This window comes from Neltuma alba, unplaced genomic scaffold (genome assembly GCF_004799145.2).
Source record: "Neltuma alba isolate B1F8T4 unplaced genomic scaffold, ASM479914v2 tig00010972_pilon, whole genome shotgun sequence".
Taxonomy (NCBI): Eukaryota; Viridiplantae; Streptophyta; class Magnoliopsida; order Fabales; family Fabaceae; genus Neltuma; species Neltuma alba.
The window spans coordinates 53,837-189,663 of NW_021635734.1; the positions used below are offsets into that span (position 1 = coordinate 53,837).

A 135,827-nucleotide genomic window follows, 5' to 3' on the forward strand; every position below is an offset into this window, starting at 1 on the left:
AGACTGGCTAATGAATTCAAAGTGGTGTTACAGGGGGAGGCTGATATACATGGGAAGGCCAGATGCACTGCCTGCTTATCTTTCTGGTTTTGGAAGAACAATACCAGATGGAGAAAATAGCATTGAATACATGTTAGATGTTATTAAAGAATATGATGAATCAACTATTGGTCTAGATCCCCTGTTCAGTACCAATGCTATGGCCAAAGGCCTGATCAATCAGCCATAACACCAGTCCCTAAAACACCAAAGACTCCAAGAACACCTCACAGAAGTAGCACCCCTGCATCTAAATATATCATCAACTTGCTGTCACAAGGGTTCACTCCCGGTACATCAAAGCCTGACTCCAACCAAGTTGTTGATGATGATGAGAGTTTTGATTACTCGCTTGAGAGGAAAAGTGCTCAGACGCCAAGGAATATGTCCAGTGCTGGTGTCCCACGTTTGGCTTCTCAGTTCTACCAAGAGTTCTCAGCCAAGGATTTCTCTGTCTGGCTTTACCATGGTGTGGTAGGAACTCCTAAACGCCAAGTATCATGGACTCCGGCCAGAACTCCAGCATGGACTCCAGCAAGAACTCCAGGGTGGACACCTGCAAAAACACCTAATTCAGGACCGAGAAGTGTTATTTCCAGCCAACATCCTGCATTTGATCAGGACCCTTATCGAGCCAAGACTTCCAATGTAGTTAGCCAATCTATGGACTTCCATGGACCTTCTTATGAAGAGTTTGAGATTGAAGAAGCTCTTGATGAGCCACATCTAGGATCAAAATATGCAAATCCATGGCTACGTGAGGTTGCAGTGCTGTCATGGAGAACTGCACTCAATGTAATTCGAACACCTGAACTCTTCCTGTCCCGTGAGGTTGTGCTAACCGTTATGGCGCTTATCCTCTCCACCATCTTCAAAAACCTTGGTCATCCCACTTTCAAAGACATAAGTAGGCTTCTCAACTTCTATATCTTTTCAGTGTGCCTAGTTTTCTTCTCTTCCAACGATGCTGTCCCTACTTTCATCTTAGAAAGGTTCGTCTTCATTAAAGAGACATCTCACAATGCTTATCGTGCTTCTTCATATGTAATTTCTTCCCTCATTGTTTATCTCCCATTTTTCGCCATCCAAGGCTTCACATTCGCTGCCATAACCAAAGTATTCCTTCACCTAAAAAGCAGTCTCTTCCATTTTTGGATAATCCTCTTTGCTTCGCTTATCACTACCAATGCCTATGTGATGCTTGTTAGTGCACTTGTTCCAAGCTACATCACAGGGTATGCCGTAGTTATAGCCACAACTGCTCTGTTCTTCTTAACTTGTGGTTTCTTCCTCAAGCGAACTCAAATACCTTTCTATTGGAGGTGGCTCCATTATATTTCTGCAATCAAATATCCATTTGAAGCATTGCTGACAAATGAATTCAAGAATGATAAATGCTACACAGGGAACCTGGCAGATTTGTCTCCTGGTCCTTTAGGAGAAGTGAAGCTAAGCTCCCACCATAACATGTCGAGTAATTGCTTAATAGGAGAAGATGTTTTATCCTCAATGGATATTATTAAAGAAGACATATGGTGCGACATATTTATTCTGCTGGCTTGGGGCGTTTCTTTACAGGTTCATATTCTATTTGGTTTTGAGATTTCACTCCAAGAATGAAAGAAAATGAATTATGGAACCTTTTTCTTGTTATGCATGAGTCTGTACGTTCAAGCTGGTCAAATATTTTCCAGCAGGTATATATATTCTCATGAAAAAGATATGATACGGGCTTCTGTCTCGAAGTACAACGCCCACGTTGAATTTTTCTTTCCCCATTTGAGTTACCAAACTATCTTACAAAAATAGGCAGGAAAGTGTGTATAACTTTATTCCAAGGGAACGCGAACTCTTGGGACAAGCAAATTGACATGCCAACAGACACAACGCGAGTCACGTTTTTAAGACATAACAGAAATATAAACACAGAAAAAAGCAAGAGAAAACAAAAACTGCATCCATGTTCTGATCAGGTGTCACTTAAGGAGCGCCTGCATGTTGCGCAACCTTCCTTTCAAGTGCACTTTTGTCTGCCCCCACCACAGTGTCGATCTCTTTGCTATTCTTAATAAAGAAAAAGGTGGGAACGCTGCTAATATTCCAGCGTGCAGCAGCATCTGTTGCCTCATCTATGTCAACCTTCAAAAATACAACTTTTGGGTACTTCTCAGCCAAGCTTGCAAAATGAGGCCCAATAAAACGACAGGGGCCACACCACGTTGCAGTAAAATACAGAACTGTCAAGCGAGATGTCTTAGAAGCAGCACTCAATAACTTGTCCAGTTCACCAACAGAATGGATACCGATGACTTGTCCTGTTTAATGCCACGAAACCATAAGTTATTTGATATCAAGTTAGCGACCAACATCAAAGTTTGGATTTAATTTCAAAGTAGCGGCCAGAAGGAGTACATAAATCTTGAAAATCATGTTAAAACCTCAGGTCAAAGGCAAAAACAACAACAATAACAAGTCTTATTCTACTAAGTAAAGTAGGTTGCGTGAAGTACATGATGTTATTATGGTCCAGCAAAAGGTAACAACACAAGCAAAATATAGTAGTGATTGAGTGATTGTCAGAACTTAAAAACCTACCCTAAGCTCGTTATTTAATATTTTTCACATCAAAGAGGCTTCCATTTTTCTTTTCAGCATCAATAATTCCATATTCACGCCCATACCCACCCACTCAATTCAATATCAATGATTTCTTACGCCCGCCTCAACAATTATACCCACCCACTTACCCACAGACACTAGAATTGGACCAGGCGAAGGCTAAGGCTACACTTCCCTAAACCAAGATTGCTCTTCCAGGTCTGAGTTCTGACTTGCAAGTTACAATCAAGAACCTTTTGGTGTTGTAAGCATTCCAACATCACATGATGTAACCTATTGCCCCAACAAAATGCGTTTAAAAAAGATTTTTTTTTTTTTGGTACCTTTCTTTTCCAAGTAATATCAGCAAGAGTCACTAGTGGCCTCTTTTATTCCCAGCCAGGCCCCACCAGGGGGGGGGGGGGCGCCCCGAAAGAGAATCAAAAAAGCCAGGCAATCACATCATAGTTCTTTCACTAGTGGCGTCTTTTATTTTCTCAACAAAACACAGACCAGTCGTCATCATGTTAAGAACAAAGGAAAGCAAAACAAAATGCCTATAATTCCCCGGTCCTTTCATTCTTCAAGCACACCCAATATAGCAATTAATGATGAATGATATGAAGGTACAAGGCAGCCGGAAAGTGAAAAGTAATATGAGTGTGTGTGTGTAAGAAGGAGGGAGGGGGAAGTAGTTACAACATAATCATAAAATATATTTCCCACCTTCACTCAAACCACAAATATAAGAAAATGCGCCAATTAATTTGGAAACTGTAACAACTAATAACATCAGAGAAAATGAATAAAAAGGCATACCATCTTTTAAAGCAGACAATGATTCTTGAACCTGGAAAAAAAAAAAAAAAGGTCAAAACAAATTTTGAGCTTAAACAGATCACTGCAAAGTCACAGCAATGAATATGGAGTCTTAATGTTGCCAGGGAAGGGAGAGGAATTTCAGTGCCCGCAAGCCCTTAATTATTTATAATCCAAGTTGCACTGAGTAACCCTTTGTTGTATACGCAACTAAAAATCACCCCATAACTAAATAAGAAAAGCGTTCAACTATTATGCTAAGGATGCTAGTTAATTAATTCCCAAAATGTTGCCCAAGACGGCTTAACTGTGAACAAGTCTGTTCCATGATGGAAATTCCACACTACCCTACACTTACTTGAGCTTCCGCTTGTTTTTTCTTCTTCCGTTCAGCTCTCTTCTGCTCCCTTTGCTTGTGTAATCGTTCATATTTTCTCCTATGCTCCTCAATTTTCCGGGCATTAGGTTCAACCTATTAAACTTAAAATATATGATTATATACATGGTTTTTTGCTAGTTCTTATCTACCGTGGGCAGGGAAAAGGAGGTGGCTTACTTTTTTAAGTGCCGTTCCAATTTCTTCATCATAATCTAACTTTGAAGCCACATGAAGATCATTAGCTGCTTCCTCCCATAATCCTAACATAGCCCTAGCCATTCCCCGTATTTTGTATCCTTTAGCTGAGTCAGAATTAATCTGGAACAAACAATGTAACTGAGAGTTTGAATCTACACAAACATGTCATGTAGACAAAGCCAGCCTCATCAAAATTCAGTAGCAATTAAAACAAAACTTCCATGCTTTCCATGCAATGGGTTATGGCATGGCAAGAACTAATAATTAGACCTGCAAGGCAGTATCAGCATCACGGATTGCAGCATTTGGTTTCTTCAACTTGATAAAGACACTAGCTGAAAGCAAGAAACTTAATTTAAGTTTCCAAATTCCAAGAAATGATGCGGAAGGCAGTAAAATAAACCACATTTACCAATAGCTTTTTGGTTTTGGAAGATAAATTATTAGAGTACCTCGGGTAGCATAGAGTATTGCTGAATGGGGATTCAAGACAATGGCTTCTGTTAGTTGATCCACCGCATCATCCAACTTCCCTGAAAAGCATAGACTATCCAATTGACAGAGGAAAGGGATCTCCAAGAAACAAAGTACGAGAGACTCAGGATATTGCACTATCAAGTAAATTTAAGCCATGCCTTCTGAAATAGAATCCATGGCCCTAGACTTTGCAACTTGAGCAGCATCCCGCTGATCTTCTGTCACCTCGGCTGACGAATCTCCCATCTGCCAACCAATTATAATTATTTTTGTCAGAAGTAGACTTCATGCCATGCCATCCCACCGTCAACATACTCTCAAAAGAAAATATTAGATAGAAAAGCAAAAGAAAAGATTGCAAGATACACTGTTGGAAACCCACTAATCGACTGCCAATCAAATACCTTCTGAGGAGGGTCACTATCAGGTTCAACAACATCAGCATCATCCAGTTCGATATCAGATTCTACAATTTCATCTTCATCTTCTCCAGATAAATCAGCTCCTTTAGCATCAGCACGCTCTGACATGTTGTCAGCAACTTTCTCCTGCATGAGTTTGCTATAAGCCGAACATGACAGAAAATGAAAGAATTTTACTTTACAAGAGAAACTTTCACCCATATTCTCTTAAAGAAATTATCAGACTTTAAAAATGCAAAAGATAGAGTACAAAGCCACCATTTTGGGATACCATCAGAAGTACGGAACTTAGTTATTCTTATTTCCATATATGCATCTCAACATTCACCAACAGTTACCACCCAAACTCTAAAAGTACATAAATTTTGACATGCCAAATGAACATGAGCATAGTAGCAAAAGAGAGACGAGTAGAAATTGATTTAATAATAAGGGGATCACCGTTTTCTGTTCTGGAGGTAGGCGAGCACCTAAGCTGCAGGCAAAAGTAATACAAATGTTTCAGAGAAAGAAATCACGAGCCAACATGAAAAATGAAGAGCAAAGCTATCTGCTGACACCTCTAGTACCTCACAAGATAAGACTTGAAGAATGCAAGAGATGGGTTGTGAAGAAGTGAAGGATCTGACTTGCATCCATCAATAAATTTCTTCAGCTCCGCGACTCTGGCATCATCCATCGGTTGATGATTTTCTGTCTCTATCCAAGACCGGACCACCACTGCTTAACTGCTTCGCACAGCGAAAGCACCTGACCTGAAGCACTTCGAAATTCAGGGTTTGTATCCGGTATAGGTAAGCAGTATGGTCTCTGATCGACCTTAATGAACAACTGCAGAGAAATGTCTTTACTTGGTTTTCACAAGATAAAGAAAGGTGATGATTGGAGTAGCTTCGGTTCTCCCCCAGTGCTGTAAAAATATTTAGGGCCTGGATGACTCCCAGAATCATGGTTTGGCTGGAATGTCATCCAAACAGTATCAATTTTGATGTCATAATCTGAAACCATGATTTGAGCTGAAATTATGGTTTTGAAACCAAAAACCATGATTTTAAGAGAGGTGAATCCATTCTGCTTCTGGCTCAAATTGGAGAGTATGATTGTACCTATTAGAGTAGATCTCAACAATAATATGACTTTAATATCCCTCAATTAATTTTTTATAAACATATTAATCTTATATCTTATAAATATATATACACATATTAATTATTCATTAATTATATTATCTTATGTATTATTAATTATGTTGGTAAAAAATATATTATTAACAATTTTATTCCTTCAAATTAAAATATATCATAAAATCTATCTTTTATGTAATTATCATATTAACTTATGTCTTTTTTAGTAATTTGTATATAAAAAAAGTGTTTCTGATAACAACTATCCAAACACTCTCACTTCTTAGAATCACTTTTTCACAAAATCTATTCTTCACAAAATTTATTCTCCCCAGAATCTATTCTCCAGAAGCTATTCTCCAAACCATGATTTGGTTCTTGTCTTGATCCAAATAAAATAAATCTGCTCTTTTTTTTTTAATTTGATAAGATTTTTACCCACAATCTTACTTTGGGTTTTTTCCCCCATAAAACCCATAATCTTACTCTACTTGACCACCTTTTAGTATGTATTTCTTTGATTTTAATATAAAACAAGTTGTTAGTATTTATTTCTTTTATTTTAACATTAAAAATACGCTTAAATTTTGGTATGATATATTTTTATTGAGTGAATTTGGTTACGACTTTAGATGGTATTACCTTCATTTCTTAGTTTCTAAATAAATAAAATTTTATAATTAAAATCTGAGATAGGAATTTATAAGAATTTAGAAAATAGCATTCACTCAAAAACAAAATAAGAGTTGAAAAAGTAGATTGCCACAGACAATACTCTTATGAAGAACTTCTAAAACCCAAGAATAAAAAGCAAAAAATACTTTCAAAAAAATTATTCCAAAAAACTAAGTTTCATTGATAAAGATGCTTTTCAAATTTTTTTACCAAAAAAAAATGACTTCCAAATTTCGACCAAGGTATAGTTCAAAAATTTAATTGGGTTTTAAATTAAAAATAAAAAATATTTATACGAAATTGTGCTATTTATAAGTCCTATTATCGTAAATAATAATATAATATAAAATTCACAAAAATAAATAACATTTGATAAAACTTCAAAAATATAACTCATTATCAATATCTATATATCATCAATATATATATATATATATATATATAAATACTCTTTCACCAAACTATATCTTCAAATAGCTTATTTATGACCCTAGATACAAATCACCATTTACAAGCCAAATTAATTAAATAAATATAATTTTTGAGCTGCTATCAAGCCAAATGACATTAATGATAAGCTGCCAAATTAATTAAATAAACACTCTTCCGATCCTTAATGTAAGACATATTTAATTAATTTGATTAGATCAAGAAAGTTAGGTAAATTAGTTAATTATAAAAAATATGATATGCTTTTCCTAAAACACCATAATCATCTTTTTTAATATCCTCATTCCTTCTTCTATTTGATTATGGTTAAAAGAATATTTATAAAGATAATTTAGAAAAAATTGATAAATATGATAAATAGATATTATATTTAAAATCAAAATTAACTTAACAATTAAATTATATATATTAATGATATGTTTGTAGCTTGTACGGTCCATTTAGTTTGGGAAAGAAAAAAAATCTCGGACCTTGTAAGACTAATAAATTTTAAAATTTGAAATTTGAAATCCAATAATTATTTCTTTATTTTTCTCCCCCATCTATTCTCTCTTTCACCCTTTGTCAGCCATTTAACCATTTCTACTTCCTACATCATCTTTCTCTCATTGGATTCTTCTTCTCCAGGGTCGTCTTTGAGTGCAATCAGTGGTCCCTTCTTATGCATTCAGCTGAGCATCTCTGCTCTCCCTCTATTTCTCTTCATCTTCAAATCTAAGCTCTTTCGATTTGTTATCGACGACAATCAAAGGAAGGTTCGTTTCGAGGCAACTGAGAAGTTCACGAAGCACAATGAGAGAGGCATTTGGTTAGGCTTCCTTTATGAGTAGTGTTCTTATTTTCTTTTTACCCATTTTTCCTCTTCTCCTCTTTATTTATGTTCTCTAACCTTAGGGATCCAAGAAGGTCATGCTTGCTTCATGTTTTGATTTCTTATCTTCTCCAAAATTTCTTATCAGGTCCCTTTACACTGATGTCTTTCTTTTCTTCTCGTGCAGGTTCTTTCAAGATTGAATATTGAGATTGGAAGGAACAAAGAAATAAAGATGAACAAGAGTAATGGATGGAGACCAATATGAGCAGTGATAAATGGAGGAAGGTTAACGGACTTCCATCTCACTTTACGATATAGGTTTCCATTCATCCTCTTCTGCATCTTATAATATTGTCATGGATTTTTATCTATGAGCTGTAAAATACTTTCTTATATATTAATAAGAAACAAGACAATGTCCTCGCAGTTTCCTTTTCTAATCCATCATCAGGTTTGGTTTGCTGATGGGGGAAGATGAGAGGGATGCAAATTGGGAAAATTTCTGCACTCCATTTTCTTTTTTGATTCAGATTTTCCTTTTCCTAGTTTCTAAACTATATCATTCAGTTGGGTTTATTCTTGTCTTATTATTTTTTATATATGATTTAAAAGAGGATTTAATTGCTTCAATCATATTATTATTTTTGAAGTGTATATTAATCATTGTCATTGTAATCATTTCCTTCTTTTATGCTTCTTGATGTTTTATAAACTACCAAAATTTACAGATGAAAACAGAAAAGCAATATTGTGACTTGGTAAGGGAATGTTGATAAATAATAGTCTCTTGTGTAACAAGAAAGGTAAAGAATATAGAAGCTTGTGTCAATAGTTTTAACTATTTTGGTGATATGGTCAACACTAAACACAAGCCTATACAAAAATTAGCAAATGCTTAAGCAATTACAAATGATAAACAATCAGCAACTATGATATGGACTAATCCTGTGACTAGATGCAGCCTTTAACGATGTAAGAGGTAGAATCATGAGTCTTGACACTTTACCCTCTCTGTGTGAAGTATTCTTTACTGTAAGAAATGAAGAGAGTTGAAAGAAACTATAGCTCGGAAATCAACCTATCAAAGGAGCAGTTTTTCTCAAGTGCAAGGTTTTATCTGCTTTTACTACCAATTCAACTAATAAAGATTCGTTGTCATAGAGCTATTAAGACAACCCAATTTTCAATACATGTTAGAGCTATTTCCTCAATTTAATAAGAGTTATTATCCTTTGTCTTGTGAAGTATGTCCATTCGCAAAACACACAAGAACCACTTATAAGAACCATCCTCACATATTCTCTCAACCTTTTAACACAACAATATTCGAGGTCCTACTCATGTCACATCTTTGTCAAACGCAAAATGGTTTGTAGTATTTATTGATGACCATATATGGGTAACCTGGGTATATCTTATGAAAGAAAAATAAGACCTTGTACTTACCCTCATCAATTTTCACAAAATGATTTCCACACAATTTCAAGCTAAAATTTGTACACTAAGAAGTGATATTGAGAGGGAGTACATGAGCAACACTCTTTAAACCTACCTTTAAAGATCACAGAATCTTTTTCACCAAACCACTTGTGTCAACTCTCCCCAACAAAATGACACTACTGAACGTAAAAATAAACACTTTCTTGAAGTTAGCAGTGCCATGAGGCTACCTCATAATGTTCCTAATTGTTATCGAGGAGAGGCAATCCTCACTGCCACCTACCTTATCAATAGAATGCCCTTTAAAGAACATACTGACCAAGACTTATCCTAACACCACTTTAGTATCCCCTAAAAATTTTTGGTTGTGTGGCGTCATATGTCTATTATTTAGTTGGGAGTAAATTTGACTCTAGGGCCATAAAATGCATCTTTCTAGGTTACTCCAGTTCTCAAAAACTATGCAAAACTACAAATGCTATTCTCCTACCCCACAAAATTTTTTTGTTACCATGTGTGTCTCCTTTAAAGAAAACCAAGCCTATTACATGAAAACTTCTATTCAAAGGGAGAATGACAAAGAATGGCAGTTTGTGTGACCAAAACAAACCCCAAAAAAAAAAAGAAATTAGTGATGAATCTGAAACCAGACCTTAAACTGAGATTATCAAGACACAAGTTATAACAAAAACTTCCCGTACTAGCAAACAAACCTAAAACACTACCTGAACTAATAAACAGGCCAAAAAAACATATCTAAAACTAGTCTAAATAGACCTGAAACACAGGCTAAACCAGTTTACAGTCCTAAATCCAGTGCCAATGGACCTAAAAATAGTTATGTAATAGAGGAATCAAGTGAATCAGAAGAGGAGGAAGAAAAAGAAGAAAATGAAGTTACCCAAATTACTAGTAGAGACCTTTCCAGCTCAAGGCAACGACAAGAATCAACTCTAACTCAAAAATCTAATGATCTTGGGTGGCCATTTGCTTTAAGAACAAAGGTAAGACAATGTACTCTTCCCCCTATAAGTAACTTTATCTCTTATGACAACACATCATCTTGTATGAAGAGTTTTGTCACTAAGGTTAATGAGGAAAAAATTTCATCAACATCTAAAGCGGCAAATAGAGATCTCGGGTGGCAAGAAGCCATTAATAAAGAATTGAAGGCTTTGTCTAAAAATCAAATGTGGACCGTTGAAATACTCCTAAAGGCAAAAAGACAATTGGATGTAAATGGGTGTTCACCATTAAGTACAATGCTAATAGACTAGTGAGCAAGTGCAAAGCTCATTTGGTGGCCAAGATTCCCAAACACAAGGAATTGATTACTAAGAAACGTTCCTATAGCAAAATGAAATACGATAGGGATTCCATTATCTTAGTTGCAAATCTTGAGTGGTCTCTACATCAAGTAGATGTGAATGCCTTCTTAAATGGAGATCCTAAAGAGGAAGTATATATAAGAGTTCATGAAGGAATTGCATAATTCAGAAACTGAAATATGGCATGTAAATTGCACAAATCTCTCTATAGGTTAAAGCAGTCACCTAGGGTTTGGTTTGAGTGATTCATCAAAGTCATAAAAAACTCAAGCTACACACTATGCCAAGCAGACCATACATTGTTTGTAAAGCACTCAAGATCTAAAATCTCTATTTTAATTGTGCATGAAGGGCCTGTTTGGAACAGTTTATAAGTAGCTTTGCAATCGTGATTTACGAAATAAGAGACAAATATGTGAGGGGAATTTTGTCTTGACTTATGTAAAATATGCTTATAATTGATTTTCACTGCCATCCTAAACAGGCACGAAGACGATATAGTAATGACAGGAGATGACTTGGAAGAAATAAGGTGACTCAAAAGTGCATTAGCAACTTTATTCAAAGTAAATGATCTTAGAAGTCTTAGATATTTAAGGAAACTCAAAAAATTATACCACTAACTTATTTAAGGGAGCTAAACTATCTTCGACTTCTATGGATCCATCCATGGTTATTAGTATCGTGCCATTCGAGATTCAAATCGCACGATACGTTGCAGATTTAGCACTGGGAGATACGAATCTCCTAGTGTATCCCTCTGCCATTTGAATCGCACCCAGAATCATGTGATTCACACCAAAATCACGCGAATCGCACGATGCTGGTGGATCGCGTGATTCTCGGCACTGTTAAGTGGCGCAGATCTAACCCGGATTTGTGCGTGACCCAACACGATAATACACTTTTTTTTTTATTTTTTATTTTTGTTATTTAAATGGAGAAACTGCCGCAAATTGAATTAGAAGTATGTGAAACCCTATTTTTTTATTCCCATTTGCTCTGTTTTTCACGTTCTGTATCTTGTGCCCCACAGTTGCCTTTTTTCTCCTCTTCTACTGGTTGGTCGAAAAGTTATAAAAATTAAAGGCAGTGGTCCACTCTATACTGTTGTTGACTTGCTGGTTGATTGGGGGTAGGGGTGCACATGGGCAGGGCAGAACCCTTGCCCGATGCCCAGCCCGAAACATGAACGGGCTGCATTTTGCAGCCCGCTGCCCGGCCCTACCCATAGAAGCCCTAACCATTTTGGGCTGGGCATGGGCGGGCTGGGCAGGGCGGGCTTTGCTGCCCAAATGGTGATGACCTACCGATATCACATGTAAAAAAACTTTCATCCATACCTGAAAATTACATTTCATAATTTTATATTTTCACACATTAAAATTATCCAAAAATAATTCAAAACAAGTCTTAGGAAATATCCAAATAAATAATATTCATAATCTATTTAGAACAAAACAACTCTCAAGATTGTAATTAAAGTCTTGAAATTCAAACGGTTTGCATTAATCTCCAGAAAGTTGAGAAAAGAATAAAACATCTGAAAAAATTGAAGAGGGGTTGAAGCACATTGAGATATTCCATTGGGAGCCAGGGATGGCGATGTAATAGAAACTTGATTATCCATTTAAGTGGCAAAAATTAAATGTTACCTAAAGGATTGCAAAAAGATATTAAAACTGAAGCAATAGGCTAACAGGAATAACATAGACCATATAAAAATGGGGTGAAAATAATTGTAAAAAGAAAAATAAAAATCTTATAATCTCATAATAATTTAATATAACGACTTTTAATATGTAAATACTTATTATGCGATACAATGCAGTTAGCAGTCCATACAACTAAAAGACTTCTTTCTATCATATGACTTGTTCATAAAAAATTAATACAAAATAACTAAATATAAATTAAATAGAAAACATGTAATTCAAATAATTAAACCCCAATTTTCTTTCCATGCTCCTACCCCAATCTTGTTTTCTATCTTGCATAAATATTCAAAATTGTTTATTTATACAAATATGTAATGTATGAACTCCATTCTCTAACAAAGAAAGTTGTTAATGACATAGAGGGAAAGATTGACTTATAAATAGCCAACACTACAACAACAACAAATAATAGGATATGCACAATAAAGCTCACGAAGAACAAGTTAAAAACAAGATACTACTGCTTCTTTAGAAGAATTAGATCCCCTAAAATAGAAAACTAATAGACATGTAATAATAATAAGTTAAATTGCAAAGAGGAGGGAGATAGCTTTTTTTTAGGTAAAGAAATGTAATATATTAATATTATTTTATAAATTATAATATATATAATCTGGGCAGGGCCAAATGGGCAGGGCAGCATGTCCTGCCCGATGCCCAGCCCTGCCCATGAAATGCCCAGCCCAAAGATGCCCATTCTTTTTCGGGCTCTTTTTTTTCGGGCTGGGCTGAGCAATTTTTCTTCGGGCTCGGGCGGGCTCTGCGGGCATTTGGGCTTCATGCACACCCCTAATTGGGGGTCCATTCTACTCCTGATCATCAATCTTTACAAATGTGCATACACAAAATTTTCCCAAATACAAAAATATATAGCATATTTATAAGGGGAGCTATGAAGAAGCAAAGACATGAAAAGTCTAAGCTAATTAGCAAATGTAAACCCTTTGTAATTCTATTTATGCACATTAATATTACACATCAAATGATAAATAAAAACACGAAGTGTATTACATGTAGAAGTTTAAAAACCAAAACATGTAATGCATTATATGTAGAAGTTTATAAACCAAAACAAGAACATCTTTTTATTTTAAAAACTCTTTTTAAAAAAAAAACCACTAAAGGATCACAAGGAATTGAAGCAAACTCAAAACATCTTTGCATGTGAAGTTCAAGCATCAAAATCAATCTCAATATTCCCACACTCATATAAGGCACCTAAATGAAGCATCAAAAGATACAATGATCATCATATATGCCATATGCAATTATGAAGGATCACAATGCATACAAATTCATTATGGCAGCTTCACCTGTCAGGTTCAAGCCTCATTCAATCTCAATTTTGCCATATTCATAAATAAGCATCAAATGATGCAATGATTATCAATATTTGCAAGTGTACATATACACATAATTTGCCAAAGTAAAAATATATAGTAGATTTGTTGGGGAGATGTAACGCAACAAAGACTCCTATAAATATAATTATGCACATTAAGATTAGGCATCAAATGATACAAATTTCACTAAGCCTTGTGGGACTAATTAACATATAGAAATTCAAAAATCGAAGTGAGGAAAATTTTTTATTTAAAAAAATAGGTGTCATTTTTCCGATAAGCCATATATGCAATTTCAAAGGATATAAGGAATGGAATGAAATTCGAGACATATTTGCATGTGAAGTTCAAGACATGGGATCAATTTCAATTTTTCCACATCAATATACATACACCCATATGAAGCATCAAAAGATGCAATGATCATCAAATAAGCCACCAATACAATTTTGAAGGATCACAATGCATGCAAGATTAATTCAGCTAGTTTTGCATGCCAAGTTCAAGCCTCTAATTCAATGTCAATTTTCTCACATTCACAGACAAGCAAGTATCAAATGATGCAATGATCATCAATCGTTGCACGTGCGCATGCACGAAATATTTGCCCAAGAAAAAAATATATAGAATATTTGAAAGGGGGCTATAAAGCAATAAAGATATGGAAAGTCTAAACTGACAAGCAAATTTAGACCCTTATAATTATTTTAAAGCACATTAAGATTAGGCATGAAATGATACAGACTCACTTAGCCTTATAGAAGTGCATTAAATATAGAAGTTCAAAAGGCCAAAACAAGGACATCTTTTAATTTAACAAACGGTTACTTTTGTGATGAATCACATATGTAGTTTTAAAGGATCACAAGGAATAGAGGAAAACTGAAGACATCTTTGCATGTCAAGTTCAAACCCCACAAGTAATCTCAATTTTCCCACATCAACATACAGATACCCAAATGAAGCATCAAAAGATGCAATATTAAGGATCATAATCCATACAAGATTCATTAAGGCAGCTTTGCATGTCAAGTTCAAGCCTATGATTTAATCTCAATGTTCCCACATTCGTAAATAGGCATTGAAATTAAGCATCAAATGATACAATAATAATCAACCTTAGCAAGTTTGCATACACAAGTTATTTGCTAAGGTAAAAATATAAAGCATATTTGTAAGGGGCTACAAAACAACAAAGGTATGGACAGTCTAAGATGACAAGCAAATGTAGACTCCTATAATTATATTTATACACATTTAGGAGTTCGTTGCACATAGAAATTCAAAAACCAAACCAAGGACACCTTTTTACCTTAAAAAACTATAATTCTTTTTATAAGCTATATATGCAATATCAAAGAATCACAAGGAATAGAAAGAAACTTGATCGAGCCATTTTCTATCAAAAACCATATCAGGGAAATCCTTTTTATTTAAAAATACAGTTTCTGCCACTAGTATCCAAATCTCTCCATTTTCTATCTAAAGAAAGGAAGGAAAGAAAGATAGTTGCATGATATTCAAAGTCTTCCATGAAACTTGATCGAACCAGGGGACTTATTTGTGAGAGCGTCTTCAAAGTGAAGCTCATAATCGAATGTGCTTAGCAAGGAATTTAAGAATAAGCTAATTAACTCATTCAAGAACAATAAATTCCCTCCCGAGCAAATGTTATTTTCAAAATGGTGACAAATTCTTCTCCCTCTCCACTCACTATTAAATCCCCAACCCCTCGAAATTTAAGAGCAATCCTTTCCACCAATGACAGAACACACGGTACAAAAGACTAGATTATGCACTTAAATTGATCACAAGTGATAGAATGCACTCCAAACAAAGATTGAACACTGAACAAATGATGTCTACGACAATTTTAAATATAGCTCAGTAATGGAGTGTCATTATCATTTCAAAAGAGTGAGTTCAAAAACATCAAATTTTCAGATCTAGAAAGAGGTATAAAAATCAGGAAAGATTTGTGAGTGATGCAATTGCGTGATTGTTGTGAAACAAACAGCAATGACAATTCAACAAACTCAGTTCAACTCTAATGTCATTTGCACTCTGCAGTGTCAGATTAAAATTTGTTCAATATAAAGCCAACGAACAGATCTAGAACAAGATATAAAGTATGATTACTAGTAAACTCCCCTAGCTTCAACAGCTAAAATTCCAATTCTTGCTCAAAATGTTAAAAGAATTATGCAATTTTATGTAAGATGCAGTGAGCAAACAGCAGCATAAGTGAGTGAAAGGAAATTCTACTAATCAACCAGCAAATATACCAAAACTTTTGTCAATGTTACACCGAAAATGAAATGTCAAAATTCAAAGTTCTAGCCACTGAACAAAGCAAGGGCTTAATTGGGGTGAGATATCGATAAGAATTCTGTTTTCACTCAAATTTGACAGCTTAATGTGACTTTCCAACAAATGACAGTTTTCACCAAAGGTTCACCTAGTCAACAATCAAGTCCAAATTAAAGAAATTTCTCACTATCAAGCAACCACAGCCAGGTGCGCAAGCCAACAATAAACAAAACACCAAAGACACTATAAGGCAAGTTTAAAAAAAATGACACTTAATTAAAAGAAAAATCTAATCAACTATTAAAAATCAATTATTAAATGCGAAATCAAAAATTTAGGAGTGATACTGGCAACCTAAACATGTTAAGGCTACAAAGTAGACCCCAACATAAATCGTTGCACCTAGCATTAGGCCACTACTAATTAAGTTTATACATAAACATTAAAAGTCAAGTATAAAAGATATTAAGATAAAAACAAAAACAAAAGGCTAAAACAAAAATACAATAAAGTGAAAGCAAAAATAAATAAAATGAGAAATAGTTTTTTCTGCTGGAATTGTTAATTGAAAACATAAGGGAAAAAACTCGTCTACTGACAATACTTGAAAAAATTTTCCTTCTTTTAATATTTCCAATGTGCTATGGATTTAAAAAAATTTTGTTAGACTAGGGACACCTAAGATAATCTATGCTAATAGACTAAAATGGCCACTAAATCTAAAATGATTTTCAAATCTGATTGAAGCCCTCAAGCAGTTCATCACTCTTATTCTTTTTTTTTTAAGAGCTCTCTTCTTATTCTTTTTGCCACACTGAACCTAATGCAAACTGTTCTTCAGAATTTGGGAGAGAGAGGGAAAAAAAAGCAATAATCAGTAAATATAGTAAAACACCTATTGGATGCAATATCTCATGTAGCAAAATCTTAGGTTAGTCCCAAGACTAGCAGAACATGCAAATTGTAAAAGAAAAAAAAAACATAACACATAACATGTCTAAATAGGTAAGGAGGGGAAAAAGCATACCAGAAAGAGTCTTGCAGAAATTCTCCATCTTGATTCACTCTATCGACAAGTCTTTATAAATGAGAGAGTTGTCTTTATTCGTATTTTAAATCTTGATAATACAAACTCCAATGCAGGCAAAAATAGGAATATCAATGTAGGAAGAAAAAAGGCTTGTAAGAGTACCAGAACTAATTTACCACGCAAGTATAATTAGATACCGCATATCTCAAACCAGTATTTTAGTTGTAAGGCTACTTACTACTGAAATTGCATGTGGATACATCAAGAGGGCAATAAGGTTAACAACTTACAACATCAATTAGATGGCTAATCAATAGAAAAGCATGTCATACTAACTCAACTAAGACACAATAATACTAAGAAACACATTTAGGTACACAAAATGAATAATAATAAGAAGAAACAAGCAAAAATCAAATATAGAAGATGCAGCCTCCATTGTACTGGAAAAAAAAAAGGAGAGGAAACGAGATGGAAGAAGTAGATTAACTACACGAGAAAAAAGAACATATCAATGATCAGATGCAAAACTACAACAAAGAAATTGGGATGTAGAGAGAAAAATAAATGCAAAATTAAAAGAACGAGGACCCATTGCAAAGAAAATGAGATGCAGAAAGCAAAAACAAATAACAATAAACAAACAAACCGGATGCAAAAGTAGATGCGAATGAGAGCAAGGAACAAGAATGCAAATGAGAACAAGAGCATGAACAAAAAACTGCAAGGAAAATTAAGGAAGCTTTGCATGCCAAGTTTTAGCCTCTAAGTCAATCTCAATTTTTTGATATTCATAAATAGGCATCAAAATCAAGCATTGAATGATGTAATGATCAATTGTCACTTCTCACAAAAGCCACATATGCAATTTTGAGGATTACAAGGCATGCAAGAAAAATTAAGGCACTTTTGCATTTCAAGTTCAAGCCTTTGAATCATCTCAGTTATCCCACAATTGTAAATGGACATTAATCTCAATTTTTCCACATTCTTAAATAGACAACATAATCAAGTATGAAATGATGTAGTGATCAACTATCATTTCTTGCAAATACCACATGCGTTTTGAAAGGATTAAAAAGCATGCTAGGGAAATTAAGGCCCCTTTGCATGTCAAGTTCAAGCCTCCCATATTGGTAAATAGGCACTGAAATCAAGTATCAAAAGATGCAGTGATCAACTGTAACCTCTCACAAAAGCCACATAATGAATTTCAAAGGATTACAAGGCATGCAAGGAAAATTAAGGCACCTTTGCATGTTGAATTTAAGCCTCTAAATCAATCTCAGTTTTACTACATTTGTAAGTAGACATCAATCTCAACTTTCTCGTATTTGTAAATAGGCATCAAAATCAAGCATTGAATGATGCAATGATCAATTCTAATTTCTCACAAAAGCCTCATGCAATTACGAAGGATTGCAAGATGTGCCAAAAAAAAAATGGCACTTTTGCATTTCAAATCCAAGCCTTTGAATCATCTCAATTATCCCACAACTATAAATAGGTGTTGGAAAGACGAAGCCCAAGGCCCAAGTCAAATAAACTTAGTTTTACTTGTTAAGTAGTTTTAGTTTACTCATTTATTTTCCGTCTTAGATCAGATAGGGATAGATAGCAATATCCTATCTTGAGTTATCCTTGTTCGGTTATATATACGTTGTATTCCTCCTCATTCAGATATATAATAAAAGATAGAATTATTTCCGTTAACTTCATGGTATCAGAGCAGGTGCGATTTCGGCCCTGTGTATCGCGATCTGGAGAAGTCGCATGACTCCGTCCTGCAACCAGAGGCACTCGGCGAACTCGGCAACGTGTCGGAGACCTGGGGACGTGTACCAGCGACCTGAAATCTCCTCACGACCAGAGCTACGCGGCGAACTCGGCGACGCACTCGGCGACGTGAACCCATATTGACTCGCGACCAGAGGTGCTTGACCGAACTCAGCGACGTGAACCGTGACTACTGTTCCTCGACGCACCCAGGAGTGGTGACTTGAAGACGAACTCGGTGACGTGAGAGGTTCTCGGCGAACTCAGCGACGTGAGAGGTTCTTGGCGAACTCAGCGACGTGAACCTACAGTGACTACCGTTCCTCAACGCACCCAGGAGTGGTGACTTGAAGACGAACCCGGCGACGTGAGACTATTACGAAGACACGAGTCGGACATAAGTCTGTTCCCGAAAGTAGACGACGATGACCCTCGAAGAATTTCCACCCTTGTTCGGATCAATGAGACACTCGGGAGGAAATTCCAACTCGACACCCACGGCACTGGCGACTGGTATATCATCACAACAATCCCCTTCTTCTTCACCTATGGGAACCGAGTCAGTAACTTCTAATGAGACACAACAAATGATAATTGCCCATAAACTAAATGGAAGCAATTACCTACAGTGGTCTCAAAGCGTTCTCATGTATTTAAGAGGAAGAAGAAAGGAAGAATATATCACGGGAGAAGCCCCACAGCCAAAACCGGGTGATAGTAATTATAATACATGGTTTGCTGAGAACAACCTTGTAATGACTTGGCTGTGTAACTCGATGACTGTAGAGATTAGTGAAGGCTACCTACTTGCTAATACAGCAAAAGAGATATGGGACGCAGCAAGAAGAACCTATTCTGCCATAGACAACACTGCAGCACTATTTCATATCAAGAAACTACAAAGAGAGCTAAAACAGGGTTCTATGACTGTAACTCAATATTATACTGCCCTTACGCGCTTGTGGCAGCAATTGGACATGTTTGATGTCCATGAATGGAGTTGCAGTGGTGATGCTCAATTATATAGAAAAATAGTTGAGAAAGAAAGGACCTATGAATTTTTGCTCGGCCTGATAGATGCATTTGAAGACGTGAGAGGAAGAATTATGGGACTAAAACCACTACCTTCGTTGTTTGAAGCATTCAACATGGTAAAATGCGAAGAGAGCAGGAAGCAGCTCACTCAGAATGTATTTATGCCATCAGAAAACTCTGCCTTGACAGTGCAAGGCAGTAATGTACCTGAACCAAGAGGAAGGAAGAATTCAAAAGGCTGGTGTGATCACTGCAACAAAAATGGTCATACGAGGGACATATGCTGGAAGCTGCACGGCAAACCGGCTAATCTAAAACAAAGAAGAAGACCTGAAAGCAAAAGCTACTCTGCGGTAGTTGATGAGGAGAAGAATGGAGAAACCTTAAGCCGAGAAGAATTACAAGTACTCAAACGGATCCTTGAGAGACACAATAACTCATCCGTAACTCCAAAGGCAAATCTGGTAAAGTCAGGTAATTCTATCATAGCTCTAAACGCCATATTGACCAATGATAACACTTGGATCGTTGACTCAGGAGCTACAGATCATATGACCGGTAACAAATCTTTATTCCAAACTTTAAAATATTGTCACCATGAGAACCTAAAGGTGAAAGTTGCAAATGGAATATTTTCCAAAGTCTGTGGTGTTGGAACTGTCAAAATTCTTGAGAAATTAGAACTGCAGAATGTTTTATTTGTTCCAGAACTGGCATGTAATTTGCTTTCAGTAAACAAAGTAACCAAGAGTCATCAATGTAGAGTGATCTTTGACGATGTTGGTTGTGTTTTTCAGGATTTGACGGCGAAGAGGAGGATTGGCATTGCTAAGGAATGGGATGGACTCTATTATCTTGAAGGCACAGATAAATATGTGAGCAAGGCGTTATTTAGTTCAGATTCTTTGAATAAGGATGTATTACTTTGGCACTCTAGGCTAGGCCACCCCAATTTTGGTTACATGAAACATTTGTTTCCAGACTTATTTAATAAGAATTCAGTCCCTTTTTTGTGTGAAACCTGTCAGCTGGCCAAACAAACAAGAACCTCCTATCCTAAACAATCTTATAAACCAACAGCACCATTCACCCTAATACACAGTGACATTTGGGGACCCACGAGAATTAAATCAACCTCTAATGCTAGGTGGTTTGTAACTTTTATTGATGACCACACTCGAGTGACTTGGGTATACTTGATGAAAGAAAAATCTGAAATTCTTAGAGTTTTCAAAGGTTTCCAAGCTTTTATAAAAACTCAATTTCAAGGGGTAATTAGAATATTAAGAAGTGACAATGGACGAGAATACCTTAGTACAGCCTTTAAGGAATTCCTTGACCAGCAAGGAATCCACCATCAAACTTCATGTACTTACACACCTCAACAAAATGGGATTGCTGAGAGAAAAAACCGACACCTCCTAGAAATAACTCGAGCCATTATGATTGCCCGAAATGTTCCTAACTCATTCTGGGGAGAAGCTATTCTCACGGCAACCTACCTGATCAATAGAATGCCCTCGAGAGTCCTGAATTACCAAACCCCCATACAAAAATTGCTTGAAACCTACCCTAGTTCACCCTTAGTCTCGGACATTCCCTTGAAAGTATTTGGCTGTGTGGTATACATACACCATAATGATGGTAACAAGCTTGAGCCCCGAGCATTAAAATGTATTTTTCTTGGTTATTCCCCGTCTCAAAAGGGATATCGATGTTATTGCCCGACAACAAAAAGGATCTATGTCACTAAAGATGCTGTTTTTTCTGAGGACGACGCCTATTATCCCAAAGTACCCATTCAGGGGGAGAATTATGATAGTAACGAATGGTTAACTCCAGATTTCACTACTAAACCGATGCAAATAGAAACTGCAACACACCTACACATCCCTACCAATTCACCTACTGTCCCTGAACTTGAGCCACTTGAATCAACAGTCCCACAACACCAGAACTCTCAACCTAACCACACCAACTTGGGAACCAGTGCGGACCAGCAGCAAAACACTGAGTTAGATGATGCAGATGAGCAACAAGAAAGTAGAGTCCCTTCCATTCCAAGGCATAACCAGGACTCTGACCCAATGTTAAATCCTGATGATCTTGGTTGGCCTATTGCCCTCAGAAAAGATGAAAGATCTTGGACAGCTAAGATATTTTCTCGGGATGGAGATCGCTAGATCTAAAAAGGGAATTAGTGTCTCCCAGAGGAAGTATACTCTTGATTTGCTGCAAGAGACTGGGATGCTTGGAGCCAAACCTGCAGAAACTCCCATGGAGGCTGATTGCAACTTAGAATACAAAGCGGATGGTGTACTTGTCGATACAGGAAGATATCAAAGGCTCGTAGGAAAACTTATCTACTTAGCCCATACTCGTCCAGATATAAGTTATGCTGTAGGGGTAGTAAGTCAATTCATGAATAAACCCCAAGAACATCATATGGACGCGGTTCAGAGAATTCTGCACTACTTAAAAATGAATCCAGGAAAAGGATTGTTTTTTGGAAAGGATGAGTCTAGAAGTATAGAAATTTATACTGATGCAGACCATGGAAGATCTTGGTTGGATAGAAGATCCACCACAGGATACACTACTTTCTTGTGGGGTAACCTAGTGACTTGGCGAAGCAAGAAGCAACCTGTGGTTTCAAGGAGCAGTGCTGAAGCAGAACTAAGAGCCTTGGCTCTCGGAGTCTGTGAAGGGATCTGGATAATCAGAGTTCTAAAAGAGTTGAGACTCGTGCACAATGCACCAATGAAACTATGGTGTGATAGCAAGTCAGCTATAGAAATGGCCAGGAACCCCGTACATCATGACAGGACAAAACATGTGGAAATTGATAGACACTTCATCAGGGAGAAAATTGAAGAAGGCACCATTAAGTTGTCCTACGTCAGAACCAAAAGTCAAGTAGCAGATTTATTCACCAAGCCATTGCCGAGAAATTCGTTTGAAGAACTAAAGAGCAAGCTGGGAATGATCAACATTTATTCTCCAGCTTGAGGGGAAGTGTTGGAAAGACGAAGCCCAAGGCCCAAGTCAAATAAACTTAGTTTTACTTGTTAAGTAGTTTTAGTTTACTCATTTATTTTCCGTCTTAGATCAGATAGGGATAGATAGCAATATCCTATCTTGAGTTATCCTTGTTCGGTTATATATACGTTGTATTCCTCCTCATTCAGATATATAATAAAAGATAGAATTATTTCCGTTAACTTCAATAGGCATCAAGCACAATTTTCACAAATTCGTAAATAGGCATCATAATCAAGTTCGAAGTGGTGCAGTGATCAACTATCATTTCTCACAAAAAAACATGCAATTTTGAATGATTAAAAAGCATGCAAGGAAAATTAAGGCCCCTTTGAATGTAAGTTCAAACCTCAATCAATTGCAATCTTCCCACAATTGTAAATAGGCATCAAAATCAAGCATCATGTGATTCAATAATCAAGTGTCATTTCTCACAAAAGCCACATAATGAATTTTATGCAAGGAAAATTCAGGCAACTTTGCATGTCAAGTTTAAACCTCTGAACCAATCTCGCTTATCCTATATTTGTAAATATGCATCATGCTCTATTTTCCCACATTTATAAATTGGCATCAATCTCATTTTCTCAAATAGGCATCCAAATCAGGCATCAAATGATGCAATGATCATCAATCCTTGTAATTGTGATAATGCAACCTCATTTTCCCACATACGTAAATCGGCATCCAAATCAAGCATCAAATGATGTAGGGATCATCAATATTAGCAGCTGCATATGCACCAGAAATTTGTCAAAGTACATGTAAGGGGGCTATAATGCAACAAAGACATGAAGAGTCTGAGCTACAGAGCAAAAGTAGACCCCCATAATTACTTTATGCACGTTGAGATTAGGCATCAAATGATAAAATGTCAATGAGCCTCATAGGAGTGCATTAAGTATACAAACTCAAATATTAATGCAGGTATGTTTATTTACATCATAAGACTATCATTTTCTCACAGAAGCCATATATAATTTTGAAGGAATACGAGGCATAAAAGGAAAATTATGGCTGTTTTGCATGCCAACTTCAAGCTTCCAAATCAATCTCAATCTTCCCACATTCGTGAATAGGCATCAAAATCAGGCATCATATGATGCGGTGATCAAGTATCATTTCTCACAAAAGCCACATAATGAATTTTATGCAAGGAAAATTCAGTTTGCATGTCAAGTTTAAACCTCTGAACCAATCTCACTTATCCCATATTTGTAAATATGTGTCATGCTCAATTTTCCCACATTTATAAATTGGCATCAATCTCATTTTCTCAAATAGGCATCCAAATCAAGCATCAAATGATGCAATGATCATCAATCCTTGCAATTGTGATAGGCATCAACCTCGTTTTCCCACAAACGCAAATCGACATCCAAATCAAGCATCAAATGATGTAGGGATCATCAATATTAGCAGCTACTCAAGCACAAGAAATTTGTTAAAGTACATGTAAGGGGGCTATAATGCAACAAAGACATGAAGAGTCTGAGCTACAGAGCAAAAGTAGACCCTCATAATTACTTTATGCACTTTAAGATTAGACATAAAATGATAAAATGTCAATGAGCCTCGTAGGAGTGCATTAAGTATACAAACTCAAATACCAAAGCAGGTATGTCTATTTACATCATAAAGCTTCCTTTTCCTCATAGAAGGCACATGCAATTTCGAAGGAATACAAGGCATAAAAGGAAAATTATGACAGCTTTGCATGCCAACCTCAAGCTTTTAAATCAATCTCAATCTTCCCACATTTGTAAATAGGCAAGAAAAATTCAGGCACCTTTGCATGTCAAGTTTAGACCTTTGAACCAGTAAATTTTCCAATTTCCGACACTCAACAGTCAATTCCAAATTTCAGATAATTCAATAATCAAAAGCACAGATTTCACAAACGCTGCCCAATGGAACATACATAGAAAATGAAATAAATGATATTTATCCAAGCATCATTGAATCAAAAGTATGATGCAAGAACTTCAATATAAAGCCACCAAAACATTTGACATATATTAAGAATTAAAATAAAATAAAATAAAAGGCAGAAACAAAAATACAGCAAAATCAATAGAATGGATTTGAAAAAAAAAATCTTTTTAATATTCCAATAGGGTCAGAATAGCAAACAGGAAATTCCCAAGGTGGGTCGTTTTTCACATTGTGCTACCTCGATTCATTACTCAGATGTTGAACCTAAACCGTGCTCTATAGACATCACAATCCCCTGCTGGAGAGAAAAAAATAGAGGCACACGCTAGCCCTTAAGAAAAAAAGTGCTTCTTGCGTGTGATTGCCTCTAACTTGAAAAAAGAGGTTTTCAGAACAGCTGTAAATGAATAGGAAATTACCCATCCCACGGAAAGATACTTTCTTCTTTTAAGAGAGCTGGCCCTTCCTGAACGGTTTCTCCGCGGTCACGCGAAGCCCGACGCCCTAACCCATATTTTCACACTTGCTTATAGTGCGCCGCTAACAGGGCTGTTGAAAAGTAGGGTTTTCCTTTCCCTCTTTCGCGCCATCAGATTTGTTCAAAAATTTTACCGTTTTATATTTTATTTTGCCTTATTATAAAAATAAGATTAATTAACTCTAAATGAAAATTAAACCAAATTTATTTTTTCTAACAAATAATATGCTTTCCTTCAAAATCTTTAAAAAAATTAATTTTACCTACCATAAATCATTTTTTAAGTTTATGTTTTGGTCCTTTAAATTTATATTAAATTTTAGTTTTGTTCTTTAAGTTTGTAAAGTATATTTTTAGTCTTTGCTCAAAAAAAAAGTATATATTCAATCATTTAACATTAAAATTATTAGTTTTATTAATGAAAAATATGACCCAACACATTTAAATGATGAATGTGTAGTTACATGCTAAAAAAGAAAGCTTAAAATATAATCTTTTAATATAAAATTCTTATATTTTGAAAGATGAGTTTTTATGTTGAGAGTTTAGATTCATTTCATAAACTTTGAATTAATTATATGTTGAGAGTTTATTAAATTATTAGATTCATGTTGAAAGATAGGTATTTAAATGATATGAAGGGACTGATAATACATTTCATAAACTTAGAATTAAAATGAAACTTGATCTAAACTTAGAATACTAAAGATGTATTTTAGCTATTATTTTTTATAACATCATAGTAAACTTGTGACAACTGATATTTTTATTATTAAAACTCAAAAGTTATTATAAATTAACAATTAGGCATTAAATATATTATTCTATTTTTACTAACTTATATATGGTATAATCCTAGCTCGTATAAATTATTACACACTCCTGACTTATTATTTATTTTTTGTCAACAAAACTTTTCTGCACCATACGAAACTCTCAAATCTTATTTTTAATACAATACTTAAGGCTATAATTTTATTTCTATATTAGAAAAAAGAATATATTAGAATTTTGTTTTACAGTATATAGGACCATGTTAACAATATAATTAAATTATATTATTATTTTATGAACAAACCAGGGGCTCTCACATACACATATAATTTCTCTTCATGGTGAACAAATTTACAAACTCACCCACTCATCATCCTTGTTCATTCGAAGAAACCTTAAGCAAGGTTCAAAAAATTAAACTGGTTAACAAACCGGTGGTTTAGAAATGAATGAATCAGATTAGGATCAACTCAAAATTAGACCGGTTATAATTAAAATAATATAATTTAATTAAAATATTAAAAAAATGTTTTATTCTGAAAAAAATACTTAATCTTATTTAACATGAACAAATTCTAGATCAATCTATCTTTTTTTTTTTCCAGATCAAATCTGCCTAATTTTACTTTTAGTGGAGGTTGCAACCACGCAGTCTAGACTCCAAGCCCATTTCCTTCACCACCATCATAAACTTACAAAATAGCACTCTGATTCTGTCCAGTGAAACAGTAGACAAGCCATTGCTTAATACATGGCCATCCATAAATAAAGATACAAGTTAACTTGATTCCCCAAAAAAAAAAAAATACAAGATGACAAACCAGAAAGAATAAACAACTTCACATGCGAAATCATTTTTTTTTTTCGGTTGCCCAGACCACCCTCTGGCAACCCAAAAAAAAAAATTCTCTCTTTTTTTCCCCCCATTTCTCCCACATGCAGGACACAGGCTATTCAACATTTCCCCTTGCACATTTTCATTTTCCAATTGTAACTAAAGCATTATAATCTTGTCCATTTGCAATAATGTCTGGGATGTACCCTTCACATGAGCCACTAACAGTACATTTGAATGGCTTAAGATTTGTTTAAAACAAAACAAAACAAAAAAATAGTACTAACATTGATGATGATAAAATTTGACACCATTCATTAAGAAAAATGTACAGGATTCCATTTGTAGGATGCTACAGAAAATCCTGTATTCTAAAAAGTCCATATCTCACCATCATGCGATGCAAAGCCCAAATACATATCAATAGCTCATCATATTAAGGCATATTCAAAGGTTGTCATTTAAAAAAAAAATTATCAAAAAAGTTATGAAGTAATGCATAATTTAATAACTACAGTCCTGTATTGACGGTTTTTTCATTCATCCTCCTAAAATCAAGACAGAGACTGGCAAAGATTGTCCTGCTGCTCATGCTAGATGCATGACCCATAAATACTTGGCCTGAGATTCCTTGGATGAAGTACAACCATGATAAGAAATATAATACCCATGCTTAATGAATCTTAAGATAATTCTCATCATTGGATTCTGAAGGGGGGGAATTGATTTTTTTTCCTAGGGAAAAATTGATTATACAGACAACCATAAAAACTAAGACAAAATTGCTAAGGACTTTAGCTATTAAAATAATTGATCTTAGAACTGCAAAATTACATGATACATAAACTTTATGTGCTCTTCTTGAGGGCTTAGCTAGCTAGTTCATGGCAGGTAGGGGACAAGAACCGGTGGATGTGATGGAGAAACTAATACTATCCGTTCCTTGATTGCCACATTCTGGTGATTTCTTGTTTGTGTGGTATGGTGATGTGCTTGTCACCCTGAGCAATGTAAAATCATATTCAGAATCAATAAAACGTTCAAACACATACTTCATCATGAAACAAGAGTTCCTCAGTAGATTCAATGCACAAATATATCTCTTTGTAACCGGTTTAATACGTTTACATCATCTTTTCATGATTGGTTTAAATTTTAATCTATTTATATCTGGTACGCCAATCTCCCCCAAAATCTCCTCTCACACACACCGATGTTTTAGCTAACTTGGGAAAGAAATCAACAATTACCTTTCCTTGCGCTTCTCTAAGAACCGAGCCAAGGATGCTTTGCGCGCCTGAGGCAAGTCCACTGAAAATACACAGAAACTATGTTAGTTTGTTGTCTATCACAACGTCTAACTCAAGCTACAAGCAGAAACTTAATTATACAGTGTGCACATAGCAGGCATGAGTGCTGGTTATACCAGGTGAACCAACTTTTGTCGCTGCAGATTTTGAAGAGCTAGCTACACTAGGAGACTCCAGATTGCAACTTGGGGCAGCCGAAGATGATACTGGTCTCACAATTGCTGGTTCATTGGTGCTAGGAGGTCCTCCCACAGGCTGAGAACTAACATGGAAGGACATGGGAATCGGACTTGGTAAAGGTGAATGGTAGGATTGGCTTACAATAAACCCATCATCTTTAGAAGTCTTGTAGTTTGGTGTCTGCACTGGAGCTGTTGACACTGATTTGTTTTGATTTGGAGTACTCCCATGTCCAGCCAGCAACATAATAGCCTGGGCCTGACAGAACATTACAGTGAGCAAAAAACAATTTAAAAAGATTCGATCCAAAATTTAAACAAATAACAGAGAAGTTCAGATAAGATATATACCTTCTCGGGAGCTATGTCTTCATAAACACACACTGAACCAGCATAGAATATGGTCAGCTGAGTAGGTTTGCCAGAGGGTTGCGACGAGTTCCTGCACAAACTCAAATATCACTCACTCTACACTGCCCTATTGGCTATTTTTTGTCATTGTGAAGCTTCAAAAAATTTTTAACATGTTATTACCCTAAGTCAGTGGTACCAACAGCGTAACCGTTTGATGGAAGAACAGATACAGGGGCAATCAGAGGGACTCCTCCTTGAGGGTGTGGTTTTATGGCAGAATTGACCATGTTCTGAACATTGGTACTGACAGTACATTGGAGAACAGGACTCCTCTGATTTGATTGGTTGGAGACTGAAAATGTTCTGGCTTCTTGATGGTAGCCTGAAAGTGTATCAACTTGTTGCATAGGGTATACTGTCATTCCACGTTCATTTCCTACTTGTTTTCCCATGCTCAAACTTTTCTACAAAATTACAAGGAAATCGAGGGAAGATCAGTTACAGAACCAGACTACAAAGAGAACATAGTCTAAATTGAAGAGGTTAAGGGTATATTTGCATTGAGGAGAATAGAGAAGGGAAGGGAAGGAAAAGTTTGGCCTCTTTAAACCTACCTTCCCTTCCATTCTCCTCAAAACAAACATACCGTAACTCACGCTTTTCAACTTCGGTCATCAAAATGCATCAGCAAACTACAGAAGCAAAGAAACTTTTCACATCCAGTGACAAGATGAAAACTTGTCAAAAAATGCAGGTCCGGAATTTTCTATTTCGAGGAAAATCTTGAACAGAGATCATTTGCAGGAAAAGAAGCAATTATTCTGAGATTTTATGCATTAATGTGATAGAAGCATTGAAGCACAAACAAACCTGGATCCCACCCATGAATGGTTTCTGGTTAGAGTCAAAAGCATCAGCTGATGATGTGGTCTTTCTTGTCCTATCTTCCGGAGAAGTCTTAAAGGACAACAATTGAGGAACAGCAGAAACCTTGTTTGAAAACGACCACTGCATTCCTAAACCCCTCACTGTTGCATTAATTGGAGGTCAGAACAGTTTATAACACCAGAATACCAATCATAACCATAAGTAATGAAGTAAATTAAAAGGAGATGCTTTTGTGAATAGTAATGATAAGAAAATCACAAGGATACCTTTAAGAACTTAACCAATTTGGAGAGACACAAATCAGCGAACAAGAGTAGAGATTCCTTCTACACTCAACTTCTTAGAATCACTAGAAAATCAAAATGGACTAAACACGGCTAAACAAGGGACCAACTAATAGCCTGGAGACTCAACAACTACACATAAATCCCAGAAAAGGAGTAGAAGATCTGGAAGCAATTTCTTCGTCACAAGCTAAAGTTCTTGCAATATTTCACATATTATATTTTCTCACATGTGATCAAGTTAAGTACTTTATTGGTCAATGTCGGTAGAACCAGGCCAGCGTATAAAAAAAGCAAATTTATGAACGCAGAATAAGAAAAGGTGTTAACTCTCTATGTAGATGGGCATTATTAAATCAGAGTCCACCATGTAAAACATAAAATAGTAGTATTAAATGCTCTAATTCTTTATGAATTTTCAATATTTTATACTGTCACCATATGTTCATTTTATATCCTTGTTTCTTACTCTAGGTACCTTATATAATTGTTATTTGTCCGCACTGCTCTCACAGATTACTTTATTTTCAAAAGGCCACTCAACGCGGCAGAATAAATTAAAAAAATAGCATCACTCATCATGCCCATGTTAACCTTGAATAAAAAATTTTATAGATAGCAATTTAAATATAATTGTTATTTGCATCGAGGCTGTCATCATCATTTAAAAATTAAAACCGATGGATTCAAAATTCCAATGGAAGCAAGAAAAAGAAGCAGCACATTTTACTATAAAAAGGTAGAATAATAGCATCAGGCAACTAAGACCACGTTTTTTCCTACTAGGCAAATGCACCAGCCATTCAAGAATCTCGTCGCATATTGTTTATTTTATTCCTGTCAGAACAAAAAACTAGATAAAAATAAAGAAGTTTACAAGAACTGACAATAAGTAAAGAGCTCAATGCTACAGGGCATTCGCAGCCAATCGCCAAAAATTCATCTCGGTGAAGGGAAAATCTATGAAATATTGCTTAGCTTGTTCATATAATATCTGTTTCACTTTATTAAATTTCTCGGAATTGATTTGTTTATTATTTATTTCCTTCTTTTTTCTCGTTTGTTTTCTGGGAAAGCAGGGCCTCGGTAAAAACTAAAGAAAAGGTTGGAAAAGACCCAAAATTCTCACTTGAAGAGGTCCCCTTACATGCATGCGTAGATTCAATTGATAAAACATAGAAAAGGGAAAACGAAACAGAATCTCACAACCCAGAGCTTGCAAGTTTCCATTTTTCCCTTTTGTTCAAGAATAAATTGTGAAGTGAAAACTGTCGCTAAAAGAAATCCTAGAATAAGTAAAAGAATGAAAATACTACAATAAAAGGCAAAACCATCCATTTCAGAAGAAGAACAGAAGCATAGAAATACTACCTGGCTCGTTCGCTTTACCAGTAGTATCCTCTTTCTTAGTTGCTGAACTAACCTTTGAACTCAAACCCAGAAAATCCCGTTCCATATGGGAAAAGAAGAATCAGAGACCCAAAAAGAATTCAAACTTGTAGTAAAGGAAAGAGGAAGAAAGACTTGGTGGGGAAAAAGGTTAAGCAGCCAGTAGGGAGCAGACAGAAAAGGTTTGGTTGGCTCTGCAAGGGGGAGAGAAGGGAAAGGAAGAAGGAAAAAAACCAAGGGATGACACAGAGGAATAAAAAAAATTTTAAAAAAATGAAATAAAAGGGAGAAGCTCGTGCGTTGTTGAGGAGTTGCTCTGCGCGGCGATGTAAGAAAAAAACCTAGACCGTTGGATTTGAAAGATTCGATGACACTTCGTGAAGGTGATGAGTGAGGCTTTGATGGTCGGTGACCACGTGCGCCACCCGATCTCGACTCGCAGGTATTGGTGGGCTATTCTTTTCTTTTCTTTTCTTTTTCCCTTTTACTAGTTTCCTTTCATGGTCATGCAAATACAAACAACAGAGATTAAGCACCACCGTAATATTGACGAAACTTGCAGAAATTATTTTAAAATTAAATTTTTATGGAATGACTTAATTACTCTAGTCAAATTGGTTATCACTACTTTAATTATTGAGAAAAATTATTTGACAGGTATTTAATATTTGAAAAATACTCAAGTCAAATTACTTATATCCAACTATTCATCATATCAAGTTCTCCAATCACATGTGGCCAAATATTTTATATTTTTTCATGTAGGTTTATAATTAAATGATACTAAATATTAATATTTCAAAAAATAGAATACATAACTATATGTGTTTGGAAAACTTAACATAATAAATGTAAGAAACTTGACATAAGTATTGTCCTTTACATTTTTTTTAATTTTTAATTTGCCACGTGTGTTTTTTAATATTATATTTATATTGTTAGATTCTGTAACTTTACTCTATTAGTACTGTTAACTTTGATAAGAGGTAATAATGCAAATAGAGCAAAATTGAAATCTTTAATTAAGAGAGAAAAATTTTGCTCAGAAAAACATTAAGAGAGAAAAATACATAAATACTAAATTAAAATTTGAGAAAAAATAGAAATACATGCAAAATAGTTTTCCCTAATTGTTGTTATAAATACATGCAAAGTGACTTCCCCTAATAAGTTAAAATATTCATGCTATATTAAATGTTCTCATTTAATAAGTTAAGTTTTTTATTAAACTCTGGTTGTTATTTCGTGTTTTACTATTCAGATTTTAAACTAAGGATATTTAGATAATTTTATTCTAAAAGGTAATCTCAAACTCGTCACTCTACTCATAACTTAATAATGTTAAGTCATTTCAAGGAGGAATTGGGATTTGTCGATTTTGAGATAATTTTTTAACCCTTCTTTCTAAATACAATCGCATTATACTATGTAGATTATACATAGGGGTGTATGTATTATACCCATACACGTGTGTGTAGCACTTGTGGTTCCATTTGGTGGTATTTTTACTGCATATTAGGGTTACACATGGGTTGGGCTGTGTGGGACGAATCCCCTGCCCAATATCTAGTCCGAAAGATAAGCGCGCTGCATTTTGCAGCTTGCTGCCCGATCTTGCCCAGTAGAAACCCTAATAATTTTGGGCTAGGCAACAAAGGGTTGGGCAAAACGGGCTTTCTTGCCCAACTTAATAACACTTTACCGATATCATATATAAAAAAAATTCAAATATCATATTTTGAGGCAAGGTGAGGGGGAAAAAATTATTATAAATGACTCAATCACTTATATATGTAAGGCTTATGTAGTGTTGTTCTTCAGCCTTTGATTCCTTATGAGAGGTTGAAAAATATTTAATAACTAAAACATTTAATAACTGAGTTAATTTTATAGTTAAAATCTTTAGTTTATTCATATTGTTGGTGGATTCTTATAATCATGTGAAAGCACAAGATTTGAAAGTTGGTTTTTTTTTTTGTTTTAAAAAATTAGAGGTAAGAGGAAAAGAAAGAAATTTGACTAGGAGCAATTTAGCATATTTAATCTTATATTTGATTCTTTTATATAATTATAATTTTTATATTCTTTTCATTTTTTCTAATTTTACCTAATTTTTTAGCCAAAATAAAAAGGGATAATTACTGAAAATAATATTATATATTATAATATATATATTTTTTTTTGCAGGGTCAAATGAGCAGGGCAGCATACCTTGCCCGCAGCCCAGCCCTACCCAAAAATGCCTTTTTTTGTTCTGACAACTTTTTATTGGGCTGGGCTGAGTGTGTTTTTGCAGGTTTAGGCAGGTATATTGGGCATGCGGGTCTCATGTACACCCGTATAACTAAAAAAGTTTTTGTACTTATTAAGTGAGTTTTAACGAGAGTTTTAATCTTAACATTTTTAATCTATTTAAAATGACTTAAGAATATTTTATTATTAAAAAAAAGCCATTGTTGTTCCATTTGAGACGTGAACAACTGGCACGGCCACATCTTGTTTTAAAAAAATATTTTGGTTAAAAGTCGTGTTACTCTTCTAATACTTAATATAAAACTTATTTAACTAATTTGATTAAATTAAAAAAGTTAGGTAAGTTAGTTAATTACAAAAAATATGATATATTTTTCCTAAAACATCATAATCATCTTTTTTAATATTTTTCCTCTTTCTTTTACTTGATTATACTTAAGGGAGTATCAATGTGAGTAATTTAGAAAAAACTGATAAATATGACAAATAAGTCTTATATTTAGAATCAAAATCAACTCAACAATTAGATCCTATATTAAGGACCGGAAGAGTATTTTTTATTATACTCGCCGTAAAATGTACAGCTCGTATTCTAATTATATTCTTTGTTGTACTATATTTTGATTGTATTCTGAAAAATGAAAATTTACAAGACTCACGCAAAAACTGCGAGTCTTGTAATTCAAATAGATATACGCTACCAACGGGGGTTGGCGCAGTTGGGTAGGCAACTGCGCCACAATCCTCCTTACCTGGGTTCGATCCCTGGTAAGGAGATTGTAAAGAATCTCCGGTGGTAGCTCCCTCCCCTGGGGTACTGCCAAAGGCAGGTTTCCTTTCGGGCCTATTCGATTGGGGGCGCCAGGACTAGTCGGTTGTCGAGGGCCCATGCTGGTAAATCTGGCGTTGGCCTTCAGGTTAACGCCGGATACCTGGAAGGTGGTGCAATCGAAGGCCAAAAATGGTCCAAGCATTCATCAAAAAAAAAAAAGATATACGCTTAAATTTTTAACATCGACGATGAGATTTAAATCCTCGTTTTTGTTGGCAGAAAAATTGAGACGTTAAAAATACTAAAAAAATTTGCTGTGAACAAATTGTTTAAAAAACCGTAAAAGAATAATTAAAAATACCACTAGAAACACTGTTTAGATTTGATCTGGCAGCCTATCCCACTTTTTTTGGTTTTAAAACTAAATTATATTTTAGACCTGTGTAGTATTTTTTAAAAAGAAGTTTAAAATAAGCTATATTAATTATGATCAGCAAATAATATAATCTATAAAAAAATTTCATATTATATATGGATGAAACAATAATCTACAAAGAAAGATACATTAGTCTCTTTTTAGATGGGTGCAATTTTTTAAAAGAAAAATCTCATAAGAAAATAGAGTTTGAATAATTAAAAAACACTTCCTAACCCCTTGCCACTCTTTCCATATTTAACTGATCAGAAAATATCACGAATGCTCTCTTTTTATGACGAAAGAAAAACATGAATATCATCATCTTTAAATATAATTTAATATATCTTGTCATTACTGAACAGGACAAGCTTCTGACTTGGTTTGTACCATAACACATTGTTGGTAAAATATATATATATATATATATATATATGATAACCAAAAAAAACATGAGAAAATTGTAATTAGATATCATTTAAGTGAATTAAATACAAAACGATCTCTTAAAATTATGAAATTATTCTGAAATCTCAAGAAATTTTTTTACAATAAATTTTATTTACTTAATTACCAAATTGTCCTTATTATATTTTTTAAATTTGTATTGACAATTGAATGAGCATTCGTTAACAATTTAAGGTGTAAAGATTGACAATTATTACGGCAATTATTGACAACAAGTTTTCTTAGCACATCACAAAATGTAATGCATGAATTGTCAATACCTACCGCGATAGTGCCAATCATTGTATCTTAAGTTGTCAACCACTGCTCTTTTAGTTGTCAATGCAAACTTAAAAAAAGAAGAAGGATAATTTATTAATTAAACAAATAAAATTTATTATAATAAAATTTTTTAGAACTTCAGAATAATTTTATAATTTTAAGAGACTTTTTTATATTTAATTCCTTAAGTGAGACCTAATTATGATTTTCCCAAAAAACATTGCGTAGTACTGGCATTGTTATTATGTTTTTTTAATGGATTGATCAATAAAAAAATGGCTATTAATTTTTTTTTTTTGGCCTGAGCCACTAATTGATTAATTCATAAAAACCCAAAAAGAGTTGAGAATTTTTTTCCCTATAAATATGAATATTTTTTTTGATAAAAATATCAACTTTAATTTATCATGTTACAGGACTAGTCCGGTTATAATCAATACATGAGTTGATAGATTCTCTTTGTCCTCCATAGACAACCAGGCTGGTCAGAAACAACAAATGCCTTCATCCATTGCATTCAATCACGGCTGACATTGGTTATTAAATTATTAAGTCATACTTTCTTTGATGATAAAATTACCAATAAATACCTATTTGAAAAAATAATTACTTAATTGTACTATTTGATTTTTATTATAAATCATTTGTAACTTATTTTTCACATGATAAGAGATGCATTAAATTAATACTTCTCCAATTCTTGGTATATAACTTAATTATTGAGTTGATATTGGTCCTAAATATAAGATTTATTTCTCATATTTATCAATTTTTTCTAAATTACCCTCACAGATAGGGGTGTTCACGGGACGGATCGGGACCGGGACAGGCCCGTCCCGGTTCCGTCCCGATGAACAGTAACGGGACAGATTTTCTGTCCTGTGTCCCGGCCCGTCCCGGGGTTGTCCCGGTCTTGGTCGGGATGGGACCGGGACGTCCCGAAATAATTTTTTAATTTTTTTTTTTAATTTTTTTTAATTTTTTTTTAATTTTTTTTTAATTTTTTTTTAAAAAATCTAATTTTTTTAATTATATTTTTTTGAGCTTAAATCTTATAAAAACATCTTTTTATTTGTTTGGGCACTCTTAAACAAAAGCTCAAAATATTACATATAATAGTTATTAAAAACTCTAAACAAAAGCTTTTAACACAGTAAAAACTTGCTAAAAATTCTAATCATCAATAATCTCAAATCATTAACAAATATAAAAACTCTAAATAAATATATCCATAATTCCATACAATAATCTCAAATCTTAAAAAAATATGAAAAAAATGATATTATATAAAAAATTAAAAAAATTAATTTTTTTTTTTTAAAAAAAAGGAACCGGGACGGGACGACCCCGTCCCGTCCCGAAAAATTTCGGGACGGATCCGTCCCGTCCCAATAAGACTGGGACCGGAACGGGCCGACCGGGACGGGCCGGCCTTGAACACCCCTACTCACAGATATACCATCAACCATAATCAAGTGCAAGAGGGAGGGAGGATATTAAAGAAAATGATTATGGTATTTTAGGAAAAACATATCATATTTCTTATTAGTAACTAATTTATCTAACTTTCTTAATTTAATCAAATTAGTTAAACATGTCTTATATTAAAAATTGGAGGAGTACAATTTTTCAAGTTTTTCATTATTAAATTTTTCTCTCTCAATATTCACAAATCATTTTTTTTGCCTGTACAAATCATTATCATATCTCTTTTCTTTTTTTCTCTTTTCAACAAAAATTAGATAGGGTTATAATTAAAAATGATCATTAATCAATAACCGTGTCAGTAACTCATTGAGTGTTTTGGACGAAACTTTTTTCCAAGTGATACTTGAGTTCCACCATCAGTACTCTCTATATATGAAAACATATTTAATGTCATTGGGTGATTAATACTTCAAGCAGGTATTATCTATAGATAATTTTTTTCCTTCTTTTTAGTAGTACTAAATTATTTTTGGTCCTGTAAAATTATAATCATATTATGTATTTCACCCGTAGTGGTTAGATTGAATAAGAGCAAAAGTAATATGTCAAATTTTTGCAGCCCAAATAAAACCAACCATCTCCCTTGAAATTTTCTTTAAAATGTGAAGTTGTGAATTCAAATTCTTTATAAAAAATATATAGGGCAGGTGATTTATGACCAAAAAAAAAAGCAAAAGTTTTATAAAAATATAGAGAGAAAAAACTCATCAGTTTCTTGTAGATTCAAAACATGTTAAGGGCTGTCTAATTAGGGTAACAATGATTGAATATGGCTCATTAGTGCCAGATATCTAACAAGCATGTTGGTAATTGTAAGAGTGATCTGTGTTTTTTTTTTTGGGCCAACTATGTGCGTTTATTTTCGTGTAATTTTTTCACGTACCATAGTTGACTATGCAATAAAAAAAATTATTACATAAACATAAGACTGTTTTAACTAATTTATCATCCCAATTGATTGAAAACCGTTTCTTTCATTTCTTCCGTCCTCTATATTTTTTTATTTTTTTATAAAATGTCAATTTATTTAAAGCCAAATAAAAATATTGCTTAAAGAGGCCAGCAAATCACATTCGGTCAATTTGAGTAAAACTCAAATGAACCCAAAAAAAAAAAAAAAAACTCATCGTAATAGATGTAAGAAAGTAGAACAGACCTTCAACAGAGAGGACAACTAACAATACTTCCATCTCCTGTCAACAAAACTATAAGACATAATGCCCAGTTTGCTAGGGTGAAATTTGGAACTGAGAAGTGAAAGTGGAATTGAGATTTTTGTATGTTTGGTGTGTTGGAAATCACTTTGCTAGGCAACCCATTTCCATCAAAATCAATGGAACTCACTTCCATCGGACCCCCTATGAAACTGGCTACACTTCTATGGAATCTATTTTGTCTTCCGGTTTTGCCTCAGGCTTTCAAGCCCAACCTTCAGGCTTCTAGGTTCTCCAGCGACGTTCATCTTGCGACAGCCATCGTAAACCCTGCATGGGTGTGTTGAGGCAACAACGACGGTAAACCTTCGTGGATACATTAAGACAATAACGTCGGTGAACTTGCAATTTCACTTTCTCTTTCGTTTCTACCTTTACTTCCATAAAAAAATCTTCCATTATACCAAACGGGACATAGTACTGATGACTTGGCTCATCCTCCTTGTATTGATGAGGCCATGTTATGAGAAGACAAAAGAAGCTACTCATCCCTAAATTTTGTCACCAAATTATTTCATTAATAACAAAATCAGCACTTTTATCGTTAGTGGGGCAACCAATTAAAATATTGTCATCCCAAATTTTAAATCATAATGACAACAAATTAGTAGTTGTTAATTTTAAAAAGTAGCCCGTGACTCGAGATCATTGCACAATCAATGATAAAGCGATTAAGCGATGAATATACATAATTTATGGCACTAAAAAGTAAGAGCACAAAGCTCCAAAAACTTGTCAAGAAAATTTAAAAAAAAAAAAAGAGTTGGAGGAATCGTTTGAATGGCATAGAAGTTAAGAGGATGAATAAAATATAATAGAAAATAAAGTAAGGAGATTAAATAAATGAGCGAAAAGAACTCGTGTGGGAACTAGGCGTCGCGTGGTCCAGAAAAGGTCCGTGCTTCCGAGCTCGGGAAAACTTATTTATTGGAATAAACTAAAATATTTTTTTAAAGTATCATTTGATTTTGAAAATTAATTTTTATTGCGTTTGATATTTCGAAATATCTTTTCAACACTACTTAGTACTCAAAATTTACGATAATTATTGGTACTGAGAAAAATACTTTTAGTATAAGAGTATAGTGAAAATTAGTTCAAAACACTAGATGCTACTAAAAAATACTTTAATATACCGACTACTGGATATAATAAAAATTAATTTAGAATATTAAGTTCTACATAGTACAGGATGCAGGTTAACTATTTTTAATTTCACTTATCTTTTTTTAATGAAAAAAAAGGATACATCAACTTGATAGTATTCTGAATTCTAATTCTAATAATATATATGTACTTATTAAGAAGAAATTTGAGTTGGTTAAGAAGAAGTTTGAAATTGAATTGAATGGTGTGGAGGCGAATTTGTCAAAAAGTAATAAAGAAACTATTTTTGCACATCATATTAATTTTTAATGTTTATCTTTGTAATAAATAAGCGTAAAATGTTAGCAGTAGAATCTAATCCAAAAGATTAATAAATCAAAGTGGGATTAATCAATTAGTAATTATATAGTTTTTTTATTCGGCGGCGGACACCCGTAATGTACAAAACATGGGTCCGTCACCAGATTGATCGCCGCATGATTTGTAATGGATGGCGAAGAAAAGTATAAATATTCATTAAAAACATATCTCATTTCTAACTCATAAATATTTAAACTCCTCATGACAAGCACATATGTTTATGCTTAATTGCTTATCAGGTAATATACAATTAAAATTTATTTTGGCCCGCAATATTATCAAAGAAATTAAGGTGAAATACATAATATAGCACATACTTTTATTAAAATTGGTACAATGTTGTCATTTTTAATAATTAATAGTAGGTGAAAGACTCTTTTAAAAGAATGATAAAAATTATCTATTAAATTTTAAAATAATAAAGAAGTAATGTAAAAAACATTAAGAATAGTCAAAAACAAATTTCTACTAATTTAAAAAGGTTACCTTTTTTGTTAAAAATAAAAGGACTACTTTATAATGTTAATAATAGTTACCCAATCAGTTTCTATTTACAAACTTTAAATTTAAAGAGAAGTACGATTCATTTTATAAGTTTTAGTTTAGAATTTATCTTAACATTTAATATATTTTTTCGATTTTGTCGATAATTATTTATTCTTTCTTATTTATCATATTTTCTCTTATCATATTATTCAGTATATTCTCTCTCATTCTTTTTCTTATTTATTGTAAAGGTATACTTGGAAACAAAATTATATTTTAAACTTATTTATTACTTTTAATTATTTTTAACTAATAATTTTTTATCTATGAATTAGTTATTTAAAATTTATAATAAAAATCAGATTAGAATATATATTAACACACAAAAACAAGAAAGAACCAACTTGAAATACAATCTAACTGCTAAGAGCACAAAAAATATTGTCAAAACTAAAGGCATTTTAAAACTTGAATAAAAAATAATACCATCTCTTATAATTAATATAAGAATCAGTTTGATGTTCAATTTAGTTTTAAATATAATATCTTAATTTATTTTATCTTTTATATTTATTTACTCTTCAAGTATGAGGGTATTATATTTAGAATTGGGAGAATATTTTTTTAAAATAGTCCCTGTAATAGTTGTATAAGTTAAAGATTCTATCAAATGGTAGTTTTAACAATACACATGATTAGCAAAAATATTTTAAAAAAGATAACATATATTTATTACAAATAAGGAAATAACTAATTCAATAAATTTCTTTTAATTTATTTAAATTAATTAGTGAATTTTTATACTAAGAATTAGTACCGAGATAAATTATACTCCATCCGATTCAAAATATAAGCTAAACTTTACTCCGTCCGTTTCTTATTATAAGATCTAATTTTTTGAATAGGTTTGGTCATTTTTATAAGATCATTTTTTAATTTGTTTGAACATTTAATGTATTATTACCTACTTTATCCTGATTTAATGCATTTAATATATTCTCTTTTTCATTTATCTTATTATTACTCTATCACATCTATCTATTTATATATAGGGATATATTTGGAAAAAAATAACACTTGTTACATATTAATTACTTTTAACTAATTTTAACTTTTTTCAAAACCAAGAAATTTAGTTTAAATGATCTTATAATAAGAAATGAAGTAGTACCCATTACGTTTATCAAAAAACTAATTAAAGTCAATTTAAAACAATAAATGTGTAAGGTATATATTTATTTTTCCTAATATACTTTTATTAATAAAGAGAATCAATAAAAGATGTAATAAATAATTTAAAGAGAAAAGAGAAGATACGGGATAAAATTGAAAAAACTCGTTAAATGTTTGAACAAAAATAAATATTATTTAAAAAAGCTAATTTTTTTTAAAAATTTAGATTATATTTTGAGGAGACTGCTCTCGTGATAAGAAAGCGCACATGGATAAGAATGAAGGGGACAACGAGAACATGTGATTTGACATTGGCCCCTGAAATTGACACGCGCCATCCCTCTCTGGGCCCCCCTCTCAACGAACCCTCTCCTGCTCCCAGCGCCCACCAAACATTGAAGCTTGCGAAGGAGTACAGAGTACTACGTAATATGCACTTGTCTTGAAGAATGAAAAGGGAAAGGTTTGCTTGAACGGGCTCGAATGGGGAAAACTTTTTTTTTAATTATATATAAATATTAATTTTTTTGGTGACATATATAGATATTATTTTTTACACATTAGTAAATAAAGATAGATTGCAGACAATTAAAAAAAAATTATGCGTGCTGAAAATGATTTATATCTCTCCCAAATTTAAAGTTTATAAATAGACCAGAGTCTTTAAATAATAAATATTCTAACATAAAATTTTTCAACATTTTTTCAAAGTAAAGTAAGAAAGCAAGATTGAAAAATGAAACTTGCAGAGGCAACAACAAAAAATACTTAGTCTTTATTGACAATGAGGCTATAAGCTTAAACTCAACGTAAAAGACTATAAAGAGTGCATGAATTGTGATTAAAAAAAAAGTGAGTATTTTATCGTGCAAAGAATAAAAATTATTACATCTTATCCTAATTATAAAATTTTGTTTATAATCTATGAATAAAGTCTTATAATTAGGATCGAAGATAGTATATAGTTACTTATAAAAAGCATTAGTTTAACACTTTTTGTAATATATTGTGAGAGTAATTAATCTACAAATTTCGATACCTTCATTTGATTTTTAATTAGGTCTTTATGATTTTTTTTTCTTTTCATCAAATCCTCATAGTTTTACTTATTTTCAATCAAGTATGCATAATTTTTTTATTAGATATTTATAGTTACATCTTTTTTTTTATTATAATGTTTTTTTATGTTTATCTGTCATTAGAAACTAAAAGGATTTGATTAAAAATCAGGTAAAATAATAAGAATTTAATAAAAATTATAAAAACCCAATTAAAAATATAAGTACTTGCAAACTAATTATCCCATTTGTAAAAGCTCAATCATCACACTGCTGGTTAAAATAATAACAATAAAAACAAAAGTAGGTTAGCAAGATCTGATGCAGGGAGATAATATTTTTAAATAATAATTTTATTTTAATTTAATCAGCGGCAATATTATTTATTATTTATTGAGATAAGGGCGTGGCGTTGATGGGGAAATAGGCATGTGAGGACCACCCAGCCGGGACAAAGAAACGCTAAATCAAATGTTGACGTGTCCGCGGACTACATAAAATAGACTCTCATCCATCAAGGACAATAAAAGCATAGCTGGCAAAAAAAAAAAAAAGGACAATAAAATCATAAACCCCACATTTACGTGACAGCTCCAAGAGGCAAGCCAAATAGGGTGATGGCGAAAGGAGGAAAAAAAAAAGATTAAATATTCGGAAAATATTGGGATTTTTTTTTTAACTCTTACATGTCATGAAGATTTTATTTCGTACCATCCATGCACTCAAGAATAAGATTTTTTTGATGAAATGAGAGGAGTATGTCTAGGAATCAACTAGTAACGAAAAAAGGGATCATTTGTTTCTTGAATAGTTCTTTCAAAAAGTGAATCCGCCTTATTTATGAGTAATAAAATAATTCATGACTTGGGGGGTTTAAGAATAGAAAGGAATAATTGAATTGAGTTAATGAATTTAACTAGGTCAAGAGACCAATAAATGATTTTTATATTTGAAACCCATTAGAAAAGAAGGGACAATCAACGAGAAATCAAAGGGCTAGATTTGTCTCAATTGTTTGTTTCTTGCCTTCAGCTTTACTCAAGTTAGCTTCTGCTATTTCAAGAGTTTGCTGAGCTTCTTGTGGATCAATGTCACTATCCTTCTCTGCATTATTTACTAAAACAGTGATCTCGAGTCATCATCCGTTATACGACCTCCGGTCCTAATTATAAGAATTAGTTGACTAATTTGAGAAAATTAAGGAAAGAAGTTAAGTTAGTTATTTGTAATAAATATGCGTTGTCTTTTCTAAAATATCTTTGCTAATTAAGTGTATTAACTATAACTACTATTGTTAGGGGAACTATTTTTAAAAAAATATATATAAATATGAAAGACAAAGTGGATTAGGATCTTATATTCAAAATCAAGATAAAAGTCAACTAATATCTTATATCAAAGACAAGAGATAATACTTTTAGAATAGTTAAGCATCTTATCCAGAAAAAAAGTCAAATAGTATCATTATTCATGGTAAAATAACATTCATCATTCTAATATTATTTTCCTTCGTGTTCAACGCCTTCAACTTATTTATGTTATATATAACATTCTAGTTTTATTAAAAGTAAATCCAATGCTCTAAGTCATAAATAAAATTAGAATGTTAAATGTAATTGAAAAATGGTATCAATGAGCGTTGGATGCACTAACAAACAAAATTAAGATGTTAAATGTACTTCTGAAGTCCTTAATACAAGACTCATTTAATTAATTTGATTAGATTAAAATAGTTAGGTAAGTTAGTTAATTATAAGAAATGTGACAGATTTTTTCTAAAACACCATAATCATCTTTCTTAATACCTTATCTCACTCTTCTACTTGATCATAGTTGATGGAGTATCTATAAAGATAATTTAGAAAAAATTGATAAACATAAGAAACGGGTCTTATATTTAGGGCTAAAATCAACTCAACAATTATGGCCTATATTAAGGACTGAAGGAGTATTTCGGTTATAAAAAAAAGATGTTAAATGTATTGTAAATAAGATTATGGTACCAGGCATTATTAAATTTTTTTTACTCTTTTTAATAATATGATTAAAAGTAATTGTCTCGCCCTTTATAATAATACGATCAAAAGGAACTGTCTTGCCTGAGAAGCATTTGCATCGAACTTATTAAAAAGATTATTATTATTCATAAAATACTAGTGGTTGAAAAGTCTTAAAAGTTTGATGGAATTATTATCAACGCCAACCTTTTCATTATCATAATCCCAGGGAATTTCATTTTATAAGTATGGTTATTCATCTAAATAATCTTATTTAAAATATTATTAGGTAGCAAATGTGGTCAACTCTCCTCACTCTTAATGAGATTGGAATATTAAATTGTCATATTATGATAAACTGACACTTTTTTTTTTTTGGTACAGAAATTTTTAGAAAGGGGTTGGGCTCACCCACGATCCAAGGGTAGGGCGAAATCTCCCTTCCTCCTAAGTCATACCAATGTTGGGCAGGACAAGCCGTCAATTACCCTCAGGCGTTTACCTAGGCACCCAAGAGCTAGGATGCCTCCCCAAGCGCCGCGACTGGAACCATAACAAAGTAGTATTCCCCAGGGATCGAACACATGCCAACTTGGTCATATGTCTCACCCTTTCGCCAGCTGAACCCACGGACGATGGGTATAAACTGACACTTTTGCTCTACCTATATTCCCATAAATTTTCAATTCCTAATAAAAAGCCTGTGGATGGGCCCATCATTTCTTGACCCATCATCAGGTTCTAAAAGGAAGGAAGAGTAAGATAGATCATTTACAGAGTTTGAAAAAATTATTTAAATATTAAAAAAAATGTGTATCAATTTTCGCAAGGTACTTATTTCAATAATTTGCATTAGATACTGCTTTGTTGATATAAAATTTTCTTATATATACATCAATAGGAAAATTTAGAAAAAACATATGTATTTGAAAGAGAAAGAATTCAAAAAAGAGACCAAACTTGTTATTTCAACTTTTCTTAAAGTAAAATTATTTGACTTCTTAGTTCTTTGAAAATTTTGGTTAAAAGTCTTTATATCAAAACTTAATTAGCTAAAAAAACCTAAATTTGAGTAAGTATAACCACAGTATTGAAACCTGAACAGGACCGGCCGGTTCAGACCAGAAATCGGTGAACCGGCCTGGTAACCAATCCGGTTGAGAATTAAAACCAGGGGGCAACTGACTTGGGGTAAACTGGAGATGACCCGGGTAGCCCGCCTGGTTTGGTGGGTTAACCCGGGTCCCCTCTTTTTTTAAAAAAATATTTTGATGATTTTTTTAAAAAGCCGTTGATAATTAGGACTTAATAATTAAATAATTATATGGAGGAATATTTTTTTTATCATATATCTATTTTGATATTTAGTTGGGATAAATATTTAGTGATTTTAGTAGTGTGATATTATAAGAAATTGTAAGAATGTGATATTTTATTAGTGATTCAAAATATTAAATTGATATCTAGTTCTTAGTGAAAATTTAAATTATTTTTTATTTGTTTTATTTCTTATTAGTTTGACTCCGATCTAACCCATTGACCTATTGATCCACTGCCTTGTCCAGTTCAATTACTGGTCCGGTTTTCAGTACCTTGAGTATAACTATGATCTGTGAGTGCGAATTTTCTTCTATTGTGTGCTATATATCATCAATAATATGCAACAATCATTAATACTCTTCTGCTATGAGCAATATATCATCAATAATATGCAACAATCATTAATACTGTATTAATGGTTATTGCATATCATTGATAATATGTTGTACATAGCAAAAGAAAATTTGTACTCATAGATAATAGTTACACTTGCTCAAACTTAAATCTTTTTAGCAAATTAAATTTTTAAACTGGGAATTTTTTTCATCAAATTTCCCTAGTTCTTATAATACAACCAAGGATAACTTTTTTTACAATATTCTTTATATTCAAATTTCAAACACATTGTCAATAAAAGTTGACCTAATTGATAAGGAGTTGGCTTATAGGCCATAAGATTATAAGTTTGAATCTCACGACTGATGTGTTCTTATAATACAGCTAAGGATGACATTTTTTACAATATTCTTTATATTCAAATCTCAAACACATTGTCAACAAGAGCTGACCTAATTGATAAGGAGTTGGCTTATAGGCCATGTGATTATAAGTTTGAATCTCACTACTAATGTGAGGACCTTATTGATGAGTAGCCTGTAAATACTTTTATAACCACTTTAAAATTAGAGACATATCTTGATTCTAATAAGTTTCTGAATCTAATTCACTTAAATTTTTTTATAGAAATTTAAGAGCTATGGGGTCTTTTATGTGGTCAACCTAACCGCCGATGTTGGTTGCTATTTCACCACTTTAAAATTAATATTCATTTTTATGTTTGATATTTAGAATCATAAAATAAAAGATATAACACTCTTTTTTTTTTTTAATTGTGATAAGGTATTGAGGAAGTTGTAGGGAGATTTATTTCTGCTACGACAAAGGGATGGAGATTTGACTTTGACACTAACTTTGCAAATTCAATGATTGTTGATTAATAAAGTATCATTCATTTGTCCAAAAATTATTTATAAACATGTTTTAAATAAATTGAGATAAATTATCTCATATATCTGTCTCATATTTTGTAAATCATAATTGAAAAAATACTTATAAGACATTCCAAATGGGCTTGAATGTTATGATATATTTTAAATCTTAGATATTATATTAATATTAAGGGAGAATTTTAATAAACCCCCTTGTAGCTAATTAATATCAATTAACCTCCAAAACATTCTAAAATCTTAGTCACTCCCCTAGTCCCCTTGGACCAAAATGAAATTAAAGATTTACAGTAAAAATACAATAATACCCCCTCTTTTTTTTTTTTTTAAATAAACATTAATTGCCACTGAAGCTCTAACCTCCCACTCAGGTGGCTAGACCTACCTTTGGTATTCAGTGGCTGGTCACGAGAGCTCCAATGGTTGGAGATTTTTTTTAAAAAAATAAGGTGACCAAGAAGGGTTTGGCACGTAAAAAAAAAAAAAACATGACCACCAAGCCAACTAATTCACTTAGTCATATAATAAAAAGAAAAATATACATAACAAAATAAATGTAAATGTTCAAGTATAAATTAACAAGTTAAATTTAGTAATTTATAACAAAAATTCAATATTTTACAAGAAACATAAGGAATTCATAATCCCAAATATAAGTATTTAGGTGTGAATGAGTAAGTAAAATTTGGAGATTTATAACAAAATTTCGGTAATTTACAACCGAGATTCGGTGATTCACAAAAAATACAAGAAAATTTACAATCCTAAATTCAAGTACTTAAATGTGAATGAACAAGTAAAACTCAACGACTTATACAAAAATTCAGTGATTTACAAGAAATATAAATATTACAAAACACATAAGAGAATTCACAATTTCAAAATGCAAGGGTTTAGGTATAAATGAACAAGTAAAATTTGATGATTTATAATAAAAATTCAGCAATTTACAATCAAAATTTGGCGATTTAATACCTTGCTAAATTTGAGCTGTAAATTGTTAAATTTTTATTGTGAATTACTGAATTTTATTTGTTCATTCACACTTAAACACTTTCATTTAGGGTTGTGAATTCTCTTATATTTATTATAAATTACGGAATCTTTATTATAAATTGCTAAATTTCACTTGTTTATTTATATTTGGATACTTGCATTTGTTTTGTTATATATATATATATGTATATATATTTTGTAACACATGACTAAATAGATGGGTTGGCTTAGTGATCACATTCCATGTAGTGTACTAAGGGGTCATGGCCTCAAACTCTCTTGCCGCTTTATTTAAGAAAAAATATCCTCCGGCCACTTGAGCATACATATGACAATTAATATTAGATTTTTTTTTTAAAAAGGAAGAGTATTATTGTATTTTGACTATTAAATTTTAATTTCATTTTGGTTTAAAAGGAGTTGACTGAACTTTTGGAATGTTTTAGGATTGACTGATATTAATTAGTTATCAAGGGAGTTTATTGAAATTCTCCCTAATGTTAATTCTTTACACACGTTATTCCATTCGCTTCAATTTCTCTTGCAATTGTTTTGCTCATGTTTCAATCAGTTTTGAATATTAAAAAAGTAGGTGCAGTCCCTTTTATAAAATTAAATCTATCTTTCAATTTTGGCCTTTTTTTAAAAGAATAAATCTGCATTTAGCACCTGATCTTATTTCTCAAATACATCTAATACTCTAATCATATTTATCGTGTATTTAGCACTTTAAAAATTAGGATCAAGCTGCTAGATGTAATTAGAAAAAATAACATTGACACGCTTAATATACAAAGAAATAAGGTTTGTGAATGCACTTGGGAAATAAATAAAGGTACTTAATGCATTTTATCTTTTTTTTTCTTTCTAAATATCAGTGACCAATCCATTAGCATTTGCCCTCAAATAAATCTTGAAATATCTCCTAAATTTTTTGCCAAAGAAATAACTCCTTAAGTAAATATCCATCTCCTTTAATCATCAACCTCGGCAATAAATTTAAAAACGTCACATGTCAAATAACACACATTATTACTACCTCCGGTTTTTAATATAAGACCTCGTTTGATTTTTATTTTGGTCCTAAATATAAGACCCCAATATATTTTCTCTCTAATATTTATGTATTTTTTCTTAAGATAGTCATTTTAATAATATTAATTATATCTAACACACTTGATTAGCAAGGATATTTTAAGAAAGACAACACCTATTTATTACAAATAACTAACTTAACTTATTTTTTTAATCTTTTCAGATTAGTTAACTAGTTCTTATAATTAAGAAGGTAGAATTGTTTTCAAACACTCAGTCCGCACATTAGGTACACACATTAATGCAGTTTCTTGGTGTCAACATTCTACTTATCCCTCATGCAAATTAAATTTCCTTTATGTCAAAAAAACACACTTTCATCACATTGGCTTCCGTAAGGTTGATCAAGATGTGCATCTAGGTTTTACTATCTTCCAAATGCAAACAATTTAGGTTATGATCAGATACTAAATATGAGTACTTATTAATTTTTTTAAATGGATATTTAAATATTGGTTGGTCATATTACGAAGAACTAGTTTTTTCTGCTTGACCAACTTCTATTTGTTTATAATCTGATTTTTTTTTTTATTGCTAAAGCTTAGGTGATCTTCAATAGGAGACAATTTTTTCGAAACACTGTTGAGTATGAATTGTGGACACTTCTCTTAGTAGAAATTTAAACCTTAGTTTATAATGTTATGAGAATTAGCCTTTCTACTGGACCTAATTCCTATTAGGTGTTTATAATTTGAATTGGTCAAAGAAGGAGAAGACCAGGCCTAGTTCTCTAGGCCGAAAAGGGTCAGGCCCAATTCAAAAAAAGTTATCGAAAATTTATTTTGAAGAAATTAGTTGTCATGTTCAAACATCCAATCAATGTATATAATCCTTTTATTATAAGGGAACAATGGTCACGCACTATTTTATGTTAATTTAACACTCACCCTCACACTCACTCGCGGGGGCGCGCACACAGATATTTGGCCTTCTTTCATTTGAGAAAAAAATGTCAAGCCTAATTTTATTTCATTTTCCAATAATATTTAAACCTTTAGTTTTAGAATAAAGTTTTAGAATATATTCTGAATGAATGAATCTCTTACAAACATTGACAAAAAAAAGAAAAAGAATCTCTTACAAACACATAATCCTCTGGTTTTATTTATAGGATAGAGATAAAAGATATTTTTTGATCCTATTTATAAGACACTAAGAGAAATTTTTTGTAGAGATATACAATTTTACTCATCATTAATTATTATGTTAACTTTATTTACACGAGGTATTATATATATTAAATATGAATAAAATTAGATGGTTGTTGAATTTTAAGTGAGAATTAATAAAATTTAAAATATTTCTTAATCTGTATGAAATATATTTAAAGTAACTTATAAATAGGATCAGCACAGTCTAATTTTAATGAATTTATTGTTTCAAAATAACTCCCGATGGATAAGATAAGTTTGGCCCGTAGTTTTTCTCGTACTTCAAAAAGCACAATTACCACCATGTCCAGGAGATTCCCCGGTCCAAAAAAACATTTATCACCATTTTGTAAGTCCAATTACCTCTATTAGCAACAACAAGGCCCAAAAAGTGTTAATGCAGCAATCCCCACGAAAATACCCTATGAGCCCTCATTTCAATTCATAATATAAGTTATTTTTTAAATTGGGTTACTACAAAATATGAATCTAATTTTATAATATTTCGAGTATTTATTTTTTTTCCTATCCTTATTTTTGTAAAAGTAAGCCTTCTAGATAATTATTTTTCCGATGAAGAAACCTTGTAAACAATTAATTTATCATAATTGATGCAATATTGATATTTTTTGAGGGTATACTTGGAAATTTTTTTTTTTAAAATTATATATTACTTTTATTTTTTTTTAATATGTGTGGGGTAGTGAAATCATATTTCTATAGTGAATTGAAAAAATATGATAAGGTTTCTCAATAGGATTAAATTTAAAAATACTCAGAATGAAGTCTAATTCTCCTGAAATTTCCAACACTACACAAATTGTCCAAACTGAAATTTCCTTGAAAAATTTTGCAATATATATCCAAAATTTTCAAATATCAACACAACCTGCAAAGCAACTACAAAAATCAAGAAAGAACACTCCAAAACGTAAGTTCCTCTTCATGCAACCTGGAGTTTTGAGTGAAAAACATGAAATCTAAACATTTCAATATTTAAATTTGTTGTAGAACCATGAAAAAGCTTCATCAGCCTTCCCCAACATGATTAAAATGTGGAAAAAATAGAACATTTTTCTTCTTCCTCATTTCTCTTTCAATATATATCTTCAATATGCCAATGATTAATCCCCAATTAATCTTTACTCATATAATTCTCAATTAAAGTCAATTTCAATTACAGGAAGTGGAATCAACTTGTCGATTTTATAGCTTTCAGGTGTAAAATTTTCCATTTAAAAAATTACTCACGCATCACCACGTGGAAACTTTCGAAATTCAAATGATGTCTTCACCAAGTCTATCACTTCATGGGGCTGCTAAATACATGATGACTCATCTGTGGTCTATTTGGCAGGGGATTAGATAGGAGAATTTGGAAAAAAAAAAAGTTTGGATAAAAACTAAATTATAATTTTAAAAGTGATTTTATAGTATACAGGTAAATATATAGAGGAGTTTATCTTGATTTGTGAATTTTGGGTGTTTTCAAATACCCCCAAGAAAAAATTAATGTGCTTGAATTTTAAAAATTAAAGAAATAGAATTATAAAATTATAATAAAAAGAAAATATAAGATAAAAGAGCTAGAAAAATTAATTAAAAACTTTTAATTTTATTTTTTCAATTTTTGAAATCAAGTTTACTAAAAAAATTTCTCCTCTCCCTAATTCCCCCATACCAAAAATTGGGTTAGTTGTTTGCTGAAAAGAAATCCACTTACCCATTTCATACGTGTGTGTAGTTCTTATCATCATGATTTCATTATTTTTATTTAGTTTAGTTGTTTAATAATAATCATAATTTTTTAAAAACGAAAACCAGTTAATATGTTCCATTCAAGAATTATTTAGTTTAGTTTTAGCTGTTTAATAATTGCCTTTATTTGAGATTTTGTATTTCAAATGAATTTAAAATGAATTTTCCGTTTTCTTTTCATTTCAGTTCATTGTGTGTATATTACAAATTAGTTAAAATATAACCATAAGGATGTGATTTAAACTTCAACAATCTCAGTTGTCACAAGTCACAAGAATCACATTCCAACTTTCTGCAGCTTTTCTAGACTAACGTGTCGTCTATTTCCAAATAATCACACACTTTGAAAGTGATTTCTCAACAAATAGATATTGGACTTTGAGAGGATCGTATCAATTTTGTTAAGCAATATTACTTTTTTATATGATATATGGGTGTATATATGTTGATACTAACAATGATGAAGTAAAATAAACTGATATAGTGGGTAGGCAGAAAAGAAATGATATTCTCAATTTATCGTAATTAGTTAGTATTTATATTAAATAATACTATATTACTTCTCCGGTCCTTAATATAAGACCCAATTGTTAAGTTAGTTTTAATCTTAAATATAAGACTCATTTCTCATATTTATTAATTTTTTCTAAATTACCCTTATGGATACTCCCTTAACCATAATCAAGTAGAAAAAGAAGAAAGGGTACTAAGAAAGATGATTATGTTGCTTTAGGAAAAATGTGTCACATTTCTTATAATTAACTAACTTACCTAACTTTCTTAATCTAATAAAATTAGTTAAATAGATCTTATATTAAGGACCGGATGTGTATGTTCTTAATATAAAAATTAGTTGACTAATTTGAGCAGATTAAGAAAGTTTGTTAAGTTAGTTATTTGTAATAAATACTCCTCCGGTCCTTAATATACGACCTAATTGTTAAGTTGGTTTTGATATTAAATATAAAACCCATTTCTCATATTTATCAGTTTCTCTAAATTACCCCTATGAATACTCCCTCAACCATAATCAAATAGAAGAGAGAGATGGGGTATTAAGAAAGATGATTATGGTGTTTTAGGAAAAATGTGTCACATTTCTTATAATTAACTAACTTACCTAACTTCTTTAATTTAATCAAATTAGTTAAATGTGTCTTATATTAAGGACTGGAGGAGTATATGTTATCTGTTCTAAAATACTTTTGCTAATTATGTGTATTAGTTAGAATTATCATTGGATGGAACATTTAGCATGTGCAGCTATTATAAAAACTATTTTAAGAAAATCAATAAATATAAAAGACAAAGTAAATTGGATCTTATATTTAAGATCAAATTAAATATCAAAATAACTCTTATATCTTGGTCAAAAGTAGTATGCAATTTGAAAAGCTGGAGAGATAATCGCATAAACGGTCTAATTGCTGACAAGGTAGTAAATAAGGCATTTAGTAATTTAATGAAAAAGCTAAACTAATTAAAATTATTAAAAATTGTACAATACGTACACAAACTAAAGGAATAGTTATATGCTGTTCCCTCTCATTAGACGTTTCATTTTGGGGTTCATCTGTAACTTCTAATCAATTCGGCAATCATGATTATAATTATTAGAAGATAATATTTAGGCTAAGCTATCATATTACACTCGTTGTTAAAATGTGTATATGTACTTGTAAATTTACTTACGGGCACTTGTAAATTTTTGTTTTTGTAATGTAAGTCAAGATTTATAAATTTTCCTTGTCGATGCTTGTTATTTTGTTGTTATTAGTTTTTAAGATATATATATATATATATATATGTTTGTGTATACTTATGAAGTTAACACTGTTAGTCCTTACCCTCAAATAAAACAAACACCGTTAAAATTTTCCATTATATGTATTCTTCCACTCTCTACTATTGTCTTGTTTGTAATATGATGCTTATATCCCCTTATATCCTTTCTCACTTACGACTCCTAAAAAGCAAACCCCATCAGCAGTGCAGCACTTGCTGCTAGTGGGAGAATGAAAACCATTATCAGGAGCTCTTTATTCTCTTTCTTGATTTTGAAATCCAGATACTCAACTGAGCAAAATGAAATTATTGAATATAATTTCCTTTAACGAAAGAAAGTTGCTCCATATCTCTCTTTTTCAAGAGCTCTGTTGTTGCAAGATTACAAATTCCAGCTTCTTTCTATGTTTTCTATTTTAAAAATTTTTAATTTTCCTTCTTTATGGGCAAACGCCATCTCCATCATTGAGATCCTTTCTAGAAAGAGATGTGGAGATTAATTTTGTGGTTCAGAATCCGCAGCCATTGGAGATTAATTTTGTTTTCATAAACAATAATGTATTACTGGATATTGAAATTGAAAATCAAAGTTGTCGATCCCTTATGCTGATTCTATATAAATAGAATTGATTCAATGTAATATGTTTAAATGGAAGAAATGTGTGTTGTTGAATCTTTAGTCTGTTAAGATGCTTGCTTGGTAGCAAGCACTTCATCCAATATGTAGTTCACAGTTCTGCCATTATCTCCATGGGAAGAGAATGGTGGAGAAGATGTGACAGTGTTTGATTTATTTAGAGGGTATTTGGATAGAAACCGACCCATAGTTTCAAAATTACTTTTATTGTTTATAAAGTAAATATGTGAAGGAATTTACCTTATTTTGCGGAAAAGTGCTAATAAGAAACACTTTTGAGAGTTGCCAAACACCTCCTTAATAATGTTAACGGTGAAAAGTTAAAGAAGCTCATAAAAAGAAAAAAAGGTCTAGGGACTTGATTCAAAAGTGAGGAAAATTATAAGGACTTTATAATTTATTCTTGTTAGAAAAAAAATACTAAAAATTTTATACAATGAAAAATATTTACTTGCTTGAAATCATTCATTCCGTGCGCTAGCTATGGCTCATACTAAAGTTGTTCAGCCTAAAAATTGCTGTTGTTGATTATTGACTTTAATGTTTTTTATTTTACAAAAGTTGAGAAACAATACAAGCGGAACTCCTAATCTGTTAGAAGTTTATCAATATAGAGCCTTATAGTTTATTGCTCTTTCAGTTCTTAATATAATATCTATTTAACCAATTTGTTTAGATTAAAGAAGTTAGATAAGTTAGTTAGTTATAAAAAATATGACATGTTTTTCTTAAAACACCGTAATTATCTTTCTTAGTATTTTGTCTCTCTTCTACTTGATTATGGTTGAGAGAGATCATAAAAGTAACTTAGAAAAAATTGATAAATATGAGAAATATGTCTTATATTTAGAACTAAAATCAATTCAATAATTATGTCCTATATTAAGGATTGGAGGAGTATTATTTATGTGCATAAATTAAGCTTTACTATTTTGATAGCTAAATATCTCTATTTTTTATAATGGACTTTATTATTTTTTACATTTATCTTTAAATTAGGAGCAGATTTATCTAAACATGTCTCATTTTTTAATTGGGTTTTAATTGGAAAAAAACTAGTAAAATCTTTAACTCGAGCAAATACTGAGAAACCTGTACAAGTGGAACTCTTAATGAATTAGGAGTTGATCATTGTCTACAGTCTCAAAAATGTATCACTCTTTACCAAATTTTAACCCTTCTCTAATAGTTAGGGTGGTAATCTTTATCTTCCAAGTGTTATATAATATTCAATAAAATGAGAGAGAGGCTACCAAATAAAGGCAAGTGTGTATCTTCAATTTCATTGGATCTCAATAATAAATTTTGCAATAAGAAATTATTGCAGCATATGCATACACAAAAGTACAAACCAAATTAGCTTCTCAATGCGCGTTCCAAAGGTGTCCCCCAAGTGCACCAAATTTTCTTCTCTTCACAACAACTTACAAATAATTAAGACACCATAATAGACACGACACTAGCAAGTTCATTCAACTAAAATTTCTAACAAGGTGAATCTTGATGGAATTGATTAATACTAGGTTTTGTCTTTAAATATAAAAACTAGCTAAAGATCAAATTTAATTTTAAATTGATAATGTTTTCTTAAAAACATATTTATTAATCATAAAAAGCTCTCAAAGAGTAAGAAAGTTAATACGTATTTTTTAGTTGCTATAAATAATCAACTTAACAAATTTTTTTAATTTTCTCAAATTATTTATCTAGTTCTCATATTAATGATATATATATGTGTGAGCACTGTTCAGGACTTTTTTTTTTTTTCAATGAGTGGTATTCATCCGGGATGATGTTTTTTGAAAAATTATTTATTTATGTATATTTTAAGAGGGAAAATGATTATATAAGGCTAAATTATAATTATAATTTACATATATATTTCCTTCAAGAAAATTACCACAGATCTTTTTGAAGCACATGGATACCAGTAAACTGTTTTTTCCCCCCTCCCCTTCTTTGCCATTTGATTGGTCTGTTTTATCTGCCAACTTCTTCATTCTGTACTTAGTTTTACAGTTGTCGATGGTACTTCTAGACGCAAGTGTCGTTGTGTCATAAAATTATTGAAATGAAAGTAAATTAGATTACACGGCAACGCGCTTGCTGATTCAAGTGGTATTTGTTTGATATTATTCTTAGCTATGCATCTATTCGCCATCCTTTATGACTTTACTATCAATGAAATTCCCTTCAAAAAAACATTAATAATTTTAATACCCATATATACTCCCCTCTAATTGTATTTATAATTTATTTTCAACTTAGTTCGCACAAACTAAGAAAAAAAATCTTAAATTTTATTATTTTTAAAAAAATTTAACATCTTTTTAGTTTTATTCATGTTTAACACGCATTTGATTCAATAAAAATGAAGTCAATACAATAATAAATGAAAGATAAAATTGTATATTTGTATTAAAAAATTATCTCTTTGTCCTGTAAATAAATAGGTAAAAGATTTGCTCTCTTTCTATTATATGAATAGTACCAGTGGAGTAATAATCAACAAGTAAACATTTGAATTTGACAAATATATCAAATTGTTACTTAATATGAGTAATTATTTTAATATGGCTGGCAACAAAGTTATTTTAATATGACTTTTTCATATGTAATGTTGGAATTTAAATATAATTGTTTAAGAAGTATTCAATTCCTTCCACTTGACTTTTTTTTGTTTGTTTTTGTTTGCCAACAACCTTCCACTTGACTTCTTGATTATTAGCCCATGGCATACCATTATAAGGTATTCCTTATAAAAAAGAGACTACCGATTCGAAATTCAAAATACAAGCCCTGCAAAGATATATGCACTGGTGAAGTTTGTAGGCTTCCTTCCCCTGTGAGGAAAGATTAGGATAGATGTACAAAGATTAAAATGAAAACCACAAATAATTATCACCACATATACTTAGATCCTATTTATAAGATATTTTTTGTATGTTTAACATTAATCAAGAAAAATTTTAAACTATATCAACTCTCTATTAAAATATAATAACTTTCAAATTTTATCCCTCTTTAATATATTTACCTTTCAAGAAAAAAACACCTACACTATAATAAATGAAAAAAATAATAATAATACATTAATGCTAAAAATTCAATAAAATGATTTATAAATAGGACAAAAAACTTTTCTTTCTATCTTATAAATAGGATAAGAGAAGTAAACATTTTATCTTAATATTGACATTGATACGTGGATAATTATATTTTCACACATAATTACTATTAACTCAATTTAAAATTTAAAAATTACGCAGAATTTAATTTTAAATTATATATTCATTATGTTACCAAACAATTTATATGTTAAATACTAGTAACACGTTCAAAAACTAATTACAAAAAGGGAAAAAAATTAATTTATTAAAATAATAAATATGGCTGTACTTTGTAATTTTTATACACCTATATTTTCCCGCATACGACACAAGCACTCCGGCTTGCCCCTGACCCGAGGGGTGTTTCTAGTCTCAACTTCGTTTGGTTATTTCGCTCTTTCAGGGTCGTTCGCCTCCTTTCCTCATGAAGTCGTATATATTATCAACCCAGTCCACAAATCCAAGCTTTGAAGGAGACAACCGCCCTTCACTTTCTATAACTACTTCCATTTTCGCTCACTTCGCAAAAACTTCACTTTCTTCATCAATGTCTGTCTCTGCAGCCCTGCATCTATGCTAGGGCTGCACCAATATCCCCACCTTCTTCTCCTCACCTTGCTCCCTCGATAATGGTCTTCAAAGGCAGGTTCTTCAACTTCAAGAAATCCGACTCTTCTAGCCCCGATGGATCACCCAGTAGTCCCCGATCATTTGGCTCCAATTCCCCCAGCCGATCCGACAAGAAGAAGGCCAAATCAACTGCAAAGGACTCCCAGATCGCTAACACTGCTAGTGCCACCGGGTTCGGCGATGCTTGCCGCCCAAAGCAAGTGAAGGACGGGACTAAGAAGAAGGATGTCAAGGGAAACGAGAGTCAGGCTCAACAAGAGTCCAGCTGGACATCGTCGAAGCCAAGCTCCGGCGGGGAAATGGGTTCCAGTTTGTCACCGAGTTCTGGGTTGAAGTCGAAGATGGCTGCTGCGGCGGCGGCGGCGGCGGGTGCTGCTAGCAAGGAATCGCCTTCATCTTCGGTTTCGCCTATTTTAGCATCTTCCCTTGGATTGAATAGGATAAAGACGAGATCAGGACCACTGCCACAGGAGAGCTTCTTCGGCTTTAGGAATGATAAAGGGTCGACACTCGGTGGGAGTAATCTCTCCAAACCTGGTAGTGATGATGGAAAAATGAAGGAGCCGGTGAATTACCGTAAAGTGGCGTTTCAAGAGAGCTCTGGAAGCGGAAACTGGGTTGATAATGGAAGCAATTCGGATAGTATGTCAACTGGGAGTGCTCCGTCTAGGGACCAGAGCCCGAATGTATTGCCACGGTCGCGGCTACAGAACGCGGAATCATCATCCGAATCAGGTTTGCATTCTATCTGGATTGCTGTGACAGTGAGTATTATTTTTACATTTTTGCTCATTTCCAATTGTGAATGTCTTATCTGCGCTCAACTTTACCCGTGAGTTCATTATGTGCTAAGTTGTGCATTTTTCATCTGGATTTTTGACTTGGTTTAAAGATACGTCATGTGGGAATGCGCTTTCCTTCCTAAGAAACTTGTCAAACATCGTACTAGCAGAAACTGCGGAGAAACTATAGTCTTTTTTCGGAGATTGATTGTTACAGATTTTTTAAAATGAAGCAAGCAAATAAGATAACTGTGTCTCTAGGGTTAAGTTTTTGGGGGCGTTTGGGAACCATCGTAAGTGTTTGAAACTTGGTAGAAAATATGGTACCTTTTGAATGCATTTGATTATTGTTTTATTGGTCAAATTATGAGTTATAAAGTTAAAATTAGGATCACCTGATGCATTTAAAGGCGAGACAATTCAAATTGTTGAGTTGTAGTGCTCTCCCGAAAATTACCTTAAAAGTGTCTTGAACTTTCCTACAGCATTGGACAAGGCTATTTGGGCATGTTTTTCTGACATTCTAACAAAACATATATTAAATATCCGCATATGGTCAGAATATTAAGATTAGCTACCTGTGCTGGTTTTGGCGGATTGTGTACCTGATTTCTGAAATCTGTATAAATAGGTAGTGACTGAAATGAATGTAAGTAGTTGGGGATAGAATATATTATAGTTTCATATATCACTGACTCCACTGAGCACTGTTTTTTTTTGGGGTAGATTAATGCTTTTTAAACATCTCTTATAGTGACGAACAGTTGCAAAAGGAACTGTCTAAAGTCACGCTGAATTGCATTTTGAAATATGAATATGGTTATTTCTAATTTGGATATCTTCTCTTTGATACCCAATTCTTCCTATAAAAACACCCATTACACAAATTTCTTTCAAGGTTCAAATACTTTGGATATTGGGCATTTTCTGTGTATATATGAGGAGTGTAACATTTTTTGGAGTTTAGGAGGGTTATGATGGGGAATTTATGTTTCTGATTTAGATAAGGAATCTAAAAAAAAAAAAAAAAAAAGACTTGGTGCTTGCCCATTACCATCCCCAATATCAAACACTCGACTAAATTGAAGAATCTGGCATAGTGGACCATAACATGTAGTCAATAAAATTTCCTGCACTCTTCCACAATTAAAAGTTCTAAACTCAATAAACTCATTGCAGAACATTTCAAGTGGGGGTTTGTATTCTCATGTTTTCCCTCTGTGGTTTGTGTATTCACATTAACATGGTTTACAGCTGTCCCATGAGATGCCACACTTGTCTTTTTATTGTGGTATAAAAAATATTGTGTACTTCCGGCTGTTTTCACACACGGAAGTTGGCATCCTTCTTGTCCTGATTTCCTGCCCTCCATATATGCTATGTACAGGGCTAGATGTTACCTTTGAGTTAAATCTTATTTTATATTGTTTTAGTATTCATGGTCATGTTTATTTGTTTATTTTTTTGGCCTGATATTCATGGGTATGGCCTTGTTTACAGTGTATATTCTGGTGTAATTTTTTACCCGTTGAGGTTTACCCACTACCAATTAATAAACTTTTCCTGAAGTAACTGCCAAATCTTCATTTCACCCCTTTCTCTAAATGTTATTTTTTTCATAATATCTCTTAAACCAGGGAGACAAGAATCGACACATGTTCAATCTGAAGGCTTGGGACGTGCAGATGTATGCACTCCAGAGGTACTGTAGATTTATGCATTATCATTCTTAGTTACTTTTGAATGTTGATCCATTTAAAGTTTGCCTGAATAAGTTGCTTTAGTTGCTGTGTAGTATTTATTACTATGTTATGTCTGAAAACTTTCCTTCTTTTCTTTCCAGAGAGCATATGATTATGAAAACCCAAAGGAGTCTGAATCTCCTCGTTTTCAAGCATTATTACGTCTTACAAGCGCACCAAGAAAGAGGTTTCCTAATGACATTAAGAGTTATTCGCACGAATTGAATTCCAAAGGTGTTGTTCGCCCTTTTCCATTTTGGAAGGCTCGAAGATTAAATAACATTGGGGTACTTTACACTTTAGACTTCATTTCTTGCGTCATGCTATCGGTGGTGAATTGGTTTTGAGCAGAATGTAATATAATCTCTTTGCTATTTTTTGCAGGAGATCTTGGTTGTAATTCGGGCAAAGTTTGATAAAGAAAAGGAAGAAGTGAATTCTGAGTTGGCTATTTTTGCAGCAGATCTGGTAGGAATTCTTGAAAAAAATGCAGATACTCATCCTGAGTGGCAAGAGACAATTGAGGACTTGCTAGTTTTGGCTAGGAGCTGTGCTGTGACGTCACCTGGGGAGTTTTGGCTTCAGTGTGAAGGAATTGTTCAGGAATTGGATGATAAGCGTCAAGAACTTCCTCCTGGAATGCTTAAGCGGCTTCACACACGAATGCTCTTCATTCTAACCAGGTGTACAAGGTTATTGCAATTCCATAAGGAAAGTGGTTTGGCAGAGGATGAACATGTTTTTAATCTCCACCAATCTAGAGTCTTGCACTCTGCTGAAAAGCAGATTCCTCCTGGTTTAGGAAGGGATGAAAAAAGTTTGAGCGCAGCAAAGGCCTCAAAGTGTCAAAAGTTTCTACTAAAAAGTCTTATAGTCAGGAGCAGCATAGGTTGGAATTGAAGAAAGATGCTATGCAGCCAGAAAAGCTCCCGCTTCGTGCTGGTGACACTTCAAAACAAGATTCTTCTTCAGGCATGGATAGGATGGGTTCTTGGAAGAAATTCCTGTCTCCAGCAAGTAAAAGCCCAAAAGAAGCAGCTCAGATGAAGGACCAGAATCTTGGAAGGGTTGAACCTTCAAAGCTATCAATTAATAAGAGATCAAATTCTGATGTGGATCTGTCAGCCCCTAAGCCATCTGAGCTTATTAAGGATTCCCAAGAACATGCTTCCAAACACCAACACAAAGTTTCCTTGGGGCTACTGGGGTGAGCATCAGAGTATTATTGAGGAGAACTCGATAATCTGTCGTATATGTGAGGAGGAAGTTGCTACTTCTCATGTTGAAGAACATTCAAGGATTTGTGCAATTGCTGATAGATGTGATCAGAAGGGCCTGAGTGTCAATGAGCGCCTTATCAGAATAGCTGAAACTTTAGAAAAGATGATGGAACCATGTATGCAGAAGGATATCCAGCAAATAGTGGGAAGTCCGGATGTTGGAAAGGTGTCAAATTCAAGTATGACTGAAGAATCTGATGTGCTCTCTCCAAAACTTAGTGATTGGTCTCGAAGAGGCTCAGAGGATATGTTAGACTGTTTCCCTGAAGCTGATAATTCTGCTTTTATGGATGACCTGAAGGGATTACCTCTGATATCTTGTAAAACTCGCTTTGGTCCCAAGTCTGACCAAGGTATGGCAACTTCGTCTGCAGGGAGCATGACTCCCAGGTCTCCCTTAATGACGCCAAGGATGAGTCAGATTGATTTACTCTTGGCAGGGAAGGGTGCTTACTCTGAACATGATGATTTTCCACAGGCATGCCCTTTCTTCCCCATTCTGTGTGATGTTTGGTCATCTTACTATATATGTGCTTGTGTGGCCATGATGTTTGGTGATCTACACACACACACACACACACACACACACACACATGCATATATATGTATTTATGTAATCTAGTGGCATTCAGTGTAATGAACTTGGCCGTGGAAGAATTCTGGGGATGAAGCATGTGAAGCTGAACTTAGGGAAAATGCGTATATGAATGGATGTGAGTGAGGAGGGAGTTGGTTCAGTGGTTAATTTAATTAGTTGATTTGAGACGCATAGTTTATGATGCATGGCACACTTTCCCCCTAAGTACCCTTGGAGCTAATGTGCCCAGTGTGTGACGACATTCAAGTGCTGACGCATGTAACAACTCAATAATTATGAAAGAAAAGTGAAATGGCATATTAATTTATGTGTTAAAATTGACTCATTTAAATCACAACTTGCAATAATTCCAAGAATTTTCCAAAATCCATGTAAGCATAATTTACTGTCATCAGTCCGTAGATTTCAAAACTTACTAAAACTGAAATTAATTAATTCATAGGCTTATAATCGTAACTTCCACAAGATGAATTTGTTTACTATGTCATAATCATAACTAGCATAAATGAAGTCTTTCTTGGTATTACAACTTCTAAAAGAAATTAAGATGCGGAGTTTCAAGTTGCTGGAAAAACATCACTTTTAAGGGAGAAGAAAGAAGGGGAAAACACAATTTATAAAGAGAGTGCTAATAGCAACAGAAAGGAAGAGAGATAATACAATTTTTAGTATAGCAATTATTTAACGTAAATTGATTGCATATCCCATAACCTGTTGGTGTTTCCTACGTTGTAATGGTAATGGAAGAGATGCGAAGGGATTTTGGGGGCCTTTGACAAAAACGTTTTGGAGTTGGGACTGAAAGTTAAGGACAAGAAAACCTAGCATGCTCATTTGGCACTTGAGGCACATACCACATGAATCTTGCAATACCCATGGTGCTGCTCCATGGCATGCCACTGATAACTAAGCAAAACCAGAGATGCATTTTTGTTGGCCATTGAAGGAATAGTGGCTGCCACTTGTGCGATGATCTTTCTTGATTGTTATGAATAGAATTTGTGGATTACAGGTTAACATTGTAAAAGTGTGTTCCATTGAGGCGATGGTTGATAAGTTAACATTGTTGTTGTTGTCTTGGAAGTTGGAAAGAGCTTTAGAGAACTTTGTGATCTCTGTTTGCTCATGATAAACTGAGTTTGTATTAGTTCATTTTATCAAGATCCTCCTTTTTGGAAATTGTAGATGAATGAACTTGCTGATATAGCACGGTGTGTAGCAAATGCTTCTCTCGATGATGATCGCTCGACATCATATCTATTGTCATGTCTTGATGATTTGCAAGAAGTTGTAGATCGAAGAAAATTTGACGCACTCACAGTGGAGACCTTTGGAGCACGCATCGAGAAGCTAATACGGTTAGTTCTTTGTGTTTGTTTATGTTGCGATGATTTCTTATTGTAAAATTATTATTCGCATACGGCAAATTTGGAGACACACAGTTGTCTTTCTTTGGTAGCCCTTCTCTCATCTTATTAATTGTATAGCACTTTGAAGATTAAAGATTACTATAATATAAACTCCTAAAGATTATGATAAAGGATGGCTGAGAGAGCTAAAGATTTTACAGGCTTTTCTCCAAATAAGGCCTAATTGAAAAAATGAGATATGTTCAGACATATCTGCTTCTAATTAAAGTACAAAAAATATCTGGAGTAGGATACTAGGATACCTAGATTTTGAACCCAATTTAAATTTGAAAAATTAAAATGTATCTGGATTGAGACCCTTAACATTGCACTTGCAGTACAACTAACAATGTTCCTAAACGTAACTTAAGAAATAGGCAGCAACTGATGCTTCCTAAATGGCATTCTTGAGAGACAAATAAAAACTCAGAATATTTTGGTTTGCATATTTTGTGTTTTCCTCAATCACTCAATCTTCATTCCTTTGGCCTTTCACTAATTAGGTTGTTTGCTGCAGCACCTGATAATGTGCAAACCTAGAGTTCAAATCTCCAATTTTTGCGTGTTTGTGTGCTTCTTTTGACTGTCAAATAACCATCTCAAACTTTAACTCACAGCTTAACAACTACTGCCACTACTTAGTGCGTGACAACTTATGATTCAACCATGAGACTTCATGACCGAATTCTATATGCTGAACCCCCTTACGTGTTTGTTTCCCATCAGCTATTTGAAATTACTAATTAGAATCTTGTTGAAAGTTAGCCTGAATTTTTGCATTTTTCTGGGGTAGTGCCTTTTTGAAATTGTTTTCTGCAACCTTTTGTCAACGAATAAGTTATTATTTGGCAGGGAAAAGTATCTGCAGCTTACGGAGATGGTGGAGGATGAAAAGATAGACATAACGAGCACTGTTATTGATGAAGATGCTCCCTTGGATGATGATGTGATTCGTAGCCTGAGAACAAGTCCTCTTCATACTTCAAAGGATCGTACCACAATTGATGATTTTGCGATTATAAAACCCATCAGTCGGGGGGCATTTGGACGGGTTTTCTTGGCTAAAAAGAGAATAACTGGGGATCTTTTTGCAATAAAGGTTATTTTATTCTATGCTGCCGCTTCTATGCCTTGTGAAGTTTTGATCTACTACTCAGTAGATGTTGTTGTATGCATCTAGTTTTTTGTCTCCCTTTTTCCCCAGTTTTTTGGGTTTGCACTGTCAGTCTTTGCAGAGACAGGTCATTTGAAATTCTCTTCTCTGTTCTTTATGTCTATTTTGCTTTTGTGGCAACTAGATGAGTTGGTTTATAGTTTAACTATCTTTTCTATAAGCAGAATTAGTTGCCAAGGGCTATACAAAGAATGTTTGGTGACCTGAAGCTGAAGTGTGTTTGTGCAGAGTTTGAACAAAACTTTACCTTTGCAGATATTTCTGTTTTTATGATCTTTAGTTGTTAGTTCTGTTTTATTGAATGTAATCACTTTCTCTCAAAATAATGTTAGACTTTGGCACTGACGAGTGGCAAACAGTGACTATGGAGTGCTACTTTAATATCAGCATTTTGCAGAATGTCATTTTGTTATCCTTGCCATTGCTGGTGTTATGTGTGTGAATGCGTATGTGCATTCCTGCGTATTTCAAGTCTAGTTGAATTCCTATTGATTGCTTCCTGGAAGTACTTAGTGCTTTTGCCCATATACATCTTTCTGTGTTTCCATAAAGGTGATTTGACGTGATGAATTCTGTGCGTGGCTATATTGGGCCTTATCTTTCACTTTGTGGTCAGTCTGTTTCTGTTCTTTTAATACATACTTAGTCTTTAGGTCCTTACCATATCATTCTCATTTTATAACAGGTTCTTAAGAAGGCAGATATGATCCGTAAGAATGCTGTGGAAAGTATATTAGCAGAACGTGATATCTTAATTACAGTGCGCAATCCTTTTGTGGTGAGCAGTTCTAACATGCTACTTATTCCATGTTGCTTAGAGGACTGGAAATTTTGTATTAACATTGGTATGAACTGTATCAGGTTCGTTTCTTCTATTCATTTACATGTAGTGAGAACTTGTATCTTGTCATGGAGTATCTTAATGGAGGTGACCTCTATTCATTATTAAGGAGTTTAGGCTGCCTGGAAGAGGAAGTTGCTCGTGTATATATTGCTGAAGTGGTATTTGTTGCTCCTCTCTGTCTTTCTGGCAATAAACAGAAGGGACTTGACACAATAATACAGTCGTCTTTAATATTCTACCAATTGCAGGTGCTTGCATTGGAATATTTGCATTCACTTAGGGTGGTTCATCGCGACTTGAAGCCAGACAATTTGTTGATTGCACATGATGGTCATATTAAGGTTACTTCAAAAATTATCGTTACTTTCATTTACTTGGAGTTGATTTCAGCAGTCCTGCACTTCAAATTTAAAAACATTAGATATTTTTGGTTGGATTACTGTTATCTTGACTCATTAACTTCGCATTGGTGATTCTGGTACAATACCCTTGTTCTATCTGTTATATCTCATATATTTATTTAATCGAACTATATATATTTTTTCCTTTTTTGAAGTACTTGATGGTACTAAAGAATGCTTTTGCATGGCTGTGGCCTATGGTTTTGTGAGTTTCCATGGAAGGTGATAAATGATTGAAATTCTCACTTGACCTTAAGTGTAAAACGATAGATAAAATTTATGCTTACTTTCAAGTTACAGTGGCATGCTTTTGAATTTCCACATTTATGTAATCGAGGGTCCCTTTCAAATAAATTCTAGGGAGAATTGTTATGAAGTCCCAAATAAGGAACATAATTACTACAAAGTTCCAATGACAATAGAGTAGCCTGCAATGACAAGTTTTAGGGTAGTATATGACAATTGCTCATTTGCTATTGGGACTTATTGGTAATTATTTTCTTTCCCTGTGACCTCATTGTAATTCTTCCTAAATTCTACTAATACTCGTATAACATTTGTCAACTTGTTGAAACTTAAATATTTTTGTTACTTATGCAGTTGACGGATTTTGGGCTTTCAAAAGTAGGTCTAATCAACAGCACTGATGATTTGTCTGGTCCAGCAGTGAGTGGGACATCCCTACTTGGTGATGATGAACCTCAGTTATCTACATCTGAGCAGCAAAGTGAAAGAAGGAAGAAACGTTCTGCTGTGGGTACACCTGACTATTTAGCTCCAGAGATACTCTTGGGAACTGGGCATGGTTTGTATAGACCTTTGTTTTTCAAATTTGCAATTTTTTTAAACCTTATTTGCATTTTAAGTTATTGATTGGACTTTTCTCATTATGAGGTACATCGTCTTGATGATGTTTAGAAAGAACTTAATGATTAATGATGCTGAAGGCAGGCTGGAAAGATTTTTGTCCCTTCAGCCAAATAAATTTTTAAATGTTAATTGATAGAAGTACCGGACTCTTTTGGTATTACTGATTTTACCCAAGTTATACTGTACTGATCAAGCTCCTGCTGTGTCTTTGTATCTATTATTATAGAACTTGCATGAATAAGTATTTGTGCAAATTTTACAGGTTATACTGCAGATTGGTGGTCTGTTGGCGTTATTTTATTTGAATTGCTTGTTGGCATTCCACCTTTCAATGCAGAGCATCCTCAGGTTTGTTCCCCACATTTGTGTGACATGCTTCTATGAATGGGATTTCTGTTTCAGTTTCCCTGTTTTGCATTTACCCTTGCCTCCATTACTTTTGTGGAGGTATACGGTACTGTGATTGATTTGTGCCACCAACTTAGTTTCCCTGGGATCAGCTTGCATAATGAATGTGATTTAGTTTTTTTGGTTGTATCTTTCAACGTTGTTTTGTCTTGCTGGCATTGTTCTTGAGTAATCATTTTCAGTTAGAGTGTATTAGGCCTTCCACCTGTTAGTCCGTCTTTATATGATTGCCTCTCAAGTTTTCTTCTGTTTCTGTAATTGGTGTCAATTTTTTTCCTTGTGGGGAATCACATTCATTTAGTTGCTGGGGATGAAGTTGCATGCCAAATGTAACTTTTTCCAAGTTGCTTTTAATCTTTCAACATTTTTTCTTGCTGGCGTTGTTCCTAGTTCAAGGCCCCGTTATTTGATGATGTGTCTAACTAACAATACTCAATTAGATTGCACAAGGCCTTCTGCTTATTGTTACTGAATCTGTGTATCTGGTTGTCTCTCAAGGTTTCTTTTCTCCCTGTAATTGTCTTTGATCTCTAAATTATTTTTGTATCTTTGGTTAATCTTGGGTACTTTTGGAGATTATGTGGTATTCTGACATTATTTTGTTGTATGTGCCTAAATTACCTAATTAAATGTCCCTGATGAACGGTAACAAATTTGAAATGAAAAAGTTCTCACTGGAATACTTGTTTTCCTTTTTCTTCTTTGTAGATGATATTTGATAATATCCTTAATCGTAACATACCATGGCCCCGGGTGCCAGAAGAAATGAGTCCTGAAGCACAAGATCTTATTGATCGGTAATATAGTGTTTTATCTTTCGCTTGTTTTTATATTTCACTGTTCTTATTGTAGGGGCAAGTCTTTGGTTTTTGGCATGTTGACCTCTTGTGTGTGATGCTTTTAGTGTCTTTGATTGATATTTGCTGCTAGGTCATCTAAATGTTACCTTTGCTACCTTAGCTTACATGATTTTAGTGAAATTTATCTCGCCACAGGGATCATAGTGGCCTTAGGGGGTGTTTGGGAATTAGGAAAAGTGCTTTTTAAAAGCACTTTTCCACAAATCAAGATAAATTCTTCATATATTTACTTCGTATACTGTAAAATCATTTCTGAAATCATGGTTTGGTCTCTATTCAAACACCTTTTTAATGCTATAAAGAAAGGTGAACCTTGTTTGTGTGCAGTAGGGCTTTTTATTAGTTCATAGCTGACTCGAAGTTCTGCTACTTAAAAGTGCTTTATTTTAATGTCATTATTTGTTGAAATTTTCAATTGCAGTAGGCCATTAAACTTTAGTTTTCTCTTCTACTGCTGCTGTAGGGAGCATCTGCAATATTGGTTTCCTTTTGAAAATTAGCCTAAGGAAGACAGGAAAATATTTTCCTCTGGTCCTTAGGAACTGACCAAAAGCAAGTATTTCACCCCTTTAGTTGGGAGATTTGGAAAATTATTCAACTTCCACTGTCTGTTTCTTAAAATATCTGCAATGACGTCTCTTCCAGGGCTTAACTTGCTATTTGTTGCACTGAAATCCAAATGCTATCAATCTACCAATCCAAGCCTCTTGAAGTTTGAGGCACTTTTTCTTCAGTGGGGATCTCTTATGATTTTCTTTTTGGGTCCAGTAATTGCACTATCAATCAAGATAGCTGGATTTTTTTAATGTTCTTCATTTATATGTCAACTTCTTAGGTTACTGACTGAAGACCCTAATCAGAGACTTGGAGCCAGGGGAGCATCGGAGGTGTAACGAATTTTCTAGATAATGATATGGTTTATCTTCTTTCTTGTTAATCCTTAAAATGTTAAAAATAATACAAGTTTAATGATCCAGGTGAAGCAACATATTTTCTTCAAGGATATAAACTGGGATACTCTTGCCAGGCAGAAGGTATGAACTACTTTCATATGGTATTGGTATAGCTCATCCTTGATTTAGATGTCCTGCGCTGGATACCAAACGCATTTGTTATTTTTGCAGGCTGCATTTGTGCCTTCTTCTGAAAGTGCTTTAGATACAAGTTATTTCACAAGCCGGTATTCATGGAATGCATCTGAAGGCCTCGCGTATCCAGCTAGTGACAGTGAGGAATACAGTGATGCTGATAGCTTAAGTGACTGTAGTAGTTGCCTGAGCAATCGTCAAGATGAAGTGGTATACACAGACATTATCAAGTGTAAAATAAACAATGTTGATTTATCTTTTTAAATATTGTGGGCTGACTTACACTTGGAAAACCCTATAAGCAGGGAGATGAATGTGGTGGTCTTGCAGAGTTTGAGCCTGGTTCCTCTGTCAATTACTCCTTTAGTAATTTTTCCTTCAAGGTAATTATCTCACATGAAGTAAAATATGCTTTCTTTATGATTTAGCCAAATGCATCTTCTAGTATTATAAGGAAAAAGCTTGAGTTCATTGTATGTCAGATTTTGCAGCAGCTCAAGGCCCCGGCTTGTCTAGCATGTTGTGTTTATTTTATCATTTAGCCCTCTTTATTATGATGGATTCCCGTTGGTTTTCAGAATCTCTCCCAGCTTGCATCAATCAACTATGATCTCACTAAGGGATTGAAAGATGACCCACCTCCAAATTCTAGTGCATAAACAATCTCATCGTATCTAGCAACTCCCAGAATTTAGTTTTGACAAGATGTGAGCAATTTGAAGGGGCACACGGACCTTTGTTTTTTGTATACCTTGTACATGTATGGCTTCTGCAATGTCCTTGTCATTTCATGATGTCTATTCAAAATTTCTTTTGCTGATCTAATTTCTGTTTCTTGATTTGCAGAGATTCTCACAAAGGGTTCAGGTAAAAAAAAAAAAAAAAAACGCAAGGGAAAAGAAGCTAAAACTGGTTCAGGATGCGCATTTATTTATCAGGTCAAAGGTTAACACTCGGGTTTCAATCTTTTTTGTTGTGTTGTGAACTAATTGAGTGCTGTAAATGCTTGAAAATGCATACCACAATGTGGGGCGCTTGCATTGTTCTGTGGTGTTAACTTTCCTGCTTTTCTCAATACCACAGCAATAACAATAAGAGCATTTCACTCCCCTTTTCTTCATGTGGATATGATGCTTATTTCATTTAAAAAATGATTTATATTTTGATGATGTCAAACTAAGGTGTATGTAGGTTCAGGAGAGTAGAGTAAAGGAAGATTAAGTCAAGGCCATTTTTTTTTGGGACTTAGCACATACCACCTCTGAGCCTAAATATAAGAGTTAGTTACTAGTTTTTATATTTAGGGGGTGTTTGGATGAAATAAAACCATGGTTTGAAAAATAGCTTCTAAAGAATAGATTTTGGAGAGAATAGATCTTGTGAAAAAGTGATTTTGAAAAGTAAGAGTATTTGGATAGTTGTGATCAGAAGTACTTTTTATATATACAAATTACTTAAAAAAACATAAGTTAATATGATAATTACATAAAAGATAAATTTTATGATATATTTTAATTTGAAGAAATAAAATTGTTAATAATATATTTTTTACCAACATAATAATACAAAAGATAATGTAATTAATAAATAATTAATATATGTATATATATTTATAAGATATAAGATTAAATATGTTTATAAAAAAATAATTGAGGGATATTAAAGTCATATTATTGTTGAGATTTACTCTAACAGGTATAATCATATTCTTTAATTTAAGTCAGAAGCAGGATGAAGTTATTTCTTCTGAAACTATGGTTTTGGCTCAAACCATGGTTTCGGATTATTGGCTCAAAATTGATGCTGTTTGGGTGACACTCCATCCAAATCATGGTTTTGTCTCCCAAACCATAGTTTAGGAGGGCACTCAAACAAACCCTTAGAGGACTAGAGGTAATACTTGATTTCTTCCAAAAAGGGGGAAAAAAATTCTGAGCATGCTATGTAATTTTGCTCAATCTCTCTCTCTCTCTGGGGGGACAGTTATATTTGTTTGGAAAAAAGATACTGTTGCAATTGGAGGAAGTAATGCGAATTACTCCTATTTTTTTTTAATCATAAGAAATGACTAAATTTCCAGTTTTAAAATGTTAGTTAAATTTTGTTAAAAATAAATGCGTATTCCTTTAATTATATTTTTTTTTTGTAAAGTAAAACTTCATTACAGAAAAATAATAAATAGCATATATTTAATAGGGTAAACATAGAAGGACAAGATAAAGAGAATTTGTCTTTTTATATTTAAGTGTGTTATTATGAGATTATTTTTTATAAAAAAATGAAGGGAATATTATTAGAAAGTTACATATTCACCAAAAAGGTTCGATGCGTTGCGCAACATTTGAGAGGAAGTCATAGCTGATGGGTGATGAGTGCTACAATTTTTGACCATATTTATCATTAGTTATCAAATCAGGCTTTAAGTATAAAAGGAAATGCTTAAATTACTGCTTTGCCGGGGAAAATGTAACATTTTATGAACAGATAAAAGGAGTCGCTATTGAAGTCCAATAACAGCCACAAAAAAAGAGACAATAAATTTCAACGTTAAAAAATCCTATTAGTTACTCAGAAGGCTCCAATATTTGTGTTTGTGTAAAATCTGTACGTGTCCTACAAAAGGCGTCTCCAATTGGTGAAAGAAGATACGTAATAAGACAGCAACATCGCCAGGAGACAGACCCAAACATCACTGTCTTGTTCATTCGTTTCCAACCTCATTCTAATTCACATCACAACAATTTAAACAGAAAAGAACAGCAGGCTTCGGTCCAGAAAGCAACAAAATATGAACATGAAGCATAAGTTGGTCCACTACATCAGAAACCTCACTTTCAACTTCCAAAACCTGCCACTCCCCTATACTTGTTTACATTCGGTCTAACATAAAGTCATTCATAATTATAATAGCCATAACTACTGAGAAGTTTTATTTCTAGTGACTGTCACTTCCCATGATGTTTGAAATTTAAAATCATATCCAGAAAGGATAAGAATTAAGAAGGCAGTTGCTTAATCTTTTGGCTTTATAACCCAATAACGAAACTACTTTATATTGGGACCCATAATGGGGCTGACCACCTTATAATTTGCAGTTCATAAGTCTTATCAGACATTATTTTAATGAGCATGATTTTTACAGGGAAAAAAATTGTACAGATAGAACTTGTATTCTAGAGTTGTTTGTTAGATTAAACTTCATGAACGCCGTTTCAAATGAGCTTTTCAAGGCATAGTTAGCATAAGAACTTCTTGCTCTTAATTTTGTTTCATGTTTACAGGTAGTTTCAGATGGATAAATCTAATCTATTACAGCTAAATATTTAAATGATATTATAAACAAATACCATCAAATCCGTTTTATCATTTGATGGACTTCTAAAATTTTGCAATAACGCTCTTCATAGGCCACAGCTGAGATTGACCTGTGAAGAGCCTGATGAATTATTATCAGTTCTTTTATGATTGGGGTAGCAAATAAATATGCCTCTAACAAGGTGAGGTTCATGTCATGCCCATAGGCTTTTTTTTCTTCTTTCTTTCTTCCTTTTTTTTTTTCTTTTGTGAAACGCCCATAGGCATTTTTGGTAACAGATAAAGGGGTGTGATAATACGTGCCACCGACAAGGAAAAAAGTTTCAGCTTTCAACAAAGCAAAAGCCAATGTTAAAGCAAGGAAGAGTAATAATTACATCAACCAGAATCCACCAACAATGACTAATGGAACAGACACCCACCCGTCAAGCTATTCATTGAGATAGAAATTGGGGGGAAGAAATAGTAAATGAAGATACTGTAAGGGAAAGGGGAAAAAAAGATGAAAAATAAAAGCTGGGTGCTGGGAAAATTTGAGGACCGAGCTAAAAGAATACAGCATAAGCACAGGAAAACAAGGGCTTTTTTGTGTACCAAGAGAGAACAAAGATGATATGATCTGTTTTTAGCGTAGCCATCATCGAGAAGATATGTCATCTACATTATATTGATCAGATCAGGTTGCTGAACTTGGTCTTGATCCTCTTTCAAGCTTGAGCGACGTAGCTCTTCTATGCGTTGTCTCACCTCAGACATTGAAGGGCGCTTATCAGGATATTGAGCTGCACAATCAACTGCAAGCTGCAATAGTTGAACCATCTCCTCCTCAACATTCTGATACCTTAGGAGCTCAAGATCAAACACTTCAGAAGTCCATTCTTCTCTAACAACAGATTGAACCCATCTAGGGAGGTCTACTCCTTCCTCATTTAAGAGAGAATGTGTTGGAGCCTTTCCAGTCAGAAGTTCCAACAGCAACACTCCAAAGCTGTAGACATCCGCCTTCTGAGAAACTCTGCGAGGATCAGTAACTTCTGGCGCACGGTAGCCGGCGACCCGATTGGGAGTGGAGGAGGGTCCAACAAGATGTGCCAGGCCAAAATCAGACACTCTGGCATCATAGGATGTGGTGAGGAGGATGTTGGATGATTTTATGTTTCCATGAGAAACATTAGGTCCCCGTGAATGTAGGTACTCGATGCCCTGAGCAGCTCCTAGTGCAATTCCTGATCTGATTTCCCAATTCAATGGTGTCCTACCCGCCCCTTTGTTGCCTGTTTCATGTTTTTCACATACTTGTCACAATGAAGTCTTTGGGATGTAAAGCTGATTAAACAAAATAGAGCCATAACAAGTAACTTATGTAAAGCTGATTAAACAAAATAGAGCCATAACAAGTAACTTATGTAAAGCTGATTAAACAAAATAGAGCCATAACAAGTAACTTCTATGATAATGTAGATCTTTATCAGCCAAGCCACCACGTTGTTTGCTGCTAACAGATGGAACAAGATGATGTGGAATGGCATGAATATGTATATAATACTCAAAGCCATATAGATCTATGAGGAAGCAAATGAAGCGAACTCCAAATAGGATGCATAGAAAAACTCATTTCCCGAAGGATATCACATGCTCAGCCCACCTTTTGAAAGATTCAACGAAGTCAACAGTTAGGCACTAATAACAATTATGCATATTCCCCAGAATAGAAGATGGGCATAATAACCAAAAACAGTGCAAATTGTTGAATTCATCTTCGAAGAATAGATGGTGCTCTCAAAATCTACTAAAAAGCCGAAATCAATTATCAGTAGATCTTAAATAGATTGAAAATTCTGACCGTGCAAAAGTGCAGATAAGCTTCCTGTTGGCATGTAATCATAGACGAGAAGTTTCTCATCCCTGCTGAAATAATAAGCTCTGAGAGGGACCAATTTCTCATGATCCATTGCTCCCACCAATTCAATCTTCTCCTTGAATTCCTTTTCAGAAATTGTCACGTCCTTCAACCTCTTCACAGCCACCACCGGACCAGATTCCAGAACCGCCTTATATGCTGTTCCAAATGTTCCTTTACCCAGAACCTCCGCCGAAGCTCTAAGCAAATCTTCCAGATCGAACACCTTCGGTGAATTACCAAAGAATGACAACTTCTTCACACCGTCATTGCTGTTCGATTCTGTTCTGCCGTTTCCTGTCATGGCTGCTGCAGCCACTGCAGCTACCGAATACCCATTACTGTGACCATTGTTCTCCACATCTGGAACGGGTTTGTCGCCTGGAATTTCCGTTTCTGGATGCTTCATAGTTGCAATGTCGACGGAGCTCGACTTCTTATTACTCTTCTTTCGGCAAAGGAGAATCAAAGCGAACACAATCAACAGGAGCAACACCACAGATCCAACGACTATTCCGGCGATGGCCCCACCAGACAATTTCTTCTTCTTCCCTCCGTTATTGCTGTTTTCAATCTCGCCGGACGGAGATATTGCGGCTCCTTCTCCTGGACAAAGCTTGAGGGGCTTCCCACATAGTGAATTCCCTAGAAATGAATCTTCAGAAAATGACTGTAACTTCACCGGTACCGAGCCGTTTAACAAATTGTTTGACACATTGAACTGCTCGAGATTTTCCAGGTTCAACCCGGGAATAGAACCTGAAAGCTGATTATTCTCTAGATATAGAGTCCTCAGCCTTGCTAACTTGTTGAAGTCCAGTGGAATCGCACCGGAAAAATTGTTGTGCGCTAAATTAAGGCGAATCATGTCGGGTAAAGAGAACAAGAATGCAGGGATTTCTCCAGAGAACAAGTTTCGCTGCAAGTAAAGATTCCGTAGGTGGACACAAGAAGCGAGATCTGAAGGGAGTTTTCCAGTCAAAGCGTTGAAACGCAGACTGAGAGTCTGGAGATGAGTGAGGTTACCAAAAATGCCGTTAGGTAACTGGCCGGAAAGCCCAACACCGGGAAGATGAAGCTCGACGATCTGGTCACGGTCACATTGGACGCCAGCCCATTTGCAGTGATTCTGTTGGGTGACGTTCCAGAGAAGGGTTCGGCCACCCACTGAAGAACGGAGAGCAAGCAGAGCAGCTCGCTCAGAAGCCAGATCTGGTCTGGCTAAAGGAAGCAAAATGAGGAAAATGGGAAGCAAGAGAGAGAGCTTGTGAGACAGCATTGCTGAGAAGAATCTGCGAGCAACGCCGAGCAGAGTGAGGAATGAGCAGGAGACAATGGTGGTAGATTGGTAGTGGTAGTAGTGGTGTGGCTCAGATTGATGGCATTGTGGGTGTCTCAACCTATTGGAGGAGTGAGACAGAAAGCAGGAATTGGGCAGCCTGCATTTTTCTATACAAATTACATACACAGAGAGAGAGAGAGAGAGAGAGAGAGATGATGATGATGAAGGTCCAGGCTGTTTGTATATTACATACACATCTTACCAGAAAGAAAGAAAGAAACCCTAGCTGTCTACGCTAAAAGCGATTAGTCAACTGTTATCACTCTTCATATATACATATACATATATATATATATATATGTATATGTAAAATATTTTCTCCTTCTTTTCTTTGTCTTTGTCTCTTTCTTTTCCATTCTACTTCTTACCTTTCCTTTCATTAGCCTGCGTGGTGGTATCTTCCTCTCTTTCTACCTTTTTTATTTTTTATTTTTTTATCGGACAGGTAACCTTACATGGTTAGTTACCATGTAATACTACCATTTTTAAGGGATAATTGCGCATGAATACAATAAATAATGGGCTAAGATGCACCCAGTACCCTAAACTATTTATCCAGGTGCGTCCAGTGGCCTAAAGTAATTTTGGGTGCATCCAGTATCCTAAACTAATTAAAATAGTGTGTCCATATCCCAGGCTAACAGAAATGTTATGTTTAACTATTACTTTCTTGACTCAGCTTAAAGTTGACCCCAAATATTCTAAATGATAGACATATAGACATTTGATATGTATTATTCTTACTCAAAATTGAATTTATTTCCTTCCTCTTCTTCTAAATAAATTGTCTTTTGAGTAAGAATAATACACATCGGGTGCCCATGTGTCTACCATGTAGAATATCTGGGGTCAACTTTAAGCTGAGTCAGGAAAGTAACAGTTAAACATAACATTTCTATTAGCCTGGGATATAGACGCATCATTTTAATTAATTTAGGACACTGGATGCACCCAAAATTACTTTAGGCCACTGGACACACCTGAGTAAATAGTTCGGGGTGCTGGACGCACCTTAACCCATAAATAATTACGAAACAAACATTACACCAATTTTAAAAATTTATATATTTTGTTGTTCTACAATTCTTTAGAATGTGAATGACTCCGTAAAATTTCTTTTACAACATAAATAAACTAGTACTATTTTCGTTCCTAAATACAAGAACTAGTTGACTAATTTGAGTAGATTAAAAAAATTAGTTAAATTAGTTATTTGTTATAAATAAACATTGTATTTGCTAAAATACCCTTACTAATTAAGTGTAGTGGCTAGAATTACTATTATTAGAATGACTATCTTAAAAAAATAAATAAATATAAGAGATAAAAAGGATTGGGATTTTACGTTTAGAACCAAAATAAAAGTTAAATGAGGTCTTATATTAAGGATCAGAGGTTATACAATTGTATTTTCAATTGAAATAGTGAAAATACTACATCAATCTTTAATACAAGAGCCATTTGACTAACTTGTGTAGATTAAAAAAATTAGTTAAGTTAGTTATTAATAATAAATAGGTATTGTCTTTCTTAAAATATTCTTACTAATCAAATGTATTAGCTAAAGTTATTATTACTATAAGGACTACTTTAAGAAAAATAGATAAATATGAAAGGCAAATTAGAATCTTATATTTAAGATTAAATTAAACGTCAAATTAGATTTTATATTAAGGACAGACGTAGTATTACCTTTTTTTTCACCAACACGGAAATAATGAAAATATTACACACTGATTGAAACTGATTTATGAAAATCTTATATTCCTCCGGTCCTTAATATAGGACCCAATTGTTGAGTTGGTTTTGATCCTAAATATAAGACCTATTTTTTATATTTATCAATTTTTTCTAAATTACCTTTATGAATACTCCCTCAACCATAATCAAGTAGAAGAGGAAGAGAAGGTATTAAGAAAAATAATTATGGTATTTTAGGAAAAACGTGTCATATTTCTTATACTTAACTAACTTATCTAACTTTCTTAATCTAATCAAATGAGTTAAATGGATTTTATATTAAGGATCAGATGAGTACATGTTTTTTGGTGCAAAAAAGTATACAGATTATAATGTTTAAAATTATGATGAAATCCTCTCAAGGATTACATTTTTTATTTTTTTCTTCTTCTAATAATTGCAGGACTTTTTGACACGAACTTTTGGATGAAGAATAATAAATTTTATTTTTGATGGCAATTTAAAAGGTGAAGCATGATATTTTAAAAGCGATGTATGATATCCCTTGTGAAATTTATCAATTAGTGACGGGTAACCCACACAAATAAAGTGAGTATTGAATGGGAACAATATCTAGAGGGAGAAATGATACCGGGGCTCAAATCAGCCAATATATTTTAGGTAAGGATCAAAATATTATAGAATGTGAATTAAAGACAAATTTTTTTTTTAAAAAAAATCCAATTATTGCCTCAATGTGCAATTGGTTTTATGAAATTATGTTACTAAATGCCAATAACAACAACACAATAAGTATATTAACAACAGATTAATTAGATATTGGGTTTCACACATTGGATAAATATGTTTACAACAAAATGTAGACTATCAAAATTTGATTTGAACGTTTAATAACTACGAGTACACATTATTCGAAAGTAAAAAATAATAATTTTATAAAATATTAAATATCAAGAATTTAACTTTTATTTAATAGTAAGAATGGGATAAAAAAAGAGAGAAGATAATCCAAATCCATTTTACCCATTTAATCCTTGTACTTAACTATTCCCCCCGTCTTTTTATAATTTTGAGGTTGTTGTTTGAGCATTAAGTAAATTTTTATCGATTTTATTTTTAATTAATTTTTTTCATGCATTCTTTTTTATTATTTTTTCATGATTATCCTCTCTCATCTACTCACTTATAAATAATGACATATTTAGTAAAAAAAATATTTTTACATATTTAATTATTTATTATTTTAAACTAATTTTAACAGTTTTTTTCAATCACATGATTTGGTTATTTAAATTTTATAATAAACGGTTAATTTATAATGAGCAATGATTTCCTACCAACAAACAACGGCCCGATTGCCTACCATGCCATCTGTGACAGATTCTCTCGGTGAGTTGTATTCCTATTTTTTGTTGGCTCGATATATTAATAATAATAAATATATCTGATTCCTCTTTTAAATATTTTATATTCTTTGTTAATTCCCAATTATTTATTGATTATAATATCATTTAGCAACGTGAAATTTTTTTAATTATTTTTCAGTTCATTTCAAATTTTAGCTTATTGTGTGCAATTTGGATGTTTAAATGGATATTGAATCATTTTCTATGGTCCCATAGATGTAAGTTTGGAAAACATGAATAAACCATAAAAAATAGGAAAAAGAATATTAAAATGTAGGCTTGGAAACATCCAATACATCAAAACATTGATTAATATTAAGATAGGGGTAATGCAATTTTCAGTCTCTCAAATTTGCATGAATTTTAATTTTAGTCCTTCAAATTTTAAACTATAAATTTTAATCAATTAAGAAGTAAAATTGTCCAGATTTTTATCAAATTATAGGGACAAATATTTTTGACGAAAAGAAACTTGAGGGACTCCAACATATGATTTAAAACTTAAAGGACTATAATCAAAATGAAGGCAAATTTAAGAGATAAAAAATTATATTAACCCGTTAAGATAACATAAAAAAAGTGATGCATTGTATAATTTATTTTGAATTTCATGTATATAAATACCACTCATATTGTAGTTTCCCTTGCCAGGCTTAATTTGCATATCAAGTCTTAATATTCAGTAAAAGAGTTATAATGCTAGGCTGGGCTCCCAAACCACAAAGGATAAACCAATTAAGAATATCATAATTATTTATTGTGAGTTGTATTTTTATTTAATTATATGTAGTTTGCTTAATTAATTCACATCTAAAACGACCCATGAACAACCAACATTACAATAACATATGAATACGCGTGTGTATGTATATTATAAGGCCATACATTATAAGGCCATACAATATCTTCATAAATGAAAAAGATAACTAATAGCTGGACTTTTAATTTTTCTTGTTGTGACTCTCCAAATAGAGAAAGTCTTCAGTTCAGTTTTAGAAAAAAAAGCATACGTTGCTAGGTAACTGTTATTCAAAAAATTCAAATTTAATTGAATATATAAATTTAAAATTAAATTACAAAATTTCGGTAAGAAAAAGTAATTTCATAAGAACGAAAAATAATGGATATAGTAATTATTAGACACTTGAAAAGACTTGTAAAGATAAAATCACATTTCCACATGTCTATAATTTGTTTTTATAAATTATCCTGTTATTATACTTATTAAAGAGAAATTTCTATTAATGAAATAGTTTTCAATGCAGACGATTAAAAATGTATTTTATCATGAATATAAATATACATTTTTTATAAATAACTAATATAAGTAATTTTATTAATATTTATAAATTAGTTATTTAACTGTTATATTTAATATCAGAGTAATTTTTCATAATTTTTTTTTTTGCCAAATGTTGAAAGAAGGGGGTTGAGTGATTGGAGGCATTAAAGCCACACCTAATGCAATATGATCTCAACAAAACTTAGCTGTTTCTTATGCCCTTGCTTTCCAAAAGTTACCTTTAATTTCTCTTTTTTAGTGGGCTCCCTTCCACCTACAAAGAAATTAATGTATTTTCACTCTGCATATTCAATTTTATATATTGTACATGCTCACCCTTTTTTTCAAAAAAAGATTAGTGAGATCTTTTTACCAGTAAGATTAGTAATTATTATAGATACACAAACACACACTTCTATATAAAGAGACAGCGGTTGATTTAATAAAATATAAAGGGGAACTAATGGCATTGAAAAACTTAAAAAAGAAGCAACACACTTAAGTAAGTCCCGTAATTAAAAAAATGCAATAAAATATCTTGGTTTCTAATAAGTTTTATTTGTAAATTCGTAAAACTCAAACGTAAATGGGAAAATCAGTTGCAGACAAAGGATAACAACGATAAAAAAATGAAATTCTGAGCAAAATATTTTTTCAGTAATTTCATCCCCAAAAAAAAAACCATATGCCAGTAAACTCCTCTGAAATAAGTTTTTTTTTAAGAATTATATTCGAAACACTATCATACAAATAATTAACACTCGATAAGAATTCAAATCTCAGTTCACTAATGAGAGAGCAACCCTTAGATCCAATTCTTTTAGCAGTTAACTGCGAGTTATGATTATCTTAACTTAGTGATGCATTAGTCCATAAAAGTGTGATGAGAAGTATCTGTTATCGACTTTAAAAACAAGATCTCAAAATATTCACAACACTTACTCGGCATAATGGCTTAATCCTAATTCAATTTGACTTTCATTACATTACTCTCATCGAGCAGCATAATCTCTTCCCCCCCCCCCCCCTTATCTTTTCGTTTATAGTCACGACATTTCCCATAATCGACGATATTACAAGAGACTAATTTATATATAATTAAATTATAATACTTTTGACATCTTATATTATGATCCTTTCTAAATATTTTATCAGCACATTTAAAATTAAAATTGAAAAAGATTGAAAAATAAATATAAAATATTAGCATTAAATTCAGATAGTTTAGAACGATTTAAAAGCAAAAGAGGTGAATCAAGTATACATATGATAGACAAAAAAATTGGGTATTATATTTAGAACAAAAATAAAAATCAAACGAGCTTTTATATTAAACACTGGAGGTAATATATCAGTGTCTGTTTTTTTTTTTTCAAATAATAGATCACTGCGAATTATGCTGACCAATTTGTCCAATTGCCGGAGCTGGCTGATCAAAATTTCAAATTCCAGAATCAATAATTCAAAGTCTCCAAGAAACTGGCCACCACTTGTAGAACGGAACAAGTTTCATTTTCTTGGTTTCTTTAATTTATATCCACCTTGCGGAAATTAACATCACCCATTCATTCACGTGCTTCATTTGAGAATCTCAACAAAACTCCACATTGCCTTCTTCATTACTCCAACACATTTTATCTAATAATTAATCTTATATGTGCCATGCAAAATGAAATGAGACTTGAACCAAATTGGTGAAAATTCAATTCATATATATTTAAACTTTCTATGAGGTATGCTTTGATTTTAATAATCTCCTAATTAAAACTAAACTCACTAAGTATTTTTGTAAGCTTTTTGAGAGTTTTGCTTTATTTTTAGATATTGTTCAAGAACTAATTAGTCGCCTAATATTTTTATTTAGGGAAAAAATATGAAGTATGTGGATAAAATTGACCCTTTGCCATGTAATGAGGGAAGGATTGTTTGCAAGAAAAGAAAATGTTTGGAAGCAAACTTCTAAAGATTAAGTCATCTGTCGTTTACCTGATGCTGAAATTAACTTCATTCTTAAGTCTTGTTTGGTTCCCTCTTCCCCATTTTTTTTCATTGTTCCATTTGCAATAGCCAATTATTTTTGGGTTAAGTTTCAACGTACTTCCATTAATTAGTATCTAACAATGGTCACTTCTAGATTTATTGATTGATTAAGAAAATAATATTTAATAAGAAAAACAGATATGGCCTTCCCAGTTCTCATGTCCCTTCAAGTATAATTTAGCAGTCAGAAGTTTAAATAATATGCTTATATGCAACATAATTTAATATTCAATTTTGTCTGTGATTATTTCTTAAAATAATTAAGATTTGTTAGCATGAAGCAGTCGGGAATATTCGTTCCAGGGGAGGAACTTCATTATACGGAGTTATTCAAATTAATGCCAATGGCTTATAATGATAATTAATTAAAAATGTTAAGTATTTTATAATAAAAGATTATCTTAAGAAGAAACACAAATTTTGAATTATCAAAGGAAAGCCAGAGAGAGGCCATGTGCAATGCATGTGAGGGCCGAGCATTGGGTCCTGAACTTAAATGATTATGCCCACACTTTTCATTTTCATTTTGGAGATTAGGAGAAAGCTTGTCTGCAAAAAGCTAATAATAATTCAGGAAATTATATTATCTGGCTAAACTAAATATAATATACTACTTTTAAAAAGTATTATCCATTTCTTTGATTCTGTTTATACAATTATCTATTTATCCATTACTCCCCAATCCTTTTTATAACTTCCTATTAACAAACTGTACTTGAATTAAAAAAATTAGAAATTATTTATTTGGCACACAACCTCAAGATTACTCTCAATAAAATATTAGCTATAAGAGTTTAGTCAATTAACAATTATTAATACAAAAAAATTATTTGAAACTAACAGAGTTGAAGTTAGAGAGTTATAAAGAAACTTTATAAACTTAAGTATTAAATTGAAATTTTGTACAAAGTTAAAAAAAATAATAGCAAAATTTTATCAAAAATTAATAAAATAAAAAAACATGTAGGATGTTTTTATAATAAGGAACATAAGGAGTGTATTATTTGATACTTGTGGGTTATATATTTTTTTATTTTTGCCACTATTTAATATATATATCATATTTATTTATTTTACAACTCAGAGTATTAAAACTAATTTCTGTCAGACTTGGAGTATTAAGATTAAAGTTTTCCAACAAATGTGCTTTCTGGGATTTGAATTTGTGTTGTTCTCTTTATAGGGTTAAGACTACTCACCATATCAACAAACAGCTTGTTGGTTCGTATTTACTTATTTAAAGAAGGTAAATTTTGTGTGAAAAGAATAAATTTGAGTGTGACAGAGCAAGCTGATGAATTTGCTACACAACATTGGATTCTTGTACGACACTTTGCATATCTTTACCTAATAATTATGATTACATTGGTCTCACTCATTTTGTTTAATTAATTGAGAAAACCAACATTGTTTAATTTAATTTATTCATCAAAAATATTCATATGATTTGTTTACTGTGGAGTGATAATTGAAGTTGCAACAACCCTAAAATGTGAGCTCCGGGGGCCCCTCCTTAAAGATTCAACAAATCTCCACCCAAATTTAATAAATTTTAGATTCAAATTTAATTAATAACTTTTTTAAGAGTAACTGGCATGAGCATGCCAGCGTATTCGTGCCTTTGAGATCTTTATTTTATTAAAGGAAAAAAAAAGGAGGAATTATAAATAAAATATTCGAAATTCTCTTACCAACCCCACTTGTGGTCTTAAAAAAATCGGTATTCCATGGCTTTTCAAGTCAATTAGTGAGGTACAAGCACATTGATATATTTCCCCCCTTTTTTTATCTACATGAGCTGAAAATGACACGTAGAGTTAAAGTAGCACAAAAAAATGGGTTTAGGTGGATGGAATTTTTGGTTTGAGACTTTTTCTTTTGGTTTATTAAAAAACATGGCATGAAAAATATTTTTTATAAACCAATATTGTTTGATACTTTGATTAAGCTTTTTACAGAAATATTTTTAAAATTTTTTGAACTAAGTTTTATGCTTTTAAAAAATTATTGGACCTCAGATACAATGCCAGATTAATTTAATTGGACAGATAAAGCCATTCCTTCCATTGTGTCATTTTATGACTACTTTTTCATAATAATGGACGCGTTGTTATAAAAATTATGGTTATCTGCGTTTCATAGACTCAAATGATCAGCATATAAATCTAACTGAAAGTACTTATGGAGAAACTTACAATCCACCAACTAAGAAAATATTAACATCATGGTAGTAAGATTTCAAATCACATGCTTATAAAGTACTATCTCCGGTCCTTGATATAAGATCCTGTTTGACTTTTATTTTTGTCCTAATTATAAGACTTCAATCCACTTTGTCTCTTATATTTATACGTTTTTTTTTCAAAGTAGTCCTTCTAACAATGATAGTTCTAGTCAATACACTTGATTAACAAGGATATTTTAGGAAAAACAACATCTATTTAGGACAAATAACTAATTTAACTTACTTCTTTAATTTTTTCAAATTCGTCAACTGGCTCTTATAATTAAGAGCAGAGGTAGTATGAGTAGTAGATCTTTATTTGCTAAAATAACATTTTTTTGACTCCTCTAAATACTTATACACAATTTTCTCCTTCTACTTTTAGTGTCACAATTACCCACCCTGTACCATTAAGTAAACCAAGCCCAACAATTAAATGAATAGAAGAAATTGTGTATATAGAAAAATTTATTGAGAAAATGTATTTCCATGTTTGATCCATGTTGGAGCCAGTCATTCCACTTTGTCAACAACATGATGTATAGTTCCACGCCGTCCCTTTTCATTAAAAAGAAGAAAAAAGAGGGATAAGCTCACTGACATTCTATGAGGGTCCCTGTCTAGGAGTAATAAACAATGGCTGCTCAAAGCAAGGGTCCGGGCTCAGATGCAGCTTTAAGCCTTTAGCCATAAGAAAAATGGCCAATCCATATTATGGAATACGACCATTCATAGACAAAAGGCAATAGATGCTCAGCCACATATCTGTGCCAGATTGTAAAGAAGCTTCCCCCAGGTTGCACATAACTGAAGAAACCTAATGACTTTTTTTCTAAACAGCTTTTCTGAACTGGGTCATATACTTGTAACATCTTAATGAAGCCTTTTAAGATCATTATGCAGATAAAACTGTTCCAAATTTCATGCTTCTGGCAACCAAGAGAAAATTTCGGCTTCATATACCAGAATGGTCATGGCAGATGGCACTAAACCGGCACTCGGATGAACTGCTGGTTTTAATGAAAAAAAGATCAAGTAACAAAGATAATCAAGGAGTAATCTGAATCCTGCCATATATAGTTGGCACATTATATGTACCCAGGAATTTGTCTTTGTCCCAAAAAAGACAACAGAAGATGGCACTGAAGAATGAAAGCAAAGTCCTTTACTACTTTAGGACTTCGACACCTTTGTTGGATTAGTCAGATCTAACATTGCATCTTCTTTAGGAGCAATTCGAACCAATAACATGTTAATTAGTAGCAACTGGCACAAAGCTTCGGATTTATTATTACTATTTTTGTGCCTTTAAATGGCAGAAAGATTTGCCAGATCCTAGAGATGTAACCAGAACAAAAAGCATCCTGTAATAAAAGTGAGGTGACAATGGGAGGTGTGGCAACTTGTACAGCAAGACTGAACATTTTTGTAAAGGAAAGAATTGTAGAGAGAAAATGGATGCATAATGCAGAGCAGGTGGGAGGTGTTTAGAAGCAGATAATCTCAAACGGCCCTCCTGGTTGTCCAAAGATTCTCCAGCCTCAACTTTGGGGTCACAAGATGACATGTTTGGTTACTTAACCTTGCACCCAAATTGTGCCCACAACTTTTGATACCATGCCAGAGGTGATTGTTTGTGTGTCTGTGGGGGTGAGAGACGACTGAAAAACTAAAGATTTTGGCTTTTGTTTGTGTTGGGGTTTGGGAATTGGTGAGAGAGATAAACATATTTGACTACTGAAAACGAGCAAAGTTTAACTACTCTGATTGAAATGCTGAAAGGGGTCTCATTTCAGCGGTTTCATTACTGAAAATGAGAGAAACTTCATTGACAATTCCTGTTTGATTTAGCTAGTGCTATCTGAATGCGTTTATCAAACTGCCTTTACTTTTTAGAAAACCCAAGGCCCTCTTTGGTATCATGGAAGGGTAATTGGGCTTCAAAAATATGTTTGGTATATTGATAGAAATCTAATATAATTCTTAACAAGTTGTTGGTTGAGATGGTAAGCAGTCTCATTTCTGTTAAAAAAAAAATCTGGTATAAAAATGTATTTGTTGGGAAGGTTTTAATGTTAACGCTTTGGACCCAATTAAGATTAGTTTCAAGTCTAAAATGACTTAAAGTTACTATGAGTTATACAAAAAAAAAAAAAAGGTGTAATTTTCAATATATATGTGTATTCATATTATGAAAATACTAAAATGCCCTTGCCAAAATGGAGGGAAAAACAGAGACCACTCTGCCCGCTAATCCAGAAACATCTCATCATCAAGACAATCATCTAAGCCATGGTTGAAGAGTATTGTCAATAGAGAACGCTCTATAATCTTCTGAACCACTTGGAAAGAGGAAAAACAAAGACTAGTTTTTCATGGACCAATGCTTGGTGTACCCACCACCACTTTGTTTCAAGATTGATCGATCAATGACCAACAATACATGACAGAAAACCAACAACAACACATGCCTCAAAGGTCAGAGAAAACACAGTACAGATATGTTTCATGCCAGAGGAAAAATGGCGGCTGCCAACATGAAGACTTGAAGGAAAGAGGACGACACACAAGATTTCAAAACACTCAGCTTCAGTTGTCGACCCCGTCCTCGCCGTCCAAGTCAGTTTTATCAGTTGATAGCTCCGATGGTTGATGGTGACCGACGGCAACCTCTCGTCGTCAAAGAACGGAATCAGCACAAAGATGATGGATGAAGCATGCCGTGCCGGCCACCATAGGAAAGTGACGAGGCCTTCAAGAATGGTGGTAGTGTGGAGCCTTTTCTAATATCCCAGACAGATAATTTTGTTTTAAATAGAAAAAGTTATGATCACATAATAGTAATAGCAATATGGATAATCCAAAATGGATGAGTTATTCAGGATCCATCTTAAATATATAAACTCAATCCATTATAATCTTTTACATTTATTATTTTTATCCAAATTTATTTATTTAAAATGTTATATAATTTAATGTTACATATGGATATTTTAAGATAATCACGTCATATTTGTTAAAATTAGATAATTTATTTAATTTTTTATAATCTATCTAAGCTAAGCAACTTTTTCTTTTTCGGGGACAATAAGCTAAGCAACTTTTACATTGAGCACTGGTAAAAATTAAGACCCCAGGCCTGATTATCTTTTTTCATTTAACCCCCAGGCTGGATTTGGCAAACACACGGCTTTGACAGGGCCCAATTTTTTCAGATTTGCGCCTTGGCCCAGCTTCATAGCCCTAAGGAGTACTATTGGGCCACTGGTTTCTCTCTAATTACTCCTCCAGTCCTTAATATTAGAAGGTTGATTTTAATCTTAAATACAAGACTTATTTATCGTATTTACCAATTCTTTCCTAAATTACCCCTATTAAATAATTAAATACCACAATAATACTTATTACTCATTAATTCCACACATACGTTAATTCTACCACTTTATATTTTTAATAAAATAATTTCAAACATTTTTGAAGTGTCAGTTTTTTAGAGAAATTTTAATTAAGAATATTTTGGGAAATATATGCCATATTTATGATTATTACCTAGCTTAACTAACTTACTTAATTTAATCAAAATAATTAAATAGGTTATATACTAATGATTGGAAGATTATTTTATATTGAATCTAAATCCATAACACATTCCAGGGATCTTCCATGATTCTGTCCGCTCTCAATAAGCATGATATTCCACTACTTATTTAACAAGGGAACAACATACATATCAATATACTCCTCCGGTCCTTAATATAAGACCCATTTAACTAATTTGATTAAATTAAGAAAGTTAGATAAATTGGTTAATTATAAGAAAAGTGACACATTTTTCCTAAAACACCATAATCATCTTTCTTAATATCCCATCTCCCTCTTTTATTTGATTATGGTTGAAAGTATCCATAGGGGTAATTTAGCAAAAATTGATAAATATGAGAAATAGGTCTTATATTTAGGACCAAAACCAACTCAACAATTGGGTCCTATATTAAGGACCGGAGGAGTATGATATAAAAATTCTAATAAATAAGCAAAAATTCCCTCACACCCTCTTTGTTTTTTCTCGTCACCCCTCTTGTTATAACTTGGTGGTTCCTATTTTTCTCTCTCTCCTGCTTGTTTAATGTTTGGGATTGCAATACTCATCAGCCATGAATTTTAATTGATTCTTCAAATTTCATGCAAGCACACAAAATTATTTCCTCTTTCTTTTCGAGAACATGATCATATACGCATTTCTTGCACCATCAAATAACAGAGAAATTTAATCAATAAAAAGTGAGAAGATTGCCCTAGGTAGTAAATTATAAATATATTTTATATTAGGGACCTTAAATTTAAGTATTGCTAATTGTAATTCATCCGAATATAAATTGTAAAATAACCAAAATGTCCCTCAGCTTTTGAAATAATCTTACATAATTCACTAAAATGATGCATTAACTGAGATCTATCTAAGCTACTAAGATTGTCTTTATCAATATGTCAATAAAATTCATAACCAAGTCATGCCATTCAAAAAGCTTAAAAAGTATCAATGTTTAGTAGAAGTCATTCTTTACAGTCCGGACTCCGGAACATGCACCGAAAAACCTGTCTAATTCTTACATCAAGTCTCCCTTTAATAGATACCAGAAGCAAAAAGGAAACTCGGGTACTTCATAAATTAAATTGATCCATCTGGAATGCGCTATACAACAATTCAAAAGTAGACCTACTGCCACAAACCGTAAGACTAACTTCAATTGAAAATTTAGCCAGGAGACATAATATAGTTTCAGAACCAGATATCATATAGATTGTGAGCTCTCAATGTCTAAGGCTGCTGCAAGATTTCCTGATGTGGAAGCAAAGAATGCAGATGCAGAAGATAGCTCTAATGTACAACCATATTCATTCGTGCCTAGCTTAAGTAAGAAAAAACGTGGTGATATTCTCATCTTAGCTCAAACAGAAAAATCTCTTCCTTTTAATGTCCTTTCACTAGGTGTTCTATGGGTAGAGGGAAGGGTCCGTTTATTAAACAAAGCGAAATAAGACCTAGATATATAGAAAATAATACAACTCATAACGAAACCAAATACAAAATAATTAGGGTTAGATGAGTTCGACTTGTCAAATCTCCACGACGCTGCTGAGGAATCCAAGCTAATAGATGCAAACTTCTCTTGAGATTGCCCTCCCCTGTAAATCAAGAAATATGTCAAATGTCTTATATAGGAGAATTCTAAACTAAGAGACTCCTATTTGGACGACAAAGAAATTTTTAGCTAGCCTCAAGGGCATCAATCATGTGAAATCTAGGACAAAGACTTAACCTGCAATTCAACTTTCCAGTTTATAATACAGTTAATACTCGTAATTTATAAATAAAAATGCTTGTTCATGCAGTTCTGATTCAAAACTTTTTTAATTGATTCTTTGGCAGGGTATAATATCTCCTCTTTGTTATGATACCCTTGCTGAAGGCCCTCCTCACTTGTTCCTGCAATTCAAGTGTGATGTCCAGTATGGTCCTCGTCACCTGAGTTTCCCATTTAAACACATATAGTGACCAAGTTGTGATTTTTCTCTGCTACAAACAATGAGTATTCACATAATGGACCTCAATTGAAATGCATACATCACACTTGAACAATCACAACTTTAGCAGGAGTTTTTGACAGAAAGAATTCCGTACTTTGATTTTGGGCGGATATAATATAGTAATATAATAATGTGTGCCTCTAATAACCTCACAATATTAGCCCGCTAGATATTTCTAAACTCTATTTCTTGATGGCCGTCCCAGTACCAAGGCCCATAAAACTGGGTCTGGGAGCGAGATATTGGTTTACAATTTAGACATACAAATGTTAGGAAACATTTAAGCTAAAAAGATAGCTTTAGCTATCCAATAGGGAAGAATGAGACTTAAATCCCTCCATATTACAGAATTTCCTTTTCTATTGTCAAAGGGAACATTAGATATGAGCTTGGCGCATATAAAACTAGTGTGGAGGTGTACCTTAAGAAATTCCTGATTGATCTCCATAGAGAACCTTGCTTGCTTCCCATGCTTGAATGGCGTTTTGGGTGCCTCTTTTTGAAATCATTTACTCCCCCATTAGGTGTCCCTGAAAATCACAGGGCCAACAATATGAATGCTTCCTTCCAATAGTTCAAGCATGATATACAAAGCTTTTACCCAAAATATTTAGTCCACAGTCCACATGTTTTAAAGAAAAGTGGACTATTACCAATGTTATTAGAAGAAATTGGGGTATCTTCGCCAGATGATCTGAGTGAAGCCAATTCCTCAACAAGTACACGTTCAGCAACACTATGTCAAGTGCAAATTCAAGGATAATTAAATTCAAGGACAATCATATCCATAAACTGAATATGATTATGCGAATATATGCTTAATTTAATTTAATTTAATTCAAATTTAGTTGCAATTCAAGCCATGCATAGATTTCAGGCTTCTACTGAGACTATAAGAAATAAGCAGAAAAGTTCAAAGTGCACAAACCTGATACTTTTAGGGATGAGGACATTCACAATGAAGTAATGATCGCCCCGAACAGATGGTTTGTTCATGTCAGGAACTCCCATACGTGATAACTTGACGGAATCTCCTGGTTGAATGCCAGAAGGTACTCGGAGATCCCTTAAACCCTCAACAGTTTCTACCTGAAATGACCCAAGTCCAATCTTCCAATTCAAACCGGAGCCACAGGCTATTGAATAATGTTACTAGTGATTCAAGCACTAAATTGTGACCGAAGAAATGTACATAATGATTAAATTTGTCAGCTTGCTTCCATATATGACACGTAAAATAAACACAAACTAAAGACATCTCAAAATATAGAGCCAACACTAATAGAAACCACCATAGTAATATAAGGAAGCATGATTATCAATATATTTGTAGGCAACTACATGGATTATATAGATTGTTCTTAACTTGTAAGACTCCACAATTGCTAGGAGAACCTAGGGAAGCCCGACAACTAGTGTAAATAACCACATGCAGGTATATCATAGAAAACATTAAGTGTAAGATGTCCAATTGTTAGCAAAGGACGTACACCCAATAAGGTCAACAATGTGCATTAAAAATGACAGGCGGTTGCATCTCCCCAATTGCATCAGGACTGAAATTACCTTTTTAACAGACCCTAGAATTGCCTCTGTGAAGTCAATATTAATCTTTGAGTACAAGTGAAGACCTTCCCTCCAAACTCCATCTTTTTCATCTACATGGATGACTATGTAAAGGTCACCAGCTGTACCCCTGAAAAGAATGCACAGTTTTCTTTATCATAACTTGATGGGTTGAACTCTTAGTAATTCTAACCATAATTTTTCTTGCGATAGCAAATGAGAGCAATTTTTAGTTCAGGACAACTATACATAGGTCTCACGATAATGATACTTTTACTTTCATCATCAAACATTGAAATAAATTCACGGTTATCCATCAGTAATAGTTCATAATGGTCTCAATGGCAAAAATTGTTAGTTTAAGAGGCACAACTGATACTGAAAGGGGGGGGGGGCTGGGAATAGGTCAGGCTAGGGCTCAAGTCAATGTCATACTTTCTAGATTAAGATACCAAAACTCTTGATACCTGTTGTTGATGAAGAGTCCAAAAGTGACTCAATCACAACGGTTTTCAGCAGACATAAGATTTGACAGAGACCTCAATAGTGCTTTGTTTTTAAACTGGATGTCTCACAGTTTCTGTTGTGGCCCTGTTTCAACTTTCAACCATCCAGTGTCCAAGCCAACAATAATAATAAAACAGAACAATACTGGAAGAGGAAAATACTGAGGCTTTGATATTAATAATTCAGGATTGAATCAAAGATACATTCAGCTTCCCTGATTCAAGCCAAAGCCCTATTTCCTAATGTACGGAATAATACACAATAATCACCAATACAAAAGAACACTAGTAATGCTAGGATTACAGCTCAACCCAGCGGCTCCCCATGGCATTCGAGAGGCCAGGTCTCTCCTCACAACTAGTTTTTCCAGAATTAATCCTTGTCCAAAGCCACCCCCACAACACGTATTAAACCCAAAAAATAGTCCTACCCCTATACAAGGATTTAGACCCAAAAGATTAATAGCTAGCTGCACATCAGAGTTGTTCCCCCTTTTCTGGAGCTTCAGCATATTCCCCATCTTCTACCCTCAGTTGTTCACCAAACCTCCTACCAACTCCCCTCTTATATGTCTTCTTAAAACCAGCAGCTATAGCAGCTATATCATTTCCCGCCCCTAGAAGTTTCACCTTGTCCTCAAGGGGAAATTCAGGGAATTGGGTAGCAATTGTTGCAGCATTCTCCCAGGAGTTTTCAAATTCAGGTAGATCTTGCCATTTCACCAGCACTTCTAAATCCCCATTCATAAGCTTTCTAACTTTACAAATTTCTTCAGGCTGCACCTGTAATTCCAGTTCCTCGGATAGGATGGGAGGGAATGTGGGTGTCACAGTAGTTGAATGAACCGATTTTTTAAGGTTGGAAACATGGAAAACAGGGTGGATTTTAGCTGTGGGAGGGAGTTCTAGTTTATAAGCAACAGTCCCAATCTTTTCCAAGATTTTGAAAGGGCCATAAAAACGAGGGCTTAATTTTTCATTCATTCTGCGAGCCAGGGACTTAAGCCTATAAGGCCTGAGCTTGACATAGACCTGGTCACCAACTTGAAAGTGTACTGCCCTTCTATGTTTATCTGCTTGCCCCTTCATCTTGCTTTGAGCTCTGTTTAAATTATCTTTAAGAACAGCAATGATCTGATTTCTGGTTTGGATCTGTTCATTAACAGCTTCCAGAGCTGATGGCTCATCAATCAGTTTGAGAAAGGCAGGGGGGTCTCGTCCATAGACTGCCTTGAATGGGGTCATATTTGCAGCCGTATGGTAGGAAGTATTATACCAGTACTCAGCCCATGGTAACCATTGAACCCAATGAGTAGGTTTCTCACTAGTAAAACAGCGCAAATAGGTCTCCAATCCTCGGTTCAGCACCTCAGTTTGCCCGTCGGTCTCCGGATGGTAGGCCGAGCTAAGACATAACCGGGTTCCCGCTTGCTTGAACAGCTCTTTCCAGAATTGGCTCACAAAAACTCTATCTCTATCTGACACAATTGTCTTAGGAAAACCATGCAACTTGACAATTTCAGTGATAAATTTTTCAGCAACATCCTTTGCTGTAAAAGGGTGAGATAGGGGTAAGAAATGGGCATATTTAGATAATCGGTCCACCACAACCAGAATAACATCATGCCTCTTAGATTTTGGAAGCCCAGTAATGAAGTCCATGCTAATATCCTCCCAAATACCTTGGGGAATGGGTAAAGGCTGCAACAACCCACCCGGAGAGAGAGCTTGATATTTGTTTTTCTGGCACACAGCACATTTGCTTACATAGGTTTGTATGTCCTTCTTCATTCCCTCCCAATATACCACATTGGATAGCCTCTTGTAAGTACGGAGGTAGCCGGAGTGACCCCCCATTGGGGAATCGTGGTATTCCTTGAGCAGTAAGGGTATTCTAGTGGAGTTCCTCGGTAGCACCAGCCTTCCTTTATAGTGCAAACAGCCCCGTTTGATGGTGTACCCCTCCACGCTGTCCTGTTTAGTAATTAATTGCTGTGTGATGGCTGCCAACTTTGTATCGGTCTGCACTTCTTTTTCCCATTCTTCAATCTCATCATACTGCCATAGGGAAAAACCCATCATCTCAACAGCCTCCTCTTGTCTAGATAAAGCATCAGCAGCTCGATTCTCCTTGCCCGGTTTGTAGACTATTTCAAACTTAAATCCCATCAACTTTGAAACCCATTTCTGCTGGTTCTCTTCAACGACCCTCTGCTCCAGCAAGTATTTTAAGGCTTTCTGGTCAGTTTTGATCACAAATTTCTGTCCCCAAAGGTAGTGGCGCCATTTTTTGACAGCCATGACAATTGCCATGAGTTCTCTCTCATAGACTGAGCATTGCTGGGAGCGGTGGGATAATTTTTGACTATAGTACGCTACTGGTCTCCCCTTTTGCACTAATACCGCTCCGACCCCAGTCCCTGAAGCATCGGTTTCCAGTTCAAAAGGTAATGAAAAGTCCGGCATAGCTAAGACTGGAAGTGAAGTCATTGCTGTCTTGAGCTTCTCAAATGCCTGTTCTGCTCCTGCTGTCCACTTAAATGCATCCTTCTTGAGTAAATCAGTAAGAGGGCTAGCTATCTTCCCATAGTTTTTAACAAATCGTCGGTAATATCCCGTGAGCCCTAGGAAGCCTCTCAAGGACTTCACACTCTTAGGCTTGGGCCATCTCACCATGCTCTCGATTTTTGTCGGATCTGCTTGGACCCCTTCTTTGGAAATAATGTGGCCAAGATACTCAATTTTGGGTTGCATAAAGCTGCACTTTTTCAGATTGATAACCAATCGGTTCTCCTTCAAACAGGTCAGTACAATTTCTAATTGCTTCAAATGAGAGTGAAAATCGGTGCTGTATATAAGAATATCATCAAAGAATACTAACACAAACTTACGTAAATACTCCCTGAATATTTCATTCATCAAGGACTGAAATGTGGAAGGAGCATTGGTCAATCCGAAGGGCATCACCTTGAATTCATAGTGGCCTTCATGTGTTCTGAAAGCAGTCTTGTGCTCATCCCCGGCCTTGATTCGAATCTGGTGGTAGCCAGATTTGAGGTCCAGCTTTGTGAATACCTCGGCCCCCTTCAGTTCATCCAATAATTCATCGATAGCTGGGATGGGAAATCGGTCTGGGACTGTAATTTTGTTGAGTGCTCGATAGTCTACACAAAACCTCCAACTCCCATCTTTTTTCTTCACAAGTAGGACTGGGCTGGAGTAGGGGCTGTTGCTAGGCTGTATAATTCCAGCCTTTAACATATCTTCCACCAGTTTTTCTATCTCATTTTTTTGTAGGTGCGGGTACCTGTAGGGCCGGATATTGGGAGGTTGCTCTCCTGGTCTAATTACAATGGCATGATCTCGGGTTCGAGGAGGCGGCAGCCCTTCTATTTCCCCATAGACAGTGGGAAACCTGCTCATCAGTTCCTGAATTTCAGGGGGTAATTCTGCCACTTTCGATTCAACATTAGCCAACCCGTTATACTCTACCAAGTACGCTTCCCCTTTTTTTCTCACAAACCGAACCAAGGTCTTAAATGTGGCTTGTCTCGTTGACAGGGTAGGGTCTCCCTTCAAGCAGATGTAACTCCCCGGTTCCCCAATTTTCATAGACAACCGGCTCCAATTCACATTTACGTCTCCCAGTGACTTCAACCACTCAATTCCTAATACCATATCCACTCCTCTCAACGGAAACGGGTAGAACGTTTGATCAATCTCAAGTTCCTGCACCTTGAGTGCGACATGCGGGCACCGTTGTCGCCTTCGTAGTCGGTGGCCATCCCCCACGGCTACTGTATATTCTGCAATCTCATCAACTTTGATTCCCGTTTTGGTCACTAACTCCTCAGAAATGAAGTTGTGGGAAGCACCACTGTCAATTAAGATAATAACCTCCTCCTCGGCCAATCGTCCCCGCACCTTCATTGTGTGATTATCGCCGAAACCGGAAATTGAATTGAGGGATAGCTCCATTTTCATGGCTTCTCCATCATCTCCCGCTTCTTCTTCTTCGTCGACCTCAATTCCTTCCTTCCAGGGGTGATCCTTCTCGGCGTCCCAGTCCAGAATCAACACTTGTAAATTTTTGTTTTTGCAGACATGATTCGGCCCAAACTTCTCAGCACATTTAAAACAGAGTCCTTGCTCCCTCCGTCGGACCAGCTCAGCGTCGGACAATCGTCGACCAAACATCCCTGTTTTCGCCGTCGAACTCGTTGCTGCGGAAGAACTACTGCCTTTTGACTCAGTCCCCTTCCACTCTGATCTCTTCGCAGCGTCCGGGGTTGCAGAAGAAAACGACACCATCTTCTGCGTTTCGGGTAAGTGAGTGACCCTGCTGTATTGGTGTCGGGCTGGATCTGATTTAGGCCCATTAGGGTACCTCTGAAATCGGGTTGCCCGGTCGTCCCTCCTGGATTCGACTACCATGTTCCTCTCCTCCACTCTGATTGCCATCTCCATAACTTCACGCAGCGAGGAGGCGCCGGTAAGACGGAGTTCCGCCCGTATCTCAGGTTTCAGTGCCACTCGAAAAGCTCCAACCAAACTCTCTTCGGACACGTCCTTCAGAGGTGCTGCAAGGCGCTCGAATTCCTCCACAAACTCCAGAACCGAGCGGTGTTGCCTTGCTGAGTACAGCATTTCGTATTCATCTCCTAGCTGCGAGGGATGAAACCTCCGTAAGACTTCGCTTTTAAATTCCTGCCAGCCACGAATAGTCGTTCGGGATTCCACCCACTGGTACCAATTCAGAGCCTTTCCTTCGAGACAAACCATGGCAGCTTCCATTTTCTCTTCCTCCCCTATATGGTTGACCCTAAAATATCGCTCTACTCGGAAGAACCACCCCAACGGATCCTCTCCTGTGAAAATAGGTAACTCTAATTTCCTATACTTCCCCAATTCTTTGGCAGCACCCCCGTGACTCTCCTGGCTTTCCCCCTCATCCGGTCTGCTCCTTTCACCAGTATTGGGTTCTGTTCTTTGCCTTTGCCCCAATAACTGCACAACCGTTTCTTGAATCTGGTCAACGGCCTCCTTTAATGTTCTCACATCCCTGGACAACCCTCCTACTGTTTCTCTTAGCTCCTGCACTTCAGGACTAGCATATCGTACTTCGTCTGCCATTACTGCGTTGGTTGATAGTGTGCCGGGGATCGTCTGCTCTGATACCAATTGTTGTGGCCCTGTTTCAACTTTCAACCATCCAGTGTCCAAGCCAACAATAATAATAAAACAGAACAATACTGGAAGAGGAAAATACTGAGGCTTTGATATTAATAATTCAGGATTGAATCAAAGATACATTCAGCTTCCCTGATTCAAGCCAAAGCCCTATTTCCTAATGTACGGAATAATACACAATAATCACCAATACAAAAGAACACTAGTAATGCTAGGATTACAGCTCAACCCAGCGGCTCCCCATGGCATTCGAGAGGCCAGGTCTCTCCTCACAACTAGTTTTTCCAGAATTAATCCTTGTCCAAAGCCACCCCCACAACACGTATTAAACCCAAAAAATAGTCCTACCCCTATACAAGGATTTAGACCCAAAAGATTAATAGCTAGCTGCACATCAGAGTTGTTCCCCCTTTTCTGGAGCTTCAGCATATTCCCCATCTTCTACCCTCAGTTGTTCACCAAACCTCCTACCAACTCCCCTCTTATATGTCTTCTTAAAACCAGCAGCTATAGCAGCTATATCAGTTTCCCATTAGCAAACTTTGCACGATCTCCCCTATCTCCTCAATATATATTTATATTTATATATATAATAGCTACAAGGAGAAGCTAACTGTAACTTAGATCTCCTAAATTAGCATGCAGGCATAAAGAGAAAATTAATTAACATTTCAAAGGTTAATTGCATATTGGAGTATAAAGCCTATGGTTAAAAACAATAAAGGTCTTTGTTTCCCACACCATATTACTAATTACTAACTACAACTAAATTCCCTCTACTATCAAACTGCACCATCACTTATATCACCTCTGAAATCATAATACTGGGCATGCTGAAGATCAAGCATCACGAATTTTTCTTGTTTATTCAAACACTTCTGCATCTCAGTTTCTGGAGAACCAAGCACAGCATCAAGTAGAATGTCCATTTTTGGTTATTTGTTTTCCATTTTTCTTTTTTCTTTTCTTTTTTGACAGGGCGGGGCTGTGGCATGTTATCATCCACAAGAAGTCTTCTATGATTATGATAACAGCTAACCTATTCTTATCAAAATTCCCTTCGCCTCGAATTTGCATTGTGGCTCCGTCATTGACACCAGGAGGAATGACCATTTCCATTGTTTGTTTAGACTGCACCATGCCACTGCCACTACACCTTTGACAGTTATCAGTGACTATCCTGCCAAGACCACGGCACTTAGAGCAGGTTGAAACCTAAGAATCAATTGATATCATCAATTCTCCATTGTGATGATACACAAATCAAAAAATAAAAAAATTAAGCACCAAAAGCATAGGAAATTGTAATGCCTGGGCTTAGCAACAGTGATGCCAATTTTATTATAGACATTAGAGTAATCAGATGTGGTAAGTAGTGGCAATTATAAGCTGTTACGGACATCTTACAACTACCCTAGGAAACAGATTAAGCATAAGTCTGAATAGATGATTTGACAATTGGAGATATTTCCATCTGGAAAGAGATAAATTTACATCTTTGAACTCTGCATGAGACAATTATCTACATCAAGATGAAGTGAATAGGAAAATCCAATACAGATCAGAAGATTAATATTAACAAGTCAGTTTCTATCTTCTCTCTACAACACTCTAAATGCCAAGAGATGCAAATTATGATGGAAAGAAACAATCTTTTTATTAGAAAGGGAAAATAACACTTAGGAGAAATGATGTGGCTGGGAAGCTCCACTAATCTTTCATGAATTTGAATTTAGGAAAAATAAATGTCAATTAGTTTGGCTACAGAAATGCAATTAACCAAATGAATGGAATTTGTAAATGCAGAGATTGCTCAGTGTCGTGTCACTCATCTATATTACCTGAGAAATTACTCCAAAGGGGGTTCTTTGACTTTTCATCTCTCCTCCTCTGCCACCACAATTTATGCATGGCTTAATGCAATCCTTTGATTTAGCTCCTGTACCATCACAATCATTACATGTCTGAAAACAAGGAACTTCGATTTCTCTCCTTCCTCCAAAAATAGATTCCTCAAAGCTCAAGTGAAGGTCATACCTGAATGGAAAAATATGACAAAATTAATACTGTATACTGTGGGCAAATTTGCCAGCATCTTACCAGCAAATATCTGAAATAGGTTAAACAATATCCTCTATAATTGTCATGGGCAATTCTTGCTATAATCATGTTTCTCAGTCATAATGGCAACTTATTGGATACCACATTAATGTTAAGCATTCATGTACCAGACAGATGAATTTGGGAGCAAGTCATGACACACCAGACAGACAGCGGACATATTTTTTTATTCATAACTTCCCTCTCAGTAAAGATCAAGGCGGTCTCTAGCTATTTCCGAGAGATTAAATAAATTCATGTTAAACCTCTAAACAAAATGGATTTAATCTTAACATAAGAATAGAACCTTCGCATCAATGCTATTATTCATGCATGTGGAACACAGATGGTCACAACAAGTGAATGAGTAACATACTCTCAACTTCCCTTACAAGGAACACAAGCCAAAACCAATTTAAGAAGATAGTTACCGAATATCAAGACCCCTTTTTCTGTTGTTTCTCAAATTGAAGTTCATTCCTCCTAGTTCATCACCACCTCCAAATAGACCGTCCGAACCACCAAAGAATGCATCAAATACATCAAAAGGATCAACCTGAGTAATTCATAAAAGATCAGAAGTAAATAACAAATAGGTGGTACTTGACCTGAGCCAAACTTCTCTAAGACTAGGAAGAGAGAAAGGCAAGATATGTTCGTAACAGGGCTGTATCATCAATGAAAGAGTGTTGGCTTGCTTATGGACAATGCAGAAAGCAAAAGACTTGACTGTAAACATACCCCTGAAGTACCAGCTGACCCTCCATTTTCTCCTTGTAGACCTGCCTCACCAAAGCGATCATATAAAGATCTTTTCTCATCATCTGATAGAACCTATATACATGCTTTGTTACCACAGGAAGGAAAATCAAGAGATGCAAATATACTGCAAGCAGCTATAACCCGTGAAGAATACAATCAAACATGGATCCCACAAATTCAATAACCAACATCACGCCTGCATGTACAGCATGACAATGCCAAAGCCCTGATTATGAGCACAGGAATAGTGGGTAAGCAAATAAAACTATAGTCAGGCCGAGAGAGAGAGAGAGAGAGAGAGAGAGTAAAACTATAAAAGATAAAAAGATGAATTGGAACCATGAATGTAACAAGAAAACGCCTTAAGTCCATATTGCATTCCACAGGAGCACATGCTACTGACAATAGAAAAGGTTGCACTCCTAAGGGCAGAAGAATTACCTCATATGCAGCACTTATCTCCTTGAATTTCTCTTCTGCCCCCGGGCTCTTGTTCATATCTGGATGATACTAATTAAAAAAAAAAAAAAAGTTTTTCAGTGGCATATAACCAGAACTTAGAGCAGGCATTAATGCATTACTTTTTCTATTCATGTTTATAATTCACTTAAAATCTTAAAAAATTAAAACTCCAAATCACCATAACAATGTTTATAATGACACAGAAACTCGTGGATATAATATAAGGAGGACCAATCATGAACTATGCAATTATTTGAAACAGACTGATGAAGATGAAAGCATATAAAGGAAAAGAGATCACTAGTGCAACAAATAATTAAACTAAAGGATTTTTTTTTTTTTTTGACCAGCTGGGGATTTTCGTGGATCCGGTTTGAATGTGCCATTTGGTACTCAAGATATCCTGATGAGAAAGGTTTGAGACAAGTTGGGGTAATAATTGGGACAAAAGATGGTTGTTTATGACAACATTGGTTGGTTATGAAAAGACTCCAGAAATGCTAGGTCATATCTACAGAAAACTGACCTTACACGGCTGGGAAAAAGGAAAAAGACATCGCACATAACAAATGGAAAGAAGCTAAAGAATCTTCAACCCAATAAACCAAAGCAAGCCTCAATGCAAATGATTTGTTATATATATTGTGATCGACTGTTACTCCCCAAAGTTCAGTAGCAAAGTAATAAAAGCTTACCGGAGAGAAGTGGGGCGAAAAGACCAAAAATACCAAACATCATTTTCCAAGAAACCAAAAAGGAACATAGCTATAAAACTTAGGATGCATCAGATATTTAGGAGCAAGCAGAAAGCAACCAACCTTACGGGCTAGTTTTCTGTAAGAGCTCTTAATCTCTTGCAAAGAAGCATTTTTACTAACTTTCAAAGTCGAATAGTAGTCAGTTCCGGTGGCCCTGGCTACTACACAGCGCCAGGGTTTCCTGCGTGCGAAAACAAAACTTGGGTTCGGAAAATAACTAATTCTGGGCAAGAATTCAGAATGAATAGCACGCAATCTGAAGCTAGGAACAGCCGGTGGTGCGCAGGAGGCCAGTAGCACATTGGATCCAACCAAACAGTTGGAAACTGGATTGAACTGGGATAGAGAGTGGTTGAGGTTAGCATAGCAAGAAGCACTGTGGATTGAATGCATCTATGGGGGAAGCAGATCCCCTCAGCGTCTCTCAGCGCCGCTTAATATTGAGCATTCAGCAAAAGCTCACGATATGCTACAGCAGCTTTGAACTATTTTTCAAGATTTTTCGTCGTGCTGACAGAAGTAGTTTCTTTTTCTTTTTCCTTGTTTTATATCCTCCAACAAAAGTAAAAAGTAATTCCATTCAAGACGCTGTTCTTACTGCGAGACCTAGCTGTACCAAATTACCAATAGTCCGTTCTATTTGGACTGTGTAGGAACTTTCAATTCAATTTGTATCTTGCCACGTGAGAAATCTATCCCATTTTAATTTTAACTAGAGGATTTATCAAAATCCAAACTAATTATTCAAATTGAGTTGGGTAGGCTAGAAAAAGCAACAAAGCTCTACCATAAGTATTTTCATTTTTTAAAGAATCCGGTCAAGCTCTAACTTATTTTTAATTTGTTGAAGTATGATGATGATGTGGCACGGAATTACTCAATGAAATCATGTACAAACAGGCACCTCTCCATAACTTTATTTTTATTGCTACATCCTGCCCTAAATATAAAAACTAGTTCGGAGTTTTAAATATAAGATATTATACTTTATTTTATCTCTCAAATTTATAATATGTTCTAAAAAAATATCTCTATTGATTATAAGGTATTTTCCCCCATGATTGAATAAGGATAATTTAGATAAGTCAACATATATTTGTTACAAATAACTAACTTAACTAATTTTTTGAATCTTTCTAAATTAATTATCTAACTCTTATATTAATATTAAGGACTGGAGATAGTTTTTTCGAGAAAAGAGAAGGCGTTAGAGGAGCATCACGCGACAAGAGCTAATGAAAATATGAGGTATGAAAGAGGCTTTATACCGTTTGAGCAGAGGGCTTCCTGAGAGGAAGTTCATCTACATGAGTGACCAATAAGCGTGATAGCAATACTCTTAATTTTGGAAAACATGATAAATAATTGACGGATAAGAACTTGATGGAAGTTTTAAATTAATAATTAATGAAAACTATTTAATATTTGATATTTTAAATAAATACTTTAAGATATATTTGATGATTAAACGAATTTAATTATTTGATAATTAATTAAAAAATATTTAATATTTGTATCGGAGGAGATTTTTTTAATTTTTCTTATACATAAAAATTTTGACAATATATCATAAATTATTTGTGATATCTAATGAGTATTATTCAATTTATTTTTTATACTCTATAAAATATCTTATCTATTTTTATCCAAAAAAAATCTTATCTGCTATTTATGTTCTAAAAATTTGTTAACTACTTTTCACATTAATATTTTTTTATTATTTTCATGTGAAAATCAATTTTAATTTTTTTTCCATGTTTACTATTTCACATATCATGTGAGAACCATCTTTATATCCACGCTTGATTTTTTTATATCCATATCTTAACTATATTTTTATCTTATAGAGTTCCTTCTCTACTTCTTACATATACGATACGATTTTTGTTATTTTATAATATAAAGTCATATTTAAACAATGATAAATTTTTAATTTCATCTGTGATGTTGATCACCAATCCAATTACTACTATTACTTAAACTTCTAGGTATTTAAAAGCCTGTTTTACACCTACTGCTCAGGCTTGCTTCTTCTTCTTCTTCAATTTATACAGAAGGTTACTTCGCATATTTTCGAAGTTATTTTTCGTTTGCTTCTAAACAATGCCATTACAATATTAATATGTGCATGCCATCAATTTATGCATGTTTCTGATAGATATATATATATATATATATATATTGTCTCCTATTTTTAACAGGTCGTTTCATATTTGATCTTATCTCATGCCATATTTCCACCAGCGGTGAAATTTCCAAACAGGAAAAAAAAGGTAATTTATTCTCTCTTTTTTTGGGTATCCATAGAAATATTTTTGGCATTTCATTTTACAGTCGTGCTTTTACTCTACTTCGTTGTGATGAAGAAGCAAAGAACCCCGATTGAGCTGCAGACCACCTGTAAAAGTGATCATACACACACCTAAATGGATGAATATATGTGGTGTAGTTCACTACCTTAACTACCTCTTCTGATTTTTAAATGTAATAGGTAGACAACTAATTTCTAAATATTAAAAAAATTAATTAAATTAATTAATTTCATAACAAATGTGTGTTAGCCATGAGATAAATAATCATGGTTCATCTAAAGGTCTGCTTCACATATCATAGTTTCCAGCAGTTAAGAACACGTTCCCCTCATAGGTTTCCAACATCAAGTGCCATAAAACAAAACCAAAAAAAATCAAATTCAACAACAATTACTATCTATGTTGGTTATGTGTGTGTGTTTAGGATATAACCAATCATATATGTTGGAATTCTTCATTATCTTCAACCATAATTTAATTTCTTGTAAATTGTTTGTTAGATTTTGGATTGGCCCTTGATAGGCCAAGATATTTAACAAATTTATTTATCTAATTAAACATAATATAAGTCAAATAAGAGATTTAATTTATATTATTTGAATAATCTCAAAATTATAAGATTTAATTCAATAAGTTTAAATTTAAATCATATTTGTGAATTAAATTAGAATTTAATCTATTATTTGATATCCTAAATATATGATAAAGACTTAAATGGATTTAAATTCAACTCACGTATATAAATTAATAAGTTACTCAAAACATTGTCTCCTGATTTTAACCTGAATACTGTTTCAGATTGTCTCATACTTGATATTCTCATCTGAAGAAGCTTGGATTTGCTGTGTTTCAACTTGACTAAACTTTCCAAATAAAAGTCAAGGTAATTATTTACTTATTCATACGCACATATATGTTGCTTTTATTAAAATTTTCTAAAAACATTAATTTTTTTCCCAAAACTAAGACTACGTACACTTGGATTTCTTTTATCACAACAATTGTCATAACTGCACACAGCCTGTAAAATTAAAGACCATGGATGAATGTTTACTATATTCGATATTTCGCTTCACAAATATATTTTTCTGTTATTTTGAAATGAGATGTTAATGAATATTATTAAGATAAGTAATTTGTAATTGCTTGTTTCTTATGATATATTACCTCCATTCCTAAATATAAGAACTTGTTTGACTTTTATTTTAATCATAAATATAAGATTTCAATATAATTTATCTCTCATATTTATTCTTTTTTTTTTAAAGTAGTCTTTATAATAATAATAGTTCTAGGCCAATACGCTTGATTAGCAAAGATATTTTAGAAAAAATAACACATATTTATTACAAATAACTAACTTAATTAGTTTTATTAACATATTCAAATTAGTCAACTAGCTTTTATATTAAAGACTGTAGGTAATAGCATATAAATATGTTTCATCACTTTTGTTTATTCTTTTAGCTAGGAACAACTCAAACAAATCAAATCAAGGATAAATGACAACATCAACGATAACCGGCACAAAATGGCATCCAACAGATGAACGAATTGATGATGATAGAGTACAAGCATTGAGGCGCATAATGGAAGAAAATATAAATGAACTTGAGACCTCGCAATTTTATCATGACTTTCGGAAGGAGGTACAAAGTTCACCAATTTCTAAACATATACAAAAGGTTTTGGCATCAGAATCAAAAATGCAAATGATAATTTATGGTATTGGCAGTATTTCAGAATACATGACTTCTATATTACAGCTTAGTCTTGCAATACTGATGAAAAGAGATTTCATTTGGATTGGGGAGGTAGAAGTATTTGATCCTATCCTTTCAAGTACTGAAATCAAAGTTTTGGAATTTCTTGGTTGTTCTGTCTTTTACTGCAACGAAGATGGAAGGAGGCAAGCCATGAAACCAACTATGTTCTTCATGCCACACTGCGATCTGAGTTTATACAACAACCTCTTAAAAGCAAATTGGGAACCAAACCTATTACGTAATGTTGTCATATTTGGTAACAGCTTTGATTCGTATATCAAGGAATTTCTATACTATTCATCAAGGGACCGCTCTTCAAATGATACAAGAAGAAAATTTGGTTATATTTGGAAACAAATGGGGCATATTTTGTCTGCTCAAAAATTTACTAATGAGTTAAAAATGAGAACAATTCCTTATGAAGAACAAGTAAAAACTCCCTATGAGGCTTCCTTTTCCAGTTTAAGTTGGCATTTTTTCAGCTCTCTCACAGTGAGAAGGATGCAATTGGTGAGAGGGAAGACTATGGAGGAATACGTACGGAATGTAAAATTGAGAAAGGGAGGATTACTTATATTACCGGAGAAACGCAGCCAAAAGGATTATTATTATTATTATTATAATAATACTCCTTTGGCCGGCGTTTTATTTACTTGTGCTGTTTATTTTCACAACCAAATCAAAACCCAAAGCCCTTCCGATGAAATGGCTGAGCCCAGAAGTCCAAAATCCGATGATCTATCATCAGCCTTCGCCGTCGCAGCTGTAATTGGTGCTCTCTCATTGTAGCTATCGTTAGCTGGCTTTCTTTTCTTCTTCTTGTTTTCCCCCCCAATGAAATTTGCAGTGTTTTATTTCTAAGTGTGATCTTCTGTTTCCAATATTTCAGTATATAAAAATCACTCTTTATTCAGAAGTTGCTCTGAAGATTATTGGTCATCATTAATTTTTGGTTTGTTGTAAATGTCATTACACCTCATTGCTGAGAATAAAGTTTAACTTTTTATGTGTTAGTAGTTTTCTCCAACCAAAGTGATTCATATATGAATATATATGTTTGAAATCTTAAAATGGCCACGAGCCGAGGATTGCATCCAGGACTCTTGGAAGTAAGAAAGTGTCGTTTAGGGCCTATAAATTTTTGAAACATCACTTGGGCCATAAAAGCATCGTTTAAAATTAAGTTTAATGGCTCAATGACCGAAATGCCCTTATTTAATTAAAAAGGCATTTAAGTGAAAACTAAATCATAATTTTAAAAGTAATTTTACGATATATGAAATAAATATATGAATAAGTTTATATCGATTTGCAGAAAAATATTTTTTAAAAGCACTTTTGAAGTGTTCCAAACACCCCCTAAAAGAAACAAAAACCTCTTCGATATATAAATACCATTCATTATTCGTTGAAGCTTTTACTCTAAAAATTATTGGTGAATCTTCGATCTTTATTCATTTGCTGTAAGTATCATTTTGTTATATATGTATCCAACCAATCAGTGACCTCCCATTTGTTCAAATGGTGAATTCCAATGGAATTTTGTCTCAATGTCTGCCACACATGTCACACTTTCACAGGCAAAGAACCTTTTTCCATCCTTCTAAGAGGTGTTTGGATGAGTTGGTTGTAAGTAATTTTATGATATAAAATGTAAGTATACAAAAAAAAAAAAAATTTTATCGTAAAAGTACTTTTTTAAAACACCTCTTAAATCAAATACAGATTCAATTACCATAGCCTGTTGTAACAAACTCCCTAGAATTACTAGCATGATAACGTACTAACCTTGTTGTTTTTTCTTTAAAAGAAATTAGGATTCTTGCACCTTCGTTCTGATTTGTTAAAATTATCATCTGGCCATTAGGAGTGAACTGTCAGCCCATATTATATATTTTCTTTTTGTTAAAATTAATGTGTGTGTGTGTGTGTGTGTCTTGTGTTTGTGCTGGGATAGGTGACCTAGAAAGTCAAATAGGCTTGAGGGTGAGATTTTTATAATAAAATAAGAGCATATGTATAAGAAATAAATGTAAGCTGTAAGGATTATTTTCTAGATTAAGAGGCTAGAACGAATTCTATGGAACTTTTAAAAGAAATCATTTATAATTTTTTATCAATATGATCTCTTATAAACTTTACTGATCACTCTATTCTATTAATTTCTACATGAGACTTTCTTTCTTTCTTTCTTTCTTTTTTGTTGATAAAAGCTGTATCAGACTTTCTTTCAAATGAAATTATGTAATTATGATGATTCAATACAAATAGTATAATCAAGAAATCAGTTTCAACTTTCACCGTCAAGGGCTAGGCCTGACTGCCATTTAGTCCAAGTACACTAGTCTGGCCCGTTAGTCCGTCTTCGGCTTCTCCTTTTCTTCCAAGCTTTTGGCTCGACTTAAATTAAGAGAACGCAGTCAAAGGGTGTCTGAATTAACTTATTTTTAAGTAATTTGGCGTTTAAAAATGGTTTTTTGCCGGTTGTGTGTACTCTGAGTGCTTGCGAGTGAATTGTTAAGACCACAAAAAAAAAAAAAATCAAGACAACTTATGGAAGACTAATATAAAAAGTCACCATCATTAGGAATTAGTTGCCAATTAAAAATCCCTATCAAACCTTGATCTCACATTACACGCGTATCCTTCAAGTTTTGCATCTTTTTGGATCTTTTCTTTTGAGTTCATCCATAAGAAAATGCGCCACTGATTCATATCCCATTTGGCGAGCTATATTTCAACCAATCCAAGGGGGAAAATACCAAAAGAATGTCAAAAACAATACAAAGACACTATTACATAAGGCAATAGAACAGTAATGGTAAGCATAAAATCAAAAACAGAAGAACTAACCTCTGAATATTGCAATTCCAGTTGGAGCTATGTTGCGTTTCTTCAGGCATAGTGAGCTATAAACAAAAATTCAACATAAACAAGAACGCATTAGTACGGACAACATCCAACTTAAAATAACTACATGTGGAAGTTAAAATTTAGAAGGCATACCTGTTGCATATCCAGTAAGGGTTAATTCCTTTAGCTTCTATGCAATGAGGGCACATCCAGTGTTTGTTCTCTCTCACTTCCTCCAATTCTAACGTTGAGAGTAAAAGATAAAAGACAGTTTCATATCCATGATATGACATTATTTTGGAAGAGTCCAATTCTTTCAAAGCATAATAGAGTTCGTAAACTATGATACCACAATCTGAGTAAAGCTTATTTAACTTAGACACAGTGTTTAGGATATCAGATATTTTACTTCTACAGTGTAGGGAAAATCTAGCACTATTCTTAGCATTAAACTAAACCTCTATAGCTGTTATAGCTACATAAGTGGAAAAGGTAAGATGAATTTTCACATAAATTGGGGCCATCAGATAAATAAATAAATAAATAGGACACCAGTATTATTATTCCGATATATTCTTAATTTGCTCCCCTCATCTACATGTTTAGCTAAGCCACTTGCTACTCACCTTCACCATAGCGAACCTTGAGGCATGCTCTGCAGAAAACACCGGTACTAGAGTGGCATGCAGAACAATCAGTCTTTCCTGCTTAAAATATGCATGGTAAGTGTTTAAGAAATGGGGAGTTAATATAGAATGCAAAAGAAGTCTCAATTCTAAATCTAACCTAGGCACGGCTCATTTACATCAAAATAGCCACATCTTTTGCAGTCTTCTTCACCACATAATTTCTTTTGCCTGCGTGCATTTCCATTGCATTGTCCTCATTCCAAGTTAAACTGTTATGGGTTAATGGCATAGCAGAAGGGGCTAAATGCACTATGCGACATTTCCATTTCACGACAGTATATTTTGTCATTGAACCACATCATTTGTGACTGTGAGTTGTGACCCTTACATCATGTGCGTAGAATGGCTGGTTATGAAAAACCCATGACACATATGCCTACTTTGGAAGAAGCAACCCACAAAGAAACAAGAATTGGGAAATATAGCTCAATCCACTGAATAGCAGCCCCCAACACCCCAAAAATAACACCAAAACAAATGCAGAAACCTACAATGTTACTAAGCAGTGGGCTTGATAACTGCTAAGAATGTCATGTCTTACAAAGTAATGTGATAAAGGTTAGAGAACACCTGCAGAAATGGCAGCATATGCCAAATACAGGGTTGTACACACTGCCTCTACCCTTGCTATTGCAGCGCACAGCCGAAGCTTCTGCAGAAAGTTGAAGTTGTACACCCTTTAGTTTAATCAACGGTGCATTTGCAGGCCTCTTCTCTTCTGAATCACTCGGAAGACGATCTTCCTCATCTTCAGATGCATATAATTTCTCTATCGCAAGCAACAGAGAAAAATCAGAGTGTATCACCACAAAAAAAAAAAAAAGCATCATTAGAGCTTCAATGTTCCTATTCTTTCAATGTTCACAGATAGGCCAAAAGAAAAATAAAAAAAATTGAAACCTTCTTTCGGGGACGAAGGGTCGGTTTTACTCCCTCTTAAACGCTGAGATCGTCGCAGTGGAAGGTGGCTGCCGTTTCCATTGAGGTCGGTTGTGTTGATTCTCTGAGAGCGACGTAAAGGAGCGGCTGCATAAAACTTTTTATTCCAGGCTCTTTTAGTTTTTGATTTAGCAGATGTTGTTGCGTCTCGAAGCTCAGAGATTGTTTTGTGAAGACCCAGAGAGGCTAATCGAGCCTGCAATTACCAAATTACTACACAAGAAAGATGCTAGAAGGAGAATAATGTCGCGCGCAAAAGAGATGATGAAATGGAGACCTGATTCTCTAAGACGCGTGCATTTCTGAGAATCTCGTAGTCGCTCTTCGCTACCATCGTCTTCGTTCATTCAGGCAATGCCGAACTCAACGGCAACGGAAATGATTTCCTTCTTGTTTCCGAGATCGTCGTCGTACAGTCAATTCAGTGGCCAATTCAAATTTTGAAGATGGACCAAAAACTGATTTTTGAGGAATCGTTTGGGCCGAAGGCCCATTAAAACCTGATAGTTGGGCTCTGGGATCCCAACAAAACACACACTCTCAATGCATGGAGCTTACTCTATTAATTTCTTTTTTCTTTTTTAAATGAGAAACGGGGCTCCAGCCCAGAGTTCGCTCTATTTAAATGTAATTCTGTTTACATTTTTACTACTATCTCGGGTCCTAAATATAAAAACTAATTAATTAATTTGAGTAGATTAAAAAAATAAATTAAGTTAATTATTTGTAATAAATAAATATTATCTTTCTTAAAATATCTTGACTAATTAAGTTTATTACTACCTCTGATCCTAATTATAAGAACCAGTTAATTAATTTGAGGAGATTAAGAAAGTAAGTTGAGTTAGTTATTTATCCTAAGTAGGTGTTATTTTTTCTAAAATATCCTTACTAATCAAGTGTATTGACTAGGACTCTTATTATTAGAAGAGCTACTTTGAAAAAAATGTATAAATATGAGAGACAAAGTAAATTGGGGTTTTATATTTAGGACCAAAATAAAAATCAAATAGGGTCTTATATTAAGAATCGGAGGTAGTAGCTAGAACTACCATTATTAAAAAGACTATTTTAAAAAATAAATAAATAAGTATGGGAGACAAAGTAGATTTAAGTCTTATATTTATGATCAAAATAAAAGTTAAGAAAGATTTTATATTAACAACTTAAAATAGTATTAATTATTTTACTTAAGGCAGGATAAGTGTGTGATATTTAAGGAAAAGTTTCAAAATTGCATAATGAATTTGCTATATTTTTTATTAAATAAAAATATAAAGATGTATATAATTTACTTTAACAACAATAAGCCAATGGCCGTATAATTTTTTTCATCAAAATCAATGGGCAAATTATCAAATAGATGATAGTAGGAACATGTCATAATTTATAACAGATACAAAAAGCTGAAGAGTAAGAAGTGATCAACAACCAAACACATTCAAAATAAAATTCCAAAAATAAAAATAATTAAATTTTAGAAAATGTTATTTTCGGGCTCAAAAGAAACTCGTTTTAACTATCGAAATCAAGGTCCTCTTAATTAAATTATATTTAGAATAATACTGACTTAAATTTTATTTATTTATGCAAAGCATATTTATTCAACATCATTCTCATAATTGAAAGGATCCCAACTTGACATGTGGCGCAATCAATTATTATTGACTTCTTGTCTATATGAATTAAAGAAGAGCACATGCGAAGCAATGTTTTTTTTTTTTTGAGCTTTTGAATTAAAACTTGAGGTTTTTAGAGATTGGTGACTTGATGGCCTTATATTAGTTAGGCTATGTTTGGATTTCCGTTTGAGAGGATAAAAGCACACAGAAAAGCGTGAAACTGCGGTTTGTGGTTTATTGCAGCTCAGAAGATTGTTTGGATTGAGCTTCGTTTCTAACTGACTTATGAAAAAAAAGTAACTTTTCTAACTGACTTATTCAACGCAATCTGGATCAACTTTTCTAACTGACTTATAGAAAAATTGTGCAAAACTTACAATCTAATTAGTTATGTGATTCTATTTACTTTAATTAGAGACCAAATAAATTTTAATTTATATTCATGTTTGTTCATCATGTATATTTAATTAATTATCTATAATATATTTTCAAATTTTTCTCTGTAACAAATATTTTTATTTTATAATTTTACAAATAAACTATTGATATTTTATCATAATAATTTTACGTGTTTCTTTAAATTATTATCATATTAAAAATATAAAATTTCAAAGACTACTCTATATCCTTTTCAGTCATTTTACAAGTAAACTAACTTTTCTATTAATCATCCAAACAACTTTTAACTTTTTCAACTGACTTTTTAAAAGCATCTATCCAAACATAAATTGCATTACACTAACTGACTTTTACTCTAATTTCAGTTACAAAAGTTAGTTGGGTTAGAAGTCAGTTTTACCCAACATCAATCCAAACATACCCTTAGTTGCAAAAAATGGACGTACTTGGATCCCTTGGGAGAGAAATTGTACACGTGAACATAAGCATGTGAAGGACTGACTGCACAAGGAGGAAAATCTAGATGTCCTGCTTTTCCACCAATCGCTTTTCTTCCCAGTTTTCCACATGACACTATTCCCACTATGCACTTGTACCTTTCCTTGCCTATGTGCTGTTGTCCGCAAATAAAGGCTTTTGTGATTAATCTCGTAAAAAGTGATTTTTGTTTTAGCAACCATAATTTTAAAAATAATTTTATGATATACAAAATAAATATATAGAAAAGTTTCTCTTGATTTATAAAAAAAATATTTTTAAAAAGCATTCTCTTAGTTCCCAAGCACTTTTTTAGTTTGGGAAAACCATATTGGAGGTACCTATACTTTTTTTCAATTTTCAATTTGGTACCTATGTGTTTTTTGTTCTTAACTAAATCTTTATTTTTCCTCTATTAACATCATTAATTCTTATATAAAGACTAAAAATATCAATAGAACAAAGTTATAAGAGCTAATGTTGCTAAAAATATAAAATTAAATGTTTAATTAAAGGGGAAAAAACACATAGGTACCAAATTAAAAATTGAGAGAAAGTATAGGTACCTTCAATATGATTTTCCCTTTTAGTTTTATATACTGAAGTTTGTCTGAATATTTATCATTGTAATGTGGTTTATTTCGTTTGACAAAAAAACTTATTTAGAAAAATATTAAAAAGTCAATTTTAAAATATTCAAATCTGAAGAGAAGTTAAATACTGGTTTCAATTTAACTTTTGGTCTAAAAGCTTATTTTCTCACAAGTCATCCGAAACATCACATGCTGAGCTAAGGTGGCTCCTCACGACTGAAAAATCAACTTGGGATACTAAACAAGCTCAACGTCCTTAAACTAACAATGAAATTAAAATTCATAAACACATAAGATATGAATCGATATTCTTACCGACTTGGAAGTCATTTTTGCCCGTTAGGCCGGTTTACTGGCTTGTTGAAAGGCACTTACCATGATTGATTGCAACATCTATGGCACCACACATCTCTTTCAATGCTTTGAGTAATCCAATCAGAATGAAGCAATAATGCAACCTTATCATCTATGTACTGCTTACTGGGGATTCTTATCATTCCACTATGCCTTCCCAAAGCATTCTTACCTCACATGTTTCCCTTTAAGCGTAGATCAGACGTACTCGTTGGTTTTTCCTCAGGTTAGGTGGGGATCGATAATCTATGGTCTCAAAGAAACCCCATTAATGATAATATCTTATCTCTTTTCCATTTAACTTACAGTGCTTGGTGTAGAAACTTCATGACTTGGCCTCTTTTGAGGCCTTCATCTGCTGCTACGTGTTCATGATTTATGAACGATAATTTGTTAGCAGATTTTTCTCAAACCAGTTCTGTCATCAACTTATTTTTCTCGTCAAGAGAATCATCATGACTATTGTTAGATCTTTTGCCTCCAAAGAAATAGTTAGCCATGTTTATCAGACAGTCTCCATTAGAATTGCTTAGAAGAAATCCCATATACCCCTCCCCTGAATTTTGTCGCGTTCACATAAGCATGAAAAGAAGAATTTTGCCAAGAACAGAAGCAAGCATAATAGAAGCCAGGTAGCCGAAGAAGAATGGAGTTATGATTGATGCCAGACAGTATTGTACACAAAGAATCAGATTGGAAGAATACAAAGAAAGAATGAAAGAATGAATTGAGTTAGTATATCTACAGCTGACTTCCGTTGCAAGATCTCTCAACTACACCCTACAAACTTGTATTCCAATTGCTGCACTTTCAGTAGCACCAACAGGAAATTAAGCAAACATGAACTTCAGCACCTTGATTCCCTCTCCCGCACTTGAAATTTTCTGTCCCGATAAGTCATATCCCAGTGCTTGCATGGCTTGGAAATTGCACAAACATGAGAGAATACAAACAATGTACATCTAACTTGACATTTTCCTCTATTTCCGCTTGACTTGAGATTGCCTAGTGACCAATATATCTAAAGCTTCCTTCATCCAAGCATGTGGACAAACTTCTTTTGCTTCAGCCACAGTCAACTGCACCATGCAAGTCAATGAAACTTTAGAAAAACCACATCATGAAGACAATCAATAAATAATTTGTAATCTTTAAAGATTTGTGTGAAATCTCCTTTGCAATTGGCATAATGAATGGAGTTGAATCATACGAATGCTTACCCATCTTCGCTTTCGGATGTTCTTCTCTGGCCAATCCTCAAGCTGATTCTTGACAAGCAAAGGGAACATATATCCTTCATGTACAGTAGATTGGCGTTTGCTTTTATAATTCCATTTACCCAATTTACTCTGCAAAAATATCCAAGACATAAAAGGTAAGAAACCAAGATTGGCTTAATTGCTGGGAATCTGGAGCCAAAAAAGTGTTCATAGAGATACTAACTTCGACATTGCCAACAACCCCTGCTTCCTCTAAAGTCTCTCTCCTGGCAGCTTGTTCCATGGATTCGTCAATCTCCCAACCTCCCTGATGAAGCAAAACAATACACATACATGTAAGGACTCAAAGCATGAAACAAAGTATCATGGAAAAGATGCGCTTTACAACTTGAGGAGAAACAATAATACCTTCGGGAACTGCATTCCATGGCCGTTCTGAGCACTAATCACAAGAACCTCAATTTCCTCTTTACGGGTTCCCTCAACATTAGTTTCTCTGTATCTGTATGGAATGCATCTGCACAAGTTCAAAATGGCATTGAACAAGTCAGATTAACGGCAAAATCCACGCTCGGAAACGCAAATTATTAGCAACATGAGAAATAACCCAAATTAAGAAAACATTTGAAAAAAAAAATCAAATTAGGGATTTGAAGGACAGAAATCCAGAAACCAAGAAGAGGAAGTAGCAAAGAGAGACGAACGCACCCGACTACTTGGCGACAGCCTTTGTCGTATCGCTGCAGATGCCTGCCGGTGCGGGAGACCAAGCACATCATGCTTTCCAACTGCTTGGGGAAGAGATCACCAGCAACTTTCTCAAGGGAAAAAAAGGGAAGCAGGAATCTAGACGCCAAAACCCGGGAAAGAGTGAGACCCATGAAGGCAAAACTCAAAATCAGACCCTAAATTCCTAAGATTGTGTTATGCGGCAGAGAAGGAAGGAAGGAAGGAAGGCCAAATTAAGAAAAAAGGAAACGGAAATAGCAAACTGGAAGGCACTAATGAACGAGAGAACTCAAAATGGCGTGTGTATATATATATCTAACCATATCAAGTGGGTGTGTGATCCGTGTGGGCATGGAAAAGAAAGGCAACGCAAAGTGGGGAGACCAGAGCGTTTACTGAACGCAAAGATTTGGATTTTTGCTGCGCAGTTTCGTGCCGTTTTCTGAGTGGAAGAGGATTAATGATTAATAAAATTGAAACGCGGATTTGGGGTCCTGATAAAATTAGAACGAGAATGATTAAAAAAGGGAGGAGGAGGAGAGTAAAAGATCAGAATGTGAAAGAAGTTGAAACACGGTTATAGGTGGGGGGTGCGGGCGCTGTTGACGAGTCTTGACTCTGTTTCAAGTTTCGCGCACGTCCCGCTCGAGTCGAGTTTCGTCTACGTCAAAAAGCCGAGTAATTTCGCTGTGATTTCTGTTGTGAAGGTGGTTGGATCTTTTATATATATAGCTAACATTTTGTTGGGTGACCTTCCCATTCATTATTTTTCAAATTTCCAACTTTTTATACACCACATCCTACCTTTTATCAGTTAGTTTTATTTTTAATTTAATCATAAATACAAAATTTTTATTCACTTTATTTTTTATATTTATTTATTTCTTTTAAAAAATAGTCTTTATAGTAGTTGTTATATTGAATGTTTCATCAAGTGGTAGTTTTTGCAAACACACTTGATTAACAAAGATATTTCAGAAAAAACAACACATATTTATTACAAATAACAAACTAAACTAATTTCTTTAAGGGTTAATACAAATTTTGATCTCTCAAATTTGGACCCATTTTGATATTGGCCCCTGAAATTTAAAACCTATAAATTTGATCCCTCAAATTATATCTGTTTTTGACTATTGGTTCCTGATCACTTCAGGCCGTTAACTTTGTCTGACTTGACACTAACTTCATTAGTCAAATGAGATGGACGCATTAGCTGGCTCATATGTGGATCTTATGTGCAAGAAAGGAAAAAAAGGGAGGAAAAGTGGATCTTAAAAACGCATCATACAAAATAAAATCACGCATGATTCTTCCTGTAAAGTAAAAAGAAAGGGTGCGGAGCTCATGGGTTTCCTACGTGGCCTAAATCTATGCTGGGCTAAAAGTTTCAGAAGTATCTGTCTATTCTCAGATTGTATTGAGATAGTTAACCTGGCAACTAGAGGATGTGATGATAATTATCCTTTCAAAGACTTAGTGAATGGCGTGAGAATAGCTATACATAGGGATTGACATGTTATTTTTTGTCATATAGATAGGGAGAGGATTCCCTTGGCAGATCTTTTAGCAAAGATATCTCATAAGATAAGTAGTATTTTTGTGTGTCTTTGATCACCTTTCCCATCTACGATTTGAGGTGGAAAGTGATGATGGACAATAGGCTTAGTTAGCTTGGAATGGCATCTTTTCTCCTTTTATTTGTTGCTCAGTTATCATTCAAAAAAAAAAAAAAAGAAAGGGATTAGGGCAGAAGGGTCACTTAATGCAGGGAAGGGTGAAGGGAGAAAGCTCAAGTGAAAGCACTATGACGAAGGGAAGAAAGTAGGGTTGAGCAAAACCAAATCGTAATTGAAAACCGAACCGAACCGAATTTAATTTCGATTTTTCGGTTCGGTTATTTCGGTTTTCGGTTATATATTTGGTTTTTATTTTTTAAACAATTCGGTTTCGGTATTCAGTTCGGTTAGTAGAAAAAAAAATCAGTTATAACTGAATAACCAAAATAAATATATTATATATTTATATTTAATAAATATTATCATAATAAATATATATGTAAGTATATGTGAACTTTTTAAATATATTTATATTCAATAAATATGGTTATAATAAATATTATTATAATAAATCATATTGAATGATGAAATATTTATTAATTAATAGTTGTAATTGTGTTTTATTATTACTTTTAATTTAAAATCATTTTTCATATTTATATATTTCGATTAATCAGTTAATCGAACCGAAATTTTCGGTTAATTTGGTTAATCAGTTTCGGTTCGGTATTTAAAATTTATTCTATTTGATTATTCGGTTATCACCAATAATCAAACAGAAAAACTAAATACTCACCCCTAAAAGAAAGCCTTAGCAAAGGGCAAGAAAAGGTGAAGGCACCACAAAGCCACTTTGGTGAAGGCGAGAAAGGTCCGTCGATGGCAACAAAGGGCAATGTGAGCTGGGATTTGGTAAGTTCTTATATAATTTTATGGTCTTTTGCAATTTTCATTCAATCTCGTCTTCTAGTTAAATACCGTTTCATTTTGCATAAAACAGAGCATAAAAGTAAACAAAACAAAAAACAAACGGCTATACAACAAGAACACATTGATCAACAACAACACGATGAAAGCCCATTCCAGCTGGTTAATGGTCCAGAATACAACAAAATGAAACAAATGTTCATCTCATCATCATACCACCATCTTCCCACTGAAGAAATTAAAACAGAGCATACTTCAACACAAACCATGCAAGAAGAGCGACGATCAATGCATTTAATAGGTAAGAATCAAACGCACAATACCTCTCAAACAAACGGCTATACAGCAAGTAAATGAAAAACAAACAAAAGCAAACATCCAATTAAAGCATAAATTTTCAGTTGCATTGCTCAACCAGACTGTCCTTTTGTTTTCTCACACCACACGCTTTCTAACCATTGTTATCGATATGCTAGAATTTCTTACCTTTCAACTAGAAGAGCTTATCGAAATCACTGTTACGGCTTCTTCCCTCAACGGCCGCCGACAAACCGTCTTGATCCAGTGACAGACACATCGCTGTTCTCCTGCTAATACGGGTCCACCTGGTTCTTGACCTAACCCTTTTCTGCCTTTGTTTTTCCCTTGTGCATCGCGTTTTTTCTTTCACTTTCTTACTAATGATCTGTCTTTTTTGGAGTCTATACCCTAAATTTTAGAGTATTGAATGCAATATAAATAAAATTAAGATGTTAAAAGCACAAAAAAAATGTGATTGTTAGTAAAATTATACCACTAAAAAATAAATATGATATCAAGCGTAGCTTTACCTTTTAAAATTAGTTATTTATAAAGCTAGAGTATTAAAGAGAAGGGAAAATCATTAAAAAAAAAGACTTTAGTAATAGAAAAATTACAAATAGAGAACAATTACAATATTAATATGGATTTTAATAATAATTAACAAGTAAATGATAACAATTTTATGAACGGGTTATTATATATAATTTTTCAATTTTTAAGGTCTATTTTATAATTTTTTCTAAATAAAAAAAAAGGAAAAGGGGAAAAACAAAAAGGACAATGATTCAGTTGTTGACTTGTTCCATCAAAATAATTGAGAAGCAACTATTTTCGTGGCCCGCCGTGTTTGGATGGGGACGTGACGTTATTCCACCTCATCGTGGCTTATCCAAACGAACAAGAACCCAAACACAAACCTCCACATTTGCCACCCCCAATTTCTTCCACCGTTGAATTGTCTCCAACTGGTTGTGGTTTTTCACAAAAACATGTCCTCGATATCGACATTTTATTTTATTTTTAAATGGGAACACCTATCCTTTTTTCTTTTTTAAAAATAAAAAAAAGGAGGATATGTATCTTTGATGAGTACAATGTTACTGCAAATTGCGAAAAGAAGAACCCAATGCGCGTGACGGTGTGGGACCATGGTGCTGCTCCGACATGCCATGTACTACTTTTAATTCCCCGTATAAAAATTAGTTAATTAAATTTAAATAGATTAAAAAATTATTTAATTTAGTTATTTGTAATAAATATGTATTATTTTTTTAAAATATTTTTATTAATACAATTTGATAAAGCTTTTAACAAGTATAACTACTATAAAACTTGTATTATGAAAAAAATAGATAAATATAAAATACAAATTAGATTGAGGTTTTATATTTAAAATTAAAATAAAAATTAAATTAATTCTTATATTAAAAAATAAAAACAGTATAAAACGATAAGATGAACCCTCAATTGAAGACTATATTTGAAGTTGACGCGTTTGGATTCATCTCCATGGATCAATCAATAAAACTCAATAATTTATAGGTCGTTGATTTGATCCTATTTTTAATTATTGTTTCGCCGGACAATTTTATGGGTTCACAATTTTTTTGTTATTAATTATCATAATAATTTTTTTATTGATTTAAAGATTCAATTAAATTTTTAAATGAGATCTTTTGATTAATAATTTATTTAAAATTTAACAGTTGATAGAGTATAATAACATTATAAGATTCATATAACCACCTTCATTTAATAAAAAAAATTGTTGTTATTGGTGAATTTCAACATGTAACCTCTCCACACTCCATCTCGATCTTGTCACCAGCATTAACAAATTTATTTAGCTGCAGTTACAATTTAATTTAAAAATTTGATTAATAAAAAATATATAATATGTTATTAGGCATATTAATTGTAGTGAAACAAATTATGATTGTTTAAATATGAAATCTTCGGTCTAAGTTCATGTGTATACAGGTTTTAAATCCGACAATACTTGAATCCAATAGGCCTCATATTTATATTTATATTAAAAGGAAAAAGTTAAATTATGCAAATATTAACTTAGGAGCAAGCTTTAACACTCATTTTTAACATTATAAGACGAAACATTTAAACCTTCCTTAAAACGAACAGCATCATCATCAAGAAGCACGATATAATTCATGAACAAATGAAATTGGCTGGTCTGTTCAGACAGGCTTTGAAGTTGCGGTGGCTCTTGCCAATGGTGTTAAATGAAAGCTGGCTACAAAATAACTGTTTAATTTTTATATTCTTCGGGTCTTTAGTATAGAACCTATTCAATTAATTTTACTAGATTAAAAAAAGTTAGTTAAGTCAATTAATCATAAAAAATATGACATTTTTTATGATACTATATTTATCTTTCTTAATATCTTCTCTTCTTCTCCTACTTAATTATTTTTGAGGGAGTATCAATATGAATAATATAAAAAAAATTGATAAATACAAAAAAAAAGATATTATATTTAGGATCATGATCAACTCAATAATTATGTCATGTATTAAAGACTGAAGGAATATTTAAGATTGGAAAAAGTACGGCCTATAGTCCTAAATACTACCTCTGGTTCTTAATATAAAAAGCTTATTTAATTTTTATTTTGATTCTAAATATAAGACCTCAATTAATCTTGTCCTCATATTTGTCTAATTTTTTCAAGATACTCTTTATAATAATGATAGTTATAGCAATACACTTTATTAGTAAAGATATTTTAAGAAAGATAATACTACCTCCGGTCCTAATTATAAAAGCTAGTTGACTAATTTGAAGAGATTAAGAGAATAAGTTAAGTTAGTTATTTATAATAAATATGTGTTGCCTTTCCTAAAATATCCTTACTAATAAAGTATATTGGTTAAAACTACCATTGTTAGAAGGACTATTTTAGGAAAAAAATACATAAATATGAGAGATAAAGTGAACTGGGGTCTTATATTTAAAACCAAAATAAAAGTCAAACAAGATTTTATATTAAGGACTGAAGGTAATACTTATTTATTACAAATAACTAAAAGTAGTATAAGAGACAATTGCACTGCTATATATATTGTGAAATAAAGGAGTTAGGCCCGAATGCAGAATTTAGCTCTTTTTAATTAGAATTAGAAGTAGTATTTCAGTTACCGACAGGGATTGGGTCTAGCATAAGGGATATAATGTGGCAAACCAGGGTTTGAATCTTTACTGGAAGAGATGTCTATATTTAGTGTTCGATACTGTTTCAAATAGAATTGTCTCTAATAAAAAAATACCTATACTTTAGAAGGAAAAAAGAAGAAGAAGAAGAAGAAGAAGAAGAAGAAGAAGAAGCCGTATATTAGACACAGGATTGGACAATTGACTCGCTGAGAATGCCGGAGGATTTTGATTTTCAACGATTTGTTCCGCCAACGCACGGTGGGGGTTAAGGACAGGTCAGATCGGTCCTACAATGAGCCAATGTGAGTAAAGTAAATAATACTCCTCCGGTCCTTATTATAAGACCCAATTTGACTTTTTATTTGGTTCTAATTATAGGACCCAATCCATTTTGTCTCTTATATTTATGCATTTTTTTCCAAGATAATCCTTCTAATAATGATAGTTTTAGCCAATATACTTAATTAGCAAGGATATTTTAGGAATGACAACACTTATTTATTATAAATAACCAACTTAACTTACTTCCTTAATCTCCTCAAATAAGTCAATTGGGTCTTATAATTAGGACCGGAGGAGTACTCGCTTTAGCTTAGATGACTTCGGTTTGCTATTTGCCTACGCGTCTCCGCCACAGCTGATACGACGCCGTGTTACATGCTTCCTTGTTCTCAGGAAAGCTCCGTGTTTCTTTTTTCCATATAAAATTATCACCTGAAGCCATAATGAATTCATTTCAATATGGACCCCGCCGAGGGGCCTCAAAGATATCTACATGACAGGTATTATCTCTTACATTATGTTATACCCAAGTTCATTAAATTTTACTTAAAAATTTTATAGCAGTATATAAAAAACATTGCCTGTGCTAAAATAATTCAATAAAAATTCGTGCTCCCATTATTCTTCAGTTGACTTAGTCCTATAGGTGAATTATTATGCTGGCCAATAATGAATTATTAAGCTTAATTACCACCGAACTTGGATTGGTGAAAAAAATTAATGGGAGGGGGCAGGTTTTAATGGGGAAAAAAAAAAAAGGATTGGTTCCGACACAATCTAAAATGAAGAGATTTGGATTGGGATATTAAAGTGATTTGTAATATGCAACTCGCCGATAATCCACAAGCATTAGTTCAAGTTTATACATATGTGTGTGTGCGCGTGTGTACATGTGGGTGTGTGTGAACATAAAACAACAAAGGAGCATTTTGTGAGAAGTGAGAAGAGAATGAAGGAGGAGATGAGATGCGACTTGTTGTGGGAGTGAGCATGTTGTTGTGTCATTTATGCTCACAACACATGCATGTGTGTTGTGTGTAGTTGAGAGGCAACATGAATCCAATCAACTGGGGATTCCTTTTATTATTATTATTTATTAAAATAAAATCTGATCTTTTCCCAGCATTCTAGACATTAGCCTTTAATTTGGCATCTCACTTTTGCTTCAGCCTCTCCTACAAGTTCATTTATCTTGATGAACGAGTCGTTTGACTTTTCCTCTCTAAGATACTATTTCCTGTCCTTAATATAAGGGTGTGTTTAGGTGACACCCCAAACCATGGTTTGAGGAATAAATCACCCAAACGCTCCTTCCAAAAACCAAAACCATAGTTTTTGGGTCAAAACCATGGTTTTGGAAAAAGCAAAATTTTTTTGCTTTTGAAGAAAAAAGGAAGAGTGTGAGAGCCTATATGATATGTATCTTGTTATTTTTTTTATAAACATATTTTTTGATAAACATATTTAATCTTATATTTTATAAATATATATACACATTAATTAATTATTAATTATATTATCTTATGTATTATTAATTATGTTGGTAAAAAATATATTATTAACAATTTTATTCCTTCAAATTAAAATATATCATAAAATTTATTTTTTCTGTAATTATCATATTAACTTATGTCTTTTTTTTAGTAATTTGTATATATAAAAAGTGCTTCTGATAACAACTATCCAAAACTCTCACTTCTCAGAATCACTTTTTTACAAAATATATTCTTCACAGAATCTATTCTCTCCAGAATCTATTCTCCAGAATCACTTTTCCAAACCACGGTTTGGTTTCATCCAAACACAACACACCTAAGCTTATTTAATTTTTAATTTTGGTTGTAAATATAAGATCTCAATACTACTTTGTCTCTCATATTTATACTTTTTTTTTTTTCAAACTAGCCCTTCTAACAATGATAATTCTAGTCAATACACTTGATTAGTAAGGATATTTTAGGAAAGACAACACCTATTTAGGACAAATAACTAACTCAACTTACTTCCTTAATCTCCTTAAATTAGTCAACTGGCTTTTATAATTAGGACCGGAGGTAGTATATCACAGCATTCTCTCATTTCTGCGCAAAAGTTTTGTGTTGATTCATCTAAGGGGTCCTTCATCTTAACATGATCGGAATCTTAAGCTTTTATATTTTTGATATTCTGATTAAGTTGTTTAATTCCCATCAATTTGGACAAAACGTACGAAAAGCTTCTCCCTTATCTTCTCTGATCTTATTTTTGTGTGCGTTACTTTGTTCTCCGAAAATTACTTTTATTTATAGGCACGATGGGATTGCAATTTGTTAGGAGACAGATAATTAAAAATATGATCAGAAGGGTTGAAGATAATCTTAAAAATTAATCACAAGTATTTTAATTTTCTCTCACCACAAGGGTCCATTTTTGGTTGCTGTTTTTTGTTTTTGGCCAGAAAAATAAAACCCTACGCCAACACTTCCGGCTCCACCTAACGTCTTATCATGTGGGGAAAAAAACATCAATAATTTCCAATGCATCACGTCATATAAAAGTGATTTATTTTTGTCTTTTCAGGCATGACATAATGATAAAAAAATTTTCTACGGTTAATGATTTAAACGCACTTAAAAGATAAATAAAAACAGCCATTATATGACATGACATGATTGAATATATTAAACTGATCATTCATTATTAAATAAAATAAATAAAGGACACATCAAATGCGATTCACATAAAAAGAAGAAACCGAACGCAACCAGCCACTTGCAAATATGAAAATATGTATTCCCCTCAGGTTAGGAAAATATGCATTTGCTTCTTCTTTCATTTCGACTATGCAAGTGGACATTAAATAATTCCCCTAGGTTGAGGAAAATATGCAAATGCACACCATCACATGCTCTTCCTAAATTAAAAACCTATGTAACACCGACAAAGTCGAAGGTTATATTTAATCCTCTATCTACTCTCTAACAAATAATTATTAATGCAGGCTGTGTTTCAACGAAGAGATCGATCATACTCCATAAAAGACAGATCAATGAATGCAAAAATGGAGAATTTCAAATGTATAGGAAAGCCTAACTAAGATTTAAACCAGTATGCAGATGCCCAGTGTTGGGATGATTCACAATATTTGGTTAGTGAACAAGTTGGTAATTGTCCATTCTTGGCCGCAAAGTTTGGCTTTATTTTTATTTTGGTAACAAGTTTTGCTTGATTTGGCTTCTCGAATATTCAAAAAAGAGCAGTATTTAATGAACAAGTTGGGAGGATTTGTCTCTTGAAAGTTTCAAATTACTGTTCTAGGGAATGGAGTTTGGTGTGCTCAATATGGTCCTTTTTGTACTGAGATGTAGTCTAGGGCTCATCAATTGCCTAACCAACCCGACAAGGTGCATGAATCATTTGAATTCTGAATTTCGATGCAATATGTGCATGGATGAACCGAGAAGGATATGGACTGATTAACAGATTGATCTTCGCAGGGTGTAGGATATTATTTTCCCTGAAAAATACTATATGGCCAACAAGACACTACGAAGCATATAAATCTTCTGGACTAAGGACTACTACGTGTTCAGTTTGAGAGAGTTAACATTAGGGACCTGTGAAGCAAATGTACACTTAAAATATATACTACTTCCGGTCCTAATTATAAGATCCAGTTGACTTATTTGAGGAGATTAAAGAATAAGTTAAGTTAGTTATTTGTAATAAATAAGTATTATCATTCCTAAAATATCTTGCTAATTAAGTATATTGGCTAGAACTATCATTATTAGAAGGATTATCTTGGAAAAAAATGCATAAATATGAGAGAGAAAATGGATTGGGATCTTATAATTAGGACCAAACAAAAAGTCAAACGGGATCTTATAATAAGGACTAGTATTTATATATGCAGATATCCAATGATGATGGAATAATGTCAGTTTTCTTCCTTAATGTTGCTAACTTTTTTGGTCTGTGAAATGTTCTGCATTTGAAGAAGCTTTTGCTGTTCCTCCTCGCTTTCCTGAGCCATTGCCTTTTTTGCAGCTTTTATTGTTCTTGATCACTCATTTTTTGTGCATTTTTATGCAAGAAGCGCGAAGTATCGATTACATATGGCGACAAACGCACATTGAAACGAGCATTAAAAAATGCAGGAGGAACAGCCGATTCGTCAGTGTGTTCCTAGAAGGCGCCCAAAAATCAGGAAAGTAGGGTTTCAAAAGGGGAGGAGGCAGGCCAACAGAGGCCGATGTGCTGCGAATTGTAGATTTCGAAAGGGATGTGATTCCAGAGAAAATGAGGAGAAAGGAGTAAACGTACCTATGAGGGGTGAGATCTGGGAAGTATTTAGGTACTCCCTCCGTTTTTTTATATATAAAGAGACACTTGATGCTTATGGTATGTTTCCATATTAAGAGACACTTAAAAGTTTTCTTTATTCTTTTGTATTGATTTCCTAGTTTACCCTTATTTATTTGTCTCCAACTCATACTCTCTCTCTCTCTTCCCTTCTCTTTCTTTTAATAATTTAATTATTTTTTCTCATACTCTCTCTCCTTATTAATGAGGGTATTGTTAGAAAAAACATTATACTTTTTACATATTAATTATCTTTAATTAATTTTAACTGTTTTTTTTATCAACGTAATTTGGTTATTTGTCTCTTATAATAAAAAACGGAGAGAGTAAAAACCAAATTAGTTTTAAAAATGTTTTTAAGTTTGTGAAATAAATATATTAAGAAACTTATCGAAAAAAAATATTTTTAAGAATTGCCAAACATCGTTGGATAGATGAGGACACGAAGCTTGATTATTGGATTAACGCGCGGGACAAGAAAAAAAGCAGCCGATTTGGCTTTGGGCTTCCCTGGGAGTTTGAGTAATTTCATTTAAAAACAGCCGTATGAATATAAAATCAAGTGTGAAAGAAAATTTACAAAAAACCAATTTAAAAAAGTTCTTTAAAGTATCATCAATTTTAACACGTCTCCAGCTTATTTGGAATTATTTATGTAATTCAAGATAAAATTTTTCTCTTTATTTATCATATATTTTTATAATTATGATTAAAAAACTGATTTATATTCGTCATTTTCTAAATAGGCCAATGTTCTAAAATATCTGAAGTTGAATGTTGGTGGATTCAACTTGTCATATGAGAATTTATGTTGGATGCTTTTATTTCATGTTTCGTTTTCTTCATATAAGAACACTGTTCATTTTCATTTGATGAAAGTTTAATAATTCTTACATTTTAGTAGATTAGTAGCATTAGTAGTGCAGAATGCAACAATGTTTAAGAAAATTAAAATTTACATTGATATCCCACCAACCCAAAAAAAAGGGTGCATAATAAAAAAATGTAAGTGCAATAATTCTTAATATAAATTACTACCTCCTATTCTAATTATAAAATCTCATTTATAGTTTATAAATAAAATCTTATAATTCAGATAAAAATAATACATTATAAAATAAATCTTATATTTAAAACCATCCACCATTTGAGTACTTGGGAAAGTGGGTAAGGCGAAATCCTGGTTTCTCTCTTCCCTTTTTTTTGCAATCTTTTATGGGCTTGATATATATATAAACAAAAATGAGTTGGGCCAATTAGCCCAAGTCATCCCAATGGGCTTTCACCATGTCCACAACTCAACTTTAAGCTTCTCTCAATTGTGAATCCCGTTTATAATACCTCCACTACAACAAAGCACAGAGCAATCCAACTGTTTGTCTTGTTCTGTTTTTTTTTTAATGGGCCGGGTTCCATAGGCTTGTGGACTTCTGTTGATTGTTTTCGCTTGCTTATAATGGATATACTTTTCTTTTCCGTCTCCTTCCAATTTCACGGTTTGGGATTATGAAAATGATATTGTGGGGACCTCGTAAGCAAATTACTGGTGATTCTTCGGTATCTATTTTGAAAAATAATTGTTAAAATGACATGACATTGTTAAATCTTTAAAAAGGCTTCAATGAACGTGTTGAATTTCAACTACAGATTGTATCTTATATTAACGATCAGAGGTGTTTGGATATGGATTTTTTTCCCCTTCCTTACTAGGCACATATATCCTTCTATTAAAGACAATTCTGTTTGAGGCATTATCTGACATTAAATGTAGACACTTGTCTTGGTAGGAATTCAAATCTTAAATCATCATGTATCACATTAGGAGGAACTAGCTAAGACACAAGTGGTTGGTTGGATATTGGTCTTGTCCATCCCTCCACAGTCCATATCAGCCGCCCAATCCATTTCGTTTCAGGCTGAAAAGAGCCACAAACAAATAACCGGAGGCTTTTGAATGTTGATTGGAAAAAAAAAAAAAAGAGAGAGAGAACGAGGCACAGATCCTTCTGAATTTTTTTGATAGAAAAATTGCCATGTGCAAACGTAAGCAATTCCATGAATCAAACATTTGATGTCATTATTAATATACTACCTCCTAGTTATTAATTTGAGCAAATTTTAAAAAATTACTAAATTAGTTATTTGTAATAAACAGATGTTGTCTTATTTAAAATACTCTTATTAATCATGTATATTAACTAGAACCATCATTAATAGAACATTTAACATGTGTAACTATTACAAGAACTAATTTAAAAAAAATAGATAAGTGTGAAGAATGTGCGGAAGGTGCGCCGGCTGAAATCATCCCATGAAGGTTATGGCCTAGTGGGGTGGTTGATATTCATACGAGCCATCCCATTATGGAGGACGTCACCGTCTCCTCATCAACTTTTTGATTTTCAAAAAGTGAATTTATTCCCATGGTCAAAAAAAAAAAAAAGTGAATCCATTCAGTTTCAACATGTTTAAACTTGACCCTGGTCTTCTTTGTCACCTTCTTGCATTTTATATTGTTCTCCCCTTTTCTCGTCTTCCATTTCTACGTCTTGCATACAACAACAACGCACATATCACGCACTAAGCAGAATTGGTTATACAAGGTAGACGTTGTTATTGGGGTGTATCAGTAATTCCGTCTTTAAATATATTATTCATCAAACGAAGCTAAATTCAAGACTGGTCTTCAAGGCCCTGCATATTCCCACGAATCGGACTAGTCGGGTGTCCAGTAGGGCCGGATGCCAATGGAGAAATGGGGAAAACAATTCTCCCACGATTCTTGACCGTGCCTCACTGTGCATTACTCAATAACCACGTGCTAAAAATGGCAGCTTTAACTAACAGAGGTTGGATCTAATGGAAAGAACTAATCCTTCACAACATGACGAATTAATATTTGAATCCCTGCTAGGAGAGATGTACACATTTAGTGCGCAACTGTGTCTCAAATAGGATTGCCTCCAACACGAAATACCTATGTTTTAGTTAAAAAAAAAAAAAGGCCGCTTCCTGTGTTATTTTTTTTGTCGGGTTGGAACCTCTTCTCCGCTCTTCCCATCCTCTTTCGTCTTTTTTCTCTTTTAACCATTAGATCAATATTTTAACAGTTTAGATTTAAATCTTTTCAAAACTATTAAAATATTAAATTATAAAAATAAATAAATAATAAATTATAGACTATATTAAAATTTAATCCTAATGATTTGTAAATACACTAAATGTTTTTAAATTTTTTTAAATAGTTCATAAAAAAATTTAAATCTAAACCGTTAAAATATACTAATCTAATGGTTAGAAAAAAAAAAAAAAGAAGGGAAGAGGAGAGGTTCCAAACTATTTTCCTGTTACACACTTTTAAATTATCTTTATAAAAACGTTTTTGTGGTTAATTTTAGGAAAACTACTTAAATGCGATTTAACAATAAGAAGATCCGGCATATTCACTCAGAGGGTAAGAAGTAAAAGATTCAAACTCTCCTAATGTTTAAAAAACCCAAAAAAAAAAATTACGCAAAAAGTTTTGAGAAGTTTGTCATCACTGATTAATTATATTCCTTTAGGAAAATAAATATTTACAGAAACTTAAAAAACCATTATCAAATTTCAAAAGTGTAAAATATGTTACCCAAAAATTCATAAATTTAAGTAATGAGATCACATTTAGTTGGCTACGCAGCAAGTTCCAAAAAAAAGAGTAAAGAAATTGTGTGGAAGTTGGATGGATGGAATGAATAAGTGGCAGTTTGAGTAATAATGAGAAAATAGGGCATGGAGAAAGAACCAGAAAAGTGAGACTTGGTAGATTGATTAGTTAAGAGAAAGTAGAGGATTTAGTCAATAAGGAATGTTTGATGTTATCAAGGTAAATTGTGATCAAGTTTCAACACTTCAAATAAATTATACATCTAACGTTGTTTTATTTTCGGTGACTCCTTTTCCTTGTTCTACATTCTAATTCCACTCTTATTAATTTAATAATTTGGATTTTTTTTTCATTCCATCCACTCTTATATACTCCTTCCGTTCTTTATTATAAGAGACATTTGATGCTTATGGCATGTTTCTATATATAAGAGACATTTAAAAGTTGTCTCTATTTTTTTGTGTTGATTTCTTATTTTTACCCATATTTATTATCTCCAACTCACACTCTCTCTCCGTCCCACTTCTCTTTCTTTAATAATTTAATTGTTCTCTCTCATGCTCTCTCTCCTTATTAATGAGGGCATTTTTGAAAAAAAATTATACTTTTTACACATTAATTGTTCTTAACTAATTTTAACTATTTTTTTTAATCAACGTACTTCGGTTATTTGTCTCTTATAATAAGGAACGGAGAGAGTATTAATTTAGTTTGGTCTTTTTTGTTAGGTTGTTTTCCTCTGTACGTATTGGACTAGCGCGCATTGTATTGGTTTCATAACCTTATGCGCGGCTAATTCTTTTTATGTTTTTTTTTTAAAACTTATGTTTGATTTGGAATTTCTATACTAGTAGTGAGATTTGAACTTATTCTTTTCCATGCAATACCGATTAAATTTTTGTCAACTACACTTGGTTTTAATACTGTTGGATGAGATGTCATTGACTATTATAAATCTAAGTACTTTGACAACCTACTAAGGATGGAATTAATAGCCCACAACAAAGGAGAAGGAAAAGGACATGTTTAAAAATGCTTTCCTTAGAGAACCAAATCAAATTAACTCCAAAATCCTACATAGTTTATACTACTTCTAATCTTTAATAAAAGAACTAGTTGACTAATTTGAATAGATTAAGTAAGTTTGTTAAGTTAATTATTTGTGATAATAGATGTTGTTTTCCTTAAAATATTTTTATTAATCATGTGTATTAGTTAGAATTACAATTTGATGGAATATTTAACATGTGTAACTATTACAATGACTACTTTGAAAAAATACTCCTCCGGTCCTTAATATAGAACCCAATTCTTAGGTTAGTTTTGGTTCTAAATGTAAGATCCATTTTTCATATTTATTAATTTTCTCTAAACTATCCCAATTGATACTGCCTCAACCATAATCATGTAGAAGAGGGAGAGGGGGTATTAAGAAAGATAATTATGGTCTTTTAGAAAAAATGTGTCACTTTTCTTATAATTAACTAACTTGTCTAACTTCTTTAATCTAATCATATTAGTTAAATGGGTCTTATATTAAGGACCGGAGGAGTAGTTAAATATGAAAGACAAATAGACTAAGATCTTATATTTAGGGTCAAATTAAAAGTCAAATTAACTTTTATATTAATGAACGAAGGTAGTACTTTCTTTTCAAATCAAACAAGAAAAATATCATAAGTGAGGATCACATTGCAACAACTTACGGGCAAAGAAACTCAAAGTATGTTATTACCTTATGTCTTTAATAAAAACTAATTATAGTTTTGTAATTTAATTTAGTTTTATTTTAAATAGGGGACCTCATTGTATTTTATTTTTCCTATATTTTTCATTTTGCTATCAAGTGATAATCCATTGCATATGTCAAGAGATTTCTATCAAGAAAGATAGTTTTAATGCACATGATTAATAAAAGTATTTTGAAAAAGATACAACTTAATTATTACAAATAACTAATTTAATTAATTTCTTTAATATTTACAAGTTACTTATTTAGATCTTATACTAAGGACCATGGTAGTATTTTATTCTTCAATAATTACAAAATTCAGACAAAAATATCTAGGTCAGAAGACTTTGAATTTTAAAATCATTTATTGTACTTAGGATAAAATAAATATAAACGGCAGGAAAAATTATTCATAATATTTAGCCACAATATTCTTCAAAGATTAATCTGCCTGATCACAACTTGGTCAAACAATTAAAACAGGGCAAGATGACCACCGCGAGAAGAGTAAGACTCTGAGTCAACTTTTGATTAAAAAAAAGAGAGAGGGAAATAAAAGGAGATTAGTTGACGTGGCGGGTTGCTGATGTGGAAGTAACAGCCATAATGGACACGGTGTATCTGAAAGATCACGGCATCCGTCGTGTCACACTATCACTTGTCGGAGGACTAATTCTTTTGGATTATTCCAATTCTAATTTCATTGCCTTCAACAAAACGTTCTTTATGATGCTCGTCGGACGCTGGGCGCAGCACAGTACACCCATTTATGAATTATGACCAATCCAACCCTTCGTCGCTTATGTCATTGTTTGTGACTATTGGGACTTCTTTTACATACTGTGTCTCTGGTTTTTAATATAAACACTAATTTCATATTTAATTTGATCTTAAATATAAAATCATAATCAATTTTTATCTCTCTTATTTATTTTTTTTCGAAACTAATCCTTGTAGTATTGATACATATTAAAAGGTTTAAGTAAATGGCAGTTCTAATACACATGATTAGTAAGAATATTTTAGAAAAGACAACACTTAGTTATTACAAATAACTAAATTAATTAGTGTTTTTAATTTATTCAAATTAATCAATTAGCTTTTGTTTTAAAAAATAGAGGGGATATTTATAAAACATTATTCAAAAACTACTTTTCAATGTTTCCATTGTCGTTAACAAGCCCATGTGTACAAGTTCGGGTCTTTCCTAATGAAACTATAAACTAGATTTTATGTTAAAATAAGAGGTAAAAATAATATTATGATCAATCTCAGTTATAAGATTTTGTTATTATTAATGAGTTTTTATAAGGGTTAAGGTGCACCCAGCACCCCCATGTATTTAGCCAGATGCACCCAGTGATCTGAAGTAATTTGTGGTGCAAATTTGCCCTCAAAGTAATTAAATTGGTGCACTTGTATCCCATGCTAACAGATCTGTTAGTTTGATCGTTAAATTGATGAGTCAGTACAAGTTTGACCAGAAAATCTGACGTGGCATGTCTAATAAGCAGGTGATGTGGAATTTTTTTTGGGTTAAGGTGCATCCAGCACCCCCAAGTATTTTCCAGGTGCACCCAGTGGCCTAAAGTAATTTATGGTCCAATTTTGCCCTCAAAGTAATTAAAATGGTGCACCGGTATCCTATGCTAACAGATCTCTTACTTTGACTGTGAAATTGATGAGTTAGCACAAGTTTGACCAAAATAATTTGACCTGGCATGTCTAATAAGCAGGTGATGTGGAATTTTTTTCGTCTGCCATTGCTTTGTTTTCTCTGTTCAGTAAATGCTCTCTTCGGCTCTTAGAATTTTTTTCAGAGTAAGAAATTTTTTTAGAGATACTCCTCTAGTCCTATTTATAGGGTAGAGAGAAAAACATATTTTTGGTCATATTTATAAGGCACTGAGAGAAATTTTTTGTATGGATATACAAATTTAACCCTCATTTATTATTGTATTGACTTTGTTTATATGAGGTATAATGTATATTAAATAGGGATAAAGTTGGAAAGTTATTAAAATTTAAATGAGAGTTAATGAAATTTAGGGTTTTCCTTGTCTGTGTGAAACATACTGGAAGTACCTTATAAATAAGATAGAGGAGTAATATTCAGACAAAACAATGGAATTAATAAGAAAAGCCATGTCACCTGCTTATTAGACATGCTAGGTCAGATTATTTTAGTCAAACTTGTGCTGACTTATTAATTTCACAGTCAAAGTAACAGATCTGTTAGCATGGGATATCGGTGCACCATTTTAATTACTTTGAGGGTAAAATTGCACCATAAATTACTTTAGGCCACTGGGTGCACCTGGAAAATACTTGGAGGTGCTGGATGCACCTTAACCCCGAAAAAATTTCACATCACCTGCTTATTAGACATGCCACGTCAGATTTTCTGGTCAAACTTGTGCTGACTCATCAATTTAACGGTCAAACTAACAGATCTATTAATATGGGATACCGGTGCACCAATTTAATTACTTTGAGGGCAAATTTACACCACAAATTACTTCAGGCCACTGGGTGCACCTGGCTAAATATATGGGGGTGCTGGGTGCACCTTAACCCTTTTTATAATTAGGACATGAGGCAGTAGTTAGCTTTGTAAATTGAATAGTATATTTGTTGTAGAATCAATTTTAGTTGATCTGTATTTGCTACTACGTAGGCGTATGTAGGAAAAGGAAGGGCTCGCAGGATGACCGCGCAGTTCCCGGTTCTCTCTCGCTTCCAGGCTTGAAATAGTTCACTCACCATACACGTATGCCTCCAAATTACTCATCAATAAAATATTCTTAGTCATAAATTGAATTTAAAATTGTTTTCGCAATTTTAATTTCTAAGTAAAATTTAAATCCCATGTATTAATAAAATTCGAGACGAAAGCCACACTATTTAAGACATGAATAGTATGTTTTGACAAGTCTTTTATTTATATATATAATTGTCCCAAAAAAAAAAAATTTAAGTATATTTAAAATTTCCCGGACAAATAAATTTATATACTTACTTTTGACATGTTTCGCTAAAACTATATCTTATACGTTCGTAAGAGTTTAATAAGCACGCAGGGTTAGTTTTTAATTATAGGTTTAAGATAAGGGTGTGAAAAACTGAAACTAAGATTACATATAAAATTTACGTATTCATATAACATAAATATACATGTCTTTGAAAAATTATTATTTCTTTCTTTTGGTTGCCCAGAGTATCTTTCCATCCTAACAGTAAAAGATTAATCTCTCAGGGTATTGTAACGGAAACCCTCCCAATAGTATTTTTTTTATACACACTGTTTTAAGAATCAAACCCAAAATATGATGTTTAAGATATTCAAATTTCTTCTATCTAGACAATACTTGTTGGTTAAATTATTATTTGATGAAGTGAATAATGGGAGGAGAACTCGTTTTTTTGGGAACCACTAAAACGATGACGTTTGAAGTGGTCATGCGTGGCATCAGCTGGGAAGTTGGGCCCAATGAGACCACATAATGGGCTGGCTGGCGCCAACAATTGTTGACCAGACTCACTGTCGCCTTCCTCTGCTTTGGAGAAATGGAAAATGAGAAGGCGTGCGACTTCACCACGCGCCGTCCATTTGTGTTCCCTCCTCCTCCTCAATCTCATTACCACCCCCATCCCTATTTTTGTCCCCTCTTGAAGCAAAGGGACAAGTTTGTCATGTATACTCCAATCTCATAAATTTTTCATTAATTTCATTCTTATTTGCACACAAAATATCATACAAAAACTTTGCTCATCCATGCTTAATTATATACTAGTGTGTATAAGAGTCTTATATTTAGGATCGGAGGAGTATTATTTTATCGTAAGAGTTAGATAATTAATTTATAAACATATATAATTCATTAAGTTTATTATTTTTAATAAATATATGTTCATGTTTCTAAAATATTTCTTTTAATAAAAACCTTCATAGGTTTCTCGTATTGAATGGTTGTTTGTATTGTTTAGGGATGTTCTTTGAACATCAACAATATAACCTAATTAACTTTTGTACCCTATGTTGAGTTTTGAGTGTAGAGTTTTTTTGGTTTTTTTCTGGTTTTCTTTTTAAGCTTTAGCTTGTCTTTCTAA

General features: G+C 33.4%; 6 protein-coding genes and 2 pseudogenes across 8 annotated transcripts; 2 read left to right on the forward strand and 6 right to left on the reverse strand.

Moving 5' to 3' along the window:
- Positions 1–1,669, forward strand: part of LOC114760388 (ABC transporter G family member 18-like) — a 3,121-nt pseudogene extending 1,452 nt beyond the window's left edge.
- Positions 1,670–1,779: 110 nt separating this feature from the next.
- Positions 1,780–5,769, reverse strand: LOC114760390 (TPR repeat-containing thioredoxin TDX). The gene is made up of 10 exons (XM_028949644.1): positions 5,502–5,769; positions 5,374–5,407; positions 4,915–5,058; positions 4,669–4,756; positions 4,486–4,566; positions 4,304–4,368; positions 4,013–4,153; positions 3,815–3,928; positions 3,457–3,487; positions 1,780–2,354 (listed from the first exon to the last, which is right to left on the reverse strand). Exons 1-10 carry the CDS (start codon positions 5,609–5,611, stop codon positions 2,020–2,022), a joined length of 1,143 nt encoding a protein of 380 aa, XP_028805477.1. The 5' UTR covers positions 5,612–5,769; the 3' UTR covers positions 1,780–2,019.
- Positions 5,770–27,808: 22,039 nt separating this feature from the next.
- Positions 27,809–31,629, reverse strand: LOC114760377 (protein TIFY 6B-like). Of its 3 annotated transcripts, none has more exons than XM_028949635.1 (7): positions 31,441–31,629; positions 29,750–29,907; positions 29,060–29,343; positions 28,877–28,967; positions 28,463–28,784; positions 28,287–28,347; positions 27,809–28,037 (listed from the first exon to the last, which is right to left on the reverse strand). In XM_028949635.1, exons 1-7 carry the CDS (start codon positions 31,505–31,507, stop codon positions 27,914–27,916), a joined length of 1,107 nt encoding a protein of 368 aa, XP_028805468.1. In that variant the 5' UTR covers positions 31,508–31,629; the 3' UTR covers positions 27,809–27,913. The 3 variants fall into 3 exon arrangements, with proteins under 3 accessions (XP_028805468.1, XP_028805467.1, XP_028805469.1); XM_028949634.1 differs by having other exon boundaries at positions 31,423–31,629; XM_028949636.1 differs by lacking the exon at positions 31,441–31,629 and adding an exon at positions 30,034–30,904.
- Positions 31,630–57,971: 26,342 nt separating this feature from the next.
- Positions 57,972–70,832, forward strand: LOC114760384 (probable serine/threonine protein kinase IREH1; annotated as a pseudogene).
- A 2,467-nt stretch (positions 70,833–73,299) lies between these two features.
- On the reverse strand, positions 73,300–76,593 carry LOC114760383 (probable inactive receptor kinase At1g48480). The gene is made up of 3 exons (XM_028949641.1): positions 76,582–76,593; positions 74,815–76,387; positions 73,300–74,245 (listed from the first exon to the last, which is right to left on the reverse strand). Exons 1-3 carry the CDS (start codon positions 76,591–76,593, stop codon positions 73,629–73,631), a joined length of 2,202 nt encoding a protein of 733 aa, XP_028805474.1. The 3' UTR covers positions 73,300–73,628.
- A 12,759-nt stretch (positions 76,594–89,352) lies between these two features.
- LOC114760391 (chaperone protein DnaJ) lies at positions 89,353–102,303 on the reverse strand. The gene is made up of 11 exons (XM_028949645.1): positions 101,860–102,303; positions 101,021–101,089; positions 100,559–100,651; positions 100,249–100,373; positions 99,559–99,754; positions 98,757–98,932; positions 92,022–92,151; positions 91,384–91,544; positions 91,109–91,191; positions 90,877–90,985; positions 89,353–90,053 (listed from the first exon to the last, which is right to left on the reverse strand). Exons 1-11 carry the CDS (start codon positions 102,190–102,192, stop codon positions 89,816–89,818), a joined length of 1,713 nt encoding a protein of 570 aa, XP_028805478.1. The 5' UTR covers positions 102,193–102,303; the 3' UTR covers positions 89,353–89,815.
- Positions 102,304–108,439: 6,136 nt separating this feature from the next.
- On the reverse strand, positions 108,440–110,740 carry LOC114760375 (cell division cycle-associated protein 7-like). Its single transcript, XM_028949632.1, has 8 exons — positions 110,636–110,740; positions 110,320–110,554; positions 109,990–110,188; positions 109,517–109,587; positions 109,357–109,434; positions 108,884–108,971; positions 108,731–108,786; positions 108,440–108,607 (listed from the first exon to the last, which is right to left on the reverse strand). The coding sequence occupies exons 1-8, from the start codon at positions 110,690–110,692 to the stop codon at positions 108,525–108,527; spliced, it is 867 nt and encodes a 288-aa protein (XP_028805465.1). The 5' UTR covers positions 110,693–110,740; the 3' UTR covers positions 108,440–108,524.
- A 3,696-nt stretch (positions 110,741–114,436) lies between these two features.
- On the reverse strand, positions 114,437–116,177 carry LOC114760376 (nudix hydrolase 18, mitochondrial-like). The gene is made up of 5 exons (XM_028949633.1): positions 115,732–116,177; positions 115,432–115,540; positions 115,247–115,330; positions 115,024–115,152; positions 114,437–114,882 (listed from the first exon to the last, which is right to left on the reverse strand). The coding sequence occupies exons 1-5, from the start codon at positions 115,902–115,904 to the stop codon at positions 114,784–114,786; spliced, it is 594 nt and encodes a 197-aa protein (XP_028805466.1). The 5' UTR covers positions 115,905–116,177; the 3' UTR covers positions 114,437–114,783.
- Between the last annotated feature and the right edge of the window lie 19,650 nt (positions 116,178–135,827).

Bases quoted from the DNA above. Each gene is read 5' to 3' on its own strand.
- LOC114760390 (XM_028949644.1), bottom strand. From the start codon at position 5,611: ATGGATGATGCCAGAGTCGCGGAGCTGAAGAAATTTATTGATGGATGC. The intron at 5,408-5,501 runs GTACTAGAGGTG...TTTTGCCTGCAG, and splicing joins TTCAAGTCTTATCTTGTGAG to CTTAGGTGCTCGCCTACCTC. The intron at 5,059-5,373 runs GTGATCCCCTTA...AAACTCATGCAG, and splicing joins TACCTCCAGAACAGAAAACG to GAGAAAGTTGCTGACAACAT.
- LOC114760391 (XM_028949645.1), bottom strand. From the start codon at position 102,192: ATGCATTCAATCCACAGTGCTTCTTGCTATGCTAACCTCAACCACTCT. The intron at 100,652-101,020 runs GTAATTCTTCTG...GCATGTATATAG, and splicing joins AGATAAGTGCTGCATATGAG to GTTCTATCAGATGATGAGAA. The intron at 91,545-92,021 runs GTAATTTCAGTC...GGGTCATTTCAG, and splicing joins TTCTAGGGTCTGTTAAAAAG to GTAGAAACTGTTGAGGGTTT.
- LOC114760383 (XM_028949641.1), bottom strand. The intron at 74,246-74,814 runs GTCAGAATTTTC...AACATGAAACAG, and splicing joins CTTATCTGCACTTTTGCACG to GCAACAAAGGGGCGGGTAGG.
- LOC114760376 (XM_028949633.1), bottom strand. From the start codon at position 115,904: ATGGGTCTCACTCTTTCCCGGGTTTTGGCGTCTAGATTCCTGCTTCCC. The intron at 115,541-115,731 runs GTGCGTTCGTCT...GAACTTGTGCAG, and splicing joins GGCTGTCGCCAAGTAGTCGG to ATGCATTCCATACAGATACA. The intron at 114,883-115,023 runs GTAAGCATTCGT...TGCATGGTGCAG, and splicing joins ACATCCGAAAGCGAAGATGG to TTGACTGTGGCTGAAGCAAA.
- LOC114760377 (XM_028949634.1), bottom strand. From the start codon at position 31,507: ATGGAACGGGATTTTCTGGGTTTGAGTTCAAAGGTTAGTTCAGCAACT. The intron at 28,968-29,059 runs GTAATAACATGT...GAGTTTGTGCAG, and splicing joins GTTGGTACCACTGACTTAGG to GAACTCGTCGCAACCCTCTG. The intron at 28,785-28,876 runs GTATATATCTTA...ATGTTCTGTCAG, and splicing joins AAGACATAGCTCCCGAGAAG to GCCCAGGCTATTATGTTGCT.
- LOC114760375 (XM_028949632.1), bottom strand. From the start codon at position 110,692: ATGGTAGCGAAGAGCGACTACGAGATTCTCAGAAATGCACGCGTCTTA. The intron at 109,588-109,989 runs GTGTTCTCTAAC...AAATGCACGCAG, and splicing joins ATATGCTGCCATTTCTGCAG to GCAAAAGAAATTATGTGGTG. The intron at 108,972-109,356 runs GTGAGTAGCAAG...TCTCAACGTTAG, and splicing joins CAAGGTTCGCTATGGTGAAG to AATTGGAGGAAGTGAGAGAG.